The following is a 144,179-nucleotide window of genomic DNA, read 5'->3' as shown; positions in this document are numbered from 1 at the left end:
AACTATAAAGTTAATGTGAGGAAAATGTGATTGGAAAGGAAGGGAATAAAGAAGCCTGTGGGTGTCAGGCAAGAACAAAGAGAGAGGCTGGACTGGGTGTTTAACCTTATAGGGTCTAGGAACTGAAACCTTCAGCCAAAAACTCAATCAAGGGGGATGTTACCGGGCAACTGATGCAATAATAACAATACAAAAAGAACTGAGCTCTCTCTCGGTGAAGCCAGTTCAAGGTCAGAGTCAAGCTGCCAGTCCCCTGGTGAGGTACTGCCATAGATCCATGATGAACTCACCTAGCAGAGACAGTGTGAAATTGCTGGAGTACTGGAGGGTCTCTTCTGTCCATCCCTGCACGGCTTCATTATTGACTGATGAGCTTTTCTGAATCGCTTGTTTGCTTTATGATTTGGAAGCAAACACACAGTTATGCCTCAGCTGATTCGAGATTCCAACTTTTCATTTTGGGTTGCTGCGTTAACACAAGAAACGTTTCCAAGTACTCATGACAAAAGCCAACTCTTTCTTCCTTTGTTCCAGTGGCTCCCCCTTCCCCAGGTGACCCCCTCCCCACAACCAGAAGTCATTTTCTGTAGAAATGTTCTCCCACCTTCCATTAGTGGAACAGTCTAATTACTGCATATCAAAGAGAGAGACACACGAAGCTGTCTGGCTTCACCACTTTCACACAATGGTGTAAAAATGCAGCCCAACAGTCCAGTGAACTGTCAGCTTCAAGAGTAATTGAAACTCAGGGGTCCGCCTCCAGTCCTGGTAGTGGGGGCCATTTTTGTGTTTTGTTAACACGGAAATCACCCTGGGGAGATGGGAGTTTGGAGTCTGTAAAGATTCTTTGTAATTTTTTTTTTTTTTTTTTTTTTAGAAGCTGCCGTACTCTTGCTCCGTCCTAAGACATTTTTTTTTCAATTACACATTAAATGACTTGGCATTTGAGGTAATGTTATCTAGTGCTAATTCACCTGTTAGGAAATTGCCTCTCTCCAGAACCTGGGGTTAATAGAGTGCAGAAGACCATTCTTATCAAGGGGTGGGAGAAAGGCGATTAATTTACACTATAAATTAAAACATAGAAAATGGAAGGAAAATAGACTGAATGCTGGCCTCGCTCTGGAAAAGCTATTATGTTTTGTTGGATTTTTTTCTGTTTTTAATTTGTTATTTTTATCCATGTTAGCAGGCTTCTAATCACTCCAGGCATAGCACACAGCATGGATGAAACTATACATGAAAGAATATGCTTCAGGAAGCAAAATTAATTGACATGGTCGGGAATGTAGTCGCAGGGTCCACAGAGCTAGAGCTGTATGATTTCTAGCGACATCATAGGAGAATCATTTTTTCTAAGATTTTCCAAGGCACGTTTGAAAAAGAACATTGGGCAGTGTTAAGTAGCCTTGTTGATAAGCATTAATCCTCTTGGTCATACCTCACCTTTAATTAAAAACCCTAAATCTAATAACGGTAAAAAATCTATTTGGAACCCCTTACAAGGCAGTGTGGGTCAGAGGATGGCTACCCACAGGTGGACATTTAGGTACTTGTTTATGGACCACTTCTTTAAAGCCTCTCGTGAACAAATGATAAAACCTAAAGGAGGAGCTAAAGACAGGTGGGCCGGTTAATCCTATTCTCTGGCCCTGCTCTCTGGTCCATCCGTCTACAACAACTAAAGCTAAGAGGTGTCTTGTTACAGACAAAGCTGTAAGTAAGCTTACCATTTGTTCCCCTGAATCTCAATTTTCTGCATCTATAATGCTGGGTTAGGTGTCTTTCCAGGAGCTTAACATTTCCCAGAGCATCAGAATCAGAGGGTCAAGTCAGATCTATTTTCTCTCATCAGTCTAGTAGTACTTCCTTTTTCCTTTCCCCCCTCTTTTAAGACTCTAACAAAGGTATCCTAGCACATTAATTTGGCCTAACTAGCAACTGCTTACTGTGTAATTGATCAAGTGTTCAGCCCTCACAAATTTTGTAGCCTTGAGCCTATTGTCTAATTTCTTAAACCCTAGTTTCCTCATTTGTAAAACTGGACCAGTTACCTTCTCAGAGGCTGAATAAGAAATACTCAAGGCACCTATACCAAGAGCTCATTAAGTATTAGCCATCACGTAATTACCCCAGGGCCAAACAAAGTACGTGCCACATGGAGAGGTTAAACGTGAGCTACATGATTGTTGAATAGACTAGACGAAGAAAGACAGATTATCCCAGATTGCTATCACTACCTAAAGAGCCACCAATCAAGTAGCAATTATTTTATACAGAAAATATACTGCAAGCCTCAACACAGTATCTAGAACAGTGTGTAAGTTTACACTTGCTCAGATTCCCCCTGAATATGCATGGACAATACGAATGGAGATGCTGAATGCTTGCAGCAAGCAGTCAGATGAAGCCATCGATGCTGCTCAAAGAGACACAGATTCTGCCTCAGGAGCACTTCCTGAATAACTCGAATTGAAGTTATTGACATAACTCACTCTTCAATATATAATTTAAAGCCATGAACAAAATGACTCATCACTGAGAATAATGACCAATTGTAAAACAAACCCTCAAGAGTGTGGTTAAGAAACCCCAACTATCTCAAAGTATTTAAAAATGAAAAACTTGAAATATTCCTAATAAATTTGGAAAGTTGATGAGCGGAGTAAATATGGAGAAAATAAGGAGAAAGGTTGGGAACCAGTGCTAAATAGAAGAAAGGGTCTTCAGGAAATGGACCTTTTAAAAAAACAAGCTAGCAAGTTGAAAAACAGCTACATCAGTTTGTAGGTATGTAACTTTACAAACATCAACGCTCTTCAATCTTGGCTTTCTTGGCAATCTTGGAAATTATCTGTTCCAATCTAGTGATTTAATTCTGTTATATGGGAAGGTGAGGCAGGTGAATCTTTTGATTCAACGCTTGCAAGGGATACAGAGTGTATTCAAAGTCTGCCTGGGAAATTTTGTGCACCACACACAAAAATCAATTGATATTAAATACAATATTTACTGAACATCCTAACCCAACAATCTGAAATCAAAAAATCAGAAATTTTTTGTGCAACAACATGATACCAGAAGTGGAAAATTCTACCCTTGCCCTTAGTTGACGGTAACAGGCCAAATGAAAGAATGCTACAAACATGAGACATTACCTGAGCACTATGTGCAGAAGGTTGTGTCTGTATTTGAGCATGGACACCATGCCCGAGATATCTCATAACATATACACAAACACTCCAGAATTAAAGACAGAACTGAAAGCTGAAACACCTCTGCTCCCAAGCTTAGTCAGTGTATGTTCCTGAAAATGTCTTCTTGTCATTAGAATGGTAAGCATTCTAGGCACAGAGCTATAGCAGAGGTGGTAAAGGGTCAGCAGAAGCTACAAGAGTAACAGCAGGAGTAGCCAGTCCTTTGGAGAGTCATATTTAGCCATGTGCTAAATAAGAGTTAGCAATATCATGCTGTAAGGAAACACACACACACACACACACACACACACACACACACACACACAGAGTGCTCAGTAATGTGTCATTTTAACCATTTGTGCAAGGTGTCAGTAGGGGAACCAATGTTCAGTTTTAAAAGCCATCCTACTGGTGATCAGGAACATGTAGATTATGTTACATACCTACCAGAATGGTAGAAATGAAGAAGTCAACAAAAACCAGTGCCACAGAGGATGTTAGAGGCAAGTAACATGTGGAGATCTGTGGGGAGCAGTTCAATATCTAGTGAAAGAAGAGAAATGTCACAGCTACTGTGCTGAAACATGTCTCCAGAAGGTGCATTCTCACCTTGAAACATGAAGACATACATACAACATTGATATCATAAGAAAATCTTAAATCCCCTCCAAAAAACAGATACACCAAAGAATGTGGTCATGTGGATCCCAATAGAACACTTGAATGACCAAATCCAAACTGTATGTATCCACTTGAGTAAGTGTTTAAACAACAATGTTGAAAAGAGAAAGTATGGTGCTTGGTTTAAGCAGTGCCGAAATCCCCACAAAACCATGGAATAATCCATACTAAAGTTGAGGTGATAGTTCGCTCTAGAAGACAGGCAGGAGTACGGTCTCCGATAACTGATCTTCTTCAAAGGTAAGACAAATATAGCAAAGTGACTCATGGGTACTGTGTCCAAGCACTCAGCTATGCAGACAGAAAACCCTGAGGAAAACATGAGGTAAATAAGACACTGGCGCTTAGAGTCACCATTTGTTAAAAAGAGTTGCCTGGGACACCTAATCACCAAGCCCTCTTCAAATGCAACAATTCAGTGAACCTGTGTTAAGCAAATTTATATTGCTAGGACAAGCCCTCCAAATAGTCTTCCACTCAAACTTAGGAAGCAATACTATAAAGGTCCCAGCAGTGTGGCATAGCAATGTGGTACTTACATAAGAGTGACCATGCCTGGGGCTGGAGAGATGGCTCAGTGGTTAAGAGCACTGTCTGTTCTTCCAGAGGTCCTGAGTTCAATTCCCAGCAACCACATGGTGGCTCACAACCATCTGTAATGGGATCTGATGCCCTCTTCTGACCTGCTGGTATACATGCAGGAAGAACAATGTATACATAATAAATAAATAAATCTCTTAAAAAAAAAAAAAAAAAAGAATGACCATGCCTATCAAGGTAAGAGGCCTGGGACTTTAGAAATCAACAGTGGCACTTACCAGTAACTGATTTTCAGCAAAGGTGCTAACTCATTCTGAGAAGAGTCATCTTTTCAACAAACGCTGCTGGAAACAGCTTGATATTCTCAGGTAAAGGAATGATGTTGAATTGATAGTTCACCCAAAGAAAACTGTCACTCAAAATAGACCATACACTAGATGTCAGAGCTGGAACTGAATCTCCTAGAGAGAAAATTTATTCTGGGAGTAAAATTTTTGTGGCCTTGAACTAGGCCATGTTTTCTTAGATGCACCACTAAAAGTCAGAGACACGAACGAAATAAAATAAATTTCATCAAACTTTAAAACCTCTGTGTTTTAACAGACACCATCAAGAAAGTGAGATGGAATTGGAGAGAATATTTGCGAATCACATCTCTTGATTCATGAATACAGAAGTTAGAGCTAAACTATGCATTTAAAAATTATTTTTAAGGGCTGGAGAGATGGCTCAGTGGTTAAGAAGACTGCTCTTCCAGAGGTCCTGAGTTCAAATCCCAGCAACCACATGGTGGCTCACAACCATCTGTAATGAGACCTGATGCCCTCTTCTGGTGTGTTGGAAGACAGCTACAGTTTATTTATATAATAAATACATAAATCTTTTAAAAATATTTTTAAAATCAGCCAAGTATTTAAATAAACATTTTAAAATGTATAACCAGTGATACACATTTTCTTAGTTGAGGCTTGCTTTCTTTTCAGGTTGTGGCAAGTTGAAAACTAAAACTTTTCATTACATGGGATGTAAACTGGTACAGTCATTTGGAAAAACAGATTCACAGTTCTAAAAAGTTAAATGTACATCTACCATATCACTCAGCAACTCTGGTCCTGGGAATATTCCCCCAAAGAACTTGTAACACACATGCACACTAAAACGTGTATAGCATTGTTCATAGCAGCCTGCTTACAATGGCCAAAGATCAGACAACATAAATTCCTGCCAAGTATCAAGTAAATAAACAAATGTGATATATCATGTAGAGATATCATTTAGCCATGAAAAGTAGCTGACTGCTGATACATTAATAAAATTGAAAATACAGCATTTATTGGGAGAAATCTGACATAAAGAATTGGTCTGAATTTGAATTGCCTTACCAGCTATGTCAGTTTTATCAATTTGACAGAAACAAGCGTCATCTAGGAGGAAAATCCACAACGGATTAATTCCTCCACCAATTGTCCTGTTGGCAAATCTATAGTGGCACTTTCTTGACTGATGATTGATATGAGAGGGGCCATCCTATTGTGGATAGGGCCAACCCTGAGCTGATGTCCTGAGTGCTATAAGAAAGCAGGCTGAGCAAGTCAGTAAGCAGCACCCCTCCATGGTCTCTACTATTTCTGGCTTCTAGCTTCCTATCTTGAGTTCTACCCTTAACTTTTCTTGATGATAGACTATAATGTACAAACCAAGTAAACCTTTTCCTCTCAATTACTTTTTAAAGTCAGTCTTTGCCACAGCAATAGATAGCAAATTAGAACAAAAGCCAGATTTACCATTTGAAATCATTGACTGTGATTAGGTGGTGGGGACTGTGCACGGTGATCAGCTCATACTCATGAGTGAGATCAGTGCCACTCAAAGAAGAGGGCCTCAAGACCTAGAGAGAGTCCATTTGTAAGGGATGAAGCAGAGGCCTAGGTCCCGATCCTGATGTCTTGATCTTGGGCTTCCCAGTATCTAGAATGGTGAGAAGTTACTTCATTTAGCTTATAAGGCACAACGTTTAAATTTTATAACAGTCAATATGAACTGAGTCCCATATCACACAACTCAAAGGGTAGTAAAAGCACACAATAGGTAAACCTATTTGTAAAAATAGATCTGAGACTTTCAGGCAACAGGGGAAGGGTTAAATGAAGGGCTGCTATCCAGTACTTTTGAAGTGATCAATATGCAGTAATATTAGAGGCGACAACTCTCGATATTTAAAACGGAACTAAATTCACTGTGTTAGGATATGGCATTCATACCTTTATACTGATATTTAAAAATTTAAAGAAAAAAATTGGTACTCATGTTTAGTGTTTATAATGAATGGCTTAAATATTATAATTTCTAGGACCAGTAGACTTCCTTGGAAAACAGGTTTTTTTTTTCCTGTTGTTTCCTGTTGTTTCAGGAAGACTTCAGAGGAGGATATGTTGCAGTATGCCTTGATGGCTTTAGACATTTTTTTCATCGGAAGGTTTACAATCCAGTGATGTAGTTTTATGACATTTCCCCCAGTTTTATTTAATAATCAGCCCAAGCATTCTATTACCAATATTGATTTTTCTTCCATTCTTCTCCTAGGTTTTATGTCTAAATACAAAATATATTCTCTTTCTCATCTGATTTGAGGAAAGTTTTTCATGTAAATCAAAATATGGTGATGCTATAGCCACCTGTCATTATAATGGCAGGAGTGAGTTTTTTCACACTGCAAAATACTACAAACAACTATTTGTAGTTAAGTCTATCTGGACTTTTCTTGGTCATACTTATTAGAAACACCTCCAAAATGCTGTCTCCCATAACTTTCGAGACCATAACAGAAACAAAAACAAAACCAACAAAATCCCAGTGTGTATAATCACCTCCGATCTCTGAACTAGGGTCATCCTAAGCAAGAGCCACATGGTACAATGTGTAACCAAGCCTTGTCCCAGGCTGCCCTGGGTGAGTGGAATCTCTTCACAGGCTTGACAGTCAAAATGAAAACATTGCACGTGTGCCACGAGAGTTTTTTCATTCTCTTTAGGTCTCCCTCATTCATCAACTGAGAAAATTATTTTATATCTGTTTCCTTTAAAGTAAAAATGTTTTGTAGAAGTAGAATGGAAACAAAAAACCATTGCTCTGCATAGCCATAACTCCATTCATACCTGAGAGATGAAAGGCTCTTGAGTCCAGTTATTCTTCCTCTTCTAATGGCTCAGGGTGGAAGAATGGATAAATTTCCATCATGTCAGCCCAAGATGTTGCAGAGAAGTAGAGCTGAATACCAGTGCTTAATCTTCATGGTATGGATATGTAGGTACTCACAAACTCTGGCATGAACCAATCACCTTCTCCCACCTACTCCCATCTCTCTAATGCATTTTTCCTAAGAATGGTAAGGGTGGAAACAGAGATGAGAGCATGTGTTGACATGCCCAGGAACTAAAAACAGAATCCACACCTTGGCCCTAGCAATATAGGAGATAAAAGAGCATGTTACTAGCTTTTCAATCTTTCTCAGAAATATAATTTAGTATATCACATTCTTCTCGATGCATCATGTAGACAACATAACAAGCTCTCCCACTGGTTGTCTATTGGTACATTGTAGATGACTGAGAATATGATCCATTACACAAAAAGGTAAAGGGGACTAGTATGATGCACACCAGTGAGGAAACACTATCCTGACAATATTGAGAACAATAGGTCAAGGTCAACATAGAGCAGGAATAGACAAGACCAGGAGGTAGTTGTCAGGGATTGTGTGTCTGGTAAAAAAAAAGTCACGGACAAAACAAAAGCAAGCAGGAAAGAGAGATAAGCTGCAACAATGAACAGCAATTAACAACAGTGTCTTCCTTTTGTGTTTGCTGTTATTGTTACTGTTTTTAGACTATTAAAAAAAAAAGCCTTGCACTTTAACCTATACTACCATAGAACTCAGAATTCTCCTGCTTCAGCTTCTCAAGGATTGGGATTACCACACACACACAGCCTAATGGACCGTCATACCGACCAGGCAATCTGCCTTCTAGGAAACCCTTACTTTAGAGAGTGTGTGCTCGTTCCATGTATGTTTATCCTGCAATCCGGCCTCCTGGACTGCAGATAATTGGGTTGGAGAAGCCTGACCAGGACAAAAGCTATCTCTTTGGGCTTTAGCACTAGGAATTAAATTGACCAATCTGTGTCTAGAACTGGAAAAAAAATGTAAATATGAGAACTTACAAACATGTAAATAGAAGATGAGAACATCTGTCTCTGGGATGAAAAACCATGTATCAGAATAAGTCAAGGTAAATAAGTGATTGCAGAATGAACCTACACTCTTCTTCCCCAGGCCTTGGTCTCTGAAGGTTTTCTGAGCCTTAAAGATCGTAGTAATTAGAATTAGTAAAATAGGCATTCAACCAATCTTCCATTCAGTTACAGTCATGTGGAGTATGAAAATAGACTATTTTAATGGTCTGATGAAACTGGTTTCTGAAATTTTAAAAATACATAAAGGCCATCTTTATAAAAATCCTGATCAGCTACTGATATCTCCTAGGTAAGAATGGGAACTTTCTGTGTCTTTAAAATTTTAGAGAAGAATTTGCTGTTTTGACTTCTCAAGTTATAAATAATGCATTCTCTCGTTCTTTAAATTCTGACTTTCCATTCTCTTTGGATTTAGTGCTGCAGAGAGTTTAATTAGGGTTCTAGCCTGGTGAGTAAGAAGACTGTTCTGCTCTTTCTGAGTTTTTTAGGAGAGGGTCAAGACAACTGACTAATTCTGACATTGGTTTATTAAAAGGTTATTTCTCGGCCAGTGAAATGAGGCAATTCAGCCAGATTAGATTTAATTAAGGCAGGTTTATAGGGCAGCTACTTTTGGGCTAGTTCACTGGCCCCAAGGACTGAGACCGGGGGAATAACGATAGGGAAAGAGTCAGGGGAGAAAAGGAGGAGACAAAGGGCCACAAGGAGGAGGAAGGGAGGAGGAAGAGGAGGAGAGGGAGGAGGGGAGGGGAAGGGGGAGGGGGGAGGAGGAAGAGGAGGGGAATAGGGGAGGGGGAGGAGGAAATCTGGATTATATAGGGAGAAACCTCTGGATTGGGGCAGGGTATGCTGGGTAGGAACTGAGGGATGATGGGAGAACCGGAAGTCCAGGTCTGCTTCAATAGGTAAACTATGCATCTCAGTCTCTTGCACCCAGGTAGCAGTAATCATCCATGACTACTTCCTGCTGCCATTGGGGCACCATTTTGGGAGTGTAGGCAAAAAGCTGGAATGTTGGCCAAGTCTAGGAAGGGCTGTTTGTTTCACGGTAGTCCAGGTTGTGGGACCATCTGGGGCTAGGAATGTGTAGGCCCAGTTGAAGCAGTCTGTAAGGCTAGGCCTCAAGTTCACAGATTTACTTCTCTATCTCTAAATCCATCTGTTAATCTTTCATTCCTGTTATCATGATTTTTATTTCTAATACTTTTCTCTGTTCATTTCCTTGATATTTTTGCTTCTTTTGCTGGTATCCCTAGGTTTTTAGTTGCTTCAGGAGGTTTCATAACTGAAGCACTCAATGGTAGCTGCTTTAAAGTATTTCTCAGATTTCTTATATATCGTTTGTGTCAGTGTTCACATCTGTTTTCTTTTGACATTCATAGTGTAGCTTTCCTAGTTCTCACTGTGAAAAGAGATGCTTAATGTGCCCTGGATTCTGTAGTCTGTGGCACCCCTGACCCTATCTTTTTTTAACAAGGATTCAAGCTGTTGGAGTGTAATGACAGAAACGAGGCATGTTTATGCTCCACCCTGCTGGGCTCATCTTCCTAACCCTTTACTTTTTTTCTTAGGCTAGATGACTTGTCCTTCAATCTTTATTTCAAAAGACAGGTTCCCATCATATTAACACCACTGTTTCTGTCAGCTGAGAAAATATGCAGCTTTCACATCCTGGGCTTTTCAGTGCACTGTGAAAACATGTAGGTATACATGAATTTATGTTGAAAGTGAGAATACCATGTTCCTAGTTCATGTGTACATCTTTGGTCATGCATGTGCCCCAGCTCTGTAGAAACTGCTGTAGCTTCAGAAATATCCTCAGTTATTCTAGTTACTGATGGATGCTTCTTGCCTGACACATCTGATTTGCCCATCAAAATGTGAATACTCGATTTTTAATCTGAAATGGTATTGGTGCCTTTAAAACAGTGGTTCCCAACCTGTGGATCACAAACCCTTTGGGTTACATATCAGATATTTAAATTATAATTCATTCGTAACAGTAGCAAAATTACAGTCATAAAGTAGCAATGAAATAATTTTATGTTTGGGGGTCATCACATCATGAAAGGATCAGAGCTTTAAGAAAGTTAAGAACTGCTTTCACATGTATTCTTGGATACATAGTTGTTTGGGGATGGTAGTGTTGACAACATTATGGTTTTTAGTACCATGAAAATATACATAACACATAGATTCCTGAATGTTCTATGGAATAACATTGTTGAACACAGTTTGAAAGGATACCCTTAGAGAGCATGCAAATCAGTGAACCTTTTAAAGTATCTTTTGTGTATTAGAGTGTATTTTTTAAGGTGAAACTGTTTACATCCTAAGGCATAGTAACTATGAAACAATGAAAAGGGATGTGTGAGATACCACAAAAAAAGATTGTTTTTTTTTGCACTTAGATGATATTAAAATTAGAAATTTGATATGAATAAAATTCATTATGTTCAAATTCCAGAGTAAAGAATATTTGAATAATAGAGTCTAAATATTAAATTACCTTTTCTTCCTTTAAAAAACAATATACATATGACTCTAGAGCAGCAGTTCTCTTCTGTAATTGAAATGATCTAGGCAGAGCCCAGGGTGGTTTAGAGTTTGAGTTGGGGAGTATTGCATTCACATATTCCAAGTTTTCTTTCTTAACTTGTGACTCTGGGGCTGAAATAATGATCTATTTTCTTCCCTTTAAAATAAATCCTTTCCCACTTCTAACTACCAGGGGAATATTATGAAAACATTCAGAACTAACTTCACAGAACTAACACAGGCAAAAAAAAAAAAACATGCATCAGCATTGTGAAAAGGACGGTATTCCCAAAGAGGTAAAACCTCCCAACACTGAGCAACACAGAACTCTTTACTGTTGATTCTATTAAGTTTAGAGTTCTCACTGCTCATTTAGAAAGAATAAACTTACAAGAGAGAGGTAGGAAGAACAGAAAAGGAATGTGAAGAGGAAAGACTCCCCTGTGCCCTAGGTTACTTTTTATTGAGTAGCCTGTCTGATTCTGAAAAGTTTGAGAGATGACAGTAAGGTGGGAAAGAGGAGGCATGGAGCAGAGTGAGTCAGAGTAGAAACTTCCACACTGCCGAGTGTCTCTTCTCCTCCATGGTGCCTTGTTCTTCCAGAGATCTCTGCAAACGACAGATAGTTTCAGATAGTGATGACACACTTTACACACACACACACACACACACACAGAGAGAGAGAGAGAGAGAGAGAGAGAGAGAGAGAGAGAGAGAGAGAGAGAAACAGAGAGGAAGAGGGAGGAGGGAGAGAGAGAGAGAGAGAGAGAGAGAGAGAGAGAGAGAGAGAGAGAGAGAGAGAGAGAGAATGAATTAGGGGTAAATACCATCTTCTACAGGTGGTTCCTTGGCTCCTTTTACTATTATGTAGTCGATATTTGCTGTAGTTCAGAAGTTTTCTATATCCGGCAACTATATGTAAATTTTTTTAGGTCCTGAGATGCTAAATATTTCGTTTCACTGCCTCTTCCCTTGATGAGGAACCCCTTAAATGTGTCTTGAATTCCCAAGACCTAGGTACCTGTCATGTAGGAGACATTTCAGAAATCTTACCATTACTGGTACTTCCTGAACCTCTCCAGTATTGTAAAACACTGATGGTTGCTCCTTCCCTTTAGAATGCTAGACTGCAGGACACTTACATTACATAAAGGGTCTACAGTTCAGATAATAAAAGCTTTGCCCTAATATGTTAACAGACCGTCAAGTAACAAGTAAGGAATTGACTTTCTGCATTACACCTTAAACAACAGCAAAAATAGCATATCGACCCATTAAATACACACATGCATGCCCACACACATTTACATCCATTAAAGAAAACAACTTTTGGGTGTGCATCTAGAGAGAAAGAGGGAGCCTTTACTGATGAGCGCCTCTTAGCAAATTTGAGCTATTTCTCTGTGTTTTCCTATCTAAGATGGGTTTATTGTGAGAATAAAAGGAGATAGAATAGTAAATAGTATCCATTGCAGCAAGAGGTCCTCCATGGCCATGGTTAGAGGTCCACAAAGCTCCATTCTCATGGCAGACCTTCAGTAGACTACCCAAACACTTATAAGCAATTCTTGTGACTAATGCAAGCAGATCAAGCTTCAAATTCTTGTTTCCCCTAACAGGGTCTGGGACACAGCATTATGATCCAGTGCCATGACAATTGAGAGCACATCAGAATAGGAAGGATCATTCAAAAACAAGCAGGTTACAACCTGGAAGTAGTTCTGATTGCCCCTGAGAGCTTCAAAGGTATCCTCTCTGTGCTCAGAAAAAAAATGCATGTTTGTCTCTGAACATGGGATCACAGAGGAATCTCAATACTAAAGCCTTACTAAATCTTCCTTAGTTTATGACCATTCTGTCATTGTTCATGTCCAATTATAATTCTGTCAATGACAGTGCTGAGGGTACCTGGAAGAGAATGGGGGTCAAGAGACGCAAAGAAGGACACCAAGACAAGAGTCTGATCTAGGCGACAATTTTATTTTTTGCAAGGCTGAATTTATACCATAACAGGTAACAGAGGGAGGGGGGAAGTGTAAAACATTTACAAAGGCCAAGGACATAGTATTCTTGCTGATGTCAACAAGATGTTGGTTTTTCAGAAAGGTCACAGGTTTGTCATATCTATTGGTCAGCAGGATGTTGGTTTTTCAGAAAGGTTACAGGTCATCACATTGGGTATATTGACATCAGATGTATTTCTCAGCAAGGTCAGAACTTTATCATATCATTCATCCTGACTACCAGATTTGTATTAGTCTTCTGCAACTGGCTGGGGATTTTCCATGAAGCAGGTTGGGGAGGAAAGGGTTTATTCAGCTTACATATCCACATTGCTGTTCATCACCAAAGGAGGTCAGGACAGGAATTCAAGCAGGTCAGGAAGCAGGAGCTGATGCAGAGAACATGAAGGGATATTACTTACTGGCTTGCTTCCCCTGGCTTGCTCAACTTATTTTCTTATAGAACCCAATGCTAACAGCCCAGGAATGGCACCAACCACAATGGGCCCTCCCACCCTTGATTGCTAATTGAGAAAAAGCCTTACAGCTAGATCTCACTGAGGCATGTTCTCAAGGGAGGCTCCTTTCTCTATGATACTCCAGCTTGTGTCAAGTTGAAACACAAAACCAGCCAGCATAATTCCCGACCTTTGGGAATGACTTATAATGCTAAAGGCTAAGAATTCAGTTATATGTAATTGAAATTATATATCAAACAAGTTGCCTTTAAACACAAACATGAAGAAAGTAAAATTATACATTGGCTAATGAACATAGTGTGACCAGTGTCTTATGGAAATCTAACTCTGTATCTCCCGCTGTTGAAATGCTTCTGTGTTTGGTAGCTTGCTATTTATAGAATTTTGTAGTACATCACTTCAACAAATGACCAGAGCCATCTGTAACTAGCTCTAAGTACAAGAAGCAATGCAGTAACTACAGAAGTCCATCCTTAGAGTGTTGACAGTTGGATGCTACAGGGGATAAAGGGCTGATGAATTATAGCTGTAAAGGGTGGGAAGACACAGCCTAGGACTGAAAAATACAACTGGCCTGGTTTGGGGAGTGTTGTGGACAAAGAATACAACTTGAGTTCCTTGAAATAAGATGGTATCATTACATAGGGAAGGACAATAAATCAGTCATCTAAGATAGGTATGCAAAATCACTCATGGTGTACCTAAAAGTCCAAGATCAAACTCAACAAGGTTGATTCCTTCAGAGAATTATGATGAAGAATCTATTGAATGTTGATTTGGTTTTGGACTGTTTGCCTATAACCTGTATGTTTCCTTGGCTGGTATGATATTACTTGTATATGATATTCTATTTCTGTGGTTGCCTGTCCCTCTTTTCCAAGGACACTGGTCATACTGAAATAGGGGACTTCTGTATGACATCCTTGCAATGAAATTTTAATACCCTTTGTTCAAACAAAACCTTGTAGAGTAACTGAGAGCTAAGACTTTAACATCTAAAATTGAGGGGAAAAACACAAATCAAGCTGCCCAAAGGAGGAAAGCCAGCGAACAGTAGAGAGATTTGGAGCCATGGCCTGCATAAGAACTGTGAAAAGTGTTGACTATTTCAAGATTATATGGTGTTAGTGTTCTGTTGACTTTGATCTATGTTAATGTTTTGCAACTATAATTTACAATGCAAAGTAATTCCTATAGACAAATGCAATTGACTCCTCAAAAATCATGCTTGGCTTCATATTTCTAATTTGCATGTATTTATGACAGCTGTTTGATTCCCATACTTTCATTGATTAATGAGCAGAAGATAATTATTAACATATGTTCATTTCTATATGTAAATAAAAGTGATGGTTTGTAGTGGTTTGAATAGGCATGTCCCTGATAGATTTATGTGTTTGGATAGTCATAGGGAGTGGCACTCCTAGGAGGTGTGGCCTTGTTAGCATAGATGTGGCCTTGATGGAGGAAGTACTGTGGAGGCTCAAAAGCTTAGGTCTGGGAAGTGTGGCACAGTCTCCTTCTGCTGCCTGCGGATCAAGACCCATGCCCGCCTGCATACTGCCGTGCTTCCTGTCAGAATGATGATGAACTAAACCTCTGAAACTGTAAGCCAGCCCCAACTGAATGTTTTTCTTTATAAGAATTGTGGTCATGCTATCTCCTCACAGCAATAAAATTCAAACTGAGACGCTATTTTTACCCTTTTCTTAAAGTCATCTTGCACAACAATGGGAACTCTTCAATGGGTGACATGCCAACAAAGGAAAACTTGTGTGGGTAATTCAGGTTATACACTAGATCCACTCTTTTTTTTTTTTTTCCTGAGCTGGGGACCGAACCCAGGGCCTTGCGCTTGCTAGGCAAGCGCTCTACCACTGAGCTAAATCCCCAACCCCTAGACCCACTCCTAAGAGGAAGGATAGTTTCCTTCTTGTCAACTAGAATGAGCTTTATAAGTCCCATGTTTTGAGAAATGAGGGATGGTTGTAAAAGGAAAATTATACAGATTTAAAGTTTAAAAATATGAAAAGAGTAAGTTTCAAAATTCACAAACTCAGGGCTAAACACTGTGAAAAGCAAATCCAGGCAGCCCTGCTCGGCCGCTAGGACTAACAGACCATAAAGATAAAGAAAAGGAATGCAGGAACCAGCCCAAGTTATCAGGACTGACCCAAACCATCTGGCAGAAAGGCACCTCCCCCAGCTTACTCAGAGTCACACCTTAACCAGATGTCCTTCAAACCCTGATACGCCCCTAGCTTCTAAAATCCTGTATGCTCCAGTCAATACGTACTCTCCTGCTGTGCTGTAATCTCACTGCCATGTTTAAATGAGCCAATCACTTATAGCCACGCCAGAAATTAGCCAATTGTGTGTAACCGCGCCAAACCCCCTAGCCTTCCCTATATAAACCCCTGACTTTTGAGCTTCGGGGTCGACACCTCTGTCTCCTGCGCAGGATACGTGTCGACCCGGAGATCCCTGTAATAGATCTCCGTAATAAACCTCGCCTTTGCTTATTACATCCAAAATGGTCTCTCTGTGTCTGGGGTCCGAGATTTCCCGCGACTTTAGAAAGGGTCTCTCTTCGGGGATCTTTCAGTTGAGAAAATTAGACATTGTGATAAAGTAAACAGCTTACCTCCAAGAGCCATTCTTGCTAACATGACATCAACAAATGTTGTTAATAAACTCTTTTAGACTATGAACTGTTTGTCCTCCCCGAATTAGCTAGTCACTGAAGTGAATATTGCTTTGAAAGTTGACCAAGACCACTATGGTTATCACACACACACACACACACACACACACACACACACACACACACACACCTGTAATATATCTCTTCTCCAGTACAGAAGTCTAATATAAAGCCACCCCACTAAGGATATTTAGTCTAGAGTATTCTTGCTATTCAAGAATTTGAATAAAAATTTTATTTAATGATTAGATTCCAAGGTAGATGTGAAGTGCCTTCAAAGAGCTCTGGAAGGATACCTTGGGTTTAGTTAGCAGATTCAATGGCATTCTCTCTGTTCCTCCTGAGGGAATTACAGTAACAGCTTGTCCTTTCCCTCCTTTCTCCTGAGGGTGATGGATTTAAGAGCATATATGCTTGTCTCAGTATGGCCTCAAATAAACTATGTAACCAAGAATGACTTCAAACTCAGAAATACTCCAGCCTCAGCCTCCAGGATGCTAAGATTATAGGTGTTCACCAGTCAGGTCTCTTTAGATGTCTGTAGTTTACATATGTGGTTTTTATATCCATTGGGTAATTTACATTGGGACTCTTTACAAGAGTACTGTTTCTCCCTGCTCAACAGCCCTGTGATAAAAATAAAAACATCTTAGTCTATTTAACTATTTATAACTTGGACTAAAAGTAATCTATAGCCACATAAGTAAATGGAAAGGCATTTCTGAGGGCGACATTTAGCTAACTGTTGTTTTGATCTTTGAAAGCAATTGGTATGTAGGTGCTTCGTGTGATCTACATATGTTCTGAATGCATCTCCATACTCAGATTCACGGTCAACTGCAGAATTACTGAAAGTGTTTTTTTCACTGTACAGAAGAAAAGGTTTTTCTGTGGAACAAATCCATTCTAAAGACTAATCTTTTCTACCTTGATTGAATAGTAACCTTATGACTTAAGCATCTTCCTGTGGAGATGGAAGCATGTGAGGAAATTCAGGCTCAGAGAGACAAACACCCATCCTCTTTCTCATCTGGAAATCTTAGGCTCTAACTGTTAATTGCGTGTAGGCATGTGGGAATTAATGTAGGGAAAGGCCAAGAAACTAAAAAGGGTCTCAAGAGACTGGAGACAGAAAGACACTTGAATGGAGTGATTAGAGAAATCAGTAGGTCAAAGAAGAGTTGGAGAATACCAGTGGCTAAAGAGTATAGTGGGGAAAGGGGTCAGGAGGTGGCATCAGTTAACAAAAATTAAACGTATGAAAATTCCATCTAGAAACCAGCACTGTGTGAGACAACTGAAAAACTCAAGATAAAGTCTTGGCAGCTGCAACCGGAGATGGATGGTTTCTCTGTGAAGACATTTAATGAAATCTTGCACAAAAACAAAAAAAATGTAAAAATAAAGTATTTTTGCATGGATCTGTTTCTGTTGTTTATGATTCTCCTTTCTTCAGCCTCAGAAACAATCTCAGCTCAAGAAAGGGACCTCTCCTTTTTCCATTTCATTTGAACGAGGGATTTGCATGTCCTATGGATGAGATGATTACAACCATGCAAAGCAAATGCATATTTCAGGTGAGTATTATACATAAGTCATAAGCTTCCCTTGTGCAGCGTCTGTGTGGAACACTTAGAATTCATAAGGTATACTGCTGTGTCTGTTAGTACTTTTTTATTTTATTATTTGCTATTGTTACACATGCATTTACTTTTCCAGCACATGCCCTTCAGCATAAGATATGAGTTTTGCTTTCTAGTATTCACTAAATATCCAAGAATAGGGGCAGACACTGACACTCAAAAGAAGAGTGATTGATGTTAAATTGCTTATCTTTTGAATAATGGCTTCTTGGTGGATGACAGAGAAAGAATTTACAAATCCCCATGATTATTAATTGTTAATCTTTTAAATACTGGGATGAATAATAAACTAAATAACCCCAGGGCACCCCATTTGAGAAAACCAGATTAAAATCCCTTTTCCCCAGAAGAAATACAATAAATTTAATGCTTAACAAACAAATGAAAAAGTAATTTTAATTTCTCTTCTTCCTTATGTGAGAAGGCTAAGTTTGCAAGTTCAGTGGGTTAAAAGATTGAGCCCAGAATTGGAGAAAGGTTTGCAGAGCAGTGGAAAAATTAACACCTATGGAACAACTCTTTGAAATACCAAATTTTGTGCAGAAGGAGGTTGGCAGGGCCATTTATGTGATTTGAATCTCAGAATGACTTCATAAAATCATTTTGTCTTTCCTTGCAATACCCCATCAATCAGAGGTTGTAGCTGCTCAGAGATTGTCTTCCATATTGAGAATCTGAGCTGAGAGAGAGAGAGAGAGAGAGAGAGAGAGAGAGAGAGAGAGAGAGAGAGAGAGAGAGAACACAGACAGACAAAGACAGAGAGGTACTGGGTAAGGTCATCATCTGACTTTAGACAACCTTTCTTCCCTTAGAGCAATCCCAAGACACAACTGGCCAGCATTGTGCTTGTTGGCTACAGATTTTTGTACCTTGAAAAGTGTCTTTCTCTTCTACCTCCCTATTGACCCTTGCCTACCTGGATCAGGCTGAAGTTCACAGTGTCAGGAGCCCTTTGCAAAACCCTGCAGCTCTTATTTGCACCTCAAGAATCTGGGAGATTGCAGGGAATGTAGACTCAGTATTGTTTTCTAATCTCCCTCTTGATGAATGGTTGCTCTTCCCTTCAGAGTCCATTCAGATACATTGGAAATTCAAAGGCTGCTTGTATAGCTGGAGATTCTCGGGGAGTAGGCTGTGTTCTAGGCCAGGGCTAGAAGGCAAGCAAATGTTTATCTTCCTGCGCTGGGAACAATCTTAGGTCTAGTGCAAGATAAGTGAGGGCTCTACCACTAAAGCATACTCCCAAGCCTGGAAAGCCCTCTTAGTGGTCTATCCCCTCCACCCCTTCTGCCAGTTGTGAAAGATGAACACCCCAATGTCTTTTGTTTTGACTTTGGCCTCTATTGATTATACCATTTCTGCCACAGCCTTTCTCACAGGGGCTGATAATAACTCCTCCATGTAGACTCTATCTTTCCTCAATGCCTACAATGATGTGTCTGAACAGGAAGTATTACATACCAATCTTACCCCAGACCCATTTCTCATTGTTCAATTGTGCATACTTGTGCACATGCTCATGTACACACACACACACACACACACACACACACACACACACACTAGAGAGACAGAGAGAGACAGAGACAGAGAGCCAGACAGACACAGACACAGAGACAGACTCCAGTCCAATATTTTTCAAAACATGTTGGCTCAACCCCAGATATTGCAATACAGATTACAAAGAAAACAGAGGCCTTGCCCCACATGTGGCCCATATATATACAGCCACCCAATTAGATAAGATGGATGAAGCAAAGAAGTACAGAAGTAATCGGGAGACACAGCCAGAATACATTTCTGGTCAGCAAACCACTTGAGGTAACCCCCCGTTAAGGAATCAGAGAAAGAACTGGAAAAGAGCTTGAAGTTGAGACCCCATATGTACAATCCAAGGTCCAGGGACTAAGCCACTACCTAAAGACTATACATGGACTGACCCTGGACTCTGACCTCATAGGTAGCAATGAATATCCTAGTAAGAGCACCAGTTTCCTGAAGGAAAGTGAACTAGACAGTTGGGGGAGGGCATCCATAAGGAAGGGGAGGGGGAACTCAAATGGCCAGAGGCCTGAATTACAAGTCTTAAAGAATAAGGGCACATTTCTGGTCCTTGGGTAAGAAAGAATGTGTTGAATCTGGTCACAAAGCTTGGAGATATTAGAGATTTGAAGGAAAGCCATCTACAACTCAGTGGCCTGAGGCAGATCAGCCACTTCTCTATATGAAAACACTGAAGATGTTTAATGAATTAGTGTGTCAGTATAAAATAAATGCCACTCCAATTGCTTCTGGTCACTTTTCTTTTGATTTTTAAAGGAAATTAAAATATTTTCTTCAAAATATAGATCTAAGGTCATTTTCCTTCTGTGGCAGTAGAGAAGCCATTGCTAACTTGAAGAAGGATGTGGGAGGAGAAATGTTTTGATAGAAGAGTGGAGATAAGGAATATACCTCATTTGCTTCTTGACCCTCAATATGAGTTAGAAAGGAAGGAAGGAAGGAAGGAAGGAAGGAAGGAAGGAAGGAAGGAAGGAAGGACAGCCTGTGTATGAGGATAGCTTTGATCAGGAGATCTTGCTGCAGTACAGAGATAAGATAAGAAGCCACTCAGAAGTGAGGCAAAGTCTTTCATTCTTATCTCAGAGCACAATTCCTGAAGTTTCCTTAGAGGTGTGGGAGGGGAAGAAAAAGGCAAGTCAAAAGGACCTGAGTCAGATCAAAAATGACACAGCCAAGTGAACAGGAGAATTCAGTAATGATGGATGTAAGTGCTAAGAGAAAGAAACTGCAGTAACAGAGGGAGAGTGAAAATTTTCACTCTAGAGCCTCCAATTTCAGTTATTTGTCTCTTTAAGAATTGCTGGAGTAAGTATTCCTACCAGGAAAAAGGAATGTTTGTCTGGGCTACTGGTGAGATAAGAGAACAAAGATTTAAGGAGACAATACAACACCTGGACTTGCATGTTCCTAGAGACACCAAGTCAAAGCAGAGTACAGCTCTACATGTTTCTCTCTTTTATCATAAGCCAAAACCAAAGTGTTACTCATCGTTGATTCTTCATAAAAACTTGTGGAATATGGAGCCATGCTTTTGCTTACCTTTGGGATTATTACTGATTTTGTTCTCAGGGTTTGAGTATGACAGTTCTGAATCACATCCTTTCTTGCATGTTCAGATCACATTTTTATCTTTACCCAGTAGAGAGATATTTGATCCCCTTTTGTGATAGTTATATAAAGATGTAGCAAACAGGAAATTGGAAAGTTTGAACTGTTGTGAGATGGAATCAGGATGATGGTCCTGGAAACCTCTGTCACAATATTGCCATTAATTTTGAATATGTTGACTGTCTTAGTCACTGTTCTATTGCTGTGAAGACACACCATGATCAAGGCAACTTTGTATAAGAAAGCATTTAATTGGGGTCTTCCAGCTTTGGAAGGTTAGCCCATTATCATGGCAGGGAGCACAGCAGCAAACAAGTAAGCATGATGCTGAAGAAATAGCTGAGAACCATATACTTATCCTCAGGCAGCAGTTGAAGAGAGGTAAAGCCCCTGGGCTGGGTGTGGGCCAGTGACACACTTGCTCCAACAAGTCACACCTACTCCAAACAAGGCTACATCCTTCTCCAATAATGCCACTCCCTACTGACTAAACATCCAATCAGATCAGCTTATGGGGGCCATTATTCAAACCTCCACATGACCTCATCTGTGTCTCATAAAAGCCTCTTCATTAATATATACTATTGATTAATTAATACTTTGCTCACAATCACCAGCGGTGTAACTACCATCTTAAGAAAACCTATCCAACTGAGAAATTTCTGCATAAAGTGTACCATAGCTTCCAAATTTTAAGAACCACATAAAAATCTTTTAACTTTGAATACATAAACACAAAGCACAGAGTTGTACATGCACGGTACCAAATAAAACACAAAAGGGACATTTGTTTACAGAATGAAAGCTGAAGAGGGAGGACCCAGAGTTTAACCTCTGCTAAAAATGTATGATCCTTCTATCTGCCAGTTCTTTCCCTGAACCCCTTGGCTTCAAATTCTCTCCCAACTGTCCATGATGTGGGAGATGGGAATCTCTTTTCCAGCTCTTTATCACATATTTTCTTACAGGGAAGGTGCTTGGGTGTTGGGAGCAATGCCCTTGAAACCCTCCATTATTGACGTTACTATTATGGTTAGAATTAAGTATGACTGGGTTCATGGAAAATCCCCAGCCAGCTGCAGAAGACTAATACAAATCTGGTGGTCAAGATGAATAATGATATGATAAAGTTGTGACCCTGCTGAGATATACATCTGACGTCAAGATGCCCAATGTGATGACCTGTTACCTTTCTGAAAAACCAACATCCTGCTGACCAATAGATATGACAAACCTGTGACCTTTCTAACATTCGGTCAATATCAGCCGATTCCCTGACCACAAGAATACTGTGTCCTTGGCCTGCATAAATGTTTCTTACTCCCCCTCCCCCCACTACCCCTGTAATGGTATAAATTCAGCCTTGGGAAAAAATAAAATTGTCGCCTTGATCAGACTCTTTTCTTGGCGTCCTTCTTTGTGTCTCTTGTCCCCCATTCTCTTCCAGGTACCCTCAGCACCCTCATTGGCACTTGGGTGCCTCTCTTTAGATCAACATGAGGATCCAGTATTGATAGTGTAGCAGAAGCCAGAGGCCTCAAACCAGATCAATGACTAACGATAGCAAACATTTGTTTGCAAAGGGAATACTGTGTGACACTCTATGACACACCTATGCTTCCATGCTATCTTAGTCAGGGCTTCTATTCCTGAACAAACATCATGACCAAGAAGCAAGTAGGGGAGGAAAGGGTTCATTCAGCTTACACTTCCACATTGCTGTTTCATCACCAAAAGAAGTCAGGACTGGAACTCAAGCAGGTCAGGAAGCAGGAGCTGATGCAGAGGCCATGGAGGGATGCTTCTTCCTGGCTTGCTTCCCCTGGCTTGCTCAGCTTGCGTTCTTATGGAACCCAAGACCACCACTCAGGAATGGCACCACCCACAATGGAGTGGGTCCTCTCACCTTAACCACTAGTTGAGAAAATGCCTTACAGCTGGGTCTCATGAAGGTATTTCCTCAACTGAGGCTCCTTTTCCATGATGACTCCAGCTTGTGTCAAGATGACACACAAAACTAGCCAGTACACATTTCCAAGTTTATTTTTCATTTGTTTGTTTTATTTATATTTTTTCTTTTGGAGGGCTTGCATAGTGGAGGATGGATACGAAGTATTGTAAGATATGGAGGTAAGTGTGATTGGGGTACATATGTGAAATTCATGAAGAATCAATAAAAAGTTTTAAAAAGACTGTACAACCCATCCTTAATGTTTTCCCACTCTGCATAACTGCTGATTGTGGGACTGCAAATACATTTAATTATGTTGACAAATTTGCAGTAGTAGCATCCTCAAATAATGGCAATCAACAGTATTTTTCCTCAGAAGGAACCAAAGCTCTACTCTAGGCGTGATCCACCAGATGTGACCCACTAGAAGTTCTTACACAAATGAGAATCATGATCTCGTAGGTGTGGATTTATTCCACAAACACAATGGTCTTCATTTTTCATGAACAAAGCTCAAACTGCCTTGAGTATACTAATTTGGATTCTTCATTTCTTGTCATTTGCAGCTTCAAAAAATTTAATCCTGTACCAAGTATAGTAAGTTGCCCATGACCATGCTGGTAATTATGGAATTACAGAGTTGCAACTTCCATACATTTCCTGTAGATTGCACTCGAGAAATGCTTCTCTGAGACGCTCCAGGCCCTGAGTAGTTATGGATCAAGCAGCCCTGGAGGCTGTGGATTGTCCTGGCAATTTTTTGATTCTGTTTTTCTCTACCCTTTCCTGAACACTTATATCAGTCAGGGTTCTCTAGACTCATAGAACTTATGGAAGGTCTATATATTAAAGAAGATTATTGGAATGACTTACAGTCTGCAGTTCAACTAACCCAACAACAGGCAACTGTGAACCAGAAATCCAAGAACCGTGTAGTTGCTCAGTCACAGGAGTGTAGGTGTTTCACCTGGTCTTCTGTAGAAGATGGAGTCCTGAAGAAGTAGGTTCCAACAGATGTATTGGCAAGTAAGTGTAAACAGGCAGAGAAGAGTGACTCCTCCTTCTTCCAATGTCTTTCTGTAGGCCTCCAGCAGAAGGTATGGCCCAGATTAAAGATGTGTACCACCACGCCAGGATTTGGAGCTTGCTTTGTCCCAGACTGACCTTGAATTCAAGAGACCTGCATGCCTCTGTCTCCTGAGATGAAAGGTTTCTAACACCTTGCCTGGGCCTAAGCTTTTCATGGCCACTACACCTCAAGATTTGGATCAAAAACATGTGTCATCAGCAAGAATACAGCAAATACATAGGCGAATGCCAGCAGCAAACCACTGAACTGAGAACGGGACCCCCGTTGAAGGAATCAGAGAATGGACTGAAAGAGCTTGAAGGGGTTCGAGACCCCCATATGAACAACAATGCCAACCAACCAGAGCTTCCAGGGACTAAGCCACTACCCAAAGACTATACATGGACTGACCCTGGGCTCCAACCTCATAGGTAGCAATGAATGGCCTAGTAAGAGCACCAGTGGAAGGGGAAGCCCTTCGTCCTGCCCTGCCAAGACTGAACCCCGAGTGAACGTAATTGTTGGGGGGAGGGCGGTAATGGGGGGAGGATGGGGAGGGGAACACCCATATAGAAGGGAAGGGGGAGGGGTTAGGGGGATGTTGGCCCGGAAACCAGGAAAGGGAATAACATTTGAAATGTAAATAAATAGTCAAGTTAATAAAAAAACAAAAAACAAAACAAAACAAAACAAAACAAAACAAAACAAAAAAACATGTGTCATTCTTGTCAAGCCTGTGTCTTCCAGTTTCAAGATCTGGATCACAGGTGTACTTTCCTTTTCTGGATTGTAGTTTATTTCAGACATAGTCAGGCTGACAACCAGGAATAGCCATCAGCATACTTTTTGAGGTTGTTGAAGACATCTGTAAGGTATCTTCTCACATTTCTTAAGTGCCTTCAAAACTTTCTAACAAGCTCGGAGAAGAGGTAATTTCATTCTTCATACATCCTCTAAATGCTCTATCCTCTTCCTAAACTGTGTCCCCCTTTCTCATTGTGTTACTTGTTTCAATAATAAACTCATTTTTATATCCCCCCTTAATCTTCAGACACAACTGTTCCAAACTCTGAGGTAGCACTGAAATCTCTACACTTATTGATATGAATATATCTGCATTGTCATCTGATGTAAATGGCAGGGAGCCAAAATTAATTTATCTTTGCATTTTCTCCTCCAGAACAACATGCATATTTATTATTGCACCTGACATCTATTAACAATTTTCAGCAGATATTTATTGGACATCTGCCACAAGCTAGACGTTCTGCTGGAGAAAAAAAAATTGCAAAATCCAGCCTCTGCCTTGTCTGAGTTCAGTCTCACAGGGAAGGCAATTAAACAACAACAAAATGTGCAGTCACATGACAGTAATGTGAATGTGTCCTATTCTTTGCAGTCATGTTGACACTCCCAGAACCAATACAAATAAATTTTAAAAAATCTTTTGAAAAAGAGTTACATCAATCATTTATTGAAGTCATTAAATAAAACAATATTAATGCAATTGTTTTTCAAGGCTGTCTCGTTTCCTCCTTCTTTATCTTCAGCATGTGGTCAGAACTGAAGTGGGCAACAGGATGTTCTGGTATCTTAGTTGCAAATCACTACTGTTTGTTGACTTAACCACCACAACTATGGATGCTGGAAACATAGGATCAGGGTCAGGTAGAATATTTTATAGGTTGCAATCTACCAATTCTTATCATGTCTTCTCATAACATGAGTGCCAGAGGGTTCATTGGCCTCTTCTATATTTTTATTTAAGTGCTCTAATCTCCTTCATGAAGATTCTACCCTCATGGCCCAGTGTTTATTCACCTTGTTATCAGTGCTTTGAATCAGCATAAGAATTTTAGAACACAACATTACTTTCACAAAAATTTATAGACAAATTGACATGAACCTGTTTTTTTTTTATCAGAGTTTAGAGTTTTGTACTGAGGAGAAATTATCAAGCAACATTTAATTATGGTATCTTGGAAGTGCTATGAAAGACAAACGTACCAAAGAATTACTTATCTTTTCAAGCTGGAGCTTTGAACTTGTGACTTCTTGCTTCAGTCTCTTCATGCTGGTTTTACAGGACTGTTACCTGACTCAGATGAAGGAATAGTTTTTCGATTGGAACGATTTACTAATGTAGACCAAGTGATGTAGGACAAAGAAGCTGTGGGTGGCTTGGTCTCCCTATTTAAAAAGTCGGACAGGGGCTAGAGAGATGGCTCAGTGGTTAAGAGCACTGACTGCTCTTCCAGAGGTCCTGAGTTCAAATCCTAGCAACCACATGGTGGCTCACAACCATCTCTGATGAGGTCTGATACTTTCTTCTAGTGTGTCTGAAGACAGCTACAGTGAACTTATATATAATAAGTAAATAACTCTTTAAAAATTTTTAAAAAAATAAAAAGTTTGACAGAAGTTTCTTAGCTACAAGCTAGGGATCATGTGGATCCAAGACCCACAGTAATCGAAAGTCTGATCTTAATGAAGTTTGGAGATTTTCATTAAACCGAAGCAAGTACCTAAACAAGTCAGCCAGTGTCAGAATGTAACATATACTTTAATGTCCTATTAAGGTTGATAAGCGTTTATCTATAGTAACAAAAATAAATAAGGTGGCTTAACTTCAAATATAATCCTGATTTACCTCATAAGAAATCTAGATGCAAACAAATATGGCATTTTTTTGGTGACTCCATTATACCACCAAAGACACAGGGACCTCAATTTCTTCCCTTCTGCCAACTCTAATTTTTAACTTGTATTACCAAATCATATCTGAAATCTCCATATGATTGTCATTTTATCTTGGCATCCTTCTATGTGAGAAGAGATGGTGAGCACAATTATTTACAAATTAAATTCAAGCTCTGCTAGCAAAGGAAGAGGGTGCTTTAAAAAGGTGGTGCATTGGGCTGGAGAAATGGTTGAGATACATAAGATAAAAATTGACAGATCATATGAAGCTCAAGAAGAAGGAAGGCCAAAATGTGGATGCTTCAGTTCTTAGAAGGGAGAACAAAATACTGTCAGGAGGAAATACAGGGACAAAGAATGGAACAGGGGTTGAAGAAAAGGTCATCCAGAGACTGCCCCACTTGGGATCCATCAAACTCAGTCACTATTGCTGGTGCCAAGAAGTGCTTGTTGACAGAAGTCAGATATGAATGTCTCCTGAGAGGCTCTGCTAGAGACTTTCTGATACAGATAAGGATGCTTGCAGCTAACCATTGGACTGAGCATGGGGACCCCAATGGAGGAGTTAGAGAAAGGACTGAAGGAGCTGAAGAGGTTTGCAATCCCATAGGAGGAACAGCAATATCAACCAAGCAGACCCCACCAGAGCTCCCAGGGACTTATCCACCAACCAATGAGTATACATGGAGGGACCCATGGCTCCAGCCGCATATGTAGCAGAGGATGGCATTGTTCAGCATCAATAGGAGGAAAAGCCCTTGGTCCTGTGAAGGCTTGTTTCCTCACTGGAGGGGAATGCCAGGGTATGGAGGTGGGAATGGGTAGGTGGGAGTGGGAGCATCCTCATAGAAGCAGGGGGATGGGGGGGATGGGAGAAGGGATAAAGGGGATTTGAAATGTAAATACATAAAATATCCAAGAAAAATAAAATAAAGGGCAGTGCATAGATAGTGGAAACTCATGTTCACATCGTGTTGAAAACTTTGGAGTTTGTTCTGAAGAGACACAGCAAATGAAAAGGCCAGAAATTGGGGTTGGGGATATAGCTCAGCGGTAGAGCACTTGCCTAGGGAGCGCAAGACCCTGGGTTCGGTCCCAAGCTCCGAAAAAAAAAGAACCAAAAAAAAAAAAAAAGTCACCATGAGCAGACAAAACCAACAAGGGTGTCGTAACAATTTGGGTTGGGGATTTAGCTCAGTGGTAGAGCGCTTGCCTAGCACGCGCAAGGCCCTGGGTTCGGTCCCCAGCTCCGGGAAAAAAAAAAAAAAAAAAAAAAAAAGGCCAGAAATTAACTACACAGAATGACTTTGATCCACTCTGCACCAGCTCATCCAGGAGGTCAAACAAAACCTAGATATCTGCCTGATTGAAATGATCATAACCTAGCAACTACTAGCGTACATAGCTCTACCCTTCTCCCATCTTCTAACCAGAGAAAAGCAAGTACGATATACCAACCAGTCACAAACTATGTCTTGTATTGAGCCGGCCCTAGCTTCTTCTTGCCAACAACTTCCATTCAGGGTCTGCTGAAAGCTTTCCTTTTTCTCAGCCTTAAGCTTTTACACTTCTGGGATCACATTTGGTTTTCCACTAAGCTTAAATAAATAATGGTGGTTAACTTTTTTTTTTTGTCAAGTGCACAAAGTGCCTTTATAACCTCTAATAAAGATTAGCCTTCACTTGCTACCACATCCTAAAGATTTTAAGAGGTCTTAATCAATGCAATAACATAAAGATGTGAAAAGTGAGTAAGAGTCAAGCAATTAAAAAATATATTAGCTAGTGGAGCTAAAGATTCTAATATTTTAACCCTGAACTTCATTATTTAGAACAAGAAATATATTTTAAATTTATATCACAGTCCAGATAGGTGTTTTTTCCCCAAGCAGTTGTTTAGACACTGAGAATTTTCCTATACTATGGCTTGCTTACTTTTAGAGCATTACCCAACTCTACATGGCTTCTGTACTCACCTAGCATTCAAAACAGAGATAGGGTATGATAAACGACACTGAGATTTGGTGGGCAAGACTACAAGCTATGTTCTTTCATTTCTCCAGATTTCACCTTCCAGATTGAGTCTTTTTTTTTTTTTTTTCCGGAGCTGGGGACTGAACCCAGGGCCTTGCGCTTACTAGACAAGCGCTCTACCACTGAGCTAAATCCCCAACCCCCCAGATTGAGTCTTAATGGCTTTAGTCTGGATTGAGAAATGTGGTCTTTGGGATACCTCAAGGAAAATGATGAAATTCAACATTTACACAATTTCACCTCTGCCACAGAAAGGCACTGTGATAGCTCAGAAAAAGAAATATTGGTTCCTGGATGAAAATGGAGACAAGTCAGGATATATGGTATATATTGTGATAATGAGTCAACAATATGATCCTAGTTTTATAAAGATGTGTTGGTGATAAGGATGAGAAAACTTCTTTGTTTAAATGGAAAGGCTTAGGCAAGATAAAATATAACAAATTACCTAAGAGTAGGTGAAAAGCCAATGTATGACCACAAATTCTCTAAGGAGATGATAGTGTAATATTGAAGAGGTGTAATCCTGTAGTAAGTCTGGAAAGAAAGCAACAGGCCAAGGTCAGGACTAGAAAGAGTCACAAAGTCATAGAGAAAGTAAAGCAAAGCTTTTGCAAACTGTGTGCTACAAAGAATTTGGGAATCTAAATTGTAACCGCCAGCCATTTTTCTCCATGAATTCTGTACTGCTGGAGACTTGATGTAGCCACATGAGGCCACATTGCACTTCTCAGAGCCTTATTTTATCAGGGTGTTCCAGTCAATGAGAAGAAAAGAGGGTAGAGTTAATCATTAGTCATGATTTTTTTTAAAAGATTTATTTATTTATTATTTTATGTATGTGAGTACACTGTCCTCAGACACACCAGAAGAGGGCATTGAATCCCATTACAGATGGTTGTGAACCACCATGTGGTTGCTGGGATTTGAACTCAGGACCTCTGGAAGAGCAGTCAGTGCTCTTAACCACTGAGCCATCTCTCTTTATTTATTTATTTATTTTATTTACATACAGGGATGTAGGTAAAACTTGCCCTGTCTCTGGAAGTTTGGGGCATTAGAAATGAGAAGGTATGCCATGCTTGAGCCAGAAAGAGAACATGGAAAGGTAAATTATAGTCAGCAGGAAGCTGTGGAGCACTGTAACAGCACAGGGGATGTTATGATAATAAGGCTTACAGAACATGCTTAGTTTCACAACCAGTGAGAATGCTCCCTATTTATCAATTAACTAAGTCAAGAAGATAGGTGAAAGTTTCATACTCTAAAACACAGAATGGGAGGCTGAAGAGATGCTTTACTGAATAAAGTGTTTGCTGTTTGTGCATCGGGATTTAAGTTAAAATCCCCAAGAATCATATAAAATTGGGCACAGTATCATGTGTCTGCAACTTTAGTACAGGAAGGGTAGAGCAGGTGAATCCCAATGATTCTCTGGCCACAATGAGAGACCCTGTTTGAAAAAGAAGAAGAAAAAAAAAAAAAGAAAAAAAAAAAAAAAAAAAAAGAAAAAAGGGAAGGGGAAGAGGGGGTTGGGGATTTAAGGGGGGTGGGGGTGGGCTAGGGAAGCACAAGGCCCGGGGTTCGGTCCCCAGCTCCGAAAAAAAAAACCAAAAAAAAAAAAAAAAAAAAAAAAAAAAGAAGAGTAGAGAATAATACAAGGAGACACCCAACATTGATCTCTAGCTCTACACGTGCACATAAAGTTGCCACCTACAAACACACATTTCCACATATTCTTACAACATACACACCTATTAAAGCAAAATCTGTATTCAACAAAAAAAGTAAAACATTATTGCAACAGTGAAAATAACAAGATCTTTTCCATGCTTATTTTCTGAGGTCTGAGTACTAGAGATCATTCCTGTTACAGAGAAGGGAGGCACCAAGAGTTCTGTCCATAATACTCCTGCAGTCTTGCAGTCTCTCAGTCTCTCTCTCCCTCTCCTCCCTCTCTCTCTCAGTGTGTGTGTGTGTGTGTGTGTGTGTGTGCGCGCGCGTGCAAATGTTTAAGTGCATGCATTTGGAGGCCAGACATCGACTTTAGGCATATTCCTCAGAAACATCATGGATTTTAGTTTTAAAGACTGGCTCTAACATCTATGGCTATACCACACTGAATGTTCCTGATTTCATCTGTGCCAGGCTAGTTTGGAGCTTACCTAGACTGATTAACCACCAAGCTTTAGGGATCCCCCTGCCTCCACCTCCAAGGCACTTGAATGACACAAACCATTGTGTCCAGCACTTTACATAGGGTATGGGGTTCAAACCCAAGTATTCATCTTGCATGACAAGATGTATGCCACGTACTTCACTGGCTGAGCCATCTTCCCAGTTCCATAACCAGAGTTTTCTAATTATACTCTCTAGGGAAATAAATGACATCCTAGTCCTGCTTCACAGCTGAGAAGCTTGACAAGAGTGTTATGCAAATCCAGGTCTCCTTTCCTCACTTGTGCCATGGAGAGGACAGTTTCTTCTTCATGATATAACATTATTGCAAAGAAATTTGCATCTAAGTATGATTTCATACTTTCACAATAACTCATTTTTTATCCTTCCATTCTTATAGCTAATGTAAATTGTATTCTTGAATGGAATCCCCTGGGGCTTGGGGAATCCTTCAATAAAACGACTGGTGGATATTTATTAAGTCCATGCTTTCCCGTATTGTCACTTGAAAAATTGTCAGCATCTTAAATTAGGGTAAGACTTTTAGCATTTCTTAGCACTATTGTATGTTCTATCAAGTTATTGAATTTTAAAATACTTAAGGGCATTGGAAAACTTATAATAAAAAATTTTAATTAGAGAAAAAGGATTTGTGGGGCACTGTTAATCTTTCAGTATCATAATTTGTTCATGATGGAAGCCCAATAATAGATAGTTGCCTTTAAAGCTCTAATTGCATTTTTTAAAATTATAAGCTAGAGAGAATAAATTGGATCTTGGAAATGGGAAAAAGCTAAACTGATTATCTCTGTGAGTCATGAGCAATTGGAGGAAGAGATCACAATGAACAAATTTCTAAACCATTATTAAAAACTGCTATTAGAATAATTAAACATGAAATTGAAATGAAATGGAAAACAAAAACAAAATAAAAACTGCACCTCCAAAGGAAAATTAAATGCCAGATCACATAGTCAATGGGACAGGCTATTAAACAAAGAAAGCATTCACAGCTGTAAGCTATTTCTCTACAGACAAGCAATTGTGGCTGCTTGCAGTACAAATTGTGTTGCATAATTATTAGTGCGTGTTATATTCATGAGTGGAAAGAAAAAATAATTCTTCTCAGAGTGAAGATGCCTGAGGCTCTCATATTCCCTGTGGATGTTTCTTGCCAATTAGATGTCTAAAATCCACCAATAATCTGACTTATGTGTAGTCTAAGAGAGACACTTTCAGCTTGACTTTATGGGACCTTTACCAGGCATAAATGGATTACCAATACAATCCTTAATACTGGCTTTGCTTTTCTTGAATTATTAATACATTAAGTATTCTGTTGTGTTCATAAGTACATAGGGTTCAATTACTATTATTTTAATTATTATAAGCTACTGGGAAAGGGATAGAGTTAGAATAAAATAAAAAAAAAGTAATTTGGAGGCAAATTAAAGCCAAATAATGCCATGATAATTAAAGTACCAATATTTCACATTAACCTAAATAAAAAAGAGGCTAGAAAAAGAGAAAGTTGCCCTGTGTAATACTATGTAAACTTGTTAAATTTCAAAGAGCCAGTCCAGTAGGAATAGTCAGTATTAGTTGCTATATATGCTGCAGATCACAGAGTTCCAACAGAAAAAATGTAATTTACTAAAATCCTGATTGGAAGTTTTTATATTTAATTATATTTATTTGGTGATATATATGTATATGTATGTTACACTTTATAAGTTAAGTTTCATATTCCAAGAGGAATTTTACCTCTAGATCCAGACAATTTAATTATTCACATGTCAGACTTCATAGTGTTGATAGAGGGCCCAGTGATGGAAAGCATTTGTTGCTCTTCCAGAGGACCTGAGTTCAGCTCTGAGATCCACATGGGGGCAGCTCACAATATTCTGTGATTTCAGCTCCAAGGTATATGACATTCTCTTCTGGCTTTTATAGGCACCTGCATTCTCATGACAAATACTCATATGGACACATATACACATTTTCAAAAATAAAAGAAATCACCAGTGTTTAAACAATATGATTCAAAAACAGCTTTATAATCTCTGGTTTACTCTTGTACAGATCTGGTGTTTACAAATTTCCCATTTTATTGCTGAAAACATGTTTTCTGTAAGTCATAATTATTTGGTGGTAGTTACATCTAGACAAGTTGTTGCAGTAACCTCTCCAACTCGAATATTCCCGTGCAAAGAAAACACAACTTGATTAATATGAATACAAGCTTGCGACTAGATTGGGCAGATCCACCACTACACTATCCTATTCCCCATCTGTGAAATCTCTCGTAACTTGCGGCTTCTTCATGCTTCAGCTCCATCTTCCTTCTCCCTCCCCACCCCCACACTTCTCTCCTCTGCTCCACCTTCCCTTCCTCTGCCCAATCACGGGCTCTCCCCTTTATTTTGCAAATTAAATGGGGAAGGTTCTGATGAAGTCACCTGATTCCTGAGTAAGAGACTAGGTCCTTGCGGCAGCAGATTAGCATCAAAATACTGATAACTCCAGGGCAAACCGCAAGTCAATTTGTTCTTTTTGTTCAAACCTTCCATTCTTCCCGAACATTTTTTGTTTCTTTTTTTTTTTTTATTTTAATCTTATCACTCAAAATTTTGAATAACATGAATTTGTGGTTACTTGGGTGTTTTTGTTTTAAAATGTGGTACTTATAAATACTTCTACAGGGCCAGTAAGATGGTTCAGTAGGTAAAGACATTTCCTAGCCTGTCTTACAACCTGAGTTATGATTCCCAGAACCCACAAGTAGAAGGAGAAAACCAGCTTCCTGAAAGGTAATTTTCTTATCAGTACTTGGTAAAAACTGCACCAGCACTTACTCTCTCTGACATAACGTGATTGCCTGTGTGTGTGTGTGTGTGTGTGTGTGTGTGTGTGTGTGTGTGTGTGTGTGAAGCCCCCAATAATACATTGAATTATTAAAGTCAATAGTATATTAGACTCCAAGGGGACAAAAAAAAAAAAGAAACATGACAAACTATAATTGCTTTCAAAGAATATTTAAGTACAATTGTAAACAGAGATCAAATTGTTAGAGCATGTTAAATGTTACAAGAATAAATTACAGGTACTCAGAACATTAAAAAACCGAGTTCCAGTTATTATTGGCAGTTTCTAAGCAATATGTGCAGAGTTTTGTGCCAAACCACACATTAGATTCAGATATACCCAATACAAACCATTGAAGCAGAAATATTGGTAGTGCCAAAATGAAACTTAGGTCTTTCTCAGTCTTTGTCTATTCCTTTTTTTATCCTTTCATGACAAAAAAGGACTTCTGCTGGAAAAAGCCAATTAATTAAATTTCTTTTTTAATGGAGACTAGAATAAAAATTGGGAAAAATAGTTTTGTGCTTCTTCTTTATTTGGCTTGCACCATGTGAATGCTATCACATTGATTTTCAGCCAAATTCCCCCTGGCTCGATCAAAGAAGAAAAAAAGTTTTGTCAAAGCAGGAAGACTGGAATGTAACCACGTAAGCCATGCTTCCTGGCTCCTCGTTTGCCCTTAAGCAAGATGGCTGGCTCCATTTGCACATGCGTACAGCCGCTCGCCCAGGGGTTGTTCCGTCGCGTTTGCTTTCGTTAAGCTCGGGGATTGCTCAGTTGTGGGCGGAGGGGCGGAACAGGAAGTTTTCATGTTTTGAGGCAGCGGCGGATTCTTCCTGGAGTCTTCCCCTTCCAGGGCTGTCTCTCTGGCGTCTGTGTCCGAGCTTGTCATGGGGGAGGCGGAGAAGTTCCACTACATCTACAGCTGTGACCTGGACATCAACGTGCAGCTGAAGATGTGAGCGCTGAGCGGGGAGCCAGGGCGGCGAGGGGCAGGGGATTACCCAGGAGACGGGCTGGTCCTTGAAGGGAATTGGCAGAGTAACCCACATCGAAGCCCCGGGAGGGGTACGAAGTAGTTTGCATTTTCCGCTTTTGTGGGGATACCGCGATCTAATTCTACCCGGGAAAGCCTTAGGACACAGAGTTCCCCGCCAAAAGAGAGGAGGAAAGTGAAGGTCTTTCCTGTAGAGCAGAGCTGGAATGTGGAAGGGAGTTCAGAAATCGTGAAGGTGGGATAATTGAGTACCTGGGTGCAGCTTTAATTACACACGAGACGAACTTTTGGACAGTTTGACATTTTAAAAGGCAGAGATGTTGAGAGGGAGTAGGAGACCGTGTCAGTTTGCAGAGGGATCAAGAAGATGGGAGGAAAGAGACTTTTAGTAAAACGTGCTGCCCCAAGGTTTAGAAGCTCTAGAGATCAAGAGCATGGCGTCTTGAAATGAGAGCCCTAGTGGGAAAGAAGAGTTCCCAGAGATGCTAACTTCAGAATAGTAGAAACATTTGCTTAAGTAGGGACACTCCTTCCAACAGCAGTTTTGCTGTGTGGTTTCCATATTGTCAGAATTGACCTGAGCCATTTCTCAGGGATAGGGAGAGAAATTTAAGGGCTGTGCCTGGTGAGAGCCTTTTTGCTAGCGAGGACTTAAGACTCCTACTTGGAGAGAACAAATTGTGTATGCTCTTCTTTTCTTCGTTTGCTCCTATTTTATATGTGCCTCTAATTAAGCTCAATTCAGGCATGTGTGTAGGAGACAGAGGCCACGTTTGGCACTCTTATGGGAGGAAGACAGTTTTTGGGCTCCTTGCTCTGGTCACATTCTCAGTTAACTTTCCCGTCTTAGGTCATGAGTGTGATCTCTGAGTTTCTGCATCTTCATTTATAAAATGAGAATGCGGTCTTTAAAAAGTGTACATCAGATCATATGATCACCGAATTAATATTGATGTCCAAGAAATGCTCCTACTTCATTAACAGTGTCCATGCATATTCCAGTATGGCTTATAACACTGTGTTTGGTTGGTTTTTTGTTGTTGTTGTTGTTTTGTTTTTGTTTTGTTTTTCTTTTCTTTTGTATTCTGAAATGGTGAGATAGTATGAATATATAGTATGGGGGGAAAAAAAAGAATAAAAAGGAATACCCAAGCAAAGGTATGTCATTCTCCCTGAAAATAGGTACACAGGTTTTTTGTTTTGTTTTTAAAGTCAGGGTTTTACTGTGTAAATCTGGCTGTCATAGAACACACTGCAGATCTGACTGTTTCTGCCTCCCAAGTTCTAGAATTAAAAGTGCGCAGTAGCATAAAGACTGGGTAATAAGTTGTCAATTTGAAATCAGTCATTCATTTATTTAGAGAAGGGTTTCTCTATGAAACCCTGGCTGTCCTGGAATTCTCTTTGTAGATAAGGCTGAACTTGAACTCACAGGTCTGCTTCTGCCATCCAAGTGCTAGAATCAGTAAAGTTAATCTTAAGGCCTGGATCAAGAGGGTGACAGGGTTTAAAATGAAGCCCAAAGAAGAGAAATTAATGAAGATAGAATGAGTTTAGTATTTTCAGAGTTTCTTATCGTATATAAAAGTGAAGGTGTTATTGGGAAGTTTAAGGTTACTTTGACAGAGAAGCAGCTTATTAGCGCTCTCTCTCTCTCTCTCTCTCTCTCTCTCTCTCTCTCTCTGTGTGTGTGTGTGTGTGTGTGTGTGTGTGTGTGTGTGTGAAAATAAACATTGTGTTTGTGCTTCAGAGGGAGCTTGGAAGGGAAGAGAGAACAAAAGAGCTACAAAGCTGTCCTAGAAGATCCCATGCTAAAGTTTTCCGGACTATACCAGGAGACATGCTCTGATCTGTATGTGACTTGTCAAGTTTTCGCTGAAGGAAAGCCCCTGGCCTTGCCAGTCAGAACATCCTACAAACCATTTAGTACACGATGGAAGTAAGTTGTTTTGGGGGCGGGGGGTTGTTGTTACTGGTTTTCTTGTTTTTTGTTTTTTTATTGTTGTTTTTGTTTTTGTTGTTGTTGTTTTTTTTTTTTTTTTTTTACCGTATAAAAGATTCTGGAGTGTCTTTCCATTGCCATCAGACCTGACCACCTGAGTTCTATCCCTGGACTCTACATTCGGAAGGAGAGAAACTATTTGTCTCCTGGAAGTTGTTCTCTGGCCTTGATCACAGTTAATGAAATGTGCAGAGAATGCAAGGTCTCGTTTTTAGTGTCTATAATTCAAATGAAGAGAGTTGTTGTTACTGTCCTTTAGGCAGGTTTTTTTGTTTTTCTTTTCCTACACAATGCTGGAGATGAACACAACCTTGTGCATTCTAGGCAGGCGCTCTACCACTGATGTGCACACCCAGCCCCTTCAACTTTTTAAACTGTTCAGATTACATCATCTTCTCTAAGACATTCGAAAGAGAGACAGGGTGGAGGGGGATATTAATTTAATGATTTCCATTTCAAAGCGTATTCATCTGTCCAGAGAATTACATCCGCTGGGCTCATGGGATTCCAGTGTCCAGATTCATGTTTTATAAACTGCAGAGGGATCATCAGGGATTGGGCAAGCACTGAGGATGGGGAGGAGGATGACAAGTGATGTTGAAAACCCACAGCCTTTGGTGTTTGAATTGGAATGTCTAGAGTAGTTTCTCCATGTGTTAGCTGAAAGACCATTTCCCTGTAAAGAGCAGCATGTAAAACAGGCTGAGCTGTAGTTGCTTTGATTTCAGGAGATCTTGGGCCCAGGAGCTAGAGAACCGAAGACTTAATTAGGGGAAGGATCGCTCGGCCATGGTACTGTCTCTAAGAATATAAGGGTAGATAGCAAGATGAAAACTTCCACTGACTGATTTGGATATTGACACCAATTTTTCTCTTTAGCTTTACCTTGTGTTAAATGTCAACTTGTCAATCAACTGCTGGGGTGTCTTCATCCATAAATAATAACTTCGGTATTTCCTTTTCAGTCTGTTTTGCCATACGAGTAGTAATTTACTTAGTTACATAAGCTCATCTGTAGCATCTCTTAAACATGTAATTTGGTTTCTTAAAGAACTTTATAGAAAAAAAGATTTGATGATGTTTTGCTTGTGATCAGAATTGATGGACATCTCTCATTTTCCTGGGGTTTCAGGACTTGCAGAGCCATAAGTACATTCTTGTTGTCTTTGAAAATTCTATTGTTTCTTACTGATGCACGTGTATTAGATCTAGAGATCTGAGGGTAAGCACAGGTAAACAGAATTCTGTCTGCCTTTGGCTATTTTTTTGTGTGGGATTCCTTTGGGATTTTAAAAGCCATGTTTGAGGGAGTGGAGATTACTAAGTGAGTCCACTTTAAATGCAGAAGAATATTTATTAAAATGAGTATAGCATATGAAATTGCTTTTTTTCCTGTAGTATTCTGTGTTATTAACACACATTAACAAGTTATTTGCAGATGTTAATAGGGAGCATTAGGTGCTAACAGCTAAGCGTCACCAGTGCCAATGAAATAAATCAAAGTGCAATGATCTAAATATATTGTGAAAAAAAATTAACGAAAAAGAACTTGATGAGTTATAACAGATGTGCGAGTTGGTACTGTCCAAGTGTTACAAAACCAAGTCAGCTTGGGCCCATGAGGTTACGGTTATTTTGGGATTGTCTTTTTATCTTAGGAATGCATTAACATGCCATAATTGATCATTTTATAATTGCAATATGATTTGATTATTTTCGTAATGTAAAATTGTGTTCTGGAGAATTGTTAGAAAGAAACAACAGTTTGGTTTAAAAATTTTAACATGTTAAAATGTATGTTTCCTTACTGCTTATTTTTATTTTCTGCTCTTTCTATACATCATAGTGATATTATAACTTTTTTTCTCTGTTTTTTTGGCTTTTTTTTTTTTTTTTTTTGTATCATTTTGTAGCCTGGGCTGCACTCAAACTCATGAAGCTCTCTAGGTTGGCCTTGAATTAACAGTAATAATCCTTCTGCTTCACGTTAAATTTTGGAATTATAGGCATATGTCACACTGCTCAGCTTGAGTGTCCTAATTAAATGTCTTCACATACCTGCTGTTTTTCATGAGCAATATTCAAAGTTCATGTTTTTATATTTGAACAAACAAAACTGAAGGGTTTCCACATTATTTTTTAGCATACAAACATAATCATTTTAGAGCCTTCTCATCTGTCTGAACCATGTTTTATGGCTTAGTTTGAAAGAAAGATATGAATGTACTCTGCTGACTTTGTTCCCATAGTTGGAACGAGTGGCTGAAACTCCCCGTGAAATACCCTGACCTGCCCAGGAACGCCCAAGTGGCCTTGACTATATGGGATGTGTATGGACCCGGAAGGGCTGTGCCGGTGGGAGGAACAACCGTGTCACTCTTTGGAAAATATGGGTAAGCATTCTGCCCACTACTGCACAGAGGGCTGCCTCTTTTCTTTCCCAGAGAACTTTGATTATTTATGTAAAGAGTTTTTTTCCTGTGAAGACCAGTTAGGTGCATGGGCCTTACACAGTTTTGAGATTGGTTCTGAAATGGGTTTCCTACAGGATATGATGATGCATTAATTACTTTTTCTTTTATTGCTAAATCAGTGACAATTGTTGGCAGTAGTAACTTATGGGATCACAGGTTTAAGAGTTCCCTCATGGGTGGGGAGGGCATGGCTGCAGAGTGAGGCAGCTGCAGTCAGAAACAAAGATCAGCAGTTTGCTCTCCCTCTCTGTTCAAGTCATCTGGGATGCCAGCCTGGAGAATGTTACCTGAGTTAACCCATTCTTAGACACTGCCTCAACACACGTCCTAATGGTTTTTTTTGTTGTTGTTGTTGTTGTTGTTTATTTGTTTTAAATTTTTTATTAGATATATTTCTTTACTTACATTTCAAATGTTATTTCCCCTCCCTGTTTCCTGTCCATAAGCCCCCATTCCGCTCCCTCCCCCTCCCCCATATGGGTATTCCCCCTATGCATCCCCCTTATTGCCCTCCCCCATAGTCCCCTGCCCTGGAGGTCCAACATTGGCAGGACCAAGGGCTTCCCTTTCCCCTGATGCCCCAACAGTGCTATTCTCTGCTACATATGCAGTTGGAGCCCTGGGTCAGTCCATGTATAGTCTTTCGGTAGTGGTTTAGTCCCTGGAAGCTCTGGTTGGTTGGCATAGTTGTTTTTATGGGGTTGCAAGGTCCTTCAACTCTTTCAATCCTTCCTCTGATTCCCCCAAGGGGGTCCTGTTCTCAGTTCGGTGGTTTGCTGCTAGCATTGCCCTCTGTATTGGACATGCTCTGGATGTGTCTCAGGAGACATCTATATCCGGTCCCTGTCAGCCTGCATTATGTTTGTCTCTTAGGTTCTACATCCAACAAATTTGATCAGAGTAGAGTTTAACTATCACAGCAGCTAAATGAAAAGAAACACAATTTGCACTACTCAGCTTAATTAAGTGAATGCTGATGTCATTTCTGTTAGAACGATGGAGTTTTAGGAGTGAGAACCTGAGGTGCAGATCTGGACAGTGAAATCTGTAGTGCCTGTCAGTGGAGCGTGGTAATGGCTGTAACTGTGGCTCTTACCAGACGCCCTAGTGTCTGTCTGTTTTACAGTTTAAGCATGTTAATTTACACATCGTTAAATGTAAATGAGTTATCATTTTAATGGGTTTCGTCAATATTTTCTGTAAATGGCTTCAGGTATCTTTTGCCCATTTTCTTTTTAAATATAATTTTCCCACAACAACCCTTTTTGATGTTGCTAAGACAGGACCTGACTGTGTAGCCCTCGCTGGCCTAGAACTCACTGTATAAATCAGTCTGGGCTTGAAGTCATAAAGATTTACCTTTGTCTGCCTCCTGAATTCCAGGGTTAAAGCACGAACCACCATGCCCAGCTAAAAGTGCCTTCTTTCTAATTGTTCATTTCTTAGTGATGTCTGAGGAGAGTTTCTACATGAAGGAAATTAGCTATTCCTGTACTGTGTTAAACAGTTACTTTCAAAATACTATGTTTCTTATGTTTTTGGTTGGTTATTTTATACATACATTTTATGTATGTATGTATGTGTATATATACACACACATGCACACACACACATACACATGTGTGCATGTGTGTGTATATATATATATATATATATATATATAAAACACTAGATTGGATTTATGGGAGCATTTCTTTCATTACACTTTCATTCCCTTATATTTAAATCTATAAACGTTTTGGACAGAGGGACTCATTATGTGTCAATTTTAACAACAAAAGCTTGTCTTTTATACATGCGTCTCAATTCCTTTACATAAGCCATCTTCTCTGATAATTTAAAAGAATTCTGCCATTATATCCTGAACCTAAGAAAAGCAGCATAGCAGGGTGGTGGAGTGGGAGGGAGGGAGGGTGGAGAAAGTTCCCTGGGTCAGATGCTCTTTCTTCAGTGTCTGGTCTCCTAGGGCAGGTTAGTGAATGGTCTCTGTTTCTTCCCCTGGAAAATGAAATCATATCCACTTCATAGTTTATGCTGATTATCTAAATACATTTATTAAGCCTAGTGAGTATTTTATTGACAAATAGTACCTGTGTTGGCTCATTGTAGTTGGTGCTAGCCCAGAGCAGGTGAGCCTGAGCTGGATCAGAAAGCAGGCTGAGCAAGCCAAAAGGAGCAGGCCAGCCAGCAGCCTTCCCCCATGGCTTCTGCTGGGTGCACTGGCTTAATTTGTGTGGGATGGGCCTGGAGGTGGTGGGCAGGTTAGGCGGGTTCGGGCAGATGTCTAGAAAGTGTAGGGACATTGGATGTTTGACTTGGGCTAGATCTAGAGCTAAGGGGAAGGTCCATGGAAGGGGAGGGTCAGGTAGACTCACTGACGCCAGGCAGAGCACGTGTGTAATTCTTTGTGTAGCTCATTGAGTGAAATGTTCTTTGCTTCCCGTCCAAAGGACGTGGAACGTGTGCCTGAACGAAAAATTAAATCACAAAGATCTCCAAGAAATTAATAGCAATAATTAGGAGTTAAATTTGTTTGCTTGAAATGGACTAAGATGTTTAAATCTTGAAAAAATCTGTTCATGGTATTTATCTGTGTCCCGTGCCACCACGGTTCTGTGATTTTGGGAGACACTGCTGGGACCATAGTTTTCTCAGATGTTTCTTTAGGAATACAGTGTCATCAGGGCCCTCTAATGAAGGATCCTGGTGTGCACTCACCACAGTAGCCTGTAAAAGTGGCTCTCAAAGCTTCTAGTGCTGGGAGATGCTACAGTGACTGCCAGTTGTGCTCTTTGCCAACATCGGCTTTGTATATGTGAGTCAGTATGAGGGAGAACTTCTTAGAGAGGTCTAGTGAATAATTCAGAGACTGGTTTTGTATAATAGCTCTGTATAAACTGTCTTCAACTTGAACGTCTAGCTTCGGAGATGTCTGAGTAGCTTAAGAGCTGATTGGTCATTACTTGAATTGGTAGAACAGTAGGCCAACGCAGATGATGTGCAGGATGTGTGAATTCTGAAGTCCTGGCAGTGGCAGCCGGTATTGGGCTCTGATGAGCTGCGCTCTTCTGTGTAAGTCTTGGCAGGTTTCCCTTGGCGTCCAGAAAAAGAACGGGGTATGATCACTGGAGCATCAGCAGCGCTCCGTGCACCCCGCCCTACACCCCGCCCCAAACTTCTCTAGATGTGTCTGTCCCCAGTTGCATAAATCATTTAGTAAGCTGCCTTCTGTCATCTCGGGCTTTTTGTTTTTAGTTCATTTCAGCCAGAGGAGTGGAGAGGTAAACAGGAAGGGAAGCCCTGTGCTGTGGCAGAAGGTGTGTGTGAGGACACACACTTTTGGGAGAGATGTTAGTCACTGCACTGCAGCCGATCCTGAGAGACTGCTCTAAGGTTGTTCTTCGTTTTGTTTTGTTTTATTTTATTTTATTTGAGACAAGGTCTCATTAGATTGCCTGTGTTAGGATAGAATGTGTATCCTCTTGCCTCTACGCTGTCTGATCTGTTTGATTTTAGAAGAAAGAAAACCTTTCAAGAGGTTGTATTTGTGTGTTTTATAATAGCCTTTAAGAGGATATGTTTTTAATAATGAGAGAAGTGATATATACTAAGGAGTCACATTACTTATTCATGGTCACAGCCATACATGCTGTAGGTGCTACAACTGTTACCCAGACCCAGACAAGCTTACAGAAAAATTATGTAACTAACAGTTTTGATTTCCATCCTATCGTTGTATCAGCGTCTGCTATTCTAAGATGTCTGCTGAAGTGGTTGTTGAGTGCTGTCTTCCAAACAGCAGACACCATTTTCATCAGAACAAAGGTGAATACTCACAGGAGTCCCCTTTGGTTGGCCTTGTTGACTTGGCACTCTTCCGAGGAGGGTGTGGGAGCGTCACTGGACCCTCCCTCCTGTTCTGCCTTGATTGTATGTAGCCTCATTTTATGTAGGCTAGCTAACTGAAGTGGGCCTCTTCTCGGTGTGACTGGGTGGAAGTGATCTGTTCTGGGATGACACTCGATCGTCTAGCTGCCTTGCAGTCACCCAAGTTTCTGCACTAACGGTCCATTATGCTCTGAATTGGTTTGCTGCTAGAACCATATAAGAAAGAGGTGCATACTTGCTTAAGTCCAGCAGGGAGTTCCCTCACAGTGATAACATGTACATTGGGTTGTAGACATTTGTACAGTTGTGTCTCATTCCCTAAGGGAGAGAAGAGCAGCCTGGAGAGGTTTGTGGTATTAGCAGCTTAGCTCATTATCGTACAAACCGTGGGGGTCTCAGGGCCTAGAAGGTGTGCGTGTCAAGTATCCCTTTATCAGGAACTGCCTTAGTTCACTTCTACGCTGAACTTTTTTTCTCATAGCATGTTTCGCCAAGGAATGCACGACTTGAAAGTCTGGCCTAACGTGGAGGCAGATGGCTCCGAACCCACACGAACCCCGGGCAGAACAAGCAGCACATTCTCAGAAGACCAGATGAGCCGCCTTGCCAAGGTACACAGACCTCAGAGACAGGCAGAGCTCTGAGCTGAGCGGATCCTAGGGTGCTCGATGCCGTGACTCCTACTGTTGTCTTGTCCATTTCTGTTCACCTTTAGTAGCAGTTTTGAGATAGATTCACATGCCTTCACTCTTGAAAGGTGTGTGGATCCTTTACAATCATCCTCACTGTGTAACTTTAGGACACTTTCACCTCTAAAAGCTCCATGTCCTCAGTAGTCCTCCCTCAGTCCACCCTCCCCAACTTCCTGATGGCTGCTGGGCCACTTTCTGTCAGTGCAGTTCTGAATGCATGAATCCACGCTCAGTATGGCCTTTGGCCCAGACTTGCATCAGATTTGGAAATGTGGGTCTCTGGTATTTTCATATCATGTCAATTTTGTGTATTGTTCTTTTTAGTGTAAATGTAGCATAGGCCCCGAATGGATATATTGTCCAGTACACTCTTTTGAGTTTACTGTCTCTCTCTCCAAATGAATAAAACTTAAGATGCATTTCAGCTGCTCGTTTCTAAGTCTTTCTTGTGCTCCTACTGGGAATCTAGGATAGTTCACAGGCTTCTCTTATGTCTGCCCTCGCTTTAAGAGTCTGTCAGCAGTGAACTTTGATTTAGCTACCTTCTATGGTTCTTTCAGAGTTTAAGGATTTAAACACATCTCTCTAATGATTTAGACTGTTTTATAAACCTGCCTAGTTTTCCTTTGAGGAACAGTGGCTGTGAGGAGAGGAAGTAACACTGTAGCGTGCTCAGCTTAGGTCTCTGGTTTATTTATTGTTTGTTTGTTTGGTTGGTTGGTTGGTTGGTTTTGATGTGTATGAGTACACTGTCGCTGTCTTCAGACACAGTAGAGGACATCAGATCCCATTACAGTTGGTTTTGAGCCACCATGTGGTTGCTGGGTATTAAACTCAGGATCTCTGGAAGAGAGCCATCTCTCCAGCCCAATGGGTCTTGTTTTTGTATAATTTGGATTTAGAGTTTTAATAAGGTACAGAAGGAAATGTATGTATTAAAATATTCTGGTTCCTGCTCCTGATTATTATCCTTTTTTTCTCCGTCTCTAAACGTTTTCATCTAGTGCTTACTTCTGTTCAACTGATACGTGAACAGAGTAAGAGACCAGACATAAAGACCATCTGTTAACTTTCACAGTCTGGACCAGCGTCTTGGTATTGATGGACCATGTCTACACTGTTCCCTTCAGCTCTGTTTTTCAGCTTGCCTTAGTGTAAGAATTTTACGGTAGTCGCACGCCCTCCCGGGGCTTTAGGTGTGACCACTGTGCTCTGTTTTTGATTTATCTCGAGTCTGTACCTTTGGACTTGAAAGGTTAGTGTAGAGCATGCTTTCCACCGCCCCCTGCTCATTTCACAGCTCTCTTGATGCTGTCGCAGTGTGCTTTCCTTTCTGTCAGTTTGATTAAGAGGAGGCGAAGGGAAGGTAACAAGCAGATGAAACCTGTTTCTTGCTCCCTGTGGAGAAGTTGGAAGGTATGGGGAGCTGAGCACTGACACAGACAGGAGGGAAAGCCACAGAACTGTACAGTGCTGCATCTGGTCCCTGTGGGTTGGCGTCTGGATCTGAGGCTTACTGCATTAGGAAGCAGAAGGCAGAAGGTGAACATGATACACTGAAGAGACAGGACAGACCACATAACTGTCCTGACGGATGCTGCCTGCGTGCATGAGATGGTAGGTCATAGGAAGGACACTCATGTTCTTACCTCTGCCCATACTTCTGTAGTACTGCACTGCACACGCTCCTCACTTCATAACATGGGAATTTATAAAAGAACTGACTGGAAGGCACAATGCCTTCCATCAAGCCCCTCAGTTATAGTCTAGATCATTATATACAGCACCATGGGACATAACACTTGAAAGCATGACAGCTGTCTCAGTTGTAATCTAGATCATTCAGTGACAGCACAGCGGGACATGACAGTTGAAAGAGTAAAAATGTCTCCCCAGATGAGGACCTAGTGCAGGGTAGGTATTGCTTACAAAGAAAACCACATTTTTAAGCGACGCGTGGACACAGGAAAAAAACCAATTGAAAGTACTGTTAGGAAGTTAGTCCCAAATGAGAAACAGTTGAGACTTGAGTGTATACCATAAATAAATCCACTCCAGAAGAGCTCATGGCCTTGGAGTAGCAACACCCTTGTTCGCTGTAATCACATGAGCAAGCGCAATTACTGTTTTCTTTAAGTGCTTATCTTACAGAAGAAGATTATTACTGATTAATTAGAGTTCACAGAGACGTCCATTGCTGTACAAATGGGAACATACACTCCTGGCCCTAGCATTTAAGTTGTGGAAAGAGACTCACGGTGTTTCATCTACCTGTTTATCTGTTCTTTTTTTTTTTTTTTTTTTTTTTTTTTTTTTTTTTTTAATTTTAGTTTTTTTTTTTTTTATTTGTCAAACATCCCCTTCCCCCCCCCCTTCCTTATGGGTGTTCCCCTCCCCACCCTCCCCCCATTGCCGCCCCCCCGACAGTCTAGTTCACTGGGGTTCAGTCTTAGCAGGACCCAGGGCTTCCCCTTCCACTGGTGCTCTTACTAGATATTCATTGCTACCTATGAGGTCAGAGTCCAGGGTCAGTCCATGTATAGTCTTTAGGTAGTGGCTTAGTCCCTGGAAGCTCTGGTTGCTTGGCATTGTTGTACATGTGGGGTCTCGAGCCCCTTCAAGCTCTTCCAGTTCTTTCTCTGTTCTTAAATGACAATAGTAAAAATAGAATCATGGCGATTGCTGTTGTGGTTTGCCTGAGAAGATCATTCATGGTCTCATATATTTGAGGAGGAGTAGGAGGTGCGGCCTTGTTTGAGAGGATATGTCATCTGGGGCAGGTTTGGAGACTTCAAAAGCCCACATCATTTCTAGTTCCCTCTCTCGGACTCCTACTTGCAGATCAAAATGCGAGCACTCAGATGTTCACAGCCATGGTCTTGCTCCACGATCATGAACTCTAACTCTCTGAAACTGTAAGCCCAAATCAAATGCTTTCTTGTATAAGTCGCCTTGGTCATTGTATTTAGCACAGCATAGAAAAGTAACTATGGCAACTGCTGTAATTCTTCAAGGCTCTCAGACTTTAGATATGCCCACCATGATGTGCAACCTTGACCGAAGCCATACTGGTTGCTCCAGATCTAACCTTGTGTCTCCCAACTGGGCAGTTTTTTCAGACCATGGGATATAATGAAGTGAATGGTGTAAGCCTCTGACTGGGCTTACGTTATACGATAGGTAAATTGGGTAAATGCCGGGAATCCACTTGCAGTGGTAACTCTTCAGTTCTGTAGAACTTCTCCAGCTAAGCTGAGAAATATCTAGAATTTCTTTAAATATCAAGATGTAATCTAGGCAGCTATTGAATAGTCCTCGTAACATACAAATAGCTCTTGATTTTCCATTCACGTTGGAATTCATCCTCATCATATTTCTCTGGTGACACATACAGCTGTGCCCCACTGTTTCTGTTTGCAGCGTTTTACAGTGTATGGGTCCCAGTACTTAGGGAACAACCTCCACAACTTGAAAGGTTATTTACACTTGGCCTTTGTGGTGGCTTTACCAAATAGTATTGCTTCTTTGATAGCTGTTCAGAAGATTGAGAAAGGTCATAAGAGGGAAAAAAAAGGCCTGGCATGCGTAGGAAGGGACATGTATTAGCCACAACATAAATTCAGCTGGTACAGATGTTGCAGAAAGTTCCCAATACATAATGGAGAAGGAAACCTCACTTCAGTTTCCACATCAAGATACAACTCCCCATCGTCAATTCTTTCCTCATCGCAGGGACCAACTGTTGCCATAAACACAGAACTAGTGGTTAGTAAATAATGGAAACTAGAGGAGCTGAAAGCCCATAGTGACAGTGTGACGACACAGAGTGAGTGACAGACAGGCAGATGGAGGGGGTGGAGTCTCCTCACATCACTCCACACCAGCTTTTACAGTAGAAAATACTAAAAGTTACACTTTTTTGTTTGTATGAGCAGAGTAATAGGGGAAATCAGTAAGAATTTATATGCTTTATAAAAGGAGAAAAAGGCACATTTATTGGTCTTTAGTAACTATATAAAACGACAGCGACTGTCATGTTTTGCATCTACTTGCATATTGGGGCACAAATAGAAGGTACTATTTCTTACCGGCATGAACTCAAAAGTGACAAGAGTTTGAAAGGCGTTTGTCAGTGTGAGAACCCGCTCTCCAGCTTGTAGTGTGACACTCTACTGTAAGTCTCTTGGTCTTTGGTCCTGTTGACTGTTTCCTTTCCTGATGTAGCTCATGTATTCCTTTGATGTTTTACCAGCACTAATGAAATACCTAGCCCTCTTTTTATTAATTGTTTAAGTTAGCTTGAAAGAGTCATGTGTTTCAAGACAGCATTTCTGCACATTGTACCCTAGGCTGTTCTCGCTCTATCTACCCTTTCCCTTCCCACCTCTGACCTACTAATCTCCTTCCTTTTCCAAGTAGACCCCTTTGCTTTTGTGTTACACTGGTTCCATTATCCTCTCTCTGTCCCCTCTCCTTTGTAAAGATCTCTTCCTAGTCTCACTAGTCTACTCTAACATTTCTCTCTCTCTCTCTCTCTCTCTCTCTCTCTCTCTCTCTCTCTCTCTCTCTCACACACACACACACACACACACACACACACACTTACACACATTCATATTTCGATTCATCATGTGAGGAAATGCTCAGCGTTTATTTGAATTTTAGGATACTGATCTCTATCCACTTCCAATGTTTTCTTGAAGGTATGAAGTCATTTTTTAAAGCTGAGAAGAATTCCTGTGTGATATGTGCCTATCATATTTTCTTTATCTGTTCATCCTTGATAGATGTTTAGACTGGATCTGTTTTTTAGCTGTTATGACTGGCACTGCTATAAAATGATTAGCAGTTACTAGTTTCTCTATATCTATTTTCATTTTAGCGATTACCATGAGGGAAAAACGGTGCTGTTCGCTCTGCAAAAGCATGTGGTTGTTTCTTCAGTAGTATTTTGAATCACAGTGGGCCTCAGAGAACTCCTTTTTAAAAGATTTTGTTATATATGTATGAAGGTTTTGCCTGCATAATTAGAATTTTACCACATGTAGGCCTACTGCTCACAGAAACCAGAGGAGGGCATCGGGTCCCTGGGAGCTGGGTTTACAAGTGACAGCCACTCTGAGGGGACTGAACCCTGATCCTCTGCAGTTGCCGCAAATGTTCTTAACCACTGAGCTGTCTTTCTAGCCCCGGAGCCTCAAACCTTCTGCATGAGGTTAACACTTTGATTTCTGAAATACTGTGACTCATGGTGTGATGTTGTCAAGGAAGATGAAGAATGGTGATTAAGGCTTTCAGTTCTGAGTGAGGTACTAATTGGTGGTGCAGTTTGCTGTCCTATGGGAATGCTGCTGTGGTATGGGCAGGCAGAGGAAACCGATGAGCTGAGAGAAGTGCTCGTGGAAGGCTTCAATGCCCAGTTTCGCTCCATTTTATGAATTTGTTGAAAAAGAGTTTTGATAAGTAAGTAAAGCTGATGTGTAAAATATGCACTGTCAGGAACAAAGTGAATTCTAATCTGAGGCCCTTGCAGCTTAGTGTGATTTCTCTATGAATTGGAAAAACCAACATGATGTAACTTCTGAAACTAGGCCAAGATGAGTGTGTAAGACCTTGGTGGACTCAAATGTTAGCAATGTTAGAAATTCAAATCCTTCATGGTTGTTTCCACAAGTAAGGCACACATACATGTGTCTGCACATAAACCTTAGAGCGATGATTTATTGGTCCCCAGGAATTACCTTTGTATAAGTCACCTTTTCAGAATGCTTGTTATAGTACAAATGGAAGGATAGAGAAAGATGATGCAGTACTCCTTAGAGGATCTGTCCTTATACTTCCATTTATGACAGGGAAAGCATAACCACTGTAGAACACGCAACTAATACTTGGGGAGGACCTCATTCTGCTCTTAGATACTAACATGGCCAGACTGCAGGCTGGATTTTAAAACTTTTTTATTTATTTATTTTTTGATAATTTTCATTTCTAGGAAAAATGTTTGTCTCTCACTTGGTTTCTCATTCTGATATGGTGTGTGCTTTTGATCTGTAATACTGCTTTCTGTGTGGGAATCTGAAGTGTAGGGGTTTTCACATGTTGAATCGGATGTTCTAAATGTGTAGATTTACATGTAGACTCAAATGGGTAGGAGTGCTTCATGCTTGCAGTCTGATGTGTGGGAACACTTTGAGGTGGACTTGATATGTAGAAGGGCTTATGTGGAGTTGATATTATAGGCTTAGATCTTTAACACCCAAAATGTTTTGAATCTTGGATCATTTCAGAATTTGAAGTGTTTGTGTATACTCGCTGAGATATCTTGAGAGCAGGCCCTAAATATAAGCATTAAACTCACTTGTTTTAATGTGTATTGTATTGTCTTAAGTCGTGTCAGAATTATGTTTTATGTCCTGTGTACGGTGATCATGCTATGCGGCCAGTGATCTAAAGTGCTTTGGATTGCATAGCATTACAAATGCTTACGTTCTCCCGTCAGGGTTGAGTGATCGTGGCCGTCCTCCTTCCTTCTTGTTGGATCTGTGCTGAGATTAACTCTGTTGTACTTTTCTGCAGCTTACCAAGGCTCATCGGCAGGGACACATGGTGAAGGTGGATTGGTTGGACAGACTAACGTTTAGAGAGATAGAAATGATAAATGAGGTGAGTCGCTTCCTTTCTCAGATCAGGAATGCATTCTGAAGGTTACTAAGCTAACATTCTTTTTAAAAAAATAATTTTTTATTGCCAGCTCTGTGTTAGATATAGGCTTCCTTCAGTAACTGAGTTTTATATATTTGGTTGTGAGCCTAGCCTTTAACGGCTGAGCCATCTCTCCAGCCCAGTAACTGAGTTTTATATTAAGCAACAGAACTGGCCTTTTGAATGTTAATGTCATTTGAACCATTAGCAGGGCTGCTACCTATTACGTGTGACAGCTGAGTGCCTCACGTGTGTTGCCACGTCGGTCAAGTTCCTGTCACTGTTTGCTGAGAACTCCATCAGCAGAATTGTCTCCTCTCTGGGGTCCCCACAGCTGTCTGCCCAGCCCACACCTCTGTTTTAGTGTTTCGTTTACTATTCCCTGGGTTTGTGACCTCAGTAAGGACTCCATTACACACAGTTCACCTTTTCTTGGCCTTGTGTATGGGACCATTGTAAATATCTAATTAAAAGATGTTTAAAAAGTTGTGTTTGCTAAAGCTGGTTGTATTTTATAGGTTTGTTTTAAGAATACCCTGTGTTTGATGTAAGAATTTGTGCCTAGAAAATGGAAACAACTTTATGATTCTGAGAGGGTATCACTGTGTAGCTGACAATGGCCACTGGGATGTACACATCACATGACTTAAAACCCTCCATGGGTTCTTAGCAGGGGAGGAGGAGAGGAAGGGGGAGAAAGATGATAGAGACTGAGTGTGACAACCCAGTATTCTTGTCTTAGATGAATCTCCTTGTGCATAACACCTGTACTGATTGCACAGTTGAGATCCTTTCTAAATGGATTCACATGTTCACAGCACAGACTGCTAGAAGAGTTAGCTCTTACACTTTTAGTAATAGTTCCATTAGAAAAACCGTTTATTCAGAACACACACGTTTTCTCCCAGGTCAGCGCTTGGCGTGTAGAGATGTAACGTTGGGCATGGTTTCCCACCTTGGCTGTGCTGCCCTTCCTCTCTGCTTCACCAGACAGTAGATGGCACCTTAGGGGGGCTGAGCAATAATAGTGACCTTGGTGTTGTGCCTCCTTAGGTGTCTGTGCACCGTGTGCATGCAGAGCCAGCAGAAACTGGAAGAGGGGTCCTGATAAAGACAGGTTATCTTAGGAGCATTCAGAAATTGTGAAAATTTTATAATAATTACTTAAGCTTCTTACCTTTGGTTACAAACTTAAAGATTACTTTTCTATATACTTCACAATTCCTGAAGTGAGTTAATTATGTAAAATTATGTAAAAAGCTGTTACAAGTACAAACTATCATCTTTATTTTTTGAAATAAAACAGTTCTCAAAACACTTTCAAGTTTTATAATCATAAAATCCACAGTGCTGAGTAAGCCCCATGTTTTATTGGGTTCGGAGATGGTCTGCCGAGTGGCCTACCCTTCTAGATGAAACAGTGCTGCATGGCCATTCCATGTGGATAATAGCAAAGGTTATATTGTAAGGAGTCGTTGATTGGTTCATATACTGCTGTACTGTAGTGAAGAAAGACTTATTTAAGAAAGTTTGAAAGTCGTCATTTATCTCTCTATATTTTTTCTATTTTAGAGTGAGAAACGAAGCTCTAATTTCATGTACTTGATGGTTGAGTTTCGCTGTGTCAAATGCGATGACAAGGAATATGGTATTGTCTACTACGAAAAGGTATTCATTCCCCTAGGAACTCTGCTTTCTGCTGTCAAGGGCTGGCCTGCCAAGGAGTGCTCTTCCTGCTTAGACACATGGTTTGGTTACAGAAGAGCAGCCAACAGCTTTCAGCTGCAGCTGCTTCTGCGTACACAACCACACCCATGGCTGCAGCCCATTCAGCTCATATAGGTCTGGGCTGCAAACTTCAATAAGTGTGCTAGTGCTCAAACCTTTCTGATTAAAATTGTTCTGCCAGTCTATGAATATGACACTAAAGTAATAGCATATTTACAGTAATCCATTTGCACAATAAATTGGAAATGAGAATGTTTTGTTGACAGGACATTGAAAGTTCTGGTGTCTGTTACTTAACCTGTACACAGTATGTTGGAAGTGTATGTGTGTCTGCCTATGAAAGCCGTCATTGACAATGCTTGTATATAGTTTATTCAGAGTTTCAAGAAAACGATTTTACTATACTGAAGTAACAGTTGTGTATTGTTCACATTTACTCATTGTGGGAAGAATAGCTCAGTGTTCTGAATGTACCTATTTCAAATTATTTGCTTTAAATTCAGGTTGAAAGGGTTTCCGTTAAATGCCGCAGAATCCTTATATAGGTACATGCATACTCATTTGAAACTTCATAAGTAGTTTCTTTCAGTATTATGGAAACAGTGTTTAAATCACTTCAAATGAGAACAGAGTTTGTGTATGTGACACGAGAGATGAATGCTGGTATCATATGATAAGCTTATACATAAGTCCCTTCATTAGAAGTAGCTCATTACATTTATTTGCATATTAGTGTCATTTATTAACGCTGCCTCTGGTGACTTCATACCTACACACTTCACAGAGGCCACCTGGAAGATTTTCACAAGAGAGGGTTTGGAATTACACCATCATTCATTATTCTGTGACCCTTCTGTGACCCTTCTGCAGTTCGTGTTCTTACTCCTGCCCTCCTCTCTCTTCAGTGCAGTGTCAGGATAAGCTAACTTACCTTGGCCGTCTGTGCATGAGGAAGGCTGGGAAAGAAGGGGTCTAGGTTGTTTAACATTGTGTATCAGTTTATTAGAAGGTCCGAGTCAAAAAGAAAGGAAATGTTATTGAGCAAACTTCACCAATTTTCACCGGTATTTTAAAATTACTTCCTGTTTTGTGCTGTACATGTTTATCAAAGCCACACTGCTGCTCGTACAGGGCTTCTATGTGAAGAAACTGCTAATTGGGTAATACTGCAGAACATTGGGAGGGACCCTTTGAAAGGCAGCATACGCAGCAGAGGAAATAGTAACAGGTTAGAAATTGGAACAGTTTTCAAAGCATTTGGAAGGTTACTCCTTTTAGGTAGTTGCTGATGAGTTAATATTCCCACTTGGTGTAAGGACTTCTGGGCCAGCGCAGCATAGTCTAACGGAAGCAGACTCTCTTGTCACCTGTCTCTGTGACAGATAGCCTTGGTGAAGATTAGCTGTCACTGTTGGGCTGATAAATGTGTTTTCTGGTGTTGTGACTGAGAACAAGCCAGTTAAACAACAGCTGTGGGAATTTGTTGTTTCCAGTAAGACTCAATTACTGAGGGGACGCTGTGGGACACTGTAGTGTTTTTTCAGCCGCTCCTGATATATCTAAAATTGGGAATACACTAATCTGGGGAGCAGAACTCCTATAGCAATGCTAGGTACACTGTCTCGAGGGATGAGTTTTGATTGTAATTAGCCTACTGCAGTAATTTGGCAGAGACTTGTATTTTACTGAGTGGGATTAAAAACAAAAGCTCATTCTTCAGGATCGATGACACCAACAAGATCAGGCAGCTTTAATTCCCTACACATGTCAAGAATTAGTGCTGTGCTCTTGTCCCTGTGATGGCTTGTCTTCTCCCCTGAGATGCCGTGTACCTGCAATCTCTCACTGGCCAGAAATGTGACAGACACCAGAGTCTTTAAATTATTCCTACTAGTAACACTGGGCTGATTTATGGCAAGACTGGGTTGTTTTCTTATCCATTGCCATAATAAGCCAAGATTTAAAAATTGTAGCCACAAACAATAAAAGACTAACTATTTGGTCAGACTTCATATCTTTACAACTATAATACAATTTTTTTCTGCTTACTTTCCTAAAATTTTATTAGTAGTAGAGATAAAAAAATAAATGTGGAATTGAAAGAAGACAAGAATTTATAAACAAACTGTGATGTGTTAAAAGTTGAATTTAAATATATTAGCATTTTATACATGATGTCCACTTACCACTTGGATAAATGTCTTCCCTTTTTGTCTTTTAAACCCTGCACTGTATCTAGGATGGTGACGAATCATCTCCAATTTTAACAAGCTTTGAGTTAGTAAAAGTTCCTGATCCTCAAATGTCTATGGTAAGCTGCTTTACAGAGCTTTTAAGAACACACTGTTCTCTAGAATGAACACTGAAACCACGCAGTATATTTTAAAATAGTAATACATACACCTGATGTATCCTGACATGCTCACGTGTAACAAATGCTCTTCAGCTATTGGGGATTAGATTCAATGGGATGCTTATAAGGAACCTAAAAGTAAGGTCTGAGTAGTGCTGTGCAGTGATGTCATAGGTTGGGAGTGCAATGATGTCACAGGTCGGGAGTGGCTGGGAGGCTTTGTCTGGTGAGGTGGATACTAGTGTGAAAGCGATGATACTGAGAGGCTGTAAGGACTTGGGTGTGTGGAAGGTTGAGGAAACTGAATGTCATATGCATGTTCTGTTTCTGAAGTTTGACTCCTATGTAGTTTTACAGTCTTGAGGTGGGTCCTTGGGATTGAAGTGGCACCAAGAGTAAATCAAACATCAGACATCTTAACGTGGCTTAAAGGAAGGACTTTGCGGTCTCTGACTACTGAAGCTTCCCTTTTGTAAGGTTTACATTCTCTGTATATCTAAATGATTTAAAGGAGAACTTAGTGGAGAGCAAACATCACAAGCTTGCTCGGAGTTTAAGAAGTGGCCCATCTGACCACGATCTCAAACCCAACGCTACCACAAGAGATCAGCTAAATGTAAGTACAAACCGTGGAAGAACAACCAAGTGGACATTTTATTACAGCCAGCACTATACATCATTTCCAAGTTTGCTGAATTAGTAACTTCATGGTTTTAACAGATCCATGCTGTCTGCAGAATAGGTTTTTTTTTTTTTTTTTTTAACTGTTTTGGGACTTTTAGTAATTCTGTCTCTGTGGAGACATAACTGGAAAATTGTAAATATTTTCACAGTTTAGTGTTCTTAGAAATGAGCTATGAAGTGTGCCTTAAGGCCGGCATGCCAGCACTAAGAATTGCATGCTAATTTGACAAGAGGAGGATTCATTTTGTGTCTCCTGACCTTAGGTGAAGGGCATTGCCACTGCGGCTTCCTTGATGTCTAGTGGGATAAATAAGTTCAGCACTCGTGCGTTCCCATGGAGCATGGCCGTCCCATTGTTCACCGCATGTCCTAATGAGTTGTTTTGTGAATGGACGCCTCAGCACATAGTTTTCCGTTAATTGGCTCTGTGTGCCTTCTCTCAGCCTGTGTACTAATTACGTTACAAAAAATTAAGCAAATGAAATACTATATGTAATGGAAATGTGTATTAAGTGTGTGTTTGACAAATATAATTCTTTCTCTTTTATTTTAGATTATTGTGAGCTACCCACCAACCAAGCAGCTCACATATGAAGAACAAGATCTTGTTTGGAAATTTAGATATTATCTTACTAATCAAGAAAAGGTGAGATCTTTTAAATAGCTTATGCATCAAATTTACTTATAGCCTTTTTCAGTATTGGTCAAAGGAAAGTAAAATTACACTAAAAATGCAGCTGAGGTCAAGCAAGCTTGCTGCACAGAAATAAACTGGGTACACTGGTGTTTAAAGCATAGGAAGGGCGTATACACAGAGACACATATTCCTGTGTGTCGACTCCTAGAAAATGTCTGAATGAGTTCTGAAGGCAGATGTGGGTTCAGTTCCTACGCCTGCAGTCCGTATCCTGCACAGGATAGAGATGTGCACTTTATTTCTGGTCGTTCTAACGAAGACAGCCGACCATTCTAGAGGCGATGGCACAGCACCCGCTCCACAGCACCTACAGCGTAGACCTGAGGCCTTTCTTTCTTACCCTCTCACCTGGTTGTTCCTGAGTGATTGGGAATGCAGCTGCACTGACTACGAGCTTGTGAGTCCCTCAGACTGTGGGAATAGAGGAGGTAGTGTAACTTGTAATATGGAGATTGAATTATTAGTGTGAGGCAGCTGGTTAGCAGGGTGGAGGTGAGGTGAGAACTGGGCGTTTGGTTGGGGCTTCTGAAGGGAGACATGTGATGAGCTGCCAGGACTAACCTCTGGTCTGAAGATCCGTTCTGCTGTCTAAACTGTTCCCATTGAGCACCTCTTCACTGCAGGCCACTCATTTGATGGATTGAAGCTCTAGTTTCCCATACTTGATATGGGATAATTCCTTGATAATGAATTTTATGTATCTTGCCATTCTTGAAATATTCTCTCTTAGCCTGGGGGCTAAAGATTTGTTTTAAAAAAAAAAAAAAACTAGATTCATCTCTTTTACTTTATGTGTATGACTGTTTGACCCGCATGGATGTATGTGCACGACATGCATTCTTTTTTTTTATTGGATATTTTATTTATTTACATTTCAGATGTTATTCCCTTTCCTGGTTTTCCCTCTGCAAATCCGCTATCCTATGCCCCCTTCCTCTGCTTCTATGAGGGAGCTCCCCTCCGCATTCCTCCCTCACCTCCCTGATACTCCCTTACCCTGGGGCATTGAGCCTTCACAGGACCAAGAGCCTCCCCTCCCATTGATGCCATACAGTGCCATCCTCTGCTACATACGCACCTGGAGCCATGGGTCCCTCCATGTGTATTCTTTGGTTGGTCGTTTAGTCCCTGGGAGCTCTGGTGGGGTCTGGTTGGTTGATATTGCTGTTCTTCCTATGGGGTTGCAAAGCCCTTCAGCTCCTTCAGTCCTTTCTCTTCCTCCTCACTCAGTCCCAGTGCTCAGTCCGATGGTTGACTGCAAACATCTGCATTTATATTGGTAAAGCTCTGGCAGAGCCTCTCAGGAGACAGCTATATCAGGCTCCTGTCAGCAAGCACTTCTTGGCATCAGCAACAGTGTCTGGGTTTGGTGACTGCATATGGGATGAATTCCCCAGCTGGGGCAGTCTCTGGATGGCCTTTCCTTCAGTATCTGTTCCACACTGTGTCCCTGTATTTCCTTTAGACAGGAGCAGTTCTGGGTTAAAATTTTGGAGATGGGTGGGTGGCCCCATCTTTCAACCAGGGGCTGTGCCTAACCTCTGGATATGGTCTCTACAGGTTCTCCTCCCCTTTGTGGGGTATTTCAGCTAATCTCATCCTTAAACAGCTCATGGTTGCTAGAGACCTTTAAATCCACAGCAAACCCACTATGTACATTGTACACCACTGTCACACAGATCAGGATTCATTCCAGAGCCACAGAGGTATCATGCTGCTTCTCGAGATACTCATGTCCATGCTTTAGAGGGGAAGGGTTCGGTGAAGATCTAGAGATGAGAACATAGAAAGTTTGCCGTAGGGTTCTGGGTACCCTGGAGGCCAGGCAGGGACACATCAGGAAAGCTTTGCCTGTGGCAGCTGTCGTCTCATGCTGGATGTGAACCAGCGTGCTGCAGTCTCGTGTGCCCTCTACTTGGCTTAGTTTATTTTTCTAAGGTAAAAGTAAAAATGAAGTCGGGGTCATCTTAAGCTCTTCAGCCTTTGCTCTGTTTCATTTATTGATGGTTCGGGAAGCCCTTCGTGGATGAGTCTTAACTGTTATCCTTGGTATCTGTGAAAGGGGGAGGAGGGTCTTATGTTACTTCAGCTTTTCAGTGCCCGTTCTTCCTCTTCAGCACACGGGGTTTCTGATTAGTATTTTACAGAGCATGAATTAGTTACAACCCTGCTGTGCCCAGGGAAGAGTTGTGTGGTCACAGAAACAATGGCTTGAATGCTGTGGTCATGTGGTCTGCACGGGAAGATGGAGACTTTAATGTGAGGATGCACAGTGTCAGAGTATAGAACAGCCCTACAGAGACCTTCCTTAGATGGAAAGGCTTGTAAGGTAAATCTTTTATCTTAGTAGTCACCTCCCACTGAATTCAGATCTGCTAGATGTCTGCCAATAAAATACACTGAGTGGCAGGTGTCCTGGAGACAGCATCTTGTCCTCTAAGATGTCGGAGTTCTGCAGTTCTCAGACCAGAAGGATCTTAGGTAACTGGCAGACAGCAAATACTACTTTCAATGTGCAGGAGGGGCTCCTGAGCAAACCAATGTAAATTGGTCTTGAAGTGTTGGGAGTACTCATCCCATAGCAGCCCAAGCATCCCGTGCTAATGACAGCCATCACATGAAGAGCATGGGCATTCTCAGTCCGTGTGTCACGTCGGGATGGGCTTGCCGGACTTGCAGCTCCCCAAGAATTTCTCATTTCTAATCTCAGGAGGGCTCTAGGAACAAGTTAGTGGAAATTAGTTATTAGGAAATGACACTTAGAATTTTCGTTATGTTTCCTTGGTATTATCCAGCCACTCTGGCGATTACAGTGTTTCCTCCTCCTCTTCCACATAGTTCCCGGAGCCCTGAAGGGAGGGCTGAGATGAAGGCATCCACAGTTAAGGCTGAGTATTTTCTTTCTTCGCGTTCTCTCTGTAAAGACGCTGATGAGTGATACTGACTGAGACACACTGACCCCAGGGTGTAACAGAATGTCATTAGAGTCACTTTGGTTTCCCCTAGGCCCATGACCTGTCTGGTTTCAGGTTCTTGGCAACCTACGCAGTGTCAGGCATGGGCCTCATCTCGTGGAGTAAGCTTAAATCCAAAGAGATGGTGGTTGGTCACTCCCACAGGCCGGTCTCTACTGCCCCAGTGTACCATGCAGGCGGGTCAGCATTGTAGGTCCCAGGGCTTGTGGCTGGCTTGGTGCTTGATCTTTCTCCTCTGATAGCAAAGTGCCTTCCAGACATGAGCACTGGTCAGTAGGTTGCAATCTGCGGTCAGGAAGCAGCTTGGCTTCCCCATGCTCAGTGAGTGTGGTCCTCAACAGTGGGCAGTTGTCTTCAGCTTTCGGAGAATAACAAGCTTTGGCAAGTGCTGAGCTCTTTAGTGTTTTCCCTGGGTCCGCTTTGACTCTACGAGATGTAACCCATTCTTGGCACTGGGACTTTCACTTGGTAATTAAAGATGTCTAGCTGGGCATTGTCCTCTCCACTATTTAGATTTCCATTTATATTTCTTTTATTCTCATACATGTATATATGCACATATATGTCTAGGATCTTTCACTGTCGTAGTTATCATGTGACCCCTCAAATGACCCTCACTGTTATCTGCCCATCCCCACATTCCCGCCTTTACTGCCCACCATCCCCTCCTCCTACCCATTTAATCTGTTCTAGTCTTCCTGCTGTCTCTCCATAACTATATATTTCTACGGCCTTTTCCTTGACAGGTACCCCCTCCCACCTAATCCCTTACTCCGGACCCAGCTCCTGTGGCTTGTAACACACCTGTCAAAAGCTAAATCCGAACACACACACACAGGAGAACACATACTGTATTTGTCTTTTGGGGTCTAGGTTACTTCACTCACAATGATTTCATCTGGCTCCATTCATTTACTTGGGAATTTCATGATTCTTCTTTAACAGCTGAGTAAAACTGTTACTATAGAATGTATCACCTTTTCCTTATCCTTCCTCTGCTGGTGCAGTTTCTGATTTCTGGCTATATGACTAGAGCAGCAGTGAACATGGCTGGGCAGGTATCTGTGTAGTAGGATGCAGAGCTCTTTGGGTCTATGCCCAAGAGTGATTTACATGCATCCACTCCCAGGTTTGTCAGGGACCACTGTTCTGCTTTCCATGGTGGCCGTATAAGTTTGCACGCTCATCAGCAATGGGTAGGACTGAAAGGCAGGAAGTTATATGAAAGATGCTTTTTGTTTCTCTTTCGTTTTTGTCTTTTGAATCTGGTGTGTGTGTGTGTGTGTGTGTGTGTGTGTGTGTGTGTGTGTGTGTGTGTGTGTGAATGATGACGACTAGGACATTAGTCATTAGAATAGCATAAATATTGCTTGTATCTCTTTCAGGAAAGATTCTTCTGTCAATTAGACCTCTGCCTTTACCAGAGGCCTTTGACCTGGCAAGGATATAGTTCCTAACGGTTAAATCCTTTCTGACTCTAGGCTCTGACAAAGTTCTTGAAGTGTGTTAACTGGGACCTACCCCAGGAGGCCAAGCAGGCGCTGGAACTTCTGGGAAAGTGGAAGCCAATGGATGTGGAGGACTCCCTGGAGCTGCTCTCCTCTCATTACACCAACCCCACTGTGCGGCGGTACGCTGTGGCCCGCTTGAGGCAGGCCGATGACGAGGTACGTTACTGTTGAGGACCCCTGTTGACTGTTTCACAGATACATTTAAGGTATCTGGTCTAAGACTAATCACTGGTTCCAGACTCTTACATGTGTGCTGTGAGAGAGGTAAGAGGGAGCATATGGACCAGTGGTTCTCAATCTTCCTAACACTGTGGCCCTCTAATACAGCTCCTCATGTTGTGGTGATCCTGACCATCAAAATGTTTTTCTCGCTACTTCATCATTGTTATTTGCTGTTAAGAATCATAATGCAAATCCCTGATTCGTAGGATTATCTGATATGCAACTCCTGTGAAAAGACCATTGAACTCCCAAAGGGAGAACTATTGATATATGCAGATAGACCAGTTGGTTCTCCAGAAGCATTTAAAGTATTTCTGCAAGGACTGCTGTGAGAAGAAAACGGCATTCCCATTTGTTACATGACGGCCTGCTCCCCCAGGGCTTTCCACTGGCACCAGACCTTCTGTTGCTCTGTCTGGAGAAAAGGGTTCTAATGAAAAATGCTTTAATGCAGCCCAGCTAGGGAGTAATTCAGACCCATTCCAAGTCAGTGTACAAGAGGCCACATTCATCGGAGCCCTGCAGAGCCTGTAAGCCTTTGAAACACAGAGGTGCATGGCCATGGACTCTCTTTCAACCCCCGGCCTTAAACCTCAGTTGCTGGCAGCTGTGCACATGTAGAAAATGTCCCAGGATGGTTTTGACTCCTCTGGGTACCCACAGCACCTGTAACCTTCATGCTGAGTGTCTGTGTGTACCATGCACCGCTGAGGAGGAACAGTACTTGACACAGGCATTGTTAGACTTTGCCTTAGTAATTCCCAGTGAGGTGGACTAATATGGCAATTTTTCTTGTTTTATAGTGTGTTCTTAAGGATGATTTAGTAGTTTATGCTGTCCCAATGGGACATAAAACACAGTGTGAAACCTTACTGTAAATTGGTGCTGAACCAGTGAAACAGTTATTATTAATGACATCTTAAAGGTCATTTTTAATTAGAAATGCCATGAATTTTCAGAAGCAAATGGAACATTATGATTGAAATATATATACATATTTTATTAAAATTAAATGTATTGTGAATGGGTCCATAGAAGTCACCTGTCTGAGCCATCATCTGCAGCATTGGTCTCCATCACAGTTCCTCTCTAGTGGACACCCCTGAAACCCATTTACACCTCCTCTCTCTTTCAAATTCATGGCTTCATTTTTCACTAAGTGTTGTTACATGCATATTTGTATCCATATGTACATGTGCGTTTATACACACACACGCTCTGTCTCTGTAATGTTATAATTTCGTATGTATGTTTCCAGGCCTGCCCAGTTAGTGCTGGATAACCAGTTGGTGAGCTTTTCTCTTAGCAGCTGGCTGAGTTGTGTTTTCCTTGTTCACCTTCTCAGGATGCGTGATTCACTAGAGTATACAGAACTGAAGCAAACACTGCTGTCTATTGCCTGTTAATTAGCAAGGGCATTTAAGGGAACCCTTGGGTGAAGGCCTGAGGCCGGGCTCCCATTCCCATGAAAGTTTAGGTGTAGTATTATCCTCTGTGTGGACACAGTTTTCATGCTGTCATTTAGTGTTCTGAGCTCTTCCCCTGTTGGCATGAGTAGTGAAACCCTTGGCGATCGATAACTGAACCTGCCCTTTTGGACAGGCAGATCTAACTTTCGGACATTGATTCTTTCCACAATGTTTAGAACAACGGTAGTTTTATGAAACCTTCACAAGAATCATAATCTTAAGCCAATGTAAGAGATAACAGCTTTAGGAAGTAGAGCCTTTTTGCCTGGTACTGTGATTTTATCCTCACTACTCTTGTAAAGTTCTATGTAGTTTTTACATTAAATTATCTCTGACAGTTGTGTTGTTGCTATTACAAAGTATTCATGCACTTCTCTCATTATTAGGTGAAATGCCTCTTTTTTCTGACTCCTCACTGTGTCTCTTTCTGGTTCTTATACATACATACTTGTTCAGCTCTCACATTCCAGGGCATAAGACAATACCTGAAAGGCTATGTCTGTCTTTCAAGTCTGTATTGCTCTCCTCTCATTGCAGCCAAGCACAGATAATGTCCCAGCTCTGCCTTGCTTTCGCTTTTAAGAGAATTCTTTCAGTATCTTGCCATCTGATGTGTGTTTAAGGTTAGTCATTTTATTTCATTCAGCGGTTCTTTTTCTGTAGACTTGTGTTCTGAGTGTGTGAACGATAGTCAGGAATGCCTCTTGATGTTCCTATCATGTTAATCTGCATTGTGATATATTTTCCTAGGGCTTTACCACTCATGTAATTGTAATGTAAATCTCTTAATTCCTTTACGAATTTAGTTTTAATAATTCTACTCAAGAATGTGTAGGGTGCTGGTTCAGACAGGGAAGTTCTGCATGGGAATTGAGTGAGGGATGTGTTTGAGGTACACCAAAGCAAACCTGTGCCCCACAGAGAGTACAGCATGCGTACAGGCAGGGGACAGCAGCAGAGTGTGTAAAGCCATGCAAGCACATGCAAGGACAGGGACTCCTGTCTGCAAGCACAGGAAGGCTGCCTCCAGCACAGCCTTGCTCTCTGAAGCTTGGAGTAAACTTTGGGGAAGGCGGTGATCACTACACATCCTTGGCTCCAGGGAAAGTTCTGTTGCATCGACTAGGGTAGAAATCTGACTTTTTTTTTTTTTTTCTTTTCTTTTTTTCGGAGCTAGGGACCGAACCCAGGGCCTTGGGCTTGCTAGGCAAGCGCTCTACCACTGAGCTAAATCCCCAACCCCGAAATCTGACTTTTTTAACCCCCTACTTTTGCGTTGTTTTCTGAAAGGTTTATGTCTTCTATACCTTGGGGACTTTCATATTTTTCAGCGTAATGAGAAAGTAGATGGCTTATGTAGTTTGTGTTAATTTATTTCCATACACATGAAAACAATGTGTCCTTTGAGTGCACACTACCAAATGTCCAGCAATCCAGTAGGGATGTGTGACTTAAAGGAGGGACGTGTTCCCACTTCCCCTCTCTCGGGCAATTCAGTGAGAAGCAGTTCTTTTGCTTCACTGCCTGTATCTTATCCATCATTGGAAAACAGTTTCTTTTTAAAAGTATTTTTTTAAGCATTTCCATACTTGTGCTGGGGAAGAGCACATTACTGCATTTATAGAGTAATTCAGCATTCTCTCACAAACGTCAGACTTGGAGGTCTCACATCAGAGAACATTCAGATTGAAAGACCCCAATTTTTGGGAGACTTCACTCCGACGTTGTAGCTCGGAAACCGAGGCCTTTGATATGAATCTTTTATTTACGCTCGGGCTGACAAGCCCAGGAGATTGGGCCCCGACCTCTCAGACAAAAAGCCCAGGGGTTTGTGTGGATACACATAATTGGCAATACAAAGGTGCCCTATTCTTTACATCAACAAAGCATACGTGTAATGCATCTCAGCAATGTGGGCAGGCATTCCTCAGCAGGATGACCCATCCTTGAAGGAAGGGGGGAGGGGGTGGCTCCAGATGGCCAGTGTCCTTGGGAGCTGATAGTCGGGCCAGTGAGCCCTATCTCAAATTCTTTCAGGCATAGTCAGACTTTGTTCATGACTAACTTTTAGAAATTTTAACCCTTCAAGATGAGGAGCAACTTCTTGTGCTTAGCTCCAGGCTCCTACTGACTGCCAGAAAGCAGGAGAGGGACTCAGACTGAGCCCTGGTGTCTCAAGCCCTTTCTTTAACCAGAGGGTTAACATCTGCCCACAGTTCTCCTGTGTGCCTGTTTGAAAGGAAGGACGTAGAGGCGTGCGGCAGTGGCTCCCAGGGGGATCTAGAGGGATCTGTGGATATCTCAAAGAGTAACTGGAGGGGAATAGGGGGCGGAGGAGAAGGAGAAGGAAGAGGAGGAGGAAGAAGAGTAGGAGGAAGAAAAAGATGAAGAAGAAGAGGAAGGAGGAGAGAAAGGGAAGAAGGGGAGGAGAGAAGAAAGGGAGGAAGGGAGGAGGAAGAGGAGGAGGAGGAAGAGAAAGAAGGAAGAGGAAGGAGGAGGAGGAAGGAGGAAGAAGGAGGAGGAGGAGGAGGAAGGAGGAGGAGGAGGAGGAGGAGGCTCAATTCCCAGAGCTTTTGAGCTTTTGAAGGTTTTCAAGGAAAAAAAGAACAAAAGTTGTTTCAAAAAGAATGTCCTGAAACAGAAATTCTTTCAAAAATGTGAAGTGCAGCACACGCTCCAGCAGTCTTAGACGTGGATGCTGTTAACAAGGCCCTTCTCTAAGCCCTTAGTTCTTTCTGTGGGAGCCATCTCAACCTCGCTCCTAACTTCTCCACTCTCCTGTTCCGCTGTTCAGACAACCCTACAGCAGAAGTCACCCCTGGGCCACGTGCTGTGTCCTGACACTCTCCACCCTCTCTGACTAACTTATTTTATGACTGTGACCGTTCCTGCAGTCTTTGCTGTCCCTGCTCGTTTTATAAATGAGGACAGAAGATTGCACCCAGCATCTCGTAGCTTCACGTCATGCCAAAGGCCGCAGATGGAATCAGCACAAGTCACGTGCTTTCCTGACCGCCGGAAGTAAGTGTGTCTCTCCGCAGTGTGCTATCGATTGTCTCATACCCACTTCTTTTCATTTATTTCTAGGATTTGCTGATGTACTTACTGCAGCTGGTCCAGGCTCTGAAATATGAAAACTTTGATGACATAAAGAACGGTTTGGAGCCTACCAAGAAGGACAGTCAAGCTTCCGTGTCAGAGAGCCTGTCAAGTTCTGGAGTCAGTTCTGCAGATATAGATAGGTATGGCTATCCAGTGAAGATTACTTTTAACCTAACATTTTCTTTCTTTTTGTGTTAACTCTTTTCCCTTTGTATTGTTGACTTCTTCCTTTCTCCCCACGTGTACCAAACCCACTGTAGCTTTTCTCATTTTGATTTTGACTTTGGTATGGAAACTCAGCAAGTGAACTAGGGAATGTGTGTGTGTGTGCGCGTGCACAAGTGCATGCACAAACATGCACACATACATGTTCATGCATTCATTGCTAGAGTCCAGTCACCTGCCCACTGTCTCAGGTCTGCCTTCTCCTAGTTGTGTAAACTTCCCATGTTACACACTCATTTAGGTGGCTCTGCTTTCTCATCTCAAAAGTCAGGATAACAGCCTGGTGTGGTGGCCCATCCTTTAAATATTTATTTATTTTTTATGTATATGGTGCACACTGTGCTGTCTTCAGACACACCAGAGAGGAAATCGGATCCCATACAGATGGTTGTGAGCCACCATGTGGTTGCTGAAATTGAACTCAGGACCTCTGGAAGAACAGTCTGTGCTCTTAACCACTGGGCCATCTCTCCAGCCTGGTGCACACCTTTAATCCCAGCACTCGGGAGGCCGAGACGGATGTACCTCTGTGAGTTTGATGTCAACCTGGTCAACAAAGCAAGTCCGGGGCAGCCAGGTCTTGTTACACATCAAAAAGCAGACAAAACAAGCAGCAGCAACAAAGCCCAGGATGGCAATAGCAGCTCTCTGCTTGCAGATAAGAGTGACCACACAGGATAACCTCTAAGTTATCGCTTCTATTCTGTTTTCAGCTCTCAAATTATAACCAACCCTCTTCCCCCGGTGGCCTCCCCTCCTCCTGCATCCAAATCAAAGGAAGTTTCTGATGGGGAAAACCTAGAGGTGAGTAAAACACTTTTCAAGATTTGGGTAGAAGAGGTCCTGTCAGTCGACATTCTATGTTGGTCTTTAAGACCCTGGTTTGATTAATAAACCATTGTAACTTTGTTCAGTAAAGGGTTATGATGCATGGTTATGATGTTTCCCCTCACTTAATGTGCTGGATATTGCTCCATTTATTTTATTGGTGCTCTGGGCATATAAATGGGTTTAGATGTAATTTAAAAATAAACAAAATTCAAATATTCTCTTAGGGAGACTCAGGATGTCCATTTTAATATATTAATGAACGTTGGTACAGCTTTCAGTATTTGTAATGGTACTATAGAAATGCATGTTTCTATAGAATCATATCCTAAGCAGGTATTTTAATTCATCCAGACAGGTAAATTCATTTTTGAAGGGAACAGTTCTCCTAGACTAGTAGTTATCTGAAAAGAATACAGCAGCGTGTGTGCGTGTGTGTGCGTGTGTGCGTGTGTGTGTGTGTGTGTGTGTGTGTGTGTGTGTATGTGTGTGTGTGCATGTGTGTGTGTGTGTGTGTGTGTGTGTGTGTGTGTGTGTGTGTGTGTGTGTGTGTGTGTTTGGGGACATGAATGTAGAAAAGCGAGGTCTGAGGGAAATGGGCGGTCATTAGGCGTGGGGACTGCAGCTCATCCGTGGCTCTTCTTAAAAGCTGATGAAGTAATTGAGGGTGCAGAGCTTGTGCAGGAAAAAGCTTCTCTGGGAAGGCTGTGACGTACCAGGGTCACCCTCCTTACCAGCTTTCAGATGTCGGCCGAACAGTTTCTAATCTCCGTCTGACAGTTTTCTTGTGAATGATAAACTAACATTTTCTAGGCTGACTGGTACTCACGGAGTTCAGATCATCTAAACCTTCCTAGAAAGGTGGGGATCCTTTGAGTGATGACCGCTCCCCCTTAGGTAGCCTCAGTAAGGTAACAGCATCCTACAAGCTGTCGGCACCTTCAAGTTGTCCTCAGTTGCCAAATGTCTTGGTCAGGAGAACAAGGAGCCCTGTATCTCCTATGGGCTGTCTTAGTTTGTAGTCAGTTTGCTGTGTGTGGACTGTGTGGTGGATGAGAGAGATGGATGGATGATGGGTGGATGAAAGTCTGCACTCTAACTTCAGATGGAAGCCGATGGCCCAGCTCAGGATCTCATTGCTTTCTTCCTGTCAATACCAGATGGTGATTTGTATTTCTTTTAATTTTTTCAGCAAGATCTCTGTACCTTCTTGATATCAAGAGCCTGTAAGAACTCAACACTGGCTAACTATTTATACTGGTAGGTGAAAATAATTTTGTTTTATATCACCCCCTTGAACTATATTTCTTATGCTGTAAGCGCGGATGATTTAAGGTGGAGGTCATCGCCAAGTGCCTAGGTTGCAGTGCTCCTAATCTCCTAGCTGTGTTCACAGAAGTCAGTGTCACCGTAGTCTTCCTAACGCTGATTTTCAAGAGCTAAGGTATAAATGACTGCAGTGATCCCCCTCTCCCCAGGTTGGCCTGTTTTCCTCTTTTGCTACTTAAGTAGTATATAATACTTTATAGCTTTTCAAGAATGTATTTTTACGTTATTTACCAGTCCACTAGAGTCCTACAAAAATAGAAAATTGAAATTAAAAATTACCTTCTCTCACTTTAAAGACCAAGAGGCTGAGGCCGAAGGATGCTATAACTGAACTTGGCAGGTACTGGTTAGGATAGACTATCAGCCATTTCTAGAGGTGTCCGAGTGACCATTTCCTGTCTTCCTGTATAGAGGAGACAAGGATAACCCTGATGGTTTACATGAAAACAGTGAGGTTCAGAACAGGTACTTCCTGTGCCAAGGTAGTGGGAAATGTGGCCGTATTGTTGCATACATTGAATGAGGGGAAGAAGTCACTGGAATGTATGCTGACAAGTGAGTCCTGTTCACTTCTGCAGAGGGTCTCAGGGCACGGCCTGCAGGGTGAACCGTGGAAACCTGAGCTGTTAACTGAAGAGAGGATCCCTGACTTTGTCTTGCACTTAATTTATGGCCTTAACTTAAATGGCACCAATTAATAGATGTTCATCTGAAAATTCCTTATTCTTTAATAATCATAAGACATTTTGCTGTTCTTAAAGAACTGAAAGTACTATCTTATTTCAGACCGGGTCTGAAAAGCCTGCAGTTTTATGTGGAATCAAGCTTCAGCTCATTCTCGCATTCTCAAAAAGGAAGGACGCCTGAGCACTGTAAAGAGCACAGATGCCTAGTTTGCAGAGACAACATCGTCTAAGCCTTAATGGTTTTTCCTACCACAAGGAAAAACTGATATTGATTATTTTAATGACAATCATTTTCTCCACCGGATCTGTGACTTCCACACACGCAACGCCTGAACTGCTAGAAGCCAAGTATCCCCATGCATTACTCGAGCAGTTGAATGTAATAGTCATAAAAATATATTCCCTCACATGAAGTGTTAGGATGCCCGTGGAATTGCATCACAGAACACTTTGCTAAGTTTTAAGTACCAGTTTTCCTTCTAAGAGTTTACTTGCAAATTCTCATATTGCCAAATTGCTATTTTGATTTAATAGAAACCTACAGGTAATGGTTTTTGTGTTCCTATCTGAATTCTTTAGTGTGCTTCTGCTTGCACTATTACAGAAAAGAAAAACCATTTCCTTGTGAAAAGCTAAGTAAATGGTAACAGTGACAGGGAACATAACACAGACAGCTCCGCTTGCCGCTCAGAAGGGCGTGCGGTCAGATCCGACCCCGCGTCCGTTGAGTAGTCTGCTCATCTTTGGCGGGGCGACCATTCCTTCCTCTGCACACATTTAGAAGTGTTCATCAGTGAGGAAGCCATTGGTGACGCTTGCTTTGATACTGCCATTGCTAGGGTAATTATGTGAGGAATTATTTCTAAGTTTTCCTAGAGTGATCCAGCTTCCTGTGAACGTGAGTCAAGTGTGAGGATGTAGTGCCTTGCGTTCTGACAAATGAATTTAAATTTCAGTCAGTTGAATTAAGTAAATGTAAATTTAACCGATCATGCTGTTTTCCTCTGAGCACCCTAGGTTTATTTTGCCATTTTTCCTCCCTTTCCAGTAATTTTAGTAATATTCCTGCTATCCCTAAATCCTTGAGGGGCCAATAACTGCGCACACAACCCCTTTAAAATGGAGAGTGCCAAGGTTTTAATACACAGAGGGGAGTTGCATCTCCAGTCTGTAAAATGCTAGCATCAGAATATATAAATCCTTGCAGTTTTTTATGTTCATAGTCCTTCCAGCGTGTTGGAAGAGAACTGTGGATGCCGTGGCTGGCATGTTTTCTCTAACGTGTAAGGCCTTTCAGAGTGGTGACTGCTAGTTACACCACTAAGTGAAATTGTCAGGGGAGAGTGAGCCTGCTGGCGTCATCTTGTATTGAGTGCTGGATAGGTTGTCACTTTTTCCCTTCAGACGATAGCCCGCCTGGAAACAGCATGCACGGCTCTGTGGACGCTAGTGTACAGGCGTGAGCAGCAACGGGTGAACCGCTAGATTCCGGGCCCTTTGCTCCTCATCTGACCATGGAGAAGACGCTCGTGTGTATTTTAGATGACTCATTTCTTATCTAGCACACCATTGGCTTAAAGTACTAGAAATGGGTTTAATTATGGCAATCATCCTGCATCTTCAAGCCCTGGAAGCTTTTATAGCTGTAGTATTTTATTATCACTGAAGTTAGGGGCTACTGAATAAATGGTGAGGTCTGTGGACGTGGTCATGCTCATTTGGGAATGAGTTTGCTTCTTAATTGCATAGGAAAAGAAAGGAAACGTAAGTGGTGGGGGCATCGGAGAGTTTAAGCAGCCAGGCCTAGGCTAGTGTGGCCACACTGATGGTTTTGGAGTTTGCAAACACTCTTGTTCTCAGTCTTGTGTGCAGTCCTCATGTGACTGCGCATCCTGAAATCCCGTCATAGAAAATAAGGGTTTTCCTTGCTTGTGTCCTGTCTCAGTCCTCTAACCTTGCTTGGTAAGTGGTCCTCAGAGCTGTTCTTCTCCATCTGCATGTGGGCCGTGTGAAGCACTGACGTTTGAGTCTGATCTGATTTATTCATTGCTTTTGTTGTTTCTTGAGACAAGGCCTTGTTTCAAAGTCTGTGCTGGTCCAGAAGTTGCACCTGTCTTAGCCTCCCAAAGTGATGGGAGTATAGAATGCATCGCAATACCTGGTGATTTGGAGTTCATTCTAATTTAAAGACTCATGTGTCTAGTGGTGGTTGTATGATCCATAAAGCATCTCTAGTCTTTCATACCGTTATTAATTTTAGTTTACACGCCTTTTGAGAAATGACGTACTATATCTAGGTCAGATCAACTCCTCACAGCACTTTCCCAGGAGCTCCAGGCCTCAGGCACATGTGCTGAGGTGATGTAGCTTGGCTCTGGGATAGGAGAGAGAACAGCACTTACCTACTTTAAAACAGCTCTCCGTGTATCAGATCACGTCAGATGCGCTGGCAGGTTATGAAAGCATTTGAGGTGTGGCACGTCCATTAATGCTAAGAACTAAACATGGGGATCAGTGACAGACAAGGAACTATTGTCAGTACAAGTGTCTGGAGGGTCCCATTGATAGAGGAAGACCAGGAGCAAGGTGCACAGACTTCCTGTGACTGGAGAGAGGATGGGAGGATGAAGGGACAGGAAAGGAACGTGCTTTTAGCATGCTGCCATATTTGCTTAGCAGCCTCAGAGGACTGAGCTCCCCAGGGTCTGAGGCATGGTGGGATTGATCTCTAAGCTTGGGTAAGCAGTTATTCTAGGTAGTTGAAAGGGGGAATGCTGATGCTTCTGCTATAGTAGGTAGGACAGCTAAGGTATTTTAAAGAGAATGTGAACGTTACGAGGTTAAGGGATTGCCAGGAGCCTCGGGTTCTTGTTAGAGCTGAAGAAGTCTGACGCCAATGTGGAGTTCCCTAGCGGTAGTGTGGCTGGTGCAGAGCCACCATGGGCATTCAGTGGAGACAGTGAGCAGGCTGCATCAGTGACTGAGCACAGGCACACCAGGGAAGGCAGAGGACCGCAGGCCGAGCATGCATCTGGGTATGTGAGTCAGCACCGAGCACACTGCCCACTGGGTGTGTGTGCATTAGCCAGGCTTCTGCTCTCTGACTTGGCCGTGTCAGGCCTCAGCCCTTTTACCCTGTGACGGAGCACGTGTTTCCTGCTTCACTTAATTTTTGTGAATTTTATTTACATGTGAGAAATTTTATCCTAAAACTACGAGGAATTTATTGATAGAACAATCAGTAATTAATGAAAAGTTTGATTTTATATATTACATTTTAAAACACTGAATTGTCTTTTTTCAAGGTTCTGGGACTTGAAAATCACTGTGGCTGACTAAGAACCAGTTACATAAAATGGAAACTGCACCTCACATGAGCAGAAGATAGATACAGTCATAGTGTAGAATTGCCACTATTGAGACCTTGCCGAAATCAGTGACATTGAAGGCAGATAAAGACCATGCACTCTCCAGGCGTGGGCCTGCTGGGGTACAGTGGGAACACAGGAGTGCTCTAGTCTCAGGCAGGGAATCCTCTAGATGGCTGAGTGGACTCTTCTAGTGGTCGTATAAGGGATAACAGTATGCGGCAGTTAAGCGTCTCCAAGTTTCTTGTGGTTTTTGGTGTTGGAATAGAGTTGAGTAAGCTTGGCAGAATTTGTTCTTCAAGCATAAGTTAGGACCCTAACTACTCACGTAGAAAGGCAGGCGTGTGGAGGACACGTGTACCTGCCATCCTTGGGGTGAGGAGACTGATGCCCGAGGTTTAGCTGCCAGTTTTCCTAACAAATCGGTAAGCTCCAAGTTCAGTGAGAATCGTCTCTAGGACAGCAGCAGCGTCAACCTCTGACCCCCATAGGCACAAGTACATACAAATGCATGTCTGCTAACATACACATGTTCCTGAACATACTTGTGTTCGTGCATACATAAACTCACACACACACATGCATATATGTGTTTATACGTGCATAAAATGGGGTGCGGGGTAGGGGTGGGGAGTGAATATGAATATATGGATTCTGACTTGGCAGCCATGTCCCTGAGTCAGCCAGAAGTGCTGTCTTGAGCAGCACATGCACTCCCCCAGTTTTCGCTGTTTTGAGTCAGGGTCTCGTGTAACCCAGGGCAGCACCAGGTACTCTGCTTCCCAAGTTAAGCTCCCCCTCCCCCATGCCCCTTCTCTTCAAGTTCACTGTTGATAAACTAGGTTGATGTAAATATGTTTATCATGGCTCACTGAAAGTGATTTAAAGCTTCTTTACAGTTTAGTATTGGTAAACAAGAGAGAAGTAAGAAGTATTAAGTTTTATACAATAACTAATAAGAGAAGTAAGACATTTAAGTGCTCCTCTTTCTGATTTCCTGCATCTATGGTATGCGTTATGGTTTGTTACTATCAAACATTTCTAAATATGGATTAAATTACCTATCACCTCAGCTCATTTATATGTCTGATGCTTATAATCATTCAAGAAATTCAGATTTAGGAAAACAAATTTATTAGTTGCCTAAAACAGCTTTTATAATAGAAGCTTGAAGATTTTATATGATTTTTTTGAGAAATGGGTAGATTGGATTGGAAATAAAAAAACAATTTAAACTTTGAGTCATCTTGCAAAAGTACGTCAGAGAAAAGGTGGCTTCAGAGGGGTTTTCAGAGTAAGAACACCTTTTATTGCGCCAAGGATGAGGCGAGGGGAATGACATGTGTGTCGGTGGGGATGTAAAGTTCACCGACGAAGAGGAAAGGAAGGCATTACTATTTCCAGGTACTCCACAGTGCAGAGGAGCATGGTTCCTAGGCATCAGATGTGGAGCCCAGCACAGATTGATGCTGTCCCTGTTGATCATCGTGATTGGTGCCTGCAAAGCGTTAACTTCTAAAGGCATGGAGCTGAAAGGTGTCTTCACTCCCCCTTAGCTCGTATAACCATGTGTTAATCTATTTTATGAAACCATGCAAGTGCAGACAAGATGAGTCCCATGTCCCTTCCCGTCATCTGAGCGTCTTCACCGTGTCTTTGAAGGTATGTGATAGTGGAGTGTGAAGATCAGGACACACAGCAGAGGGACCCAAAGACTCACGAGATGTACCTGAACGTCATGAGGCGCTTCAGCCAAGCCCTGCTCAAGGTACTCAGGTGCTCAACTGGGTCGCTCAGGGCTGCTGGTTCTTCTTTCAGTAATCTATGAGGTGAGAACAAGTGAGAGGGGGCAGCGGACATGGCTCAGTGGCTCCGAGCCCTGGCTGCTCTGCTAGACGACGTGGATTCAGTTCTCACCACCACACAGCAGACCACAGCAGTCTATAGCTTCAGGTCAGGGGATCTGACACCCTACCCTCTTCTAGCCTGTGTGGGCACCAGGCGAGCCTGTGTGTGCAGAGTTAATGCAGGCAAAACACGCAGACAAAATGGGAACGAATGAATCTGGGTTTTAAGAAAAAAAGGAGATTGGTGTTTGTGGTACTTGAAAATTATTTGAAATCCCAAGTTTAGCATTTATAAATAAGTTATTGGGACATAGTTATTCATTTTCTAGTATGTATAGCCGCTTTGTTTGATACCCCTGGGGGAATCATTACAACAGATTTTTTTGCTCTTTATTAAATAGACATTACATTAACCAAACAAAGAGTAAATCCTTGCTCCCTTAATTTTACTTTTCTGCGCTCCTCTTTCCTCTAGACTCGGTAGTAGTAGTTCTTTTGTTAGATATTTTACCTGACTTCAATAGCATTACAGGTCCATTTTCTGCTGATTTTGCTTCTCTAAAGCAGTGTCCATGTTTGGCCAGCAGAGGGCAAAAGAGCAAAGACAAACAGTTGCCAGTGCTGCTGAAGTATTTCCTGGTATCTTTTTACTGCATCTGCTGTTTCCCTTTTCAACTCCTTAGAAAGCTACACTACAGCTTGGCAAACACTTTTAGACAAAGCTTCTGTTCAGGTCCCAGAGCAGCGTCATACTAACTAACAGATGAGCCCTGGATCTTACCCCATTACGGCTTGCGCTCTCCCTGAGCTTAAGTGTTTTAAATGGGATGATGATATTTCCTCCACTGCACTTTCCAGGCACCTGTGAAGAGTGAACCGGAAAGCACATTATATCATATTTCACGAACTGGGAATTACTGCACGGATCGTTTCTGTTTACTAAAACATTTACTCGGCAAATGGTTGCTGCCTTTGGGAATCTCTCTTTCAAGGAGATGTCTACTTGAAGCTGCTTTGCAGTCAGGATCTGTATTAGCAAATAGGAGCATTTCAGGGTGAATAGAGCCCGTTCTGTCACATGGTCAGATACACTAATGACTGTTTAGGACCCAGGTCATTTTCTACCCTCATCTGTTGGCTGTGTTTACCTCAGCAGGTTCCTTATTACTTCTGAATCAAGATACATAGTCCTTCTCGGTTTCACTTTGAAGTTTACCGGAGGAAGGGAAAGATGCCACTGTGAAAACTGATTGTCCTCACTCTGCTCCCTCAGGGTGACAAGTCTGTGCGGGTCATGCGCTCCCTGCTGGCGGCACAGCAGACCTTTGTAGATCGCCTGGTGCATCTGATGAAGGCAGTGCAGAGAGAAAGTGGGAACCGCAAGAAGAAGGTAGGCCATGGCTGCGAAAGCGACGTCCTGGCCTAGAGACCGCTTCTTACATGCTCTGTGGCCTTGAATTCATCCTCCTGCCTCCCTGCCTTGAGTGCTAGGATTAAAACCATGAGCCACTGAGCTTCTTACAGGTCATTATATCCCAGGAACGCAGAGCACTAATGACATGGGTCCGCGCTGTAAGTTAGCACACGTTCTGAGGCGGTGCTGACTGACAGGCAGGTTAGAGGATGGAGGGGTCAGTCGGTCCAGCGTTACACCAAGCATAGTTTCAGCTGCACCGCATTACTGTCTCCATCTTAGAATCTTAGTCGTTTAGAGATGTAAGATCACTTACAGGAACATTTCGAGAAAACAATGGACCAGAGTACCTTGCAGAACCAATCTGCCTTTATGTGTGCTCTGGCTAGCAGCCATCTTTCTCCGTAAGTGGGAATTTCCACTTAACAAAATAGCTAGGCGTCTCCCCTGCAAATGCTGTTTTTTCTGGGCCACGACTTTAATGCTGTGGAGGACTCACATGGTGTCTTCCCTCTCCTGACCCTGCGAGAGAGTCAGAGGCAGATGTTTCTTGGCGGTTTTTATGAAAGGCTACAGTCCATGTGAGGAATATAGATGTGAGAGAAAAGACGAGACAGGAGAAGTTGAAGAATTGAGTCGAATCTTAAAAGGCAAGAAATAAACAAATTAAACAGAGAGATGATCAAGAAGGTTGTCATCTGATGAGAGAAGAAAATTGGCTGAGCAGAAATACATTTTATCAAGTTGGCGTTTGCTTTATTGTTCAGAAGAATCATAGCCCATGATCAAATAAATTCCTAGTGCTGTTTCCCGGTCGCCACAGACTCTATGCCTGTCCTCAGAGCTCCCTGGGTGAGAAGCAGTCCCTAGTGGGTCCCTAGCAGTGGGAGGGTCTGCAGCTTAGATCTTTGATCTTCTCAGCCATTCCCTGGTTAGTCTGATGAGACTAGGGGTGAAACCTGAGGACGAAGTTAAGTAACCACAAAGCTTGGACTCCTCAGACACTGGTCCACACCAGCAGTCTGCCATCTGGCTTGTGAAGGAGGACTGGTCATGCCCCTTACCGAGATGTAGAAACAGACCTGTGCCCTCCAAGAACTGGTTTGAAACTCAGAGGCCTTGCAGTCTTACTGAAGGGAACTAATCTTGTGCTTGGCAGTCCTTGGACATTGACCATCGAGTTCTTGGTGATTCTAGAACTTCTCCTCTGGTGCATGTATCACAATTGGAGAACTTTATCTCTCTGCATACAGAAGTCGGGTTTTCCTCCTTAAAGCATGGATGTGCCTGTCTGTTTAAAGAGTACAAGATTCTGCTGGCTTCAAAGAAAATGGATTATTTGATGGCAGAGATGACCTGGACTGCTCAGATTCTGAAATCTGTGCTCTATCCAGCACGTCTATGGGTTTTTGGGAATGAGAATCAGAGGTGCTGGGTAGGTAGCGACTTCCTCCAAATTAATTGAGTTTTCCTCTTAAACAGTTAGGAGATGCCCTGGGGAGCAGGATGGAATACTTGGCTAATATCATGCAAAATTAAGCTTCAAATATAATTACCCTTCCCTGTGGCTTCGTAAATCCTTTGGACAAAGACATTGAACCTTTAAGTTCCACTTGATTGTATATTCCTGGCTCTTCCTCAGCTGCAGTAAGAAAATGCGTTTCGGTCACTCTTGAAGAAATCTAGCCTTTCATAAGGAGGTGCTTCTTGAAGGAAATCTAGCCTTCCAGAAGGAGGTCACTCTTGAAGGAAATCTAGCCTTCCAGAAGGAGGTCACTCTTGAAGGAAATCTAGCCTTCCGTAAGGAGGTGCTTCTTGAAGGCATGCTGCTGCCATGGCAGAGTGGTTTCTTTATAAACGACTCTTGCTTACGTATATACCCTGCTTCATGTTCAAGGGAAGTACGTGTATACATATTCATATACTTCCTTTTCTGTAAACATTTTAATAGATAATTCTCTGGTGGTGTAGATAGGGCTGACCACTCTGCATTGGACAAAACCAATGGGGGGGGGGCTCATTCTTGAGAGACTAATTTTCCTTCTCCCAACAGTAGGTAATTAATTGCCTATAGTTCTGTGTCTAGGCCCGGGACCCTTCCATGTTAACATTCGTTGACATTGCTATTGTTTCGGTCTTATTTAAACAACCATTTCTAGGACAGATTGTTTTATAGCAGACTCCCTGGTGTCACAGCTCTAGAGGCAGTGAGATCTGGGAGAATGGAACTGATTAAGAATGCAAACTCAAGTCTCAGTCAATAGCCACTTCATTCAGAGCCTCAGACAACTTATACTCTAAGAGTTAAGGTCACATGAATGAAGTTCTCAGGAGTTCAAGCTGTATACAAGCGCAGTGGTGAGCAGCATGTGGGGAACGTGTTTTTCCACAGAGGCATAACTGACTAGCTACAACAAGCAATGGTGAATACGGTGAAGTAAACCACTCCTGTCTGCTAACCTGGAGGAACACAAAACACATTCGAGAACAGTTCCTTATTTGAAGGAAGTGAGCTCACAGGTCTCTTGCCTTTTCTTGGCATTTTCTCACAAGTACTCAGAATTCTCTTCACGTGAGTCCATTGCTGGACCATCCAGCACCTTGTATTGGTCCTTACACTCCTTTTGTCCGCTCTTCTGCTATGTTCACTGAGCCAAGATGCAGAAGCTCTGATCTACAGGTGTCCAGTGGGGCTGGGCTCCCCCAGTCAGTTGACTTCTGCATCGTGTCCAGTTGTGATTTTCTGTGATGGCCTCCATTTTCTGGAAAGGGAAGCTTTGATAAGGGGACTAATCTGTGGGTATAAGGAGAAAATTTGGAACGTAGTAAGGAATTACGCTGGCCTAGCAAAGTGGAGGTCATAGAGCATTTTCTGAGGTCGATGACCTCACTGTTCCCAGGAAGTTGGCTAGGTTTCCAGTACAGGCATGGTTTCTGTCCTTTGGCATAGGCCTTAAGTCATATTGGATGACACTTGCTGCTGATGGGTGAATGCAGCTTCTTGGCCCTCTGTGCACTTCCTGCCACGCTGGTAGTTGTGGTAAATAGGTGCCACAGGTGGACAGGAACTGCTTAATTGCTTCCCTCGCTCAGCGGCTTGCATCATATTTCCTGGAAGCACGAAAGCTAGACCACAGGAAAGAATCTCAAGGTGAGTCCTGTGTCCTAAGAGTGTAGTGTCTCCAGCAGTAGGGGCAGAAGACACCAAGGATGTCTGACAAAGCCTCAACCGTATTCTTTGTTTTTTTTTAACCTTTTCACTCTACTACTTGCTTTTACAACTCACTACCCCATCTCAGTCACCCTCACACAATCCTTTCCCCATCTCCATCTCCCCTTCTCTGAGTGGGTGGGGCCCTCTGGGTATCCTCCCTCACCCAGCCACTCCAAGTCTCTATGAACCTAGGCAATTCCTCCCCCAGTGAGGCCAGACAGCGCAACCTAGCTAGAAGAACATCTCCCATGTACAAGTTTTAGGATATCCTCTGTCCAGTTTTTCGAGACCCACATGAAGACCAAGCTGATCTTCATATCTACTACATATGAGCGGGGAGGCCTAGGCCCAGCCTGTGTATGTTCTTTGGTTAGTAGTTCAGACTAAGAGCTCCAAGGGTCCAGGTTAGTTGACTCTGTTGGTCTTAGAAACCATATTCTTTTATATTTAGCTCAAATTACACACAATATGTAAATATATACATATATATGCACAATTATATAAATGTGTGTATGTCTGTGTATATGTGTGTGTGTGTGTGTGTGTGTGTGTCTATGTCTGTCTGTCTTAAAGGATATTAAGCACCCTGGTCTGACTGCTCCCTACATGAACCATAAACTAACAGAACCTTCAGAACCAAGCATGAGAAACTGCCCTGTGAAGGGTGAGGGTTGTCCTAGTGACTTCCTTGGTTGCCTCTTGTGTGGAGGGTGGGCCCTTGCTGTAGATTTCAGGTACCTTTCTATGCTTTGCAAGTGATGTTAGTAGAATTCGGTTTATGCCATTATTATATGCTTGGGAAGGATTCTTTCATTTCCACCTCATTACTCCTTTCTAATTTATTCTAGAATGAGAGACTTCAAGCCTTGCTTGGAGATAATGAAAAAATGAACTTATCAGATGTGGAGCTGATCCCATTGCCGTTAGAGCCACAGGTGAAAATCCGGGGAATCATCCCGGAAACAGCCACACTGTTCAAGGTAAGTCTCCACTGTGTGTGATCGGAGCCCAGCGTTTAGAATCAGCACAACTACCTTATAAGAGTGTCATGCCTGCACGGATGTATGTGCACTGCCTGTGCACCTGGTGCCACCAGGTCAGAGGAAGGTGTTAGATTCTCTGGAACCCAAGGTGCAGATGGTTGTGAACCACCATGTAGGTGTCGGTAATGGAACCTGGGTCCTCTGTAAGAGCAACAAGTCTTCATAACTACGGAGATATCTTTCTGGCCTCTTATTATTATATTTTAAGATCTTTCATGTTACAATGACAGAGACATTTCTAGTGAAAATATGTCATATTTCTATCTCTGGAACTTTATTTTTAGTATTTATGTCTTATATTTTTGGTTGTGAATCTAGCCTTTAATGGCCGAGCCATCTCTCCAGCCCTAGTATTTACTTCTTTAAACAGTAGTTAGAGCCACAATTACTTTTCCTCATCTATGATATTTTTAAAGGTAAATTTCAAGACTTACATTATGTATTCAGAACATAAGTTCAAATGTCTAGATATGAGGCCCTTTTACTATTTTTTAAAACGTAACCTGTATACTTTATTTTTGTTACATTTTTAAGTAGCAGTTCTCTTTTACTTTTTATTGATTCTTTGTGAGTTTCACATCATGCACTGCTGTCCTCCTCATCTCCTCATTTCCCTATCCCCTCATATCTTCCTTTTGGCCCTTGTAGCCTCCCCACCACAAATAAAAATCAGTCAAACAAATAATACTAAAATCACAAAACAGAAAAAATTCTCATTGTGGAAGCTGTAGTGTGTCCGTGTGTCCCACAGCGTAGTCTTCTGTCCACGCGTCTGCAGATGATCCTTGCACTGAGTCCCTGGTCTGCTTCCGTATGTCTGACTCCTCACCTGACCTCCTCCCAGTTACCCAGTTGTTGCCCTGCGTTGTGGAGGTCCTGCAGCTTTGCATCAGCTAGACTGGCTCCCGTTCCACTTGTAGATGATACAGATTTGGGGTAGGACAACTCAGAGACCTGGGGCTGGGGCTGGATGGTAGCTGTGCCGGGCAGCCCACCAGCTCTCCCTTGTGCATACCACCAGGGAAGCTCTCCAGCCCTGCGCCTGCTGGGCCCCAATGCTGCCACTGGTGGAGGATCCTGCACTCATGTCTTCAGGGACAGATCCCACTTGTCCAGTGCCAGCTCCATTATGCTGCCCTGTCAAGGTGCAGGGCCCACTCTCCCGTGTAGTGCAGCTTAGCCTGTGAGGGGCCGGGCCAGCTCTCCATCTCACCACCTCAGGACTGGCTCACCCGTGCTTCACAGTCAGGGCCAACTCCACTGTGTTGCCAAGTCGAGGTACGGGGCTTACTCTCCCAAGTGCTACAGCCAGTGAGGGAGCAAGGCTAGCTCTCAGAAGCTCATGCACTCATGGCCTGCTCTCTTCACTACCCTAGGTGATGAAGGGAGGGCATCATCCTGTTCACTCAGGTCATTTCACAGCAGGTGAGCCAGGGCGGGGCCAGCTCTCCCTCACTGTCCTCAGGGCTGGCTCACTTGCACCCTGACCACCAATGTCAGCTCTCCTGTGCTGCCTGGGCAAGTCGTATGTCCCACTCTCCTGAGTGCTGCCACCAGAGAGAGATGGGGCTAGCTCTTCAGTGACGGGTGTCAGTTCTGCACAGCCCCTAGACATACATCCACATGGTCCCCAGCAGATTCCCTGACCAGGCACATCCCTGTGTTCTCTAGTGTTGATATGACCCACAGACAGTTGACACCATCCCTGCCTGCTGCTGTGTAGCCACAGACTCAGGTGCAGCCCTCAGTGGCAGCTTGCACTTGGGTCTCACCATGGCCCCAGGTGACAGGGTAGCCACTCACACAGGCCACCCTCTCGAGGATCTAGCTTGATCTCTCCATGATGCTCACGATGCCCCACTTCTCTCCCTTCAGAGCACCGCATACTCGCGCATTGTGGTGGCTCCTACTTATTGCACACTGGCCGCAGTCTGGCGGTCCCCTGGGTGACGTCCTCCATCCACACTGCACAGCACGGCATGGGGGCAAGTGGGTGTCTTCAGCCTGCCTGTGCCGTGGGCCAGAGGGCAGGTCCTCCTCCTGTGCTGCACTGCTCTATGGCATTCCCAAGCCGTGGGGCAGAGGGCGGGTCTGTGGGCATCTTCCCTGCCCACCTCATGGTATGGGTGAGCTCAGGTCTCTGTCTCCCTCCTGCTCTGGGATGCCATGATTTGATGCGATTTTATTTGATTTTTGAGTGTCCTAAGTATAAAACAGCTTTGGCCACCAAGCCAGGAATCAATAGGATGAACGAAGGACTGCCTTCTGCCCTGCCCCTGACTGATAGAAGAAGCAGATCTCCTTATTCTTGAGCAGTGCCAAGTGTTCTTTTCAGTGTCTACTGACTGTACAGGAGAAATTGAATCAGACTAATCAGGCATCATGCAGGATGCTGGGGGAGAGACACCATGGTTAAAGTGCTGTGATTCTAGGAGCACACAGCGCAAACCTCACTGACATCCGTGTTCATCAAGTCAGGAAGGACTTGGAGAACATGGTAGAAGCAACCGTCCATGGCAGAACAGGAGCGTCCTGAGGTGTACAGAGCATCCTGTACAGCTGAGCTCGCACATGTACAAGAGCGTCAGCACACAACAGAACCATACTGGTAGCAGCTATCGTTTCAAAATGTATTTTAATTGTTTTAAGAATTTTTATTCTGTTTCTTTCCCCCCTTTTTTAAAAACTTAATTATGAGTGTATTACCTAGAAGTGGCCTTTAAGTTTCTATGTGTGCATTGACCCATTGTGCCTTAAGCAACATGGTGGGAGGTACGCTGCCAGTGGGCTCCAGCTGTAGGCTTTTGATTGCCTTACATTTTAAGTATTTCTTTCAGCTCATTTCATTGGTTTCAAAATTCATTAATAACTTACGATCTTTAAATAATTTAAAATATTGGTTTTATAACCTATAGTTGGGGAATACTGGTACAGTATTTATCCTCACATTCAGCTAGGAGGTTGAAATACAGACGTACAATGCATGAACAGTCTATGTGTGCAAACTGCTTTTGTTTGGAATAAACCAAAACCCAATGTCCCTTTTTTCTAAAAACCGGTCAGGAGTAATGAGGTGGAAGCTCATTGGGATTTCTCTCAGTCAGGGTAGAAAAGTCCATCTAAGGCAGAGCAGAAGCTTCAAAAGAGGAGCTGGTAGCATGTATTTGCCACAGCTTTTGGGTGGATTCCAGACCCATCCTCAGCTATAGAATGTTTTCCTATTGTCTTCTAGGCACTGAATCATGCCAATAGAATGTTACAGGAAATTTTCCTGATTAAAACATCTAGTCCTGTTAATTCCCTCTTCTTCTTTGTTCTTAGATCCGTAGGCTTCCTTGAAAATTGTGAGTTAGCTTAGGCATAGTGAAGCGAGGTGGTCACCATTCAGAGCTGGTGAATGGTGACTTACACAGCCTAGAGTAACTCCCGGCTACTCCAGTTCATTCAGGCCACATTCGCTGCCACAGATCTAGATGGTAATGACTCTTCCTTAGACTAGCCAGCCCTGTACTAAGCATATGTTGAAGTTGAGATTTTAATATCTATTTGCATAGGGGTTAGGATTCCTATAATAGTTTTATAAACCTCTTTCGTTTGTTTCTTTTTTTTTTTTTTTTTTTTTTTTTTTTTTTTTTTTTTTTTTTTTGGACTGGGGGCCGAACCCAGGGCCTTGCCCTTGCTAGGCAAGCACTCTTCCACTGAGCTAAATCCCCAACCCCTATAAACCTCTTTCTACTTGAAAGGGTAAGGGTTATTTCCCCCAGACCTCTGGAGTTTCTGTAGACCTCATCCTGGTAGGAAAAGCTGCATCTTGTCAGAGTGTAGCCTCCTCAGGCTCCAGGATGGGTGTCAGTGTGCAGTGTAAGTCCTTGCTTGCTGTAGATCTCATGTGCTCTTCCCGTTTTAAGTTTGGTTTTACATCAGCAGATGAAGAGCACAACAGAGGTTCCCTGCCCCTAGTCTGCCCACTCCTGAGGAAGATGGCTCTGGCTCTTTCCCCGAACTGTTGTGAAGTCAGCTGGGACTAAGTTACAAAGACATTTCAGCGGGGCTGGTAACAGGATGCCCTAAACAAAGAGGTTCAAGGTTCAGATTGTCAGTCCCCCAGTGTTTCTGACTTCCACAGATTCTCAAAAGTGTTTTTTATTCTTGTTTGGTTGGTTTTTGTTAGTCTGCTGACTTTCCCACTCTTTTTTGTAGGTGTTTCTCAAGCATACACCACATCAGTTGGGTGTCTGTGAAAAGCTGTGTGCACACTTGTTCTGTCACTAGCATTTTACTGTCTGCTTGTCCACTCGACTCTTCTTCCCTCTGCGATTCTTTTTATATTGTTGTTTCTGCGTTTTCCCATGTCGTTGGATTGTATACTTCATACATTATATCGGACACACTTATTTGTTGCGTTATAAATCTCTCCTTATTTTCATTTTGCATATTTTTCCTCTCAGAAATAAATAAAAAAACCAAGCCATAGAATCTCTCTCAGAATGGTCTTCTGACCAATTTTCTCCTCTGTGGTGGTCTTCGGATCCCTTGGATGTGTGGTGTTGCATTTTTCTCCTCCCATTTAAGGTTTGATTCCTGGTGATTTAAGCATATGGCTAACCTAATCTAGACATTTTACATAACCAGGAGAAAATTCTGGAGGAAGGTAAAAATCACTATTTCTGAACAAGCTTCAAAGACATTTGCAGTCTCAACTTGAAATGATTTTGAGTTTCAAAGATACAGACTTACTGGTACCTAATTGCCATTAAAGTCCAGAATTCTTGACTTCATCTGCCTGCTTTGGAATGGCGTTCTTTCACCTTCTCGTTTCAGTCGGTCACTGGCATCAAAACAACACGGTGAACATGTATGCAGAGTAGCTCTATGTCAGTCATTTCTATTGTCAGGCTTGGGCCTGGAGGTCTCCTTCTGTCTTAGTAGACGGGTAGCTTGGTTCACAGAGGAGGAAGCAGCCTGACGCCTCCCCACGGTCACTCTGCTGCTACATTCCCTGGCAGCGTTGCGTTCCTGTGCGCCCTGGTCTGATTCCAAAGCCACTGTTGCCGCACTCACAGCTCCTTGCATGGCCCTGCTTTTCTTTCTGACAGCCATTCATTCCCTAAGGTCCTGTGTAACTGTGTGGGTAGCCGAGAGGTGGCATTTCCTTCTGTGTGGTAGATCTCCGTTCCTTAGCTCCCACCCGAGTTTCAGTCAGTGTCTGTCTTTTGCAGAGTGCTCTTATGCCTGCCCAGCTGTTCTTCAAGACAGAAGATGGCGGCAAATACCCTGTGATCTTCAAGCATGGGGACGACTTGCGTCAAGATCAGCTTATCCTTCAGATCATCTCCCTCATGGACAAGGTGAGCACAAGGCCGTGTTGGCAGGGACACAGCCTCGCTTTAGAAACTAGTTTATCACGTCCATGTTCACAGACCCAGAAGCATTTGTGTCATTAACTTGCAATGCTACAAAGCTTGGCGGTCTCCACTTGACCTTGACAAGCTTATTTTTGTCACTGAAAAGTGGCTTTAATGGCAAATAGAATTGCACACGTCCATATGACATTTTTTTCCTCAACGTTTCATGGTGTCGGATTTAGTAATGTACCAGTAAGATCCTTGCTAAATGCCGTCCAGTCTGGCTTTTAGGGAAATGTAGTTCCTCTTTGTCTTTTTCCACACTTCATGGCACTTCCTGTGGAGGAAGGTCAACGTGAAGCATTAGGAATATTAGTGATGTTTACTGACAGTATAATCTATTCGAACTAGATGAAAATGTGCCTCATCACCCAAACAAGTCAGCTCCCTCTAACACTGAGTTAGTGTTGCCCGTAAGATTGCTCCTGTGTCTTTATTGTATGACCGTGCATAGGTGTGTGTCAGGAGCCTGCTTCCAGTGTCATTGCATTCATTTCGTGTGTTTATCTTTCCTTCCAAAGCTGTTGCGGAAAGAAAATCTGGATTTGAAATTGACCCCTTACAAGGTGTTAGCCACGAGTACAAAACACGGTGAGTTCCTTTCGCATCGTGATCGCCTTCTTCAGATCTGGTCAGTAACTTTGACTTTTTAATTGAAAAATCATTAAGAAGTTAGAGCGTGAGTGAGCTTATTCAGAGAACTGAACACGTAGGGCTGTCCTTCCCGTCTTCCCGACCCCCAGCCCTCCTCCCCTGTCCTGTTGTGCCCCCTTCTCTTTGCTTTCACGTTCTCACTATTTCGTTCATTTCCTCCGTCTTCTTCCATTGCCCATGTCTTCCCTGCCCCCACCCACCCTCTTTGCTTTTTATAGTGATAAGGGGTGTTGCACATCTACAATGGAACAACACATCTCCCTGCTTTCTGACTGGCTGTAGTTCATAGGACTTTCTCACAACTGCCTGCCCAGCCCTTTGAGAGTTTCTGTGGCCCAGAAAGGCCTTGAACCACATTTGCAAAGGTCACCTGACAAGAGTATAGAGTCTGCTGCATTTGCAGTATGTACACACAAATGCGTATGCACACATTTGAGCACGCATTAACACACCTGTAGGCCTCTGTGGTTCGTGCTTTACTCTCCCTCCCTTTCCCATGCCTGGTTGGTGGAGTCCTGCTCGGTCTCTCCTTGAACAAGATTTCTGAAAGTACACTTCAGGGGGTTTATGCCTTTTTGCTTTCCTGCAGCAGTTCATTTCTAGCCTTTATTTGCTCTTGGGACAAAGACAAAGAGGAGGCCACCTACCTGACTTGTGAATTGCTGTCAGGCCCCTGCAGCTGTGTCCAGCTGTTCCTTGGCTTCTGCTCCCACTTTCCTAGGCTTTGGTTAGAGTGGATCCCTTGGGTTTCTCTAAGGCTCTTTCAGACTGGACTTCAAGGTGTTGGGATCTGTATCTGACCTTCATTTCCTGTACAGCTTCACCTATTACTGCCCTGCTTCTTAAAAGCATGGCCTAGTTGTGCTATGGCCTTTGATTCCTGTGTAACTTAGATCTCCCTCCTCAACTTCATGGTGTCCTCTCATTTATGATGTTTATTCCAGTAAAACTTGAGCTGTAAGTTATTATATATTTGGAGAGAAGCATCTTTTCTTACATGGTTTATACTACATGGTAGAAAGCTAATAAATGCTGTTGAAGGAGTGGCTCTAGCTTTTTCCCCTCTTTGTATCTGCAGGGATGCCCTTTGCCCACAAGGTGTCAGGGCCACTGATTTGGGCCATGCTTGCTGAATCCAGAGAAGCTGCCTCACTCACTCATTCACTCAGATTTACGTGTCTGTTGTTTTGTACGCTTCTCGTTCCACATTGACCAGCCCTCTTATTCTTACTGTTTGCACACTGCACCCTTCTGGGGCTTGGTTTTGGTTTGGTGTTGTTGTTGTTTAATAGTTCACAGTTTGCATGCCCCTTCTCTGACTTTCAGGAGATGATAGAAGGTGGAGTGAGTGGACAGAACTCCACATTTCTTAGAGTGATGTTTACATTTTTACTGTTGTTAATTCCTATTTGTTTTAAAGTTATGGAAGGTTGCTAAGTTTGAGAAATATAGCTTATTACTTTGTGTTCTTTGTGCTGATAGAAACACTCCTAGAGAAACATAAATAAACCAAACTAATGGGAAAACATAGCCTAGTAGTTCTGTGACCAGCATAAAGTTAGCACAGTGGCCACAGACCTGGCTCTGCAAACAGAAGTTTATCGCTTCAGGACAAGGTATGCCCAGTGGAGCCTTCGCTTCTCTGGCTAGCCAGCCAGGTGGCCTGTGGTGCGACGGCCCTTCCCGATGGCCACGTGATGCCTAATGCACTTAACGTTTCTTCCATGTAGGCTTCATGCAATTCATCCAGTCAGTTCCCGTCGCCGAAGTTCTTGACACAGAGGGAAGCATTCAGGTAATGATGTCATTATGTAATACTCACAGCCAACGAAGAAGGGCTCTGTTACACCTCAGGCCTTCCTTTTTCTCCTTTCTGCAATGCAAGTCTTTGTTTTCTTCAGGTATAAGAATTCTTCGTAGTTGGAAGTTATGCTGTTAGTGATCGGGATGCCCAAGCCCTTGAGCTGTACACGGCACATAAGGGGCTGAGTGTCTAAAACACATAAAGTAAACTTCGCCCTCTCCCATACACCACACCACCTAAGGCTTATAGTTGTGTTCTGCTCTAAAATGCAGACAGACTAGGTTACTTACTCATTACTTGATGAACAGTTTCAGGTTTTTTTTAATGTTTATTCTTAAAACAAGCTTACACCAAATTTTCCCCTCAAGCATCCTTGGTATGGTTGTGCCCATATTGTGGCAAATTTTTAATTTGGGGAATTTTTTTCTATTTCCCTTTTATCTTTAGAGGTCTTGAGGGGGGATTATGCTTATTTCGTCCCCTTAGAAGAAAGAATTTTCTTCCACACCACATTGTGCTATTTTTCCATCCAGCCCTGCTGTGTGCCCTTTCACTGTGGCCACACTAGTCATGTGTCTCTGTGGTTCCCTTAGCGCTCGGACCGTGTACTTGTCCCTAATGCTGCCTTTGATGACAGTTTGCTTAAGTAACGATTCCCTCTGCCGAGTCATCCACAGCTGATGTTCATGGATAGATGGCAGCTCACGTGTCATTGATTCTCAGATGCTATTGATGGAAAGGCTGCCATTACGGCAGTTTCACCTTTCCTGTCTCCATCCCCCGTACATAACAACCCCCGTCAGGAAGGGCTGGCACGCACCCCACAATGACATTTCTAGCTTTTGGAATCTCAGTCTAACTTTCCTGTCTTTTCTTGATTGCGTACAAGGTTGAGCATTGAAGATGATGTGATAATAGTCCTCCTGCGAAGTGCTCCTTCACATCGCTGTTCCTCTGGGGTTGTTTGCATTTTGATCAATGTGTATGAATTGCTCATATATTTTAGATACAGATCTTTTCACACATTCATGCAGTGTCAGAAACTAAAAATAGAAGCCTGGGCCTCAAGTGTGTGATTGAATTCCAAGTCATGTTGTGTGTTTAAAGCTCCCAGTACAAAGAAATACCTGTGAATGGGAAGGAAGAAACCGGAAGGTCTGTGGGCTCTTGTAGCCGCATGTGTTACCGAGCCCTGCCATCGCTGTGTTTGTAAACTCGAACTGTCTTTTGACTCTATCTTAAACTAGTCGCTTGGCCATTGCTCAGGAGTTGTGATGCCTGACTTGTTCAAATGTGTTAATTTGTAAACTTGCATATCATATCTTTGCAGAACTTTTTCAGGAAACATGCCCCAAGCGAGACTGGACCCAATGGCATCAGTGCAGAGGTCATGGACACTTACGTTAAGAGCTGTGGTAAGCTTTCGGGCTGTTGGTTTTCTATGGGTGCATTTGAGTGAAGAAAAGCTGGCCGTACTGATGTTGCTATATTAATTCATAATTGCAACATGTTAAGATCTAAACGTTTTATAAGAGAAAAGGTAAAAGGTGTAGGTGGAAAAAGGTATCCTTGGACTTTGGAGGTGGTAGTGTGTGACTGCGGTTAGTCCCAGGCTCCCTCTCTCACTCGCTGCTCTCCCACGTAGGAGCGATTGCTTCCTGCTGAAGGCTTCCTGTTTGGAACCTTTATCATTAACTAAAGCATGTGGAAAACCTCAGTCAGAAATAATGTTCTCATTAATGCTAAGCAGATCTAACTGTTCTGCCTGGAGAGGGAGTCTCGTGGCCTTGGAAGCTGTTTGTTCTCAGAAGGAAGTAGGACCATGCTTTGGGGTTTCTTTAGAATTTCCTGTCACCTGTGTCACTCACCACAGCTTGTATTCATGAGTACCAATTCTCTTTTCCTTAAGGTACTATTTTGCAATGACGCTGTTAAAGGAGGGATTAAAGAGATGGTACTAAGCTGGAGTATTGACCGGCTAAGCTAGCTGTACATTGCGGGATGATTGACAGTTTACCTTTCTGTACTTATTTAGTTAGTCACCATTAGCATATCAATTTCAATGGCAAGTTCTAAATGAGTATTTCAGCTAAGCTTCATGAAGCTTAGGTTACTATAACCTGATAATTTGACCAAAATTCTTGAAGATTTGTTGTTGTTGCAAATACTAATTTCTCTAGTGTTCAGGATATAGCAGAGGCAGGGATGCTGCAGCTTCTTTAAGTTGTGGGGAAATCAGAGACAGTAAAAGCCACGTAGCAGTTAGAATAGCATATATCTTATGTTGATGCTAACGTGACTGTTTTCCAGCTGGCTACTGTGTGATCACCTACATCCTTGGGGTTGGAGACCGGCACCTGGATAACCTTCTGTTAACAAAGACAGGTAACGAGTCTGTAGATGAATTTTGTAGTGGTGATTTTTCTTTTATTCTAGAATCAACCTCTTAACAAAATAAGTTGGTAAAGAATAGCTTCTCTTAAAGCTTTCGTTCATTGCGTTTCTGTATGTGTATGTGCATGTGGTGGTTGCACATGCACCATGGTGTATGTATGGATGTCAGACAACGACTGTCAGGAACCAGTTCTCTGCCTACCCTGTGGTCCAGGGGATCCAACAGAAGTCACTGGGCCCACATGGAAAGTGCCTTTAACTGCTGAGCCAGGGCACTGGAAGGACCCTTAGGGGAAGCCCCGCACATTCTCAGGGAGCCTCTGGGCCACCCTCCAGCCCTACTCTGCATGCCGAGCCTCTTGGAGAAAGCAGCTGCACGCAGGCAGCCAGACTCTTCTGAGCATCGCAGGCTAAATTACTCCTTCTCCCGCCCCTGCTCCTGTCCTCACTTTAGCAGCTGATTCAGGGGTTTCTCTCTCCATGGAAGACAGATATAGCCATTCCTTTCTCCCTTCTTCCTGACAACTTAGCCCATTTGTTTGTTTGAGCTTAGAAGTTTTCCTTCCTCAGCCTCCAGGTTCCTCCACCCACCTGACCTCAGCCCAGATCCTCATGCGGTTTCTGAACCTGCAGCTCTAGAAGTCACTTCTGTCCATTGCTTCAGTTTGGAATAGCCACATATACCAGCTACTCCCTTCTGTGGTTCCTCCCTGCAGCCTTGCTCTTCCCTCCCCTCCTGCCAGCAGGTAGCAGCCCAGGCCCTGAAGCCTGATAATGACTCTCCTGGCTTCACCTCATGCCTCCCCCTTGTTAGTAAGTCCGTTCCTCACCTCCAGGACCCATCAGTAGTAGCATGCCAGTTCTGCATTTTCACTGTCGCTTATGGAAGCCACCAATATAGCTCTCCTACGCTCATCTCTGCCTGCATGCTCATCACTGCTGCCTCAAGGCAAGCGCCCTCTTTCCTGTTTCCAGAACGTTCTTTTCTCGAGTCTTTATAGGGCACACTTTGACTACTGTCTGAACTGACTTAGCAACCCTGCAGTTGTCTGACACCCGCCTTGCCCTCTGTCACTTGGTACTTATTACTTCATTTTGTCCTTGTGTTGGGCGAAGGTGTGTATTTACTTTAAGTTTCTGATAGCTGCAAGGGTCCTTATGACTGCTCATCAATCTTCCCCAGTCAGGGAGCAAGGCCTGTGGGAACAGGGGCCTTGTTCGTCAGCTAGCAGCTTGCCTCTAGAGCTGCAGGCACGCGCACTTAACTAAGAGAACAGGAAAGTTAATCACTTCCGCTCTCCTATGTAGTCCTGTATTTAAGTCATCAAAGTTTCTTTAGTCTTTTACAAAAACTAGGTTTTCAAAATACTGTTTAAAACCATCTTTTCTTATAGGAAGATATTTTTCTGCCTTTTAGCATTCCTCCAATTATGATAGCAAGAACATAATGGAATAGTTGGATGTAGTCTGATTCTTAATATACTAAACCCTATTAACTCACATGCTGCAATAAGATTTCACGTGTTCATTTTGAATTATTGCATGTGAAACTTATTGTGACTGACTTGTGTCTTGACTGCCATGTTCTTGTCAAGGCCAGATGGTGTCTCTAGTAGACAAACCCAAAGGACACTAGTTGTCACGGAGGCTCTCGGCTATATAAAGCACCATGACGTGTTTGAGAGTGCTCTCATGTGAAAGAAGTTCTCCTGGGTCTCTCTAGCTTTCTTCCAGACTACAGCGATCCTGTCACTCCTGGCTTGAGCTGGTTTATAGCCACGTGCAACGCAAGGCAATTACTTTGCTATCACTGCATCACCTGACGCTCATCTCTGGGGGTTTTGTGTGCTTTTTGTTTTGGTGTTTTTTGTCTTACTGTCTGTCTGTTTCTGTCTCTTATGAAATGGGAGAGGAAAACAGGAAATTGGATAGGTAGGAAGGTAAGGAGAAAGGAGGACCCAGGAAGAGAAAGAGTATCATATGCCAAAATATACTGTATGAAAAGACAATTAATAATAAAGGCATGAAACCCCTAGAAGAAAACTCAGAGAAAAAGCTTGAAATAAAATAACAGTTTTGAAGTATAATACACCTTCTGTTCCACTGTAGTGATCTCTCTGGTATGTGTTAATTTTAAAAGTTATTTTGGAGAGGATGGTCACCTCCTTGTTTGAGGTTTTGTGTCTGTGTTTTATTTTAATTAATTAATTAATTAGTTTTGATCTAGAAATCAAATTGTGAGTTTTTACAGTTTTTTTTTTCTTTTTTTTCTGAGCTGGGGATTGAACCCAGGGCCTTGCGCTTGCTAGGCAAGCGCTCTACCACTGAGCTAAATCCCCAACCCGAGTTTTTAGTTTTAAGCCTGTGTCAGTTTCCACCAGACAGTGCTCAAGGCTGCCTGTAGATACTAGACTTCTACAAAACGTGACTGAAGAACATTCTTTTTCTTTCTAAAGACTAGGATTGATTTGGTTTTTGTCTTTTTTTATTCATCTGTCCAGAAATTATTTTATCCAGCTATATTGTGAAGTAAACATTTTTAAGTCTTCATTATTGGAAAAATTAATTAAAAAATAAACAGAGGCAAACTTGAGTCTAGCTGAGTGCGGGAACTGAAGCCTGCCCTCCCTGCACTGGGAAGGCTGCAAGGCAAGGCCAACAGGCCTGACTGAAGAGTAAATTCCACCCCAGCCTGCTCTACAGCGATAGCCTGCCTTGATTAATTAACTAACTAGTTAATTAATTTAATAAAGCAAATTTTTCAAAAGGAACACCACAAAGCTGCCTTCAAAATTGACAGGTTAGGGAGCGGATAGTAATATTTCAAGACACTTTCAAGTTATGTTATCTATAAGCATGTCATAGCTGAGTCTTAACAAAGTGGATTCTGTCCGTTGGTTCACTGCAGGAAGTATATTTCAGTTCTTTTATTCTAAAATGCCTGGTTTTCATCCTCTTGCCATGTTTATTTTGGTCCATTATGCCCTGAACACAGACTTTGTACCATATTAGAAGTTCAGAACTTTGGGTTCTCTAAGTAGCTGCTGTCTCTCGACAACTTACGCGGAATGTCTCTCTGCTTCTCCTCTCACTGCCAGCATAGCTAAGGTCAGGGGCTGCTCTGCCGATGACAGTGGCTGTGCTGTGCATCCTCAGAGGTCCCCTGTCATCTGATGTGAGAGGCCAGAGGCTTCAGGTTGAACTCACACATGTCCCGGGGAATATAGATGGGCCAGGTTAGGACTGACTGTGGACACTAGATGTGTGAAGTGGGTGGTTCACTTAAAGTGCAAAATTAAACATATGCTTAAAGGCAATGTGCTGAAACCAAGAGTCTGAGTTGAGATTCATCCCTAAATTTTATTTCTTGGTTTGAATACTTTGTGTGCTATTTCCTTATTTGTGCAGCAGGTGGCGCCATGTATCCACTATAAAATTGAAGACCTACACCAGAAAGCCTTGTAGTCAATTATAAGGGTTTTTTGTTGTAGTTGTTTGGTTGGTTTTTTGTTTTGGTTTGTTTCATTTTGTTTTAATGGGTTGGAATGGAGTTTTACTTGTTACTGAATTATTATACCGTCCTGGAGAGAACAGGAAGCTACAAATTTATACTGGCATGAAATTGAAAAGAGGATTTTTGTTATTCAGAGTTGATGTCTGTGGATGAAACCCTAGTTTAGTCAGGGTGACCAGTCATGGTAGGACATGTTTTAGTTGTGGATCTATTGCTCTGATGAAACGCCATGACCAAAGCAGCTCTTAGACAGAAAGCATCTTAAGTGGGGCTTGCTTATAGCTTCTGAGGGTTTTAGTCCGCAGCCATCATGGCAGGGAGCATGGTGGGAGACAGGCTGGCAGGCACTGAGACAAGAGCTTTTACATCTCGGTCTGCAGGCAGCAGAGAGAGAGTGGGCCTGGCACGGACGTTGGAAACTTCTAAGCCTCTCCACGGTACACACCTCGTCCAACAAGACCATGCTTCCTGATCCTTTCCAGATAGTTCAGCTAACTGGGGGTCAAGCATTCAAACACGGGTCTGTGGGAGAAATTCTCATTACACCCCCATGGGGCGGAATTAAATGTGGCTTTAAATTTTAAGTATTTTGATGAATAGTTTTTATTTCTAAAAACTAGAGTCTGGTAATCAAAGTAACTGAAGAACTCCTTTGCTGCCTACGATATATAACGTAGTAAAACCACAGAGACGAACCCTGGATGCTGTGGATCCTGGCCAAATGGGGACATACATGTAGCTTCTCCACTAGCCTGTCCGCTTCTGAGACGCCAGGGCTGCTTTCTTTCAGATCTTCAGTGACCTGCTTTGAGGCTTCTGTCAGAAAGCTCAGTTAACACTGGTCACGGCTGGCCTAAAGGGACAGTTAGTTACTCAGAATATCTCCTGTCCTGATCTTTATTACTCTTTAGTTTTATTTGTAATTAACTTTGTTAAAAATTCTGAAAAAAAATAAAAAGCTAACATAACAATGCAGGTATCCATCTCTGAAGTAAGTCTCAGGACTCCGGGCTAAGTAACCTACTCTGTGCCTTAGCTGAACACAGTAAGCCCAGAACCCTGTGTCTGTGCACTTGTGTGAGCTGGTGCTGTGAGCACTGTGGACCCCCTCAGGAGTGAGCTATGTTCTGACTGAGCTAACAATGCCCTTTTTTGTAGTTGTACACGTAATTTTACAGATAAGAAATTACCTGGTATATTTAATATTTTCTTTATCTAGAGCTTGATGACTTATGAGAAAATTATTTAATCTGATTATTGGTTTAGTGTGATAGTTTCTATGTATCAGATAAAGTACACTTTGATATTTGAAAACAAGTGGAGTGTTTAATTTTCCTTTTTCCGGGTACGGTATGATTCTTAGGTTATTTTTTCCTGGAGTAGAACTTGATTGTGGAGTGCGGTATCCTTGACACTCCTGGTTTCCTTAGTTTAGCCTTGCTGCTTTTCACCAGACGCTCAGCGTAAGCGGAAGGGGAAGTGATTAGCAGATGATTGGGACGTCTATACTGATTTGAGTTTATATCCCAACCCTTTGTTAGAAAACCATTACTGTAAGTGGTTCCTTGGCTTAGCTGTGGCTGCGACTCCGTCTCACAGGCAGCCTTGGTTTTGCTACAGTGGCTGTGGTGGGTGTGCAGCTGGCCTGAACCTGACGCTCATTGCAGTGGGCTCGCTTTGGGCTACAGTTTTGTTTCTGAGTTTACTGATGAAACATAGGGAAGAGATAAAGGAATTAAGGGGAAATGATGAAGCGGTGTCTACAGAAAGAAGCTGAACGAACTGTGGAGAAGAGTGAGAGAGACAGCCCCAGAGTCGGGATTATAGGGAATCCTAGGAGGGTAGAATTTTCAGAGCAGGGAACTGCAGAAGATGGACAGAGAGCAGGATGTCAAGGAGGGTGGAACAAAATGAAAATGACTTTCAGATTGTCTGCCATTAAATGCTTAATTTTAGTAATATATGTGTAAGAACTACTATAAGTCAGTCTTAGAATAGTTGGTGTCATTCAACTCCATTTCCTGTATGTATTTTTTTCGAACCCAGGGCTTTGCACTTGCCACGCAAGCGCTCTACCACTGAGCTAAATCCCCAACCCCTCAACTCCATTTCCTTAGCGTCTCACTTACTGTCTTGTAGGGATAGAGAGACAGTCAGCATGGGGGCCGCTTTGCTTGGTACACACTTTACTGATTTCTTGGGAGTGGTTGTGACCGATTCTTAATTTTTTTTTTATTTTATAAGGTCCACTTTTTTAAGTTTTCTTAAAATTAATAACCTCTTAAAAATGCATGGCTCTTTGAACTTGTAAAACTTACCAACGGTTTCAGTTCGAGCCGTATGACCCTTGTAGTTGAGCCGTAACCTCGCTCTGGGAGTTTCCCTACAGGAAGGATAATAACACAGCCTTCATTTACAGCAGGGATGGGCAGCAGAGGTCGGGATTCCAGTAGTGTTATAAAACAATGAGGAAACTGGACGAGATGCGCCTTAGAGACACCAGGACTTTGTTGAGTTTCTTGAGGACGGAAGATTAGGTTGGGCCTCTGTTCCACTGTGAGAAATGACACCAGGAACACATCCGTGCTTTCATGACTCAGGACAGTCTGTAATACTGTAAGCTTCCCATCTCTTCCCCCTCAGAGTAGCATAAGAACAGAGTGCCTGGGCACATGCTCTTCTTAGGCAGAGGGCGGCACTTTGAGGGAAAACCCTGGCATCCTTATCACCATGCCCTGTGACCTTGGAATGTAAGGGATTAGGAGATTTGCTATTTCATTGACCTGGACAGGTTCTAGATTCCTTATTTTGCAGCCAATTGTCAAAATGTTTGAAAATAAGCATATTTAAGAAGTAAATCCATTTGGGGATTTTTAAAAAGCAGTGTCTTTTTGTTTAGTTTTAGTGCTGGACGTAAGCCTTGGGTCTTTAAACCTCTATGCATGTGCTCTGCCGCCAAACCCTAGCCTCTAAAACCATGGTTTTCAATCCTGAGGGTTGTTTGTGTCTCAAGTGAAAATGAAGGCTTCACAGTGTACAGCATAAACTTGATATTGACATCTGTGAGTGGTTTGACATAGCTATAAATCATTTATTAAATAAATATTATAAACTAATAAAATTTAATGACGTTAATCTGTCAATGAATATACTATTGAAACCGTGTGCTGTCCGTAGTGTAACTGTGTGGATTTGGGCTGCCCCGCCCCTGTGAAGATGCTCAGGTGTGCCACATGAGCGCCTATAGTTCCACTGTCTGTTCTGAATGATTTCAGAGTACAGACTGTCTCTGACTGAATATACGTGATGTACAGTCATTAAAAACATACAGGGATCTGCCTATGGTTACATCTGCATACGTAGCAGGGGATGGCCTTGTTGGGCATCAATGGGAGGAGAGGCCCTTGGTCCTGTCAAGGCTCGATCCCCTAGTGTAGGGGATGTCAGGGCAGGGAGGTGGGAGGGAGTGGGTGGGTGTGTGAGGGAGCACCCTCATAAAAACATGGGGAGGGGGAATGGGATAGGGATTTCTGGAGGGGAAACTGGGAAATGGGATAACATTTAAAATGTAAATTAAAAATGCAATTAAAAAATACATTTTGAATTTATAATTGTGTGACACCCTCATTTTCTGGGCAACAGCAAAGAGCTCCCAGACATCTGTGTGACCTTGAGGCTGAACAGCTGGTCCCCTGTCCAGCGGGTGGTTGCCAGAGTGTGGGTTTGGCTGGCTGGGTTTTCAGTGAGTGAATCTTTTCACTCCTCACATTTTCATTTCATGGTGTATTTGCAGAGCTGTAATCATTATAATTGAAGGAGCATCTGGACAGCCAGCCATTCTGTCAGCATCATTAGCTGGAAAGATCTAGAATGGCTGTGCTGTAGATAAAACCCTAGACCCAGAAATCACAAGGCATATCAAAGCAGTAAACAGAAGCATGGCACTCAGACGGACTCGACTGTCTGTTTACTACAGGATCAAGGAAGAGAAGAAAGGCATTGGCCTCTCCTTCTAACTCCTGCCTCTAGAAGGAAGCCTTCTCTGTCTGCAGCTTCAACACTGTCTGGGCAGTGACTGCAATGAAGAGCAGGACAGATACGCTGAGATTTTCCAGGTTTCAGGATAGCAACAATAGAAAGTCACTCTTGATTGATAACTTTGATTGGCTCACTGCAAGGAGAGTAGGAGAGAAAGATGAGTGAAGATGCTTAAATGGAGTCTTTATCTGTAGCGGGGTAGCAACTGCTTGGGGCCAGTATGCTCTGCTGTAGCCTACAGAGCCTCACGAGCGGCTACCAAAACCATCCTGGGAACAGAGCATGCTCCCCTCTCTGGTGATATCTGGGTGTCCTGGTTTGTCACTCCATCCTGTCACTGCATCATTTATACGAGAAATGCCAACAAAGGCAAGCCAGTGCCTACATAATTTGACCATTTCTTTATTTATGGAAAGGCTTAGGGTGATGACTCAGTAAAGAGCAGCTTGCTCTTCTGTGTAACTTCACTGTGAGAGCTGTGTTCTGTGGGCCTTGGGTAGTTAGGATAAACATCCATTCCTCCCTGGCCTGCTCCCTCTGCTGTGAGGTGGCTTCTCAGACTTGGTGTTAGCTGCTGAGCTGTTCAGGCACAATTTCCTTACTTTTTACCTGAGAATGTCCAGCTTGATCATTTAGTTTGTTCCTCTGATAAAGATGCTGTCTGTGTTAGGATCGTACCGCTGTGACGAGACACCACGATCAAGGCAGCTCTTAGAAGGACAACATTTAACTGGGACTGGCTCCAGGTTCTTCTGGAGGTTCAGTTCATTAGCACCAAGGCAGAAACATGGCAGCATCCAGGCAGGCACGGTGCAGGAGGAGCTGAGGGCTCTGCATCTTCCTCAGCATGTTAGCAGCATACTGACTTCCAGGCAGCTAGGATGAGTCTTAAAGCCCACACCTACCGGGACACACCTACTCTGTCAAGGCCACGCCTATTCCAACAGGGCCACACCTTCTAATAGTGCCACTCCCTGGGCTGAGAATATCACAGATGCCTAAAAGTCACAGAAAGGGAGTCTCTGTATCTGTGTCTAATGTCTGTCATCTGTGATCTCAGGTACAGTCAACTTCGGACTCTCAGACATCTTTAAAGTGGCTGTGATTAACATTTTATTATCATTCATTTATTGGCCGATGCATGTGGAGGTCAGAGAGTAGATTGCTGGAGTCTGTTCTCCCTCCCTCCGTGTGGGCCTCAGCGAGGAGCCTCAGATCACCAGCCTGCCAGCACATACTTTCCTTGCTCATCATCTTGCCAGCCTCAAGAGTTATTTTTGAGAGAAGTTCAGAGTTTAATTTTTACATGTTATTTGAAATACTTAAATATTTATGAGCTACTTGAAGAGACTTGATTATTGCATAGTAAATGGCTTGATTTAATTTTAAATAAATCCTATCATTTTAAATTGTTTTCTCCTTTTCAGAACAAGTTAAGACTTTAATCACCCCTGCCTCAAGTGTTTTTGTTTGTTGGCTGGCTGGTTTGGTAGTTTTCTTGACAATCTCCCTCTGTGTGTGTGTGTGTGTGTGTGTGTGTGTGTGTGTGTGTGTGTGTGTGTGTGTGTGTGTGTGTGTGTGTGTTAGAATGATAGTGGCAACTGGTCTTTCGTGCATTTACTGATTGTCAGGCTGTGCTGTGTTGTTGTCTTTTGATTCTACATCTGAGGTACTTGTCAATTCTAGTTGACACGAAGGTTCTGCATCCATCATTGTTGCACGTCTTTCAGGAGAATGCACTGACTGTGATATACACAATGTGCATAAGACTGTGCAGTGACTGTGTGTATCAGTGTGCCATGACTGTGACATATACAGTATACACACTTTACACAGTGACTGTGACAGCACTCAGGAAAAGCAGTGAACAGGAAGGCATGGCCAACGTCTTGACCGGAAGTCAATATGGAATATTGGCTTGCACAGGGTCCCTTGTGCTCATGAGGGGTAAATTCAGTACTCTGAGGCAAGGCTGGTACCCTTGATGGGAAAAATAAGGTGACACTTTCCCATGTGAACAGTCACAATGGATTGCACGTCAGGGTGCGTAGGTTGCCCTAGAGAGGGTTCCGTCTTTTTAAGCCAGTTGGTTCCTTCAGTCAGTAGTTGGTGCTTGCCGATGTAAGACAAGCTGTTCTCAGGCGCAGTTAACATCACTGAGTCCCAAGGCTCTGCCCTAAGAATTCAGTCTTGATCATCCTTGCTTCATGCAACCTGTAAATCACCAGGAGCTTCCTGGTTTTCATGGTGAATCACAGATGATCCCCTTCCTGTGTGTCTCCTCTGAGACAATGTAAGGCTTTCCCCATTGGCATTGCTGCTCTTGGAAGTCCTTCGTACGGTGTTGAGATTCCCAGTCCACAGCTCGGGAGCAGGTAGAGGAACCAGTCAGGTAACTTCAAATTTGAAGCTTTTTTTTAATAGTTATAGTTTCATAGCAGGCAGGGTTTGAAGTTGGGAATATAAAATCAGACAGGCGGTTATCCATTACAGAAAGAGAGGTTACCTGAGCTTAATACACAGGACAATTTCTTCTGCTGCTGCTGATTCTTTTCAGAGTTGTCCAGATGTTTGTTCCTTGATTCTACAATTCTAAACATGAGGTTTTATCTTTTAAATTAATATTAACTGGGATGGTTTTAAACTTTTTTTTTCATGTCCAAGAATTGAACTATACTGTGCTTTGAAGGGCATATTTGAAGGTATAGAATAATGTAATGACTGAATCTTTCTCACAAAGGCATTTTGACAAATTGTATACAGTATCTCCTTCCCGGTTTGCAATAACTCCTGTGGGAATGACTGAGTTCTTTCTTCACACCCAGGCAAACTCTTCCATATAGATTTCGGATATATTCTGGGCCGAGATCCCAAGCCTCTTCCTCCTCCAATGAAGCTGAATAAGGAGATGGTGGAAGGGATGGGTGGTACCCAGAGTGAGCAGTACCAAGAGTTCAGAAAGCAGTGTTACACGGCCTTCCTCCACCTGCGAAGGTAAGGGGTGCAGGACTTCACAGAGTGCTAGAGCTAGCTGTGGACATGGGTCTGCTTTTGCCACATAAATAAAGCGCCAGCATCCAAGGATACCTTGCTTTCCCACTAATTATAGCATGTGTAACCTATCGGTTGAGATGCTGGCGGTTTGCAAGTGTAAGAGTTGGCTAACCCAGAGGAGTTTCACTCCGTCCTTTCTTTCTGAGGCTGTGGAGATGAGCATGGTGACCATTGCACTGGCTTAGGGACAGTTATGATACTCCAGCCATTTCGTTTTCTAGAACTTTGTCCAGCTCACCTTTGGATGCTGTTCAGGACCATCCAGAACAGCATTTTGTTCTCCTCATTGCGTCATGGCTCACGCTGCTTTGAAGAAGGTTGATTTCACTCGCTCTTTCTTCTTCAGTGTCACTCTCGTGTCTTTCATCATGGTTTGATGAAAAAGACCGGATGACTTATGTTAGCAGGAGAGAAATAAAGCACATGCTTGAACATGAACAGAGCCCTGACGGTTAGTCAAAAGTGACAGGATTATTGGACTCTTGTGGTATTTTCCACCTAACTATGCAGAAGGAATTTTCCGAGCGCAGCACAAATCCTGTTGTAAGACGTGCCTACATACCCTCTGAGGATGGGAGGGTGCAGCCTACATGGTCTGTGCACTAACCTCGCCATGATCTTACAGTAATGTGGCATCCACAAAGAGCAGCAGCTTTATTTTTTTGATTTGTATATATTTATTTCTCTTGCTTTATTCTGTTTGCTAGAGCAGCTAATTCTATTTAAATAAGAGCAGTGACAGCAGATGTTCCTGCCTTGGACCCTTCTACAGTATTTGGTCTTTTGAAATTAAGAAAAAATGTTAGCCGTAAGGTTTTGATACATGTTTCAATTTAGTCTATCCCACAAAGAGCCGTGGGTTAAGGTTTTGTTCACACGGTGGCGCCCCTGAGGGTTCTATAGACTTTTAGGATGCGTCCTTTGGTGATTGGTCATAAACTAGGTTGCCCTGAGGGGGAGGGCAGGCAAAAGGTCGCAGACTGATAGCTGGAGGGATGCCTGAGAAAGCTCTCACTGAGAGCAGAAGGAAATGAGTGTGCTTTATAAAGCACTGGTGGAGCATTGGTAGTAGCTAGGTAAAGTGAGAAAATACAAGCAAGTTATTATAGAGCTGAGAATCGCATTCTTTACTAGAAACATCATCAAGACTAGGTAAGGTCAGTGCATGAAGACACTAGTTGTCTCAAGGGAAAGCTGCTGTCTTCACATTATACAGTTTGTAGGTATAATACCACAGAATAAACTTCCAGAGTTTCCGTTTAAAAATGGCATTCCCCTCATTTTCAGGTATTATATTCCTTATAAAGAACAAAAAGGAATATACTCTCAGTTCAATTAGAGTTTTGTAACACTGAAGAGCTGTTATTTTCGATGACAAGTATCTGCAATCTATGACTACCCTGGTTGTCATTTAGCAAGTGCTAAATCAATGGAAGAGAAATAACATCGTCCCGTGAGTCCCGTGAGACTCCAGGGAGTCGAACAATAACTTCAACAAGTACAGTAACAAGTTGCATATTTACTCATACTGTCTTTTCCTTTGAATTAATAATAATCATAAAGTAATAATTGTCACTGCTTTTGGGGTGTTCTTGATAAGGCAAAGAAGTCTAAAATTCGAACTCACTGATTCATTTTCATTCTTTTAGGTATTCAAATCTGATTCTGAACTTGTTCTCCTTGATGGTTGATGCAAACATTCCAGATATTGCTCTTGAACCAGATAAAACTGTAAAAAAGGTAATTTTGACTTCTTTTGCATATAACACAGCTCACATTTCACATATAAAAATGGGTAAAGATTTTAAAGGTGCACGCCTTTTTGTCCCAGCCCCTGAGCCAGTGGCTTCCAGCCTTCCTGAAACTGCAGCTCTTTAATACAGCTCCTCATGTGGTGACTTCCAACCACTAAATTATAGTTGTTGCTACTTTATAACACTAATTTTGCTACTGTGATGAGCTGTAATATAAATATCTGATATCTCGCAGATAGGGGCCCTGAGCCACAGATTGAGAACCACTGCCGTAGACTGCTGACTGTTCACAGAGTCTAAGGAAGCGTCCTCTGTAGTCTTCTCACATTTCAGAACAGCAAACTCTCAGGTCTTCTTTGGCAGTCCTGGGCAGTTCCGTCTGGACTCGTCTCTGTACCCATGTGGGTAGCTCTCCCTTTACCTTTGCCAACAAAGCGCTAGACTAGGTGGATGCAGGCAGAACATGCGGAGGATATCATTGTCGTGATGATGAAACTGTCTCCTCCATAGTTGTACCATATGTCCCTCTGGACTTTAATGGGTCACTGTAGAGTCCTGCTTTTAGTTTTGTTTGTAAACAACCTATAGAGAAAACGAGAGGAAGCCATCACGTGTGGGCTGCAGCAGTCAGCTAACTGTCTTGACTAGACTTGGAGCAGGAGGGGGAGGGAAGGCTGTGCACTTGAAGTTTCCTTTAATCTGATTTCTGGTAGTCGCTTCTCATGAGAGCTGATGGAATGGTGCTTTATGTATCCAAAGGCAAAAAGATGATGGACCATGTCAATCTTCAACTTCAGAGAAAGATAATACAGCATATTAATTCATAGAGGAATAAAATCTCTGAATGACAGTAGCATTCTCCAAGGTAGAGGTGCTCGGAGATTTGAAAGTGGGGACTTGATATCAACAGATCCTACGTCTAATCCAGTTGCCTGTGGAAAAATAAGTTCAGCTCTAACTGAATTGCAAGGAGATGAGCTCTTTCCTTAGGTTAGCTCTTTTCTCAGGCTAAGAAGAGTTTGAATGGAGGTATTTAATTTAGTCATTTATTGAAATAAACTCTTAAAGGGTTCCTTTTTTACTCAGGCAGATAGGTGACACTGGCTTTTCCATTTTTTTCCTTTTATCCAGTCAACGCAATTCAGTGGAATTTCCCTTTCTTTAAAAGGAGATAAGCTGAAGATGTCCTGTTTTTTGTTTTTTATTTTGTTTTACTGATAAAGGCTCAGATAGTTTAATTAAAAAATATATTTTGATAAAGTTAAGTATTTTGTTATTAATAGAACCAAAGCTTAGTGAGTTAAATTCTACAATGAGTAATCCTATTAGTTGACTAAATAAGCATAATGTGTTTCTTTATAAATATTAATATGTATGTGTGAAGTACTGAAATTATATGAAAATAAATACTTTGGGGATAGCAAGAAGGTTCAGTAGATAAAGGTGTTTGCCACCAAGCCTGTTGACCAGAATTTGATCCCCAAAACCTAAATGGTAGAAGGCAAAAGTTGATTTTCAGAAGTTATCCTCTGACTTTCACAGTTGCATTCCCATACACATACAGACACACAGACACACAGACACACAGACACACACACACACACACACACACACACACACACACACACACACACACACACAAGAAAGCTGGGGCAAGAGGATTGGAGCTCCAAGCCAGCTTAGGTTACATAGCACATTCTGTGCCATGTGCGTCACACAACAAAACAATATGTCAAAAAGGGGGAAAGTAAGTCAATTAAAAAGTAAAAGTCCATAAAGCACGTGGGTATTCACTGTCTGTTTGGCCAATACGAGCCTGGGTCTCCTCGTTCCCTTCTCCACTCCCTACCGCCCGGGAGCCGCTGACTGCTCTGTGAAGTTGTGCCTGGTGTTTGCTTGATAGAGCTTAGTAGAACCTGTTTCCCTGGGCCGGGGGACCTTGAATCAGAGAAACAGCCAACAAGCAGGACGCAGTGCGTAAAGTTCCACCTTCCCAGATGGTGGTGGGTGAAGCAGGTGAGAGAGAGGGTGGGACAGCACCCTCAGTCGGCAGTAATGGTGGTGTTGTTAGCTGTGGCCAAGAACAGGCCCACTGGGGAGGATACGAAGTCTTCATGAGGAAATTGGGAGGAGACACTTCGTAAGCCTGCAGCACTGAAATAAGACTTCTTACTATAGACGTGCGCTTCACTTAGACAGAACGTGTACTCCCTCACAGGCTTTGTGACGAGGGATGGTGGGCTGAAAGAGATGATCTTATCTTCTAGGAGTTTCAAATCTTCCTAGCTTTCCCAAATGTATAGCTATCTTTAGAGAGTTCGAGGGGGAGGCACTAAAATGAAGATAGATATTAATGGATCCGCATATAAACATGGCTGCTTAACAGCAGGGGCCTTGTCGTCCCTGCTCCCTTTATTACAATGATTAAAGAGAAACCTCTAAACTCTGGTGCCAAGCTTATTCTGGAATTTAAGGTACTGTTTTTCTATTGGAGAATTTAATGGAGACATTCTTTCTTTAAATTGATTTCCTACTAAACTTTAAAACAAAGAAATTATATGTATTACAAGAAGCTATAAATGGATGACTGTATTTGAGATGACCTTTACAATTAAATTACCCCTGGTTGCTGTGCGATTGCCCATGGCTCCTGTTGATCTGCCTGTAAGCTCGGCAGCACAGGCTCCCTTGCACCTTGAGAGGCTCCAGGCGGCCTTGTGCAGAAGCTAGCGTCTGCTGTAAGCAGTTTCAACACTGGTTCTCCTGTAGCCATGGTTAGGTGGGGATTAGGGTTTCCTCTGGCTTTTGTAAGATATTCTTTAAATTCTTTTCTATTACACTAAAGAATTTGGGGTTGTATTCTAATATAGCACAAATTAATGAACTGAGCAAGAAAATAAGGTAAAACCTGCCCTTTCATCTGGATGAATCAATTGCGTTTCTCAGTCTGCCTTTCTGAGGAAGAAGAATTTAATGAGGAAGGTCTACATTGCTTTTAATTGAAAGCTGCTGTGTGAGAATCTGAACAGTGGTACTTGAAACAAAGGTCTTTCTATATTAGCTTGTGTAAAATTGAACACTTAAAAAATACTTAGTTTAAACAAACCACCATGCTTCTTAATATGAAAACGTGTTTCAGGGGTTTATTGGGGAAATTTCCTGCAAACCTAGGTGTGTGTGTGTGTGTGTGTGTGTGTGTGTGTGTGTGTGTGTGTGTGTGTGTGTGTGTTTGTATGATTAAATATGGAAAACTTAGATGAATTCTGGCTAATCTATGGATTTTATTTTATTAGGTTCACATTTAATAAATTGTTCTGTAAATAGAAGACTAAGTTCTATTGTTGGTAGAAGCAGGGCACATTAGATCGTTAATCAGAGATTGCTTACACAGGTTGCCTGTATGGCCTGGTGCAGGTTGGCAGGAGTGGAACGCTTTTGAGGTTGCCAGGTGTGTCATCTGGAGAGGGCGTGTGCAGATTACATGCAGGTTAAGGCTCTAGGCCGTTAACTGTATTACATTGAAGGGTGACTGCATAACTCAAAAGCAAGTGGGGCCCCATGCTTAGTTATCCCCCATGCTTTACCTGCTTCTCACACTGCATCTGGGGGCCGACTCCAGTGTTATAGTTACGGAGACACTGTTAGATGTGTGGCCCATTGCTGACGAGAATGTCTGTGTGGCACATAACTCAACCCGATTTGGTTCACTCATGCTTTTAAAGCATTTGAGCATCTGGTAATGGTAACCTAGATTCCTCAGGACGTACCCATCCACTGCAGAGTGTTGCTGGCTAAGTGACTGTTTTAGAGAGGTGGCTTGCTTCTTGAAAAGTTGTTAAATGGATCTGCAGTGGTACAGGTTACAAGTAGATTTTCAGGAACCAAGCAATGCCAGCAGTTCCAAAATGGGGAACCAGTCTGAATGTACAGATGTCTTTAACACGTTCTGATATGAGCCCTGTACTGACTGTTGAGTGCCCTTTTTCACAACAGTGACCAAGAATGCAAGTGGCACAAGGTACACATAAACAGAACTGAGTTTCTAGCACCAAACACAAGCAGGGTTGTTCTGTAGCAGTGGATAAAATTTTCAATTTACGACTATTTGCTTCAAGGCATTTCCCAGAGAGATTGAGTACATATAAGTAAGTAAATATGCTTTAAACTAAGCCACGTGTTCCGCAGTCCTTAGTGTTAGCGGTCAGTGTAACCTCCGCCAGGTTAACTGCCTGTGCCCTAGGGTGAATCTCCACATAATATAACAGAATCTACAGTCCCTATTCCATCCCGTCCGGACTGTGTGTGTTAGTAAGTGTGTTAACAGGTGGGCAAATATGACACAAAGCCCGAGAACATGGAAGCAGTGAGGGGAAGCACACTGAGATGAGACGGGGTCATCTCTGCAGTCGCTGCACATGTGCACATGCTTACAGGAAAGCATTCAAGGAGCATGACTGGGCACGTGAATCCATCAGAAAACCAGGAAGGGAGACCAAGGACAAAATGAAAACCAGAGCAGGAAATGTGGCCGGTAAGTGTTAACTTCCATGGCCACAACAGCAAGTTACAGACATTACATAGACAAAGAGAACGGCTATGGGCTGTGGACTGATGAATTAACCGACTCTTGCAAAGCCAGAGGGCAATGGCAGGTAGCCTAGCCGGAGCCACGTAGAGCAATGCTGACTGACTGAATGCACATAGACCTCTTTAAAGAAATGTTTCATATTTTGTAAAGAGCGTTTTATGCCAATTATATATTTTCTTTCTCCATATGAGTATACTTAAATTAAGTACACAAGTTTGATATGGTAGGCTAGAGTTTTATTTTGATCCTTTTGCTTTCTGATTATTTTTAATGTTCTTGGAATGGTACCAATGTTGTCAGACATTCTGCCACAGAAAAATCTCAAAGCAAAAGGGCAAAGACTCAAACTTGAGGAGAGCCAGATTGGCCCTCCATAGCTCCAGACAGTCCTTGGAATCTTGCATCTACTTTTCTCTTGCCTCTCCCTCCTCAGTTGTGGAATCAAATTAATATGGTGTGCCTCATGTTGCAGCCTGCTGCGTCTGGGTGGTTAAATCTCATAAATAGATCCTGCCTTTCCTTGTACATGCAAACCTAATAAAGTCGGTGAGGCACCGATGCTCAAACGAGGAAACCAAGCCTAGGGAAGCAGAAGCAGGATTTGGGTCCTGGCTAGGAAGAGGTTTTCAGGAGGCGGTGGTAGCTAAGCAGGCAATGGAGGGCACATTTGCTGACTACAGTGCTGTCAAAATTAAAGAAAATATAAATTTAAGTCCTTTCGTCCACTTGGAAATCTTGCTTTCTCCCATTCTATGGAAGGAGTGTATATGAGTTATTTATAATAGAGGAGTAAGTGCAGTGGTTCTGTGCAGGGCGTAAGTGGAAACACACACCCCTTCACCAGTCAAGGGTTCCTGTGGCAACTTCCAGCATCCTTGGCTTCTGAAGATAGACATTGTCTTTAGCCGTGCCATGATAAAGTCAGATAAGATAAAATGAAATAAGAGACTTTGTAGGCTGCCTTTGTGGGTTTTAGCCAAAATAGTTCTTCAGTCACCAGCTCTGATGTTTGGGGAAAGCACAGGTACATGTCTATATGTGCACGCATACGCGTCAGTCTTTAGTACTGAATGCTGTTGAAAATGAAGCAGTGCCGTAGATGTGAACCAAAGCCTAGCATCCCATCTTGGTACATTATAGATCCATCGAAACAGTCCCCTGCCGAGATCCAGGGGTGCTGTGGGAAGACTTTTTAGAAATATTTTACCGGTGATTGATGTAGCCGCCGTGCACTATGACCGTGACGGTGTATGAAGGTCACGGTGACAATTGAATGTGTTCCCACCTTGCTGTGTCTCTTCCTGTTACACAGTAGGTCTTGAGCTAGAATGTTCAAGCAGAAAGTGCAGCTCTGAGCTAAAGTAAGCATTTCTGTTTACAAAAGGACTCAGCGTCTGATTGGAAGAGAGGCTTTCAGAAATCCTTATGGCGTAACTCTTGGCATCTTAGTGATGTCTGTGTCCGTCTGATTGTTTCTGTCTTTTCAGAGCACATTCCTGGCTTGTTTCTGTGAGGAAGCTGACGGTGTCTTTGATTCTCTAGGTTCAGGATAAGTTCCGTCTGGACCTGTCAGATGAGGAGGCCGTGCATTACATGCAGAGTCTGATCGACGAAAGTGTCCACGCCCTGTTCGCTGCGGTGGTGGAGCAGATCCATAAGTTTGCCCAGGTACGTTCCCAAGGCCTTGGTGAGCTTCACGTGCCGTTTGCTCTTAACACACTTCCCTGGTGAAGCCAGCTTAGATGAAAAGGCCAAGCACCAGCCAGTGTCTGTCCAGGAGAGAAAATCAGCTCAGGTAAGGACTATAGCTACCTTGTTTTTAAAAACTTCATTTAAGTTCTCAGACCTAGACATGCGTGATCATTCATACCATTTCTATGAATAAATAAGTAGAAAATTTTATATATATGTATGTGTGTATATATATAGTTAATATATATTAATTTTTGAAGACACAATTAAATATCCTAAGTAATAAACACTTCCATAAAGCCCCTTTGTGAATTTATTATTTCCTTCTACAGCTGAGGTCATGAGTGGGGACAGAGGGAGCTGGTCTGTTAAAGCTCGACTCTCCCTCTTATGCTCAGTAGTAGAATTTTTCTAATGTTTGTATTTTGTTTTTAATTGTGTGACTTAGCATAGTATTCCCTTTTGGGGGCTATACTTTTGTCTTGTGTTCTATGCTTTTGAAGTTTCCCCGTGTATGTATGTGTGTGTGTGTGTATCTATTAGTGTACATTAATAAAACCTGATTCTGCTGGTTATGTTAATCACGTTTACCATGAAGTTTGAAGCCATGTAATTGTGGCTGTTGTTAACTAGTCACATTCTAAGCCAAACACGAACATCCTTCAGGTTCATCCTTCAGGGTACCTGGTGCTCAGGCTCCTTGTACGTAGTTCCCTCCATCTCCTCTGTAAAGCAGCAGCCTCTTGTGTATGATAACCAGTCTGTTTGGAACAGAGGCCTCAGCCTGTTTTCCTTCCTAGATGCAAAATAACTAAAGACAAGCAGTAGGGACAGCTGAGAGTTCTCGTTTCACCGTTAAGGTCGAAGAATAGCAGTGTACAATTTCTCCCAGACTAAATAAAACACCGAGCTCCCTTACCAAAGAAAGTCTACCTTTCTAAAGCCTACTTTTGTGTAAATTTAGAAATTTCCTGAAGAGCCAGATGATTCTTTCCCTCAGCAATGGTTGAAATAACTAAGGTTTCATCATCGTGTGGCAGAAGCAGTGGTGTGTCAGCCCATGTCCCACATGTGTTCCTCATGCACTCAGCTTATCTGAGGAGGACGAACAAGGCAGCATTCATACTGACTGAGGAACAGTAATAACAGACTCAGCAGACACCTGTCAGACAGACACCTAGATGTGCCAGCAATGGTGTGCGCTCTGCGTTACCTCGTGTTGCCCGTCACATATACTCCCACCTCGTAAAGTGAGGCCAATAGGTAACAAGCTGTGGGTCCGTACCTGTCACTAAAGGACATGTAGAGTTTGTTATGAATAGGTTTTTTATTATTTTTATTATTTACTTGTAAATAAATAAGAAATATTTTCATCTTTTCCACCATAACTTTTACCAAAAGTCAAAATAAACTGTCCGGCATGAATTCATACGCCTTTAATCCCAACACTTAGGAAGCAGAGCCAGGCGGATCTTTGTGAATTCAAAGCCACCAGTACAACCAGTGCTACATACAGACCCTTCTAAAGAAATAAAGAATTTAAATTAATTTTTTAAAAACTGCTAAAAAACCACAAAAAAAATTGTAATATACACATGAGTTGCCCAGAATAGTTAATCAGAAACAGATAGTATAAATGCAGATCACCTTGGATTTACCTGATGGGCACAGTCCACCCTGACTGGCTCTGGTTGATGCTTTTCTCTTGAGGACGGTCAGCCCTGAAGCTTGTGACAGTCACTTGCTGCATGTCTGAGGCACTGAGGTCTCCAACTGCATCATTACTGTGATGGCGGTCCCCTGCCTGCCTGGAGGATGCCTGCCAGAATTCCCTCAGTATTATTTTTCTTTCATACACATTTCACTTAACCTGTGTAAGAAAGGTTTGTAACACTTCCTTGCATGTGATCCTGGAAATTCCAGTTCTCTTTTATTTTTTTCCCACAAACTGTTATTTTATGCACCTGTTCGGTCTTTTCAGTATTAATTATACGTATGTTTTCAGAGCTGGCCGTGTTACTGGACGGTCAGTTAGTGTGCTCTTCCTTGGGGAAGGCCCCCTCTCTTGTGTCCAGTGTTGCTCAGCTGTATATAGTCCTTGGTGTAGGCCTCGAAGGCTTTCCCACGTTCGTTGGTTTCGCCTTGTTCAGGTGGTGTTTAGAGTCATGCTGGTGAGAAGTTCTGGGTGTAACTTCTAATATTACTAGGAGACAATCTCACAGCAAGCTCCCTGACTGTGTCCCTTCTTCTGCAATATTCCCTTTGCCTTAGGCCTGGGCTTGCTTCGGCCCCTTTTAAAATAGTTCTTCAGGTGCTGGCTGATTGGCGCCAACTCTCAAGCTTAGTTTCTTAATCTTTCCCCCCTAGGCGGACACTTTTGGAGTGTTTAAGGAAGCATTTCAGACCATCTGTTCAGTCACAGGATTTTTCTCACACACAAAAACATACATAAACACACATGGGGATTTATTTCTGAAATGTTTCCAGGATCTCAGACTGTTACCATTTCAGTATGGGTCCTTTACAGTTTGCCTTTTACCAGCATGTTCAATATTTATCACGTGAAAGTTTTTAAAAGACCCTTATAGGTTTCGTGACAGTCCCTCTCTGCAGTGTCTCCCTGACCCCAGTCAGCAATGCACCTCTCCTGCTTGTGAGAGGACTCTAGGGATATGTTCTTATAACTGGGCTGCCTTGTCTGGCCCCAGGGGGAGAGGAAATGCCTAGCCTCAAAGACACGTGAAGTGCCAGGATAGGGGGGAGCCTAGGGGGGGCTCACCCATTCAGAGGAGGAGAGAGGGGAGGCAGGAAGGGAGGAGTGACCTGGAAGGGGGCAGTGAGCAGGAGGTAAAGAGAATAAGTAAAAGGGGAATAAAGAAAAGAGTTGAGTTCCAGAGTGTCAGGATCTCTCTGCCAATGTTACCCATTGAACCTACCCTGCTTCTTGCCTTGTCATTTTGTGTTTATCAAGAACCATCCTTTAGAGAGTTCTTTGATGGATCCTTTAATTAAAATACTTAAATTGATTCTGAAAATGTAAATTATTTCTTTCATTAACATAAAATAAACATTTTCCCATAACTTTACTCAAGTTGATCAGATTAAATTCAATGGGAATCTTGGCAGTAGATGTCTGCACACTCTAACTTTTGACAGTAAGATTTCTCGCTGTCATTTCCCACAAGGTGGAGTTCATAGGCACTAAAAGCATGAGGGGTGTTAGTGAAATTGGATGCACCCATCTTGGACTCAGCTGTTTGCTGGCTTTGTCCTTTGATGATTGCTTTAGGCTTGGTTTTCAGACCAATACAGAATTCAGCACTTCCGTTCTGGAAGAAATCGCAGCCAGCCTGTTGACAGAATTGACAGAACGGAGTACTGAGAGCTAGGCCTGCTCGCTGGAGTGTAACTTAGGACATTCGCCTTCCTGTGCTGGGTGGAGCTTCTTTTTTCTCCTACATAATAATCTGTCATCTTGGTCTTATGCTACAATGAGCCAGCAACTCTTCCCCCAAACATTTTCTCACATAACTGATTTCCCAGAAAGCCCCGGGAACCCTGTACACAGTCACTTCAATCCTGATTCCCTTGGGATGTTTAGCAAACCTTTTATTGATTGTTATTTAATCTTTCTTCATAAACTAGAAACTAAATTATTTTTTGTTTTTAATTTTGATAGTACTGGAGAAAATGAAAGTGGATTTGACCCATCGTGATGCCTGACTTAGTAAGAAAACACATGAGAAACCACTGCTGTGTACTGAGGACCTTAGAGAAAGAACCAGGAAGAGAAGGTGTCCAGGAGTTACGGCGTGCTCAGGCTTTGGACCAGTGGACGCCACTGCTGAAATCCGGCCGAGAGGGCTTGTCTAAAGCTGCTGCTATAGCATAGGCTCAGCTCTGCAATTCCAAACCTCAGAGGCTGAAGCATGAAGAGTACCACAGCTGTGAAGCCATCCTCAGCTGCAAACGACTTTTGGGTTGGACAAAAAGCGCTGTATATTTTGTTTTATAATGTATAAAGATGGAGAATGGATTATGTATATGTTTTAAGAATTCAGGGGAGGTTCTGTTATAAAACAGTAAAGCATTTTAGCCTCTGAGTCTGATAGGCCTTGTTTTCCTTTTCCATAAGGATAGCACATCTTTCTCAATTTTGAAGATTTTTTTTCTCCTCTTTTCCTCTTTTACTTACCTCCATTTTTGTTCATTTTTTTTTGCCTAATTTATGTAATACTTTGCTTTTACATTTTCACCAAGTTTTATACACTATGGTACATTCTTTTTATAGTTGAAGGATTGATTTTTTTTTTTTTAGAAAGCTTTTGTGGGCAGGGCATGGTGAGAAATCAGGACTCAGGGGTGCACAGCATTGGCCCAGCCCTGGACCTGGGGCCTGGGACCTGTGGCCTGGGACCTGGGACCTGGGACCTGGGACCTGGGACATGTCTGCTGTTTCTGCAGGCAACACTGCAGAGCATCTCTGCAGAGGTGGTAGAGTTGTGTTCAAGAAGTCAATAGGAACAGTTGCTTCTGCCTATTGACACATGGAGAGGTCCACAGTCAAGGGAGTACATTTTAAGAACAGTTCTCTTAGAGCTACGCATACTGAGGTTTTATTTTATAAACTACAGCTCACAGCACTCCTGGGTTGTGTACATGCAAAGTGGAAGGTGAAGTGTGGTGCGGTGGTAGATACTGTGACTCAGTCCATGTGGCACAGCATACATTACCATTCTGCAGTAATTGACACAAGGTTTTTACCTGTGTCAGTGTGCATGGGGAGTGGGGACAGTGTGGGGAAGCACTGTGTGGGGTTAGAGAACAACTGTTAAAAGGTCCGTCTCTTCTACCCACTGTGCTCCAGGGAGCAAACTCAGATGGCCAGAAGTGGTGGCAAATATCTCTCTTTACTCAGTGAGCCATCTTGCTGTTCCAATAACTTTTGTTTCCCATGCAGACAGATTTAGAATAACTCAAGCATGAATCCATCCTTTCTGATCTAAGCAAAGTAATGTTTGCCTTTCAACACCAAAATTCCTACCAATCTAGCTTTTTTTTCCTGAAGAATATTTGACAAAAATGAGCATCTACAATGATTGAGTCCCTCAAGTGTATCTGCATATTCATGTATTGTGGTCATGGGACTTTGTAAGGAAAAGAAGTATTCATGCTTAAGGCCCAGTAAATACTAAATTTCAAATAACAGGTTGTATAAAGGTTAAATTACTGCACAGTTTCCGAGAATTCCGTTAATATTATTTCTCACAGCTGTAAAGCCAGCACAGTTAAGGGAACATCCCTTAACTCCATGATTGCTAGGACAGGGCCCCTTAGATTCTTCTTTATCATCTCAGTTTGTATAAAGCACTCATGCAGATTAGAAGAATGATAACAAGGAAAAGATCTTATAAATCACCATTAGAAATCTGTGCCCAAGGTGACTGGCCAGGCGCCCTTTCTCCTTTCCTCCATGTGTCGGTGTCATTTTTCAGGGTCAGAAGCCTTAACCCCTCTGTGGTTTTCAGAGCCCTTGTTGGTAACAGCTCGGCTTCTGTACGAGGTTTCCACAGCTTTAGAATCATCATACTAGTGCTTGGATATTTCCGTTTTTACGTCTCCTGTCTCTGGTTGGCAGCTGCCGTGGTTAATATCTTCAGCTTTAAGTGTGTGTGGACTCCTCCTGTCTGCTGTCGCATAGGAAACCAATCCTCCCACAAACAAGGAAACAAGCGAGCAAAGTCAGATACTGAGCTCTGGCTGTCCTCTACTAAGCATTTTGGAGTTCATTGTCAGATAGAATTGTGTCCTCTCACTGATCTTTACAAACCCACTGTATCCTGTGGATAGAAGCCTCCGGCAAACAGCACTTCGGAAGTGGTTTTGCAGTGATAGGAAGTTCTGTTCAGGCAAATGCTGGACAAGACTCGCCTGGGCTTGACTCCACCACGACTGCTTCCCACTGCCTAATGTTCTGTTCCCTAAGCCAGACCTGATATCGCCTACCACCTCCCACCTACAGCCACTGTCTGTCTCCTTCACGTTCAGTACCCGTCCTTCCTCCTAGGTCCCAAACAACCTTTTAAACTTAGTTTCAAAAATTAGCTTTGGTGTTTTTAAAGTTTAACATACGAATACCACCCTACTCTTGAAAATGTGTCTGCATTTGTCTTGAATGTGAGTGTGCTTTCTAACTTTCCTTTTTTCTGCTTTGTTTTTTGGTTTTCGTGTGTGTGTGTGTGTGTGTGTGTGTGTGTGTGTGTGTGTGTGTGTGTGAGGTGGCTGTATTAGCCGGAGCTGCCCTGTAACTTTCTTCGCTCACAGGCTCTCTGTGTCCTTTTCTCTTTTGCTGCTGTGATAATAGAGCATAAGGAACCAAAGGTGTGTTTGAGCCCACGCTCCTCCATGGTGGGAAGTGAGAGCAGGGGAGCTTGAAACAGCTGGCACCACATCTGGAGTCGGAAGACAGCAACCCGTGCTCCTGCTGGTGCCCAGCTGGCCAGCTCTGCCCCAGCCTGTCCAGAATTGAAACCAAATTCTTTGCTGGTCTCCAGAATTTGAGATTTAGAGCTTCCTAGAGATTGACTACTTTGGTGGTTATGTGGGGATGGGAGTGTCATTTTCTCTTTGGTCGACGTCACTGGAGGAGCATCGTGGTAATAAGGCATTAAGAGGAAGGAATACTGGAGATGGAAAATGCCAGGTGAGTAGAGTAGCAGCAGTCATCTCTGCTACTCAGTGGTGAATTTGCTGAGCAGGGAACCCTGGGAAAAAGAAAAGCTGCTCTGGTGGAAGATGTCAAAAGACTGAGATTAGATGTGGTGATGTCACAATCAGACTTGGCCCGTCAGATGTTTCTATTTTCAGATAGTGAGTGTCGGGAAAATACTTGGTTGGGAAGGGGTGGAATGTGTGCTAGGGCCCTTTCAGAATGTCAAACTTAAGGCTAAACAAGCTGATTTTAACAATTGAAATTCCAGGTGACTGAAGAAGAGCTCAGCTATTGGATGATCACATGGAGTTTCGTGGTGAAGTAGATGGTTTGCTAAGAAAACCTCAGACTGGTTACCTTCAAATTTGTGGGATTTTTTTTTTTTCTGCAAAATGGAGCAAGCACTAGAGTCTAAAAAACAAGTTAGTTTGTTCCCATGTCCTTAGTTTTAGGGAGGTAATTTTGACAAGAACCTCCAATTACATCTGCAAGCAGTATTTGAACTGTTACCTAAGACGCATCCTAGCAGGTGTATTTTGGGGTCAGAGGAAGGTCTTTTCTGCAAGAGCTAGAAGTATATTCTGCCAAAGCAACAAAGCGACTTATTAACCTGTAAAGCCTTTTCAGTTACCAAAACCAATCACCATGCTACATTTAAGAATGTTCATCAAGGTAACAATTACTATTAATTTTGTGTTTTATAGTTTCTTAGTATGACAGTAATCTATAATTAAACTGTTATTGTGAGATATTTACTATTGTGGTATTAATATAATGTGCTTAAATACATGTGTAAGGTGCATAAGCACATTTCCCATAGGGTATAATTCCTCTTACATTGCATTGAAATGTTCATTTGTTTCATATATTTTTATTCTTTGAGAATTTCTCACATGTGTTTTGATTTTATCCTCCCCCTCCAACTCCTTCTGGACTCCCCTGCGGATATCATGCTGTCCTCGTATTTTTTATGTACTTCTTCTGAGTCCTGTGTATGCATGGGTGTTGGGCCATCCACTGGAGAAGGGGCAACCTACAATGACCACAACCAAAAAGAAAAGGACTCTCCCATAGCCTAAGAACCATCACTTTCCAATAGCTCCTCAGGTTGTCGCATCACCCCCATCCCAGTCCTTCCTGGAGGTGGTGCAGGCTGGAAGGTCCTCTACAGGTAGTTGCAGCTACGATGAGCTCGTGAGAATAGCAGCCATATCATGCCATGAAGATAGCATTCCATCTCATCCTCCATTTGCAGATAGAGTTGCAGATGTCCTGTTTAGGACTAAGATCTCACAGTCATTTATTGTCATCACCTTGGCCTGTTGAGTGTCCGTTGACTGTAAAAAAGTTTCTCCGACTGAGGTTGAAAGCACAAACTTTTGCTTATAAACATTAAGTACTTAGAAGTCAGTGTGACAATATGACATTTCACAAAATAGCAGTAGTAGACCCTACCACCACCAGGACCTATGACCTCCTGAGCCCTGTGCTGTTGGCCTGGTAGCTGAGAGTGGAGATCATTTATTTGAACAGCTCTATTACAGCCTCAGATGGTGGTGATGGTGCAGGGAGCCGTGATGCAGGGAGTAGGGCAAAAGCAGGAAGCAAATGTGTAGAAAGTGAGAATCCATGTCCCGTGGAAGAGCAGTTCTCCCCTGTAGAGAGAGGGCTCTGGGCCAGGTCCCTGGCTGCACAAGTGAACAGGAGATGCCGCTGCATGTGGAAGAATGAAGGCTCCTGTGTCAGCCCCCACCACATCCAGGTGTTCATGAGAGCAGGACCTTCTGTCCAGTTCTACCCAATAGATAGCATAGCAACTATGCTCACCGTCCAGCCAACCCAGTTTCTTGTCACACACACAATGCTTTTCAACAACGGCATGTTCTTTCCCTTCTCTAATGGCCTTGTTTTGTACACACACAGGCAGGCACACGCCCACTGCTCATGATGGCTAAAGCAGGGGAGTGGTGTTAACACACATCGCTCTTGTCCTCAACTCCTTGTAGAGCTATGGTATTCCTGGGCTTCACATGGGTTTTATGACAGGGAGCACAGCCTTGGATTCCTCGCCCTTTCCTTGGTACTTTTCCTGTGTTAACACGGACTTCCCATATTCCGCACTTGGGAAAACTTAGTTCTAAAGGGCTGTTGCCACTGAAATTCATCGCACAAATAAAGCTTTCCCCACATACTATCTAGAACTAACCTTTGTTGTATCGTTGAGGTTTTAAGTTTTAAAAACACCCAAGCACCCGGAGAGGAAAAGAGGACATTTGAGCTCTTGATTAATAAATATTCTGAAGACTCTTCCTAGTCCGCCCAACGACAACAGACAATAAAGTACTCTTCAGGCTTAAGCAAATTAGATTTTCATCACTAGCTACTTTCACTTATTCACATAGAAAGCCCTGCCCATTGCCAGTCGCTCCATCTTGAGTAATTAAGAACATGAAGAGAAGGAAACAGTACAGATAGTGACGCCCGGATGACATCAGCTGGAGAACAGAGAAGGTTGGAGAAATTTGGGTGGAAACAGTTTGGTCAAGTATGAAGATAATGGGGGAGGGGTCTCCTTTGCAGGGACTTCCCATTATAGGCAACTGATGTGCCATTGGAAAGTTGAAACTAAAAAGGTTTTAAGCATTTTTCTTAGAATTTGTGATATTTTTTCCCTCTTTAATAAAAAATTCAATGGCCTTTGTTCTTTGTGAAATGTGGTTTTAATCTGCCCGTCTAACAAGTGAATTTATAAAATTAAGCATGTGATAATAGGTAATGTGTGATAGATAGCTTAATCACTATTTTTAGTTTTGTTCCCTTGAGACTATAATTTAACCTGCATTTCCCCCTTCCCTTCCGTCTAAACCCTTTATTATATCCTTCTGTGCTCTGCTTCAATCTCCTGGCCTCTTCTTCCCTTACCGTTGCTGTGTGCCTGTGTCTCTACATCTGTATTCCTAGATGACCTGCCCTGTCTGTGTAATGTCCTTTGATTGTGTGCTTTTAGGGTTGAACTGGCATTGGACAGCCCATTGATGTGCTCTTCCCTGGGGACCATCTCTGCAGCTCTGAGCTTTCCTCAGTTGCCTGCAGTTCTCTGTTTAGGGCAAAGGCCTCATGGGGTTTTCACCAAAGGCAGAGATGGCTCTAAACAAATACACAGTAATGTGTATTCATAGGTGACTGGAAGTATGAGCATCCCAGAAGCTCCTCTTCGTTTTAATTTTCTTATTTGTATTTTCTTTTATTGTAACAAAAAACTTACAACTTTTCTAACAAAAGCCTAGTAAGTATGAAAATCTTAAAACATGGGGAGAAATCAGTATTAGAAAACTGAATAGAAGTACACGGGCTACATTAATGGAGGCACCAGGACTTCTTCCAGGAAGCCATAGTGGCCCCACTGGGATTAGAGAGGTTGAGAGATTGTGGTAGGAGTGTTTTTAGGTCACTAATCTTTTAAACAGCATGATGAATAGTTTGAAAGAAAATTTTAGTGAGGGGATGCCAGTAAAAGCTATGCCTTGGGCTAAGAAAAAAATGATTGCAAACTGAGATTTATGTACTTATTTATACATATATATGCATATTTTTTCATATCCAGTCAATTGATTTTTAAATATCAGTGACTGTTGAACTCTCCATATGCAGATAAAGGAGTTCATATTGGAGCAGAGGAAGAGAGACTAATTTCCATAAGAACAAGTCATAAACTGAAGAAAAGTGTTACTATTAACTGTCACCGTCTTGACTTTGACAAAATATGAAACATTGATTTCTAAGACATCAGAGACCCTAAGAAAAGCAGAAGCAGCAAACAATGGGGTGTGCAGGCAAGGATTCGTTAGGAATTGAGATACCGACTGTGTGTCACCAGGAGCTTGAGAAATTAGCTGGGCTGCTGGAGAGGAACATTTGTCTGAGTGTGATGGATAGAAGGGATCAAAACGCCCGCGTTAGCAGAGGTTTTTGAATCTAAATAAGCTGCTTAATATTGCCGAGCGGAAAAATAAATCTAAGTATTTTAAGCTTTCTCCTTAGAAGGTTCAAACAAAAGGGAAAAAGATGAAAAGTAGCAACATTGTGTGGTCTGAGTCTGAGCAAGGTTAACAGCACCAGAAGAGCTGAAGACTTTTCCACAGTTTTACCTGTGCTAAAGCCTGAGAATGTGCGTGCGTATCACACACACACACACACACACACACACACACACTCACACACACACACACACACACACACACACACACACTCACACACACACTCACACACACACACACACACACACACACACACACACTCACACCCACACACACACACCCCACACACACACACACTCACACACACACACACACACACACACTCACACACACACACACACACACTCACACACTCACACACACATTTTTTTTTAGTCCCACTATTTATCTGTGTCTTAGGGTTTTCCTGCTGTGAACAGACACCATGACCAAGGCAAGTCTTATAAAGGGCAACATTTAATTGGGGCTGACTTACAGTTTCAGAGGTTCAGTCCATTATCATCAAGGCAGGAGCATGGCAGCATCCAGGCAGGCCTGGTGCAGGAGGAGCTGAGAGTTCTACATCTTCACCTGAAGGCTGCTAGCGGATGACTGGCTTCCAGGCAGCTAGACTGAGGGTCTTAGAGCCACATGCCCACAGTGACACACCTACTCCAACAGGGCCACACCTGTAATAGTGCCCCTCTCTGGGCCACGCGCTTACCAACCATAACAATCTGTAAGGCTGCTTCTCGCACATGGATTGGGGTTGTTTACTTGAGAACTTTACCATGGCTTCACCTCAGGAATATGATCCCCTCATTAATGAGGCATTGACTGCCTATAGCTACCCAGGAAGAAGCAGAGCTTCTTGAGCTCCCTTCATCCCTGATGGGTAGTTGAGTGGCCTGGGTGTGCCGCTCTTTCAGCGCCCTCTTCTTGCACACTCCCTGAGCTGTGGAGGGGTGGATTAACTGTTAGGAGAAAACAACGGCGGCTGCTCATCCCTTTGACCCATCAGGAGCCTCTGCCTTCAGTGCCAGTCACTGCAAGGAAAAGCGTCTGTAACCAAGGCTGAGGGTAACATTAATGTATGCACATAAACAAATATTTAGAGGACAGTTTGAGATGTTTATCGTTTCCAGATCAGTGTATTAGGCTTGATCGCTCCATGTCTTGATCTCACCATGTCTGAGAGTCTTCCCATCTAATTAAAAAAAAAAAAATGGGTGATAGCTTTCTACCTAGGACCAAAAACCTCCCCAGTCGTGGGCTTATGACCAGGTTTCCAGTATAAGTTCTGTCAGTGCTGCTGGCCTGAATGCCAATGAGGAAGCGGTTATCCTCTTAAGTATTCCATTTCACTAGTGGGGACACCTTACCTGGCAGTTGGTATTTTAGCACACAGTTTCCACATCTGGGTAAAGACTGTTGATAACTTTCTCCTTTCCAAAGCCTGGATAGTGCTTTCCGGCATGGTGAAAGCTAGCCAGCATGGAAGACGTTTCCAGATCAGTATATTAAGCTTGATCGCTCCATGCCTTGATCTCCCCACGTCCGAGGGTCTTCCCATCTAATTTCCATTGGCAACCAAAAGCAATGACAATAGCCTGCGTTTATGGGGGATCGTAGTCTCCCTGGCCTCCATATCCCTCTGATCCTGGTACTGGGATTTTTGTTTAATAGCCTATGGTTTCCTGGAGTACCATTATCCACCCACGCAGCATATTTCTCACCACACTTTTAAAATCCTTTGTTAATTACCTTACAAAGATCAGTTAATCACCTTACAGAGTGGTAGATTTCCACAGGTAGGACTTTTTCATGCACTCGGCATGGTAGTCCTCAGCTACCTCTCCCCACCCCCACACAAACCTTTCCACCCCAAGCATTCTCTTCTGTTTTCATGTCACATGCATTGTCCCCCCCCCAATATCCCTAAGTCCCCCTCCCACCCCACCCCCCATGCGTTCTGTGTCTCTGTAGAAGACTTACAAGTTTGAATAATGCTTTTTTTAGAGAAAAGCTGGCTCCATAGGGCAGTCACTCAGTGGTAAAGGTAGAGCACTTGCCTAGCATGAACAAGGCCCGTTCTACCCAGCACAAGAAAGGGAGTGGGTGAAGCCAACATTGGCCCCACTGTTAATATCTTTTAGAACTAGTGATTGTATAAACACCGAGTTGTCGGTCCAATGCCTCAAGGAGGCACTTGGGTATCACTCCTAAGCATGGGTTAGAAAAGGCAAGACTACTCCTCTATACAGAGAACAAGATGTGGGGATTAACCAGCTTACCATGTATGGTATACTGCTCCAAATTTAGGAGATAGGTGAGAAGACCTGACGAGGACAGAGCTCTGCTGGCACCTTTAAAACCTTTGGAGGAGACGCCGGACCTCAATGCCTCTAGCTTCTGGTGCTTCGACATTTCCCCTGCCTCCACAGTATGTGTATCGGGTGTTCAGCCTTTAATGAAATGCTGCCATCAGCCAATGGGGTAGGCCCCATTCACAGATGTCTTCACTTGTAGGACTCAACATGTCCTCTTCAGCCTTTGCTTGAACTGTTCCCCCTGCCCGCCAATAGTCATGACCAGCTCCATCCTTCCCAGCAGGGGAAGCTCATTACTGCCAGCCAGAAGCTCTGCTATCTGAGGTTGACTCTGAACCCTAAGCTTAGTGCACATGGGCGTGATCTTGGGGCTATCGTCAGTTCCAACTTCTGCTATTCGTAGGGATTTGTTTTAGAGACCCAGGGAGTTAACTCCTGTCTCTCTCTATACCTCAAAGTTCATGCCCATGCACATACGAGGCTTGGGGCAGGAGGATAGGGTATTTGATTGAAGAAGAGCCAAATTGGGAAAGTTTCATGCTAATTCAAGCCTGGCTCTTAGAGGAGCTCAACGTGCCCTTTTGAGCAGTGAGAGCATCAGAGTCACGTGAGATCACATTGGCTGATACAGGGAGAGCTTTCTGAGCATCCACGGTTGGCAGTGGATATCCATTCTTCCAGTTCCACACATGCAGGCACCATTTCAGTGGGACTGTGGGAAGGAGGGTGACTGGTTCCCACGAGTGGCCTCTGGAGTTCTGATGCCTCACTCCATGACTCTGGGCTCTTTTTCTAAAGCAGATTCTTCCACATTGAAACATTTCCTCAAGGAAACAGGGGTTTGGGGATAGCGGGCAGCTTATGAGCCTCAGGAAGTAAACGAACTTCACACATCTAGATATAGCTCTGAAAACAGGCTAAGCACACTTAGTAATTACAATATCTGTAGGAGTCATATTAGTATAAATTCTAGAAATTACAGCTTTGATTTAATCCCATCTCTAAGCAATGATTACATTCTAACTTTTTAAAAGTAGTTTTGAATAAAAATGAAATTCATTTTTTATCTTTTACTTTAAAGTGTTTGCTTGCTGAAGAGATTTGAGGCTAGTCTTTCTCTTATAGGTGTTACAGTGTACTTTGCCTTCACCAGTGAATCCCGTTACCCTGCATCCTTGCCCTGGGCCTCTCTTTAGCAACTTACTTTCTAACCCTTTGTTAGAACCCATTACCCTTACCTGCAGGAGATTTCTGTTTCTGGGCCAGTGGTCCTGTGTTTGCATTCTCTGTGCCTTTGTCTTTATTCTATTTCTGTCTTTCTGTTTCTCTGTCTGTCTCTGTCTTTATCCCTAACACAGTCTCTGTGTCTCTCTGTCACCTAGGAGAAGCTCATGTATGCTTTGCCCTAATAGCAGTGACTGGCCTGTGCTCACTCTGAAAACGCACACATTCTTCATGGCCTCTATGTATGTTTTCCAGTTTGGAGTCTGTTGAGCACTGTCTTGCTGTACGGCACTGGGTCTTAACTTTCCTAAACCTGTGACCCTTTAATACAGTTTCTCATGTAGTGGTAACCCCCCCCACACACACACACAAAATAAATCCTTTTTCATTGCTACTTCATAACTACAATTCAGCTACTGCTATTAATCATAATGTAAATGTCTGTGTTTTCCAGTGGTCTCAGGCAACCCTTGTGAAGGGGTTGTTGCAGGGTCTTAATCTAGATTGAGAACTGTTCCTCTAGGGGATCCAGAGTTTCTTCTACATGTAGCCTTTTCTGTGTGATAGCCTCCAAGGAAAGGAGGACCACAGGCAAACCTGAGTAATAAATACAGGCTAGATCAGAATCTCTACTTGCCTTCAATCTTGAGCAAATGGTCCTGAATTATTTATTCTCCATTTCCTCAGACTACAGTTTTTTTTATTTAAAAAATGTGTATGCATGCTTTGTCTGTGTGTGTCTATGCACCATTTGCATGCCTGACTCCCCAAAGAGGCTGGAAGACATTATCCAATACCTTGGAACTAGGATTATAAACAGTTGTGAGCCGCCGCGTGAATGCTGAGAATGGAATCTAGGTTCTCTGTAGAAGTCAAGTACTCTTAACTGTGGAGCTCTCTTTCTAGCCCCTAACTATAATTTTCTAAGCAGAGGACTGCAGAGACCTTTCAAGATATATACAAGGAGAATGGTCACAGGTCTACTCACCTTGTAAGATTCTATGAAAGTTGAATGGCTTGCTGTAAAGTTTGGCAAGCATTATCACACATAGCCACACGGGCGAGCACCCTGATCTATATAGTTCTATTGTGCAGGTGGAGTGGGGCGGGTGCTGGAGAAAGAGAGGTGTGTAGCCTTCTGCTTCTCCACTCTTCTACTTCAGAGGATGTGGCTAAGGAGAAGCAGCGTCACTGCCATTTCTTTGCATTGGACGTCAGCTTCAGGAAACACAAACTGGGAAGGAACATTAAAATCGTACATTTGCTCAAGCTGAAAGAAATAGCAGACTACACGGCCTTAGCGAATAGTTGTAGTAATCTATAGTTTAGTCCGTGTAATTGGTGAACTTCTGAAATCCATGTGTAAATGATTTGGCTGGGATTTCAAATGGAATTGGGAGATCAATAGGAATGGAAACACAGACTCACTTGCCCACAGACTGTGTATGCTTGTCAGCACTTAACGTTGCTGTCCGTTTTAGACTTGTGTCTGTCTTCTTAGTGTGTTCCAGCCCAAGAATGCCTGATTGTAAGGTCTCCATGAATCTGAACGGATCCTGACATTGGTAGTTGCCTACAGGGGTTTATTTCTCTCATTCAACAAAGGTTCTGCCATATTTTAGGGATTCACTAGGTTTTATAAAGCTTTCTCAATCAGAGGGAGCTTCATTCAAGTTGAACCCACCAGCACAGTTACCCACATTTACCTACCTTGCCAAATCTTCCCACTCATGTGTGGGACTGCCTCTCCTCAGCTCTGGGGGTCTCCCTGTGGGCTGGTTCAAGCTCAGCTATGCTTCCTCTCTCTTCATAGCTATGTGTAAACCACATCATACTGTATTCACTGTCATTGAGCCGCATTGATGTCATTGATGCCACATACTCTGGACTTGCCCCACTCTAATACGGCATTTATTATAATATGATGTTTTATCACAAATCATGGAGCCCTAAACCTCCTCAGATGGACATTATACATTGACCCTAGGAGCCTTTGACCCTGACCATCCTTTCTTTAAATTCTTATTGTCTCTTGGAACTAGACAATGATGTGGAGAACATCACTTAGCACTGTACAGTGACATGGAGAATGCTTCAGTAGGGGAAGAGGAAATCAATGTTCACGGAGACAAGAACAAAGAGCTATACACCTGGACCAGCTCCATCGCCTGCCTTTGGAAACATAGAGCTGCGTCAACTCCCCACTGAGGGATCTGACATGACCTGGACCACACGAGACCTGCCTGGCCAACCCTGATTGGAGCCCATTCTGGAGAGCCATGCTGCATACATTTCTCCCACTTCTCTGTTCACTTGCTCCTTTTGTCTCCTGAAGACAGAGATAAAAATTACAGTTTGCTAATAATGGGCCAAATTGGTTTTGGGAAAGCATTGTTCCAGACCTTACCATCTTACTTAAAACCATCACAATGCCTCAAATTGTTCTGAACCTTGCACCCCAGATACTAACCTGGGCAACAAAAGGAGTGGCTGATATCTGGATGGCATGAGGTAGTAGTGGGCAGCTGTGAAAAGTGAGCTCTGGGTTGTCAAAGGCTAGATTAGGATCATCCTATTGTTTGCCATTTTAGTTGGATTGTTCAAAAATTACTTTTATTTGATACATCCAATGATGATTTATGGGTTAATTGCATTTGCAAAATTAGTCTGACAGTCTATCAGTTTTTAAAACTCAAGTCTTAGAATTGGATCGTCCCATTATATTTATGTTCAGTTTGTACGTGAATGTAAGTTGGGTTTGGAAGTCTATGGATAATATAGGCCATTTGTGACCATCTGTGGAGCTGAAAATAAAATAGATTGTGTGTGTGCAGGGGAGAGGGGGTAAGCTGTGTGTGTGTGAATGTGTGTATGCTCATGTAGGAGGAGGAGGAAGAGGGAGAGAGGAGAGGAGGGGGCGTCTTTATGTTTGCATCCTGTCTTTGGTATTTAGAGTTTCTGACTTGTCAACATTATAAATGATACCGTATATTTATAAAGAAATTTGCATATCTTTTATTAGATGAATATTCTTGGTCGATTTATTATTCCGGATATTACTTGGAAAATAAATTAATATTTTAAAGTAAGATGAAAGCTGAGGGGATTTGGCTCCCTGTTGGCGCTGGGTCCTCTTGCCCTCAGGGTTGTGACCTTAGAGTTAGAGTGGCAGGCAGTTAGATGAGTAAGGCAGAGGCTTCCTTTTCTTCCTTTGTTCTACATAGCCTTCTGCGTGTTTTCAGTGTACAAACCGTCCTGGGCTCTGCGGCAGGGTAACCCTTTACACACTCGTCTCTCTACTGTTTTAAATGGTCTCCACTGAAGACCTCAAACATGCAGAGTTAAGAGTAGAATTTGTTAGTTATCTTTGCAACAAAAGAAATTTTGCAGAGTCTTTGTATATTTTAACATTTTCTTTCCCCTTCTTCCTTTCAGCCTTTCCTTCCCTCCCCTACCTTCTTCCTCTCCCTTTTCTTCCTTCTCTATTCTCTGTTTCCCTCTGTCTCTCCCTCTCTCTCTCTTTCTCTCACACTGAGGATGAATCCAAGGTTTCATGATTTATAGAAAAGACATCTACTGTGGCTTTGCTTTCTAAACGACAAAACTCTCATCTCAAGGCTAGAATAGGTTTCATTGTATACACTGCACAGGCAATGAACTGACAAGAGATTGAAAGGATTTATTTCATCGCCTTAGAAATGTTTCTTTGTTTAGATCTGCCCATTTTTAAAATTTTGGTTATTTGTTTTCTTGTCCAGTTCTTTGAGTTATTCATAAATTTTGGATATTAGCTTTCTATCAAATGTGTAGTTGGTAAAAAGACCCAAATAAACAAAAGAACAAAAATATTTTTTTTCTACTTTGTAGCCTGCAGCTTTGTACAAAATTTCTTGAGTTCCTATTTATTACCTGTTGCTCTTAATGCCCGTGCTATTGCTCAAAACGATTCCCCACTTTCTCTCCCATCAGATAGTGAATATTTGATCTTATATCTAGATCTTTAGTTATTTTAGAATTGAGCTTTGTGATATAGATCTATTTGTATTCTTCTGTGTGCAGTCAATCAGTTTGACCAGCACCATTTGTTGAAGATACTGTCTGTAGGTTGATGTCTATATGCAGATGATGGCTGGCACCAGTTAGGTCAAGGCCATGAATGGACAGTAAAAAATAAGGCGGAGACAAGGTTTTGTAAGGTGGGAAAGAAGGAGAAGGGAGGAAAATTAAGATGGAGACAGAGAAGGATGACCCAGATCCGGGTGGTCCTAATTGCCAAGGTAGTTGGGATGGATTTCTGTAGGCAAATTTATCTTATCTATATGGGCGGTTTATATCCTTATCAATTGGTTGAGAGTTTATTGTGTGGATGTATTGTGGATTGAGAATTTAACATATAAATCTGATTGTTGGGTTACAGTTTGTTGAGTCTTGATTTTACAGGTTGTTGGGAGTTTATACCTCAATTATCAGGAGGTGGATGTTGGGAATGTAAAGAGAATAGCAGCAGAGAGTTACAAGAGGGTAGCTGCCACTAGGACTGGGGATGCTGATAATGTAAGCAGAGTCCACAGTGAGAGAGCCGAGATAGGCAGTCTCTATATGAAACTGGCTTGGCAGCCACCGACCTAGGTCAGAGAGTACTTTGGGGGCAGCATGGAGCCACTAAGATGAATTAGTGCTAGTTCCAATGGCCAGCTGGAGGAGGAACTAGCAAGTACACATGCGCGCGCGCGCGCGCACACACACACACACACACACACACACACACACACACACACACACACACACATGGGAACCTTAGGAACCATTCTGTTCATTTTTTATTTTTACTGCAACAGCTGTCTTTTTCCCCATTGTATATTTCTAGCTAATTTTATAAAAAATCAAATATAGATAGATGTGTCTGGGTCTTCAATTTATATCTGGGTCTTCAGTACGATTTCTTTGATCAATGTGTCTGCTTTTGCACCATGCTGTTTTTATTAATATTTCTCCAAAGTAGAATTTGAGGTGAGGGATGTGATACCTCCTGCAGATCTTTTATCATTTGATATTGTTTTAGTTGTCTTTGGTCTTTTGTGTTTCTATACCAACCTGAAAACTGTCCACTCAAGTTCTGCAAAGAATTGGGTCAAAATTTTGATGAGGATTACATTGCGGCTGTAGATTACTTTTGTTCTTTTCATTTTCTAACACTTTCAATTTCTTTCTTCAATATCTGAATGTTTTTACCACACAGGTCTCTCACTGCTTGCTTACTTAGGGTTACCCCAGGATATCACATTGGCTCATTCTCAGCATGAATCTGACTCCTGGATTCATCGAGTCAGCTGGAAAACAGCATAGCAACACCAAGAGGGAAGGAATATTTTGAAAAATATTGACACAGTTCTGAAACTGCCCGTCTCATCTACTAAGCTTTACTAATAAAGCAGACCACTCCATTAAATTTGTCCATAAATGACTGGCCCAAAGTCCCAGGACTCTTGCTGTGAACTGCTGCCTTCCTTGGGTCTTATTTTTTATTTCCTTCCAAATAGTACATTTCTTGAGAACTTCTTACCTGACTACTCTATCTACACCACTTGCCCGCCTCCCTCCCTTTCAGCTCCTTCTGGGTGCTCTCGCCCTTCTAAATTCATTATTATTACATATATGTGCATGTGTGTATATAAAAAGATATATATGCATCCATACATACAACCTACGGAGTCCACTTAGCATCCATTACTCACTTAGGATTGGGCAACCCATTCAGGAGCTCATCCATGGAGGATCATATTTCTCCTCTTCTCAGCAGCCATTGACGACCTATAGCTCTTCAGGTAGGTGTGGGACCACGTGGACGTCCCCTGTCTGAGTTGACATGTCAGCCGGCATTGCCACTCACAGGCCTTTTGCAATGCCTGTACTTAAGTCTAAGCATATGCTTTTTCATAATAATAAGCTCTGATTCCCCCTGAATTTCTCTTCTGTGGCATGAGCTCTCTATGCAGAAGCCTCTGCAAAGAAACCAGGTACATCGCAGCCATGCTGAGCTGCACACCAGCCGCCTCTGACACCTTCATCCCCTTTCCTAGTAAACTGACCAGATTTTATAATTTAAAAGATTCACACTCCCTGGCCATTAAACATGTTTGTCACTGTGTAATTAGTGTTGTAGAGAAAAACCCTCGGTTCCTGCAGCCCCCAAAGGCGAGGCTCAGCCATCACGTATCTCAGATCAGGAGACATGTGATGAAGAGAAGCAAGGAGAGACCATTTAACCAACTGGGAAGAAGAAATAAATGGTATTCATGACCCCGAGTCCCTCTTCAGGCTACTGACAAGAGGAACTAGGAAAGGGGGGTGAGTAGCAAGATGGATTCATAAAGCAGTCTTGGTCAAAGTATGGTCTGACTGATCATTATCTCAGTTTGGGTTCTGCAAAGTGGTCAAAGAGGGACTATGGGGCCTAATTTGCTTCCCACAAGATGATCACTTCTGCTCTTCTTATCTGCCTTACACTACCTGTGAGGCAGTCAGTCAGATGAAGCTTCAAGGTTAGGAGAGTTATCAGTGTGCTGTCACTCTCAAAGGCGGTGGGTAAAGGAGGCATGGGGCAAGCCCTGAGTGGTTAACATGCCTATCTAGTCAAGCAAGAAGCAGACAGGGCATGGAGGGGTTTATGTGTGTGTGTGTGTGTGGGGGGTGGTAACCTGTCACCTGTGTGTAGTTACCTTGTTGGTCACAGTCAGTGGTTAGTGCTCTAGCACCTGTTGTTACGTGAGCACTCAACTTGATGTTGGGCAAACCCTGGGCGCTCCCCTGATTTGTGTCACTGAATTATTAAAAAGCAGTGTCTAACAGTCTGTAAATTCATGACTGTGGTCACATCACCCACAAGAAGCAGTCCTCCATGGCCTTATCTCCTGCTGGAAAGCAGAGTCACTGCCTCCATTTAGTGTGTGTGTGTGTGTGTGTGTGTGTGTGTGTGTGTGTGTGTACACATATATGTGTATATGAGTTTGGAAGTCAGAGAATGTTGAAAGTCTTCCTCAATTGCTCTCTGCCATTTTTGAGATAGGGTCTCTTTTCTATTAATTAGTTAACTAATGAATTGCCTTGTATCTTGACCACAATTTCCCCTCCCACCTCTCCTCCCAGTCCTTGCTCCTCCCTCATCCATTCCTCCTCCATGTCTTTTCAGAAAAGGGCGAGATGTTAACCAGTGCTGGCATATCCAGTTAGAATAAACCTAGGTACATCCTCCCCTCTTGAGGCTAAACTCGGCAGCCCAGAGGGTAGAAAGGGTCCTAAAGGCAGACAACAGACTCAGAGACAGCCCCTGCTCCTGCTGTTAGGAGTCGCTCTCGGAGACCAAGCTACACAGCTATAACATGTGCAGAGGGCGAAGGTCAGTCCCATGCAGGCTGCCTGGTTGGTGGCTCAGTCGCTGTGAGCTCCTATGGGCCAAGGTTAGTTGATTCTGTAGATTTTCTTGTGGTGTCCTTTGTTGCTCTGGTTCCTACAATCTTCCCTCCCACGTTTAGGATTCCCCAACCTCTACCTAATGTTTGGCAGTGGGTCTCTGCATCTGTTTCCATCAGCTGCTGGGTGAAGCCTCTCTTTGATGACAGTTACGCTAGACTCCTGTCTACAAGTATAGCAGAATGCCATTAGCAGTGTCACGGGTGGACTCTCATGTTATGAGTCTCAAGCTGGACCACTCATTGGTTGGTCACTCAATTTCCACTCCATTTTTACCCCTACACATCTTGTAGGCAGGACAAATTGTAGGCCTCAGGCCCTGTGACTGAGTTAGTATTCCAATCCCTCCATGGGAAGACGTGCCTGGTTACAGAAGATGGTTGCTTCAGGTGTCCTATTTCCCCGTTGCTAGGAGTCTTAGTTAGGGCCACACTCATAGAGGATGAGCTTTGTAAAGACAAGGGTATGTTTTGTAGAGTGTAGTATGGTGTGATGGGAGGGGTTGCCTCAGCAGACACAAGCTGAGGCATCTTGAACCCCCCCCCCACGTCCCCAGCTCCCAGTTTGAGGAGTTGAGAAGGAAGTAGAGGCAGAGAAAGAGAGGGAACAGAGGGGGCAAGGGGAGGAGGAGGAGAGGAGGAGAGGAGAGGGAGGAGAGGAGGGAGAGGAGAGGAGAGGAGAGGAGGGAGAGGAGAGGAGAGGAGAGGAGAGGAGAGGAGAAGAGGAGAGGAGAGGGGCTGGAGGAAGGGGAAAGGGAGAGAAAGGGTCAGACAGAGAAGAGAGTCAGAGAGAGAAAAGAGCAGAGAGTGGAGAGAAGGGGAGAAGGGGAGGGGAGGGGAGGAGAGGGGGAGGGGGAAGGGAGGGGAGGGGGGAGGAGAGGAGAGGAGAGGAGAGAGGAGAAAGAGAGAAGATAGTTCCAACAGTACCTTTTTTAGCAAGCCAGGCCTATCTGGTTGTTGCTAGGTAACTGTTGGGTGGAGCCTAGAAGGAATGGTCAGGTGCTAACAATAGAGTCCTGGGATTTTTCCACTGTTCTAGGTTTCTAGCTCATCCCTGAGTTACCTGACCCCAACCCTAGTTGTCTCTCATAACTCTCTTCCTTTGTCTTCCTCTCACCTGATCCTTCCTGTTCCCATCCCCAGTCCCACTCTTATCTAGTCCCTGTCCCCACGATCCTGTCCACCCACCGCTGTTCTGTTTCTGAGATAGTGTCTCTTACAGAGCTCACTCATTTCGGTAGGCTCGCTTGCTAGGGCACTCCCAGGACCTGTCTACGCATCTGCCTCCCCAGCATTGAGACTGACTTAGGTTCTATGCTTGGGTAGCACTTTACTGACTAAACGTCCGTACCCCAATCTCCTGTAGCTATTGCCCTCCATTTTACAGATGGAGAAAAATACAGCCCAACCAGAGTAACAAGGTTGGCAAGTGGGCGTGGCCAACTGAAAGGTCTTAAGGTCTTTCTAATCTCATCTAACAAAGAAAGAAAAGCAAACCGTGTCATTGATGCAGCTTTTCCCCCCCTTAAAACACAATCCCCAGAGAGTAGGCATTTGGGTACAGATGGAAGGAATGGGGAACAGAGAGGCAGCGACAGAAACCCTGGGCTAGTACCCTCCCGGTTTTACGACCATCATTTAGGCTGCTAGATACACAAAAGGTGCTTGGAGAGGCTATAAAATAATTAATAGTGCATGAGAGGAACATTTATATTTCAATTGTCTACATTTAAGAAGCACTTTGCATTTCTGTTCAAGGCTTCCAATCATGGTCTTGAATATGAATGAGAGGAGAGGAAACAGAGGAGGCCCAGAGGCAGAAAAGCAATTAGAGGGCCCTGGACAGAAAAGACACACTGGTCCCCCAGTCACTGTGGAATCCAACCATGACCTCCATGTCTGGTTTGATCCGGTTTCTCACAGAGAATGGCAGCCTCCGCAGAGGCTCCTAGATTGCCTCAGAACTCTGCTCTCCTAATTGGCCTGTGCGGGCCTCGTGCGGTAAAGGCCGGTGGGCTCCCACTAGCCACTTCATAAACTTTTAAATGCTCTAATTAGGTTTATGTGCGCCACAATAGGAAAAGGAGAGAAGACCAATAGCTTTCAGCCAAATTTATCTCTGTTCACAGGGCCTTGAAATTCCAGCTTTTTCTAACAATGAAAATGAACTCGTGTCTCTGTAGTGCAGGCCTAACCAATAAAGATGTCTGAGGCTTTGTGTTCCTTCACCTTTATTAACCCCAGTAGCTAAAATGGTATAGCATCTTCTACACTGTTATAGAGGCAGCTGTTGGAGAGTTGGAGTTAGAAAAACTGGTCAGCTGACAGAACAGAGCAGATACAGTACTTTACCACTAGATGGCAGTGCTTACTAAGCCAGAGGCGGGAGCATGGCTGCTAGGCCAACTGCCCAGATTCTGTAATGCAGGCCAGAGCCCTTTGCCTCTTCTTTGTGCCCCAATTGTGTGTATTGGGAGTGTCGAGGACTTGACATCTGTCAGCCATGGGTTAGTCTAGGAAAAGAGGGTACAACTTGGCCTTCCTGGGATAAGCCTTTGTGTTTTAAATAGGTAATCCTTATTTTTCGGGCAACACAGAGAAGTTTCTTAAGATTAGATTCTTTACAAAGCCCTTTGGTTTACATGATTAAAGAGGATAAGAATAAAAAAAAAACCTCTGCTTCCTGGGCAAAATATTGCCTTAAAGAGACAAGGCGAAGCACTGAAAGTAATGCTTGATCAGAAAGTCATACCATTTGGGTAAGGTTTTGATACCAAGAGTAACAACTCAGAGGCCAGCAATATTACTTTGGAGTTTCATCTCTTTCTGAGTTTCATCCATGAGAACAGTATCATAGCATGCAGCAGCCTCCTTTCGCTGTGCTCTGTTATTATATGCTTTCTGTTCTAATTCAAAACAGCGGTCATCAGATTTCATTCTTTTCTCTGAAGCCCTACAGCATTACAGACTGAGGGTTTAATTTCTGTGTGTGTGTGTGTGTGTGTGTGTGTGTGTGTGTGTGTGTCTCTGTGTGTGTGTGTGTGTGTGTGTGTGTGTGTGTGTGTCTGTGTGTGTCTGTGTGTGTGTGCATGTCTGTGTGTCTGTGTGTGTGTGTGTGTGTGTGTGTGTGTGTGTCTGTGTCTGTGTCTCTGTGTGTGTGTGTGTGTGTGTGTCTGTGTGTGTGTGCATGTCTGTGTGTCTGTGTGTGTGCATGTCTGTGTGTCTGTGTGTGTGTCTGTGTGTGTGTCTGTGTTTCTCCGTGTGTGTGTGTGTGTGTGTGTGTCTGTGTGTGTGTGTGTGTCTGTGTGTGTGTCTCTGTGTGTGTGTGTGTGTGTGTGTGTGTCTGTGTCTGTGTGTCTGTGTGTCTGTGTGTCTGTGTGTCTGTGTGTGTGTGTGTGTCTCTGTGTGTGTGTGTGTGTGTCTGTCTGTCTCTGTGTGTCTCTTTGTGTGTGTGTCTGTGTGTCTGTGTGTCTGTGTGTGTGTGTCTGTGTGTGTGTGTCTCTTTGTGTCTGTGTGTGTCTCTGTGTGTCTTTTTGTGTGTGTGTGTATCTGTGTTTGTGTGTGTGTATGTATGTATGTGTGTGTGTGTGTATGTGTGTGTGTGTGTGTGTGCTCCCTATAGGTATGCACATGTGAGGTCAGAAGTCAATATCATGTATCTTCCTCAATGGCTCTCCATCATATTTTTGGAGGCCAGCATTCACACTGAATACGGCGCTCACTTACCCAGCCCGAATGGCTGGTCAGCAGGATCTGATTTCCCAGGACTTCATGTGGTACCAGGCCCGGTGTTTTCATTTGGGTTCTGGGAATCCAAATTCAGGTCTCCTTGGTTGTGGACAAGCAATTTCTTAACTGAACTATCTCCCACCATTGATAAATACAGACATCAGTTGAAATCGGTTTAGTCTAATAAACTGCTTCTCCTTCATTCAGGATAGTGTATGTAATAAATGTCTTGCATTAGTGCATTGTATTTATTAAAATTGATGGAAGAATACCGATGGACATTAACTAAAACTCTTAGCTGAAGTGGCCTTTAGAGTTTGCACTATTTTGTGAGTTCTAATTAGTACAGTTACATGTGTTTGCTATCTCTGTGCCTTGAAGAATCCATTTTTGCTCTAAATTCTTAGCACACAGCATACACATTCTTCATTTCCTTTGACAATTGCATAACAACCTTTAACCATATGGACCTCTCCTATGTTAACATTTCTATAGTTTTGTCTTACTCAAGCTGCCATACAGTTGCAACCATAGACTCTTCAGTCCTTTTATATTAGCATACTTTATTGACAGCTTTAAAATTTTCACGTCCTCTCACGGCTCACAGTTTATTAAAAATTGCTTTGCCACTGTTTGTCTGCTCATTCTCCTGTGGAAGGATCACTCGGTTGCTATCAGGTTTTGGCAGCTCTGAATAAAGTAGATCTAACCATTCATGTGCAAGTGTTGAAGTGGGCAAAATTCCAACTTCATTTGGAAATGGCTTGCCAAACTGTATGATATCAGGATGCTTAGCTTTGCAAGAAGCTGCTGAACTCTTGTTCTATGCATCCTTACCAGCGCTTGGTGTCGTCACTGCTGAATGGTGGCCATCCTCATGGCTATAAAGTGATACCAATCTGTCTGTCTACCTGTCTACTACCCAACTATCTATCTCTATCTATCATCTATCCATTGTTACTACTGATAATTAACAAGCCATTTTCTAAAGCTGAGGCTTGAACCTAGATTCTTTTATATACTAGGCAAATGTTCAAAGACAGATTTTTAATCCTCAGACCTTTAAAAAATTTATGTATTTATTTATTTATATTCTGGGATCCCATTTTACAGTCCAGTCTTCATCCCCCCTCACAGTGTGCCCCCCAACTGCTCCCCATCCCATACCTCCTTCCCCCAACCCCCCCACCCCCATCTCCTCTTCTCTCACTGAGTCTCTGCTGTACACGTGTAGGGGGCCTCATAACGGCTGGTGTATGCTGCCTCCTCGGCCCTTTTGTTAACTGTTCACTCTGAGAGAGAGTCCTTTGCCATTGTGCAGGCTAACTTGGTCTCAAGTCTATAGCTCACACAGGCTTTGAATATAAAATTCTGCTGCTTCATGTTCCAGACAAGCTTGAATTACAGGCCTGACTTCATTGTTTTAAATGTTCAATTCATGAATGACATATGATGTATGACCCTGACATCCTTCCATTATATCATTGGCTCCCTATATATCTTCTTCCTTAGTTCTGGAGATATCTTTACAAACCTTCTGTTCCAGTGTGGGGGAGCTGGGTCTGGGGTCTTATGTGTGGGAGAGTTGGCCCCCAGGGTGTGAGCACAGGGGAGATAGTCATGCCTCTTACTGGCTGCCCCAAACAAAAAGCTGCCCTGTTCATCCCCTGGGCAAAGCAGGAGAGCTGGCCCTGGTGGCACCAACAAAGGAGCCCTGAGGGGTTTACCAACCCAGCCACCAGGCAGCCTCAGATTCGGAGTGGGCTGTCTCCAACATCTACCTCCTCTGTGAACTGCTAGAGCACAGGAAGGGGCTGGTCCAGCACAGCCAGGATCTCTGTGACGCAGGACAACAGGATGTCTTAGAGGGCCCCTGTGTGGATCCAGTATTGATAGTGTAGCACGTGCTAGAAGCCTCCAACCAGACCAATGACTCACTGCAATGAACATTTGCAAGTAAAGCTGTTTGAGCAAAAGGGTGTAGTGTGGGAAACATTGTGACACACTGCAGTTCCCACACCATTTTTTTTTTTTTAAATACAGGATTTCTTTGTTCCAGGTTGTCCTGGAACTTGCCCTGTAGACTAGGCTGATCTCAGACTCAGATATCTACCTGCATTTTTGCCAACTGAGTGCTGGGATTAAAGGCGTGCCCCACCCCACCACCACTACCACCCAGTAAGATTTTTTTTATGGTATTGTTTCTTTTACTCTTTTGTGTTGTTTTATTTTTATCTATTTGTTTATTTATTTATTTAATTTTCTTTTGGGAGGAGGTTGCAAGGGTGGAGAGTAGGTATGGAGGCATGCGGAGACGAATTGGATTGGGGTACATGATGTGAAATATATATATATATATATACATATATATATATATATCAACTGTAAAAGCAAAACAAGATGGGAAAGTTTCAAGCTTCAGAGAGCTTTTTTAAAAAGGAAATATCAAGGGATTCGATGAGATGGCTCAATTGTTAAAAGCATATGAGCTCTTGAAGAGGATTTGAGTTTAGTTCCCAGAAGCCACACGGTGGTGGCTCACAACCGTCTGTAACTCCAGTTCTAGGGGATTTGACACCATCTTCTGACCTTTCATAACTAAATCTGCTACTGTTATGAACCATATGTAAATATTTGATGTGCAGGATATCTGATACGTGACCCACTGCAAGGAGGTAGCAATCCACAGGTTGAAAACCACTGCCTCAAACCATAAAGGAAAAAATTGATAAATCTAATATATTAGTTTTTAAAAAAATTTTTCAACAAAAGTGATAGTGCATAGTTGGAAGTCACGTCATAAACTAAAAGGCATAGGCAACAAGTTTTATAGAAAAGAAGTGATACTCAATGTTCATAAGGAACAACTATGAATAATAACAGAAGATAAACATCTCAATAGGAAAAAGGTATCAAGGTTATGAACAGGCAAGAAACAGAAGAGAAACCTTGAGAGAACTGAGCATGTAAAAACACATGAAAATACAACCTTGATCATATGATGAAAATGTAAAAGGAAGCAACAAGATCCTATTTGACACTAATGAGATGGGCATGACAGTAAAGTTGGACAACATTAGGTGTTGATGACATATTAAAAGCACTCCCAACATGCAAAAGATGGTCTACACAGAAAACAGTCTATAACCACACCATACATGTCCCATTCCAATATGAGTGTATGTGTGTATGTTAGTGTGTGTGTGTGTGTGTGTGTGTGTGTGTGTATACACATAGTTGTTGTGAGTTGCCAATATTCCTCATGACTTCCTTGTATTTCAAGAATCTCTGAACTTCAAAGCTGACCCTGCTTCAAGATACAGAAGTTGCCTTATTTCTAAGGTTTATATATATATATATATTGATATATATATATATATATATTTCTTTTTGTTTATGTGGTAGTCAAGAAAATCATTAATAAAATACCTACCATGGGTAAATAATGTATGACATTGTAAGTAGACCGCTGTTCAACATTAAAAATAGTCAAAGCATGAATGTTCAAGGAGGCAAAGAAGACAAGATGTTGGGAAAGGCTTCTATCCTATGTGCAAAGACCTAAAAACTCTGAAGTCTGGGAAATAGTTAACTTTGTTAGGCTCTCATGGTGACCATGTAAGAGACATTGCAGCATTCATCAAAAACCCTTGTAATGCTTAGAATAGTTCCTAAATTAAAATATCCAGATTTTCTGGCTCAGCCAAGTCGATACAAATTTTTTTCTGTTTTTTTTTTTGAGTCACCTGTTTTCCTATTTTTAAGACAATGTGTTTTAGATTTCTTTTGCAAATATTATCTCCTTGCCTTGTCTTTCAGTCCTCTTTAGAGGGTTTCCTTCTTAGATGCTATCTTATAGCTAACAAGTAAAGTTGATTTACCTTTCTTCCTATAATTGTGTCTGTGTGTGTGTGTGTGTGTGTGTGTGTGTGTGTGTGTGTGTGGTCAGCGGTCAGTGATGGGTGTCTTCCTCTACTGCTCTTCATCTTATCTTTCGGGACAGCATCTCACTGAACCTGGAACTCACTGTTTTGGTTAGACCAGAGGGTCAGAGAGTCTATCTGCTGTTTCCACTCCTAACATGTGCTTGCGTTACAGACACCAGCCCTTATGCTTAGCTTCTTTTCATGGGTACTAGGCATCAAAATCAGCTCGTCACACTCGTTTAGGAATTGCTTTCCCAACAAGACATCATCCTGGGACCTCATGACTTCCTGGCATCTCAGGAGTCTCTGAACTTCAAAGCTGACTCTGTTTAAAAATACAGAAGACGCCTTATTTCTTAGGTTGCTTCCCAGCTGCATGTCCATCATTCTTTCTGATAACTGCAGAATCTCAACAGGCTTGGACTTCGGAGCTGAATTTCCCCAGGGAATAGGGTTTTTCTAGAGAAACTGAAATTCTGTGTGTGGAACCTGACATATCACATGTGGCAACTGAGATGCTGTGTGTGTGGAACTTGGGCTTCTGTGTATAAAAGCTGGTTTTCTGTGTGGAAACTGAGATTCTGTGTGGAAGTTTCTGTGCGTGATCTTTAAGATTCTTCACATAAACGGATGACGGAAATGGAGAATTCAACCTTTCTCATATTAAGTTCTGCTCAGTCTTAAAATATTTACAATTCTATATGTCAAGAGAGATTTAATTTTTAGAATACTGCACTGAAGACTATCACACATTCAGATAATGAGATGGGGCCTATATTAGCGAGGCTGAAGAAGGAAGGCCCAAGCATACCCAGAAACCCAAGGTTGGAATGGTTTTTCTGGAGTTAGCCCAGAAAGTATTAGCATTTAACTGTGCGATTTTTAGAAAGAAAATTACGAGTCTTTCTGCCCTTCACCCCAGTAACTCTGAGGTTGTACATCATAAGAACTTTTGGGATACTGTCTTAGTGAGGGTTTTACTGCTATGAACAGACACCATGACCAAGGCAACATTTAATTGGAGATGGCTTATAGGTTCAGAGGTTCAGTCCATTATCATCAAGGCAGGACCATGGCAGCATCCAGGCAGGCATGGTGCAGGAGGAGCTGACAGTTCTACATCTTCATCTGAAGGCTGCTAGCAGAAGACTGACTTCCAGGCAGCCAGGATGAGGGTCTTATAGCCCACACTCACAGTGACACACCTACTCCAACATGGCCACACCTTTTAATAGTGCCACTCCTTGGGCTGAGCATATACAAACCATCACAGAGTGAGACCGCACTTCAAAATCAAAAGCCAAGAGGCAGCATTTAGGAGAAAGGAGATCCACCATGTATTGAGGTGCTTTGGCCTCAGTGCTGAAGGCTTCTCTAGGATTGCCTAGAGCTGACGTCAGTGCTGCTTTTTCTCTTTGCCTACAATGACTTCCACCTCTAACCCCTTCATCTCCTCTTCCCTTCAGGCTGTCCACCACCCGTCCTTCTTGATTCTATCTCAGTTGACAAGTTTTATTTTGTGGGGATGCAAATATATTTTTCCGATTTTCAAATGTGTGTAGTGTGTATAAATGTTTACATGTGTGTGGGCACACATGCAGTGCATATGCATATGTGTGTGCATGCGTGTGTAGTTGCTCTCATGGGGAATCTTAAGTTTTCTAGTGTTAAAATCATACTCCATGATTCTTCTTTACATCTCATTCCTCGAAGCAGAACTTCTCAGACTCAGAGTTTGCAGACGTGTTAGGCTAGTGCAGCAAGCAGCTTAATCAAGGAGCTATCCCCATCCCAAGAAGCTAATGTCTTTTACCTGTCTTAGCTTTGTGCTTTCCTTTTCAACACATTTTCCCCCATGAGAAGGCCAGCCACCTCAGTTGTTTCTTGGGGCTTTCCTGTAGCTCTTGCAAAAATATGAAAAACTTCCTCTCAAGTCAGTTCCTCCATTAAATTCTTGTACACCTCATGTGTAATGGTCATTGACATTTCTACCATGTATATCCTCCTTTGGTAAAGTTTCCGGTCCATCAACAAAAGTCCAAACTTCATTTTTAACAACATTTATAACTTCTTTTGACTTTTGTAAGATTTTGAAATTCCTTTTGACTCAGAGTAATGCCAAGTTATGTATGTGATTTTGTCTTCTGGTGTTGCCATTACATTTTAAGTATGTCTACTTAATTCAAGATAGATTTAAATGTTGTGTTTTTTAATGGTCCTAGAGATTGAACCCAGGGTCTCCATGATAGGTCATGTGGGACCATGTTACCAGACAGACATAAGAACTGGCAAGGTTGAGTAAGCTCAGACCCCAGGAATCTCAGAGATCCGAGACTGATAGGAATGGAGCTACTCCCTGACTACAAACTTGCTCTAGAACAAGTAACCACGACACCCCAGTGAGGACCACGAGCAGCCAGTCACATAAAGTAATGCCTGGACTTCTTTTCAATGCTTATGAGGTATCTAGATAACCCTGGGCCTTCAGCCAATGAGCTTTAATTGCTGGGTATTCCTTCCTCCCCAAAAAGATATATAATCTTTGGTTCATCCTTAATAAAGTGTGTGCATTATATCCAATATCAAATCAATCAGTATGAACATGCAAGGATTATCTCAGAGAGTTATGTCATTAAGGATCTTCAACTAAAGAACCACGCCTAAGACTTCCAAGGAAGGCTTTCCCCCTTCCAGCCCCTTGCTCTCAGACTGGATTCTGCTCATCCCAGTCTAGGGCCTGAGAGGAAAGGTAGACCTTGGAGCCCTGGTTCCTGACTCCCTCTCTCAGCAGGTATACCAGCCGCATCTGGATACCCAAAGAGAAGCTGGGCTCCCATTTCAGACTTTGCCCTACCTCCCATGCTTGGCAATAGCTAGGCAGGACATAGTACAGCACTCCACAAGCTAGGCACTCTACCCTGACCTATGTTCAAAGACAAAGTCTTTTCCAAAAGACCCACCCTGATATATTCATCATTACCTTTTCCACATATATTTATGTTTTCAAGGTACTGACATGTTGGTTGTCTCCTGCATTCTGCTTCTTCCTCTGGGCTTTGCTTAGACTCTTTTTTTAATTGATTATTTTATGTATTCACATTTCAAATGTTATCCCCTCTCCCTGCTTCTGTGAAGATGTTCCCCTTCCTACCCATGCACCCACCCCCACCTCTCCACCCTGGCATTCCTCTGCACTGGGGAAACAAGCCTTCATGGGACCAAGGGCTTTTCCTCCTATTGATGCCAAACAATGCCACATATGTGGCTGGAGACATGGGTCCTCCATGTGTACTCTTTGGTTGGTGGGTTGGTGGTTTAGTCCCCAGGAGCTCTGGGGGTCTGGTTGGTTGATATTGTTGTTCTTCCTATGGGCTGGTATGCACTCACTGATAAATGGATATTAGCCCAAAAGCTTGGAATACCCAAGAAACAATTCACAGATCATATAAAGCTCAAGAAGGAGGAAGATCAAAATGTGGATGCTTCTGCTCTTCTTAAAAGGGGGAACAAAATACTCATGGGAGGAAATATGGGGCAAAGAGTGGAGCAGGGACTGAAGGAAAGGTCATCCAGAGACGGCCCCACCTGAGGGTTTATCCCATATGCAGCCAGTAAACCTGGACACTGTTGCTGATGCCAAGAAGTGCTTGCTGACAGCCTGATATGGATGCCTCCTGAAAGGTTCTGCCAGAGCCTTACTGATACAGATGAGGATGCTTGCAGCTAACCATCCGACTGAACACTGGGACCCCAATGGAGGAGTTAGGGGAAGGACTGAAGGAGTTGATTAACCTCTTATGTCCCTTTTATAAAATCATTTTATTATGAGTTTGCAAGTAGTTTGCCCTTGGAGGTTTTTTATTTCTAAAAATGTTTTGCTCTACACATTGGTTCTTTTCAGAATCTGTCCTGATACTTATTTCCTATTACTCTGGAGATACTGGTTTTTTTCTGTCTTCTAACCTTTATTATTATTATTTTATTATTTTAAAAATTTATGTTTTCATTTTCTGCATATTGGTTTCTTTTTTCAGATTTTGTCAAAATGTCTACAAACCTAGAAAACCTCAAAATTTAAATCCTTGGTTTACCTCTGAAGATTTATGCTTAGTCCTTTTATATAAGCATTATTTAGAAGAAAAATTGATTGATGCCTTGATCATATAAAAAAACTAACATGCCATTTTCATTAAGCTCAAAATAGTTTCAGTTTTCCTTCAAATTCTTGTTTAATTCTCTCTATGTGAGACATTGGGAAGTCTTCGTGCTGCAACTTTGTGATTGTCATTGTTCTAGTTGTCAATGGGAATCACCTGGGAAGAGACCCCATATTAGGCCTACTAGGTTTATTAATTGCAATTGATGGAGGAGACCCCATCTTTAGGTGCATGCCATCTTTAGGCAAAGCTAGATGAACAAACCAGTGGAAGTAAGCTATTAAGCAGTATTCCTTTTCTTTAGTTCCTGCTTCCAGGTTCCTGTTTTGAGTTCCTGCCTTGGCGTCTATCAATGACGGAGTATAACCTGCAAGGTAAGTATACCCTTTCCTCACCTGAGTTGCTTTTTGTCAGTATTTTTACTTCAGTAACACAAAAACACACTATGACACCACTCCTCTGATTTCCATGGTCTGCATGCTGCTGGTTTCCATGATATCTGTGGCTGTGGCTGTGTGAATAAGATTGGCTCCCATAGGTTCACATATTTGACTTCGTTGTCACCAGGGAATAGAACTGTTTGAGAAGGAGTAGAAGGATTAGGAGCTGTGACCTTGTTGGAGTAGGTGTGACCTTGTTGGAAGAAGTGAGTCAATGGAGATAGGCTTTGAGGTTTCAATAGCCCCTGACAGGCCCAGTGTTTCTTGCTCTGCTCGATCCCTTTGGATGAGGATGTGAAGCTTTCAGCTACTGCTCCTGTGTCACACTTGCTTGGTTCTCACTATAATAACGGACTAAGCATCTAAAACTATAATCAAGTCCCAGATTAAATGCTTTCTTTCATAAGAGCTGCCTTGTTCAATTTGTCTCTTTAGAGCAATAGAATAGTAACTAAGAAAATGACTCTAGTTTCCATGGTCTTCATGCTTCTGAATTCCATGGTCTCCACAGTCCTGGTTTCCATGGTATCTATTACTCTGCCTTGCAGGTTCTCTATGCTTCTGACTTCCATGATCTCTCTGCCTCTACCTTTCACTTTTTTTTTTTTTTGTGACTTTGGCTTTCATGTTTTTCATGTCTCTGACTTCATAGTCACTACAGTTCTGCTTCTGTGATCCATGTCTCATTAGCTTTCTTATGTACATGGCTTTGTACTGGTCTCCATGTTCCATTTTCTATGCTACTGACATAGTTGCTAGTCATTTGGCTTGGTCTCCATGCTTCTAACTTGGTCTTCACTCATCTGGCTTGGTCTCCATGCCTCTTGCTTATAGACTCTATGGCCCGGGATTCCATAGACTTCAATGGCTTCCATGCTTCTGCTTTCCATTATCTCTAAGCTCCTGGCTTCCACGATCTCCATACCCCTAAGTTCCTTGGTCTTCATGCTTGCAACTTCCATGGTCTCTGTAACTCTTCCTTACTCATAAGATCTCTTGTACCATCAGTTTATTTTTCCTATCCTTCTGATATAATTTTATTAGAATTTAAATGAGTAGTGATGTGTCCATACAACAGAATACCATTAGTCTAGAAAGAAATAAAGTATTAATGCCTGCTGCAGTATGCAGGGAGGGACTTTGATAACACTAACAAGAACCCAGATACAAAAAGCTATCATAGAGCGCACGAATCCATTCCTCTAATATGCATAGAAGAGGAGAATCCATGGGGAAATAAAGGCTTCTAAGTATTGATTGAGGGGAAATGGGAAGCAACTTTCTAATGCAGTATAGGCTTTGATTTTCAATGATGAAAATGTTTCTGAAGAGACAGAGCAATGACTGTACAATGTTATGATTGTACTAAATAGCAATGAATAATTCACGATAAGATCACTCACTTCGTGTACTGTACAATTTACAAGCTTAACTTGGAAAAGGAAGTCTAAATAGAAGTTACTGGTCTCTAATAGTGGCCAATGGGAGATCACTATTTTCTAGGCTGGGCAAAGGGGAGTAGCTCAATACATTTGTGAAGTTTGTGTGTGAAAATCAAGAAAAAACAGATGGGACAGGCTACATGGCATCTATTTTGACTTTCTGGAACACTTTTAATTAATACTTTCAGTAAATTAAAACTCTGGGAAGAAAGATCTTTGAGAGGGGTGAATTCTGCTATAGAGAGAGCTTGAGAACATCCACTAAAGACATGATAATAATTTAAAGACCACAATCAAAGGAGAGAAAATATCTGAGAAAGTGATATTTTAAAATGTTGGTAAGATAATAGGAATGTCTGAACCTGCAGCAATATATATTG

The 144,179-nt window shown here is 42.5% G+C and overlaps 1 protein-coding gene across 2 annotated transcripts; it reads left to right on the top strand.

Annotated features, from left to right (window-relative positions):
- The first annotated feature begins 34,800 nt into the window (after positions 1-34,800).
- Pik3c3 (phosphatidylinositol 3-kinase catalytic subunit type 3) lies at positions 34,801-112,457 on the top strand. 2 transcript variants are annotated; one of them, XM_032885534.1, is made up of 25 exons: positions 34,802-34,965; positions 36,755-36,943; positions 39,256-39,399; positions 43,850-43,979; positions 50,637-50,723; positions 52,335-52,430; positions 54,730-54,801; positions 55,355-55,459; positions 56,081-56,173; positions 60,681-60,866; positions 65,489-65,643; positions 66,442-66,532; positions 67,752-67,816; positions 73,602-73,707; positions 75,060-75,176; positions 79,263-79,394; positions 84,677-84,805; positions 85,384-85,453; positions 87,247-87,311; positions 88,651-88,735; positions 89,631-89,705; positions 100,092-100,260; positions 101,970-102,060; positions 108,205-108,330; positions 112,034-112,457. In XM_032885534.1, the coding sequence occupies exons 1-25, from the start codon at positions 34,898-34,900 to the stop codon at positions 112,046-112,048; spliced, it is 2,661 nt and encodes an 886-aa protein (XP_032741425.1). In that variant the 5' UTR covers positions 34,802-34,897; the 3' UTR covers positions 112,049-112,457. The 2 variants fall into 2 exon arrangements, with proteins under 2 accessions (XP_032741426.1, XP_032741425.1); XM_032885535.1 differs by lacking the exons at positions 100,092-100,260; positions 101,970-102,060; positions 108,205-108,330; positions 112,034-112,457 and adding an exon at positions 96,134-96,299 and having other exon boundaries at positions 34,801-34,965.
- The last annotated feature ends 31,722 nt before the right edge of the window (positions 112,458-144,179 follow it).

The sequence above is a fragment of the Rattus rattus genome, chromosome 15 (genome assembly GCF_011064425.1).
Source record: "Rattus rattus isolate New Zealand chromosome 15, Rrattus_CSIRO_v1, whole genome shotgun sequence".
Lineage (NCBI taxonomy): Eukaryota > Metazoa > Chordata > Mammalia > Rodentia > Muridae > Rattus > Rattus rattus.
The sequence above is the reverse complement of the archived record's forward strand: the minus strand, read 5'-3'. Positions and strand labels throughout refer to the sequence as shown.

Coding starts and splice junctions, on each gene's coding strand:
- Pik3c3 (XM_032885534.1), top strand. CDS start 34,898: ATGGGGGAGGCGGAGAAGTTCCACTACATCTACAGCTGTGACCTGGAC. Junction 54,802..55,354: donor CTGATCCTCAAATGTCTATG/GTAAGCTGCTTT, acceptor AATGATTTAAAG/GAGAACTTAGTGGAGAGCAA. Junction 102,061..108,204: donor CAGATAAAACTGTAAAAAAG/GTAATTTTGACT, acceptor TTGATTCTCTAG/GTTCAGGATAAGTTCCGTCT.